The sequence below is a fragment of the Spermophilus citellus genome (assembly GCF_964194105.1).
Source record: "Spermophilus citellus genome assembly, chromosome: 9".
Taxonomy (NCBI): Eukaryota; Metazoa; Chordata; class Mammalia; order Rodentia; family Sciuridae; genus Spermophilus; species Spermophilus citellus.
The window spans coordinates 126669332-126809093 of NC_138191.1; the positions used below are offsets into that span (position 1 = coordinate 126669332).

The 139762-nt window shown below is 58.9% G+C and overlaps 1 protein-coding gene across 4 annotated transcripts; it reads right to left on the reverse strand.

The window, feature by feature from the left end:
- Nucleotides 1-14143: 14143 nt before the first annotated feature.
- PAX7 (paired box 7) lies at nucleotides 14144-105876 on the reverse strand. 4 transcript variants are annotated; one of them, XM_081306009.1, is made up of 9 exons: nucleotides 105184-105876; nucleotides 102468-102703; nucleotides 101772-101898; nucleotides 100824-100958; nucleotides 57694-57893; nucleotides 51757-51922; nucleotides 50646-50845; nucleotides 24872-25118; nucleotides 14144-18039 (listed from the first exon to the last, which is right to left on the reverse strand). In XM_081306009.1, the coding sequence occupies exons 1-9, from the start codon at nucleotides 105266-105268 to the stop codon at nucleotides 17924-17926; spliced, it is 1512 nt and encodes a 503-aa protein (XP_081162135.1). In that variant the 5' UTR covers nucleotides 105269-105876; the 3' UTR covers nucleotides 14144-17923. The 4 variants fall into 4 exon arrangements, with proteins under 4 accessions (XP_081162135.1, XP_081162134.1, XP_081162137.1 ...); XM_081306008.1 differs by having other exon boundaries at nucleotides 101772-101901; XM_081306011.1 differs by having other exon boundaries at nucleotides 100824-100952; nucleotides 105184-105875.
- Nucleotides 105877-139762: the final 33886 nt, after the last annotated feature.

Below are 139762 nucleotides of genomic sequence, written 5' to 3' on the forward strand. Positions count from 1 at the left end.
TGTCCATCTCTCACTCCTTCCCAGCCCCTGCACCCACCTCAGTCAATGACACACTCATGTCAGGATCCAGGTCTGCTGAAGAGAGGGTAATTAGCTGGGATAGACGGGGAGATGGAAGGGTGAGCCCTGGGCAGTTGGGGGGCTGGGCAGGGCTCTGCTCCAATACCACAGCGTGCCCCCTGCAGGTTGTAGGCTTGATCCCTTCTCTGGGCCTCAGTCCCCCCCAGAGCTAAAGCTTGACTTCCTCCAAGTGAAGATTGTGCACCCATCGAGCGAAGAACCCAAGTCCAAGCTCGGCTGCCCCCGTCCAGCCCTGCTCTGTGGTCACACTCGCCCTGGCCTTCGCCTTTCCGGGCCTGTTTCCTCATCTGTAAATTGGCAACAAAATCTGCATCATATGGTGGTGGTTTCTGCAAACTACAGGCTTTGGGCCAAATGCTTTGTTCAGCCCAGGAGCCTAGAGTGTTTTTTTATGGTTTTTTTTTTTTTTTTTTTGCATTTTTTAACAGTTGAAAAAATAAAGAAGGATATTTTGTGATGTGAAGTTTTATGAAATTCAAATCTATGGGCTCATAAAGAAATTTTTACTGGCCCAAGGACGCGCTCCTGGGTTCACACGAGGCCACTCTCGCGCTGTTGTGGTCGAGTTGTGGAGCTCTAACAGTCTAGGTAGCCCACCAGGCCAAAAACTTTTGCTACCTAACTCCTTATGGAAAAAGTTTGCCCACCTCTGAGATAATAGAAGCTCAGCACTTAGCTCAGCATCCAGCACGGGGCGGGGGAAGTCTGGGTGTCAGGAAGAAAATTAGGCACCTGGTGTTTATATGGCAGGTACCATATGCCCTGCCTACACCTGGTACCGATGGGTCAAGGTGCAGAATTTTACTTTGGGGCAAAAACTAGAATTGGACTTTGTTTCCTCCAAAGATATGGTACCTGGAGTTTTCTTGAAAATTCCATGATTTTTTTTTTAAATTCTTGGGTGTCAGAAGGGGCTGTGGATCAGGAAGTAGATGCTCTTGTCCACCCACTGACTCTGGGCCTCAGCTTCCGTTGGTAAAATGGGTCCCTCCAGCCAGAGGTATGACTGAGAGTACTGTACGCCATAGACGGTCAACTAGCATGTTCCTGCCTGTCCCTTGGTCACTCTAGAACCCACTTAGAGGCTTCGCCTCACCCCATTTTGGTTGCTCATTTGACCAGCAATTTCCAAACCTCTCCTGTGACTGAGCCCCTGCTGTGCGGAGCAGCTTGCAGACCTGAACTCCGGCCTCCTTTGTCAGAGAGAAAGGAACGCTGCAGCCGGACCCTAGCTGAGTGTCATTTTGTGTGTGACTTCACCTCTGAGCCTCAGTTTCCCCAACCATAAAGTGGAACCCATGATTTCCCTCCCTTTACTGGGGGGAGATGGGGGAGGGGCGTGGCTTGAGGAGCCACTGGGCATCAGCTGTTCTCGGTGACCGTAAAGAGTGTTCTTTAAGGATTTATCTTTCCCAGGATCCAGGCTGGGACAACTTGCCCCAGGTCACATGAGTTTAAGGCCAACACCCAGGCTCTTAATTACCCACCACCCTCCCTCTCCTGACAGCTTTTATGACCAAAGGGGACGCCAGGCTTCTGTCTGTGCCTGGAGGAGTCCCAGGGCCTCGGTTTCCCGTGGGCTGTCAATACCGGGGGTGTCAGAACCAACAATAATAACAATAGCAATAATGATGAAGGTACCTGGCCAGTCCCCAGTGGTCCCGGCCTAATGGGCAGGGGCCAGAACTGCTGTTTCTCTCTGCTTCCAACCCGCAGCAGCCAGGGCTGAGAACCGTGCACTCCACATGCTTGAAAGAGGGGCCCTGTGTGGTGGGAGACTGCCGCAGTCTGGCTGGGCACAAAATCACGAGCCACCACACACCTTGTAGATTCAAACAGCAACTCTTTATTCCCGAACGCTCACCGGCCTCTACACACACGTTCTGGGGAAATCCACGTTCTCCACCGGGCTCTGAATCCCAAATACTCTCCGAATCCCGCGAGAACTCAACGGGAACTCAAGGAGCGGGTGCGCCTGGGTGTACCTGGAACCGCCCTAAACCCAAGGAGCGGGATATTCCCTAATCCCAGCAGGATACACCCTAAACCTGGATCCGCCCTGGTCCTTGAGCAAGGTCACCTTACATGCAATGTCACTGCAAATGACCTGGGTCCAATATGGAGAGTCCTTCCTCTAAGCAACATGGGGTAGGCTGACAAAGAAATTGCCGTGCGTCATTCCTACTTGGCAATGGCTCTCAGCAGGAGACAATATCCAGGGCCTCCAGTGGCTGGTCCTGATGTCCCTTCAGCTCACTCCTGCTCCAGGAAATGCCACCCCACTTCAGAAAGGTCGAGGGCTCTGGGATGAGCAGAAGCGAACCCTAAGGCTGATTCTAACTTGACCCCCACCCCTCGCACCCCTGTGTGACAAGGTGAGGACATACGGACTCCCAGAGCTTCAGGAACTGCTGTGACTGTGCGCCTGGGGCAGGCAGGGCCCAGTGGATCCCAGGGAGTGAGAGCCAGCGGGACCCAGGAGAGCCTGACCCGCAGGTCCTCCAGGCAGCACCACCCTGGGCACCTGGCTGGACTCTCGGGCCAGTGGCTAATGGTGTGTGGGGAGGTGGGGGGCAGTGGCCAGCAGTTAGCAGACTTTCTTGGCAATCTTCCAAGTGAGTTCAAGTTTATAACAGCACGTACCAATGGCTGGGCCACCCCCGTGGGCCTCGAGGATTTATTTAGGGACAGACCATGTGACAGGCCAATTCCTTGTCCCCCACCTGCCTGAGTGTTTCTCCCCTCTCCAGCGGTCCCTGCTGTGACTGCAGACTGCTTTGCTGGAGTCTCGTCTGTGTTTGAACTCTGGAGGGCCTGGTTCTCGGCTCTTTGCCTCCTCTCTCTCCTACCCCACTCGCTCTCTGCGTGATCACAACCAAACGGGACCCACCAGCCCCACTCCTGGGACTGAGGCTGCAGGCTCAGAAGCCACCGGGTGTCCCCCACTGGGGCAGCTCCTCCGGCCTTCTGAACTCTGACACCCTGGCTCCTTCCCTGGTCCTACAAGCTCAGCGAAGGGCCCCAGATCTACCCACCGTCTAGACCCAAAGTCCAGGACCCTCCATCCACTCCTCTCCCACTTTTCCAGTGCTGGAGGGAGACTCGCGACTCCTCCTCCCACATGTTACTGGGTCCGCCCACTCCCACCTCCATTCTACCACCCAGTCGGGGCCACCGCTGTCACTATCCCCTGGTTCCCTGCACCCCTCTTGCCAGCACAGGCTTGTCTCCATACAGCAGTCAGACACTCTTTCCAATATAACTCCCACCACTGAAGACCCTCCCTCGGTGGCTCTTGTCCATTCTCTGAGTGAATCAAAGTCTAAGCTCTGGGCCAGGTTCTGCAGGGCCTCCAGGATCTGGCCACTGCCCATTTCAACCTTCTAATCTCCTACCACAAGGGAATGGATGAATGGATGAGTGAATAAATGAATGAGTGAATGAATGAATGAGTGAATGGATGAATGAATGAGTGAATGAATGAATGAATGAATGAATGAGTGATTGAGTGAATGGATGAATGAATGAATGAGTGAATGAATGAATGAATGAGTGAATGAATGAATGAATGAGTGAATGAATGAATGAGTGAATGAATGAATGAGTGAATGAATGAATGAGTGAATGAATGAATGAGTGAATGGATGAATGAATGAATGAGTGAGTGAATGAATGGATGAATGAGTGAATGAATGAATGAATGAGTGAATGAATGAATGAATGAGTGAGTGATTGAGTGAATGGATGAATGAATGAATGAGTGAATGAATGAATGGATGAGTGAATGAATGAATGAATGAATGAATGAGTGAATGAATGAGTGAATGAATGAATGAGTGAATGGATGAATGAATGAATGAGTGAGTGAATGAATGGATGAATGAGTGAATGAATGAATGAATGAGTGAATGAATGAATGAGTGAATGAATGAATGAATGAGTGAATGAATGAATGAATGAATCAGTGCATGAATAGATGAGTGTACAAGAAACAGCCTGCATTGGGAATTAAGAGATGGACCCCAGCCCTAGGTTCTCTGGGACTTTGGACAACCCGTGTCCCTGGGACTTAGCTCTAGTGCTGGTTGGATCTCTCACCACTGTGCCTATGAAATAGTCACTGCTATGCTCGTTTCACAGATGAGCAAACTGAGTCCTGGCAGGGTTAGGTCCTTTGCCGAGGTCACCCAGCAGCAATGGAGAGACCTAGGATTTGTTTTTGGTTGTTTGTTTTGGGCTGTGCTGGGGATGGACCCAGGACCTCATCATGCTAGACAAGTTCTCTCCACGAGCTACATCCCCAGCCTGAGACCCGGGATTCTCACAGCAGCACGTGTCGTTCCAAATCCCATAGCCCCTCCCCATGTGCCTGTAGATTGGGGCCAGAGACACACCCAGCTGCTGCTGACGCGCCACTTGACCCCGCATCAGGGGTCCCTCATTAGCAGCACCCTGCCCAGGCCTGGCGAGGACACTTTGTATAAAACAAAATGTGCCCTGCCACATCCAGCTGTCTTTCAGAAAGAACCAGATCCGTGGCTCCTGTGGTCAAGATGGGACATTCTGTTAATTTGGTGCCTCTGGACATGGCCTTGCGTGACAGAGTTCTCAGCTGTGCGGCCTCTAATGGAACCCGCTCTGCATGGTCCCCTGACCCAGGCCTTCCCCACCTCGGTGCCAGGAGGTGGGTCGAATGGCTGTGTTGCAGACACTGTCCTGGGCTTTGGAGGACAGTTCACTACGTACTAGACGCCAGGAGCAGCCCACCCCCTACCAGGACAACCTAAAATGTGTCTAGCCTTCGTCCAACATCCCCAGGGGGCGGGGACCAAGAACTGTCACTCTCATCTAAAGCTAGCCCGATCCAGAACTGTCCCATCTTACACCTAACTGCTCTTGTTCTGTGGCACTTTTCCATGTAGCAGGCTTCCAATAATTGGCACCTCATTAGGAATTAACTACCAGTGAGCACCTACTGAGTGCCAGGCACCTAAATTTAGCATAGATGCACTTTATCGACCCCTTGGGTAGATGCTATTTCACCCATTTCACAGATGAGGAGATTGAGGCTCAGAAGGATGAGGTGAGTTACCCAAGGTCGTGCACCTGGCAGGACGCCCAGCCAGAGCCAGGCTCTCTGCCTCGCGTGCACCTGCATTTGGTCCAAACCATTTTGCCAGCCATGGTGTTGTGATGTTCAGATTCTGGAGGAGGAGACCCAGGCTCACGGGATGTCCCTGAGTTCACTGAATGTCCCTTGGCCTCCGTAATCGGTGGAGCCAGGATTTGACCCCAAGGCTGTGAGAGGAGCATGCGCCCTTCCCGCCGTGGCTGGTTGCCCTCTGGATGGGCACACGCCGCTGACTTGGCGGGTGCTTAGGGCTGCTCATTTACTTGCTCCAACAAATAGCACCGATGCCACCCCATGCCAGGCTCTTCATCTTTTGGATGCGGAGGGGAGGCGGGCAGTGGTGAGGATGAAATGAGATTGGCGGGGGATTTTCTCTGACTCGGCTGGAGGAGGCCCGTCTTTGCTCCTAGGAGACTTTTCATCTGATGGTGCTTTTCCAAGTGTAGACACCAGGTCTGGCTTTACCACCCAGTGTCATCTTGGGGACACTTCTCTGCCTCTCCAACATTGGCTTCCTGATGGGAAAACTGAAGATGACCCTTTTCCATTCTCAGGGTGTCTTACGGACCAGGGGAGAGAATCCAGGGAACGTTGTCCCCACGGGCACTGAGTAAGGACCGAGACCTTGAAGGGGCTTCTTTCCATCACCACGAGGAACTCACTGTCTCCTTGTCCCCATACCTCACCTGAGCACTACCCTTGGTCCACCCTCAGTCCAGATGGCCAGCCCACGGGCCCTACGCCTTGGGGTGGCCCTGGAGAGAGTCTAGCCCTGGATCATCCACAGCGCAAGAGGAAGGCAGAGTCCTAATCCCCGTGGAGACTCTGGGGCCACGCAACTCTGCACCCCTCAGTGACAGCTGTGACGAGGTCTCACCTGGAATCCTGGTGACTGAGCTGAAGTCCACCCCCTCTGCTTTCCCCCTTCCTTCCCCTGTCCCCTCCGGGTCTGGGCAGATTAATTATTTCAGTGTTCCCAGCCCCAGGGGTTGGCGTGGAGTTTTGGAGACCCTCCAGGAATCCTGGCTGGGTGTGGGGTGTGGGGTGTGGGGTGAGGGGTGAGGGCCAACAAGGAGGGAATGAAGATGGTCTCATGCTCGCAGGGTGGCCACCTGGGGACTGACTTCCACCCAACAAATATTCCGGACCCTGTCCTGCACTCCCCAGGCCCCCATGCCAGGTGCAGGGGTGCATGCTTTGGGAGGCTGAGGCAGGAGGATCGTGAGTTCTAAGCCAGCCTCAGCAGCTTAGTGAGGCCCTAAACAACTTAGTGACACCTTGTCTCTAAATAAAATATAAAAAAGGGCTGGGGATGTGGATCAGTGGTTGAGTGCCTCTGGGTACATTCAATCTCAGGTACCATAAATAAATAAATAGACAGATAGATAAATAAATAAATAAATAAATAAATAGCAAGCTGGAGTCATATGACCAGTTCTGGCCAATGGCCTGTGAAGGAAATGACACTTGTACTCACCAAATGTACCTCCCTTCCCTCTTTTCCCTAGATGGTGTCCTCCGAGGCCATGTGTTCTAACTAGTATAGAAACATCATGGAGGAAAAGAAAATCCTTAATCACCCTTGAGATTTGAGGGTGCTATAGTTTGGATGTGATGTGTCCCCTAAAAGCTCACTTGTGAGACAATGCAAGAAGGTTTGGAGGAGAAATGACTGGGTTGTGAATGAATCCCCTGGTGGCATTCACTGAGTGGTAATTGAAGGCAGGCAGGTGTGGCTGGAGGAGGGAGGACTTTGGGGATGAGCCTTTGGGGCATATATTCTGTCCCTGGTGAGTGCAGTCTCTCTCTGCTTCCTGGTGCGATAACCTGAGCCACTTTCCCCTACCACGCTCTTCCGCCATGATGTTCTGCCTCGCCTCAGGCCCAGAGCCATGGAGCCGGCCCTCTGTGGACAGAGACCCTTGAAACCATGAGCCCCCAAATAAGCTTTTCCTCCTCTGATTGTTCTTGTCAGGTCTTTCGGTTGCAGCAGAAAAATAAAAAGCTGACTAAAACAGGGATTACCCATCTCTGCAGCAGAACCAAGCCTATCCTGGCTAATATGACAGGATCTGTGTCAGGAAAACCTGCAGAGATCCCGAGAGTAAAGGTCAGTCTTACAGGCAGTGTACCACGGTTCCCTAAGGCCAAAGTGACCACCCCTGGGTGATAATACTCTCTGTGCAGTGTCCTGTGTCATCCCTGTAAGAGACCCCACTCTGTATGAACCCATAGACCAAGGACAATGGAAAACTTTGCTTCTGGCACCCTCCTGGGTCTGCTGAGTGAAGGCCACAACAACAAAACAAACAAATATGACCAGAATCCCATCGTCCAGAGGATTTTAACAGGCTCCAGAGTTTCATGACATTCTATTCCAAAAGTCCAAGATCACTTGACGCCCTAAAGACCAGGAAACCCTAGAGCAATTCAGAAGGGAAAGGCACTGGACAGCTGCTGACCCTGTCATGAAGCAGGCGCCGGAACCATCAAGACCTTCAGGGGCCATCAGAACCGCACTCTGTGAGGTGCAGGTGGACAGGCCTGAAGAGAAGGAAAAGGGAGCAATTCTTGGTGGAAATACAAGTTATGGGGAAGAACCAGATGGAAATCTTATAACTGAAGCACGCAATATCAGAAATGTTTCCAAAACTCACTGGATGAGGTCAATAGCAGGGGAGAGATGACTGAGAAAAGAGTCCTCGAACCGGAGGACAGATTCAGAGAAACTGTCTAATCCAAACAATAGAGAAAAATTATTTAAAAAAAAAAAAAAAAAAAAAAAAAAACAAAACAAAAACAGAGGCTCAGAGACCTGCGTGACCCTAAGATGCCATTGAAGTCCCCGAGTAGGAAGAGTAAGAGAGACAGAAAAAATATTTTGTAAAAATAATGGCTGAAAATTTCCCAAACAATGAAAAGACACAGATATTTAAGATGACCTCCCAAATGCACAGATATAACTGAATCAAACTTTTGACAATGAAAGAAAAGTCTTTAAAGCAGTTAGAGGGAAAAAATGTTCAAATGATTGCAGATATGTCATCAGAAACCACGGAGCCCAAAGATATCGGAACACCTCTTCTAAAGAAGACAGCCATCTACCCAGAATCTTCTCTGTAGAAAAATATCCTTTATGGGCTGGGGTGGGGCTCCATGGTAGAGCGCTGGCCTAGCATGTGTGAGGCACTGGGTTCGATCCTCACAAAACATATAAATAGATAAAAATAAAGGTCCATTGAAAACTTTAAAAATATCCTGCAGAAATGAAGGCAAATGAGAAAATCTGGGGTGAAGAAAAATCCAAAGAATTCTTGACCATGGGAATGCACTAAGGAAATGTTAACATAAGTTCTTCTGACTGAAGGAAACTGATCCAGAGGGAAACTTTAGGAATAAAGACAGAGTAACAGAAATGTTGGATATCTTGGTAAATATAACAGATTATTTTTAAGTTTTTTAGAACATATGATTAAAAGTATCCAATTGCCCGAGAGGGATCAATGTACGTACATTAATACATACGACAACTACAGCATCAAGTGTCGTAGAGATGCTAGGTTTTCTTTTGTACTTCTAGGTAAAATATTAATTCCAAGTAGATGGTGGAATTTAGGAATGTTTATTATATCCCTAGACCCATCGTTAAACAATAATATAAAGAGGTATAGCCCAAGCGCCCTTAGCTTACTAAGATAACACTAAAATAGATTAAAATAACTCAAAAGAAGGCAGCATAAAGGAAAGAGAGAATCAAACAAGAAGAAGTTACAAACAGAAAAATGTAAAATGACAAGCCCAAATCTAATTACACCACTTATTGCATTAAACATAAATGGCCTACATACAGACCTTACAAGACAGAGATTGTCAATTCCTGTTAATGTTCCCTATCAGAAACCTACTAATTACCTATATAATCAGACTCTAAACATTTTCAGAGTGTGTATTTATGAAAAGCACACTTGTTAAATAGTCATTTGAATTGTGATTTTCTTGATGGTATTAACTTCCTTCTCTAGATGGTCCCAAACGTTCCTATGTCAAGTGAAGTTATCAAGGAGCATGTCCTGTTGTCCCCCCTTCCTCACCTGCCCCCAGAAAACCTTTATAAGAGACATTTCTTTACTATGCATCTTTCTATATTTCACAAGTTTATTCTGAAGTTGTCATTTATATTATTGAATAGTTTCCTCTTTGGGAAGACACCAGGTATAAATTGCTTATAATATTTGAACCTTCTCTTAGCAAGTTCCTTATTTTCTCAAGGACATCGATATTTGTAACTCCTCGGGTTTCTTGTTTTCCTTGGGCTTCCTGGAAGCTCCAGGATCTTCCCCATAATCTTGGTGAGTATTCCTACCAGAAAAGGTCCAGCCATCAAGTGAGTTTGTGAAATGAGACGAAAGACAGTTGATTGGGTTTCTTAATCCCATGGTGGTATGTAATCCCCACGCCCCCTTGGAGGTTGGTGCCATCGTTAAGTCAGTTCATAGATGAAGGGGAAGGTGAGTCCCCACTGAGGTTTACAGCGCTCACACCGGATTACCCAGGGGTGGCTTCAGGATGGGAATCCCCTGCCACAGGAGGTTGTCAGGTGGCTCTGTGACCTGAGAACCACTCTCTTGAACTGTTGGCAGATTGTGTACAGAAAGCCATCGACACAGAGGATGCTCACCCTTACGGACTGGGCAGCTGAAGTGCTGGCTTCACAAAGGAGGGGGCCATCTTCAGGGACAGGTGAGGCCTGGCCCCAGGTCCCAGGGAAAGCAGATCGGCTACCCCAGCCCTTTCCTGAGCCCTTCCTCCTGGGAGTATCCCCTCTGCTGTACATGACCAGCACGGCTCCTGGGGACCCACAAACCCCTGCTGCTCCTCGAGCCCAGGCCCCTCTTCCGGAGGCCAGTCTCCTGCGAGCTCGAAGCTCTCCCTGGAGATAACTGCTCACCGCTGAGCGTTTCCTGGGAGTGGAACAGGTTCAGCCTGACAGAAGGATTTTTTCCTAAATTTCCCAGATAATGGGCCTCACTCTTCCCTCCTCTGCCATACAGATGGGCATCCAGACCCCGTGCACGCCTCGAGGAGGGCGGAATGCTCTTCCCGGTTCTTGACTTTGGCCCTGAGCCTTGCCTTGGCCTTGGGACGTTGGTGATCTGACAAGAGAGGCCTGAAGTAGATAGTGAAATACATGGGACCGCGGTGCCCTTTGAACCCTGGTCTTCTGCAGCCATGGCCCCGTGGCTGCCCTCTTCACGGCCCCTGGACCCCACATCGTCACAGCTGCACTCGGAGCTCGGCTCCCGGTGCGAGTTTTCTCCTGCGATGGGTCCAGCACCACCCCCGCGTCCCCTCATGGTCTCTGCAGGTCAGGAGTCTGCACGGCGTGGCCGGGGACCCTGCAGGGGAGTCCCCAGGCTGAGGCCCGGGGTGGTCAGGGCTGGGGCTCATCTGGAGGCTGGACTGGGGGGAATCGGCCCCCAGGTTGGCTGAGAGAGTGGCATCGGCTCCTTGCCCTGGAGGAGTGAGCGCCCCCTTCCTTGCTGGCTCTTGGACACGGGTCACCCCAGCTCCTAGAGGGTGTCCTCACCTGCAAGCCACGCGGTCCTCTCCCAGCATGGCAGCCCACTTTGTTCAGCCATCAGCTCCAGGCTGCCGTGATGGGCTCTGGTGACACGTGACACAGTCACCAGGGTGAGGCCTTTCCCGTCACCCTTGCCAGATGTGCAGCTGCCGAGAACCCGGGGTGGCCAGACCCCAGCAGCCCACAGCCCGCAGGAGGGAGAGCCAGCGGTCATGGGCCCAGGAGTTCTCACGTGGCTTGTCCCCAGGCTTCGCCGTGGTGATGGCCGGTGGCGGTTGATCTTCTCTTCCAGAGCACGTCCTCCTGCTCCCGCGGACCCAGCTCCGTGCTGCGGGGGAGGCCGCCACAGTGGACGGAGCTTTGTTTTGGTTCCAGGTGAATCTGAATTTCAACCTCGGTTCCTCCCATTTCTAGTTGGGGCCCGGGGACAATGACCTCACTCCCTGGGTCCATTTCCTCATCTGTGAAATGGGACCTGCGAGGCCTGCCGTGTCCCGATGGCGGAGGCCACAGCTCCGGATGTGCTGCAGGACCGCAGCCCCTCTGCCCCTCTGCCCAGGGGAAGCAGGTGGAGAGGATTCTGGACAGGGCCCCACGCTGTGCTGCCTGGCTAGTGTCACTGCTGGGGAGGACGGTGGCCTGCAGGAGTCTCTGACCCTGGGTGGACTCTCAGTGTGAGCCAGATGGCAGGAGGCTGCCCTGCCAGGCTCCTGTGGGCACCACCCTCAGGCAAGGCCCCGCTCCAACCCTCCAGCACCTTGGTGCTAACATGTGACCTGGCCCGCTTCTCCCTGCCACTGACCCGTCACGTGACTTGGACCAGTCACTTTCACTTTTGGACCTTGATTTCCCTCCTCACCTTAGGGTTAAACTCCCACTTCGCGAGGTTGTCATGCTGATAATGTGACAAAGGCTCTGGCTGGGCCATCGTGGGGCTACGGGACAGGCTGCCCACCTATGTGGGTTGCTGTGTCCCCTGCCGCAGGGCCACCAGGACAGCAGCCCCTGTCTCCCCTCCACACCTGTGGCGGGGGCCGGAGGGGACCGTGCTGAGTGCTGAGCCCCAACTCCACTCCCTGCTCCCTTGGAGGCTCGGGTGGAGGCTCTGTGTGCCAGGGCACCTTGCTCCCTGTCTTTCTCCCAGAGGCCACAGCCCTTGGCAGGATGCCACACTCCAGCAGCCCGTGGTGGGTGCCATAGGGTGAAGGTGTCTCCCAAAGTTCATGTGTTGGAAACTTAATCCCCAAATTCATAAATCAAAGGTGTAAAATTGGGGGCCCTTAGGTGAAGTCATGAGTGTGTGCCCCCCTGATGGCATGAGTGGCTTTATGAGGAGAGAGACCTGACCTGGGTCTCTGTCCCTCCATGTGGCTGTCTGCCTTGTTATGACATAGCAGGAGTCCTCACAAGACGCCACACAGATGTCTGCAGCGTGCTCTCAGACTTCCCAGCCTCCAGAACTGCCAGCCAAATAAACCTCTATTCTTTATAAACAACCCAGTCTCAGGGACTTTGTTACAGCAACAGAAACCAGATTAAGAATGAGTAGAGGACACGAATAGGAACAAGAAAAAACGAGCCTTTGGAACCACCAAGATGTGGGGCTGGTGGTCACCATATTCTGTCATGATACAGTAAGCAGTCTTTATTCCCATGGGAAGGATGGGACAGCTGAGGGATATGACTTGCTTACAGAGGGGACCTGGCACCAAAGGTGGGATTTGGCCAGAGGAGGTACATTTTGATCTTTCTGGGGGAAGCACAGAAGTGACAGGTGCTCTGAACGCAGGCTTCTTGCTGCCCCTGGGGGTGAGTCTCGCTCCCCCAGTGGCAGCTGTAGATGTGGCCAGAGGAAGGAAGATGATTCTCTGTTCTGGGAGGACCAGAGTCTAGACTCCACTACCCAACAAGTGGGACTGTACTGAGTGTCTGTCCTGTGTGTCCCTCCCACTCGGTGGCTCCATTCATCTGCTAGCCCAGGACCCTGTTTCCCCTCACCAGCTCTTGTCACCTGAGGAAAGCCCGGGAAGCTCGTCCACCATAAGGAGAGCGTGACAAAGGAGCCGGTGGACACTCTCCGCAGTGTCTGTGGCAAAGCTGGTAGATCCACGCGTCTATCCCACGTCTGACCCCCTTTCCTAGGCAAGTCCCCTAAGAGGGTCAGTGAGCGCGCTGGAGCACGGTGGCAGAAAGCTCCAAGCTCTCAGGCCGCTGGGCCTCCTCCAAGCCTGCCTTCAGCTCAGGCGACTGTGATGGTAACGGGGGGGTCCCTAGAGGGTGTCCAGCCTGCTTTCTAAAAATGAAAACTGTCCCAGGACCCACGGAGGCTCTAACGCAGAGCGAGGGTGGGGTCTGACTGGCTCTTGGACTCTCCTGTGTCTTCCTGACTGAGTGATGGTGGCCTGGCGGGGGAGGGGGAGGAAGAGGGACAGACGTGGGATGGATCGAAGTTGGGAGCATCAGTTGCTGGGACTTTGCAGGGGGGGGGCAGGGACCCTGCATGGGGGAGGGTCCTGGTCTCAGACCCTGGGAGAACCCAGCCTCCCCCTGGGTCCTGCCATGGAGAACCAGGCCTGGGCCGTGTCCGCTGAGGTCAACAGGAACCCTTGACCTTGGTCAATTCTTCATATATGATTCCTCTCCCAAACTGCCCTACTGCCCTCTTCCTGTTTAGAAGACCGTCCAAGGAAACCAGAACCCTGGAAAGGCGTGCAGACCTGAGTTCAGAGCCAGGAGAACACGGGTGGCATGGACTCTGCTAGCCCCTGCCCAGGTCCCTTCACATGTCCCTGAAATGCTGCGAAGAGCTCACAGCGGCTCCTTTCTTGCAGAATTTCAATCAGAGCTGCTGGACACGCAGGTGTCTACTCAGCCACCCGCACCCCAGGGCACCAGTAGCCAAGGACGGGGAGGGCACAAAAGGCCACCCCACGGGCTCAGCAACTCCCAGCCCAGGAATCCCCACATCAGGTGACATGCCAGCTTCCAAGCCCTCTTCCGCCTCTCGATCCTATATCCCGGGAGAGAACTCAGGAGGTTCTAAGCTTAGCGACAGGAAGTTTGTTCTGGTGAAGGGAACCCAAGTTCCTCTCCTCCTCTGACATCGCACTGTTCCTCTGAGCTCAGAGCTGCTCCAGCAACTCTATCTGTTGATCAGATATTGATTAGGCACCAACTGCATACTGGTAGCTGCTTAGCACTGGGGGACTCAGTGGGGTGCGAGAGAGTCCCAGTTCCCACCCTGACCTTCTGTCCGAGGTCAAAAGGCTTCCCCGATACCCCTCAGCCCCCAGCCCCGAATGGCAATCAATCGGTGGAGGACACGGAACCTTTAAAATGCTTTTAATTTCTTTTAATGTATAACGGTTACGCCTGAGTTACAGAGGCAGCGCTTACAAGCAGCAGGTAGTTAAAGCAAATACCAGTTTCTCTTTCTAGTCTACTATTCCATATAGCTGAATAAATTATGGTGCGATTATATTTAAACACATACCCTCACGCACACGCACACACCCATGCACACCCTCTCCACGCACACACTCTTCCATGTGGAGGAAAACTGTTGAGAGTCAGACACGGGAGCAATGGTGCTGCCGTTACAAGGAAGGAGGAATGATCTAGAGTGTGAAATGGCAATTTCCCAGGTCGGGGGGTTGGCCATGTCCAAGTTGACAGAAGAAGCCTCCAGTACACAGGTGTCTTGGAACATTCAAGATGGCGGCTGGAGTGCGCCCATTTGGTCTTGGCTTGATGCTTCTGCAGGAGGGGAGAAGAGAAGACCTGTGTACCCCGACAGCATCCAAGATGGAAAGACACATTCAGGAGCTTGAGGAGAACACCAGCCCGAGACAAGATCCAGAGAAAGATTTTAGCTGGCAAACATGGAGTTCTGGGTTGAGGTCCAAGATCCGAATCCCACAATGTTTCACCAGCTCCATCTGAGACAACACTGGGTTGCTGGTGGCCTGCTCCAAGTCCAGGACCTGTCCTGTTCTCCAGCCACGGTCAGGTGGGACATCTGACCTCCGCCCGACTTTGGGCCAACCCACCTCTGTCTGCACTCTTCTCTCTCTTTTCCTTATTCCCCTATTTCTCGGCTTCCTCTGCTCTTTCAGTTCCTCTGGCAAAAGAGCATCAAAAGTGAATCAAGTAAAAAATAAGAGTAGAAGAGCATACCTCGGGTCTTACATGTCACTTTTTTTTTTATTCATAGCAAGAGAGAAAGACCAAGTGAAAAAACAAAGCAACAAAGTGAAGGAACTCAACAGAGCCCGGAATGCATACATAATCTGGAACACACGATAGGCAGATATATCCCTACAGATGGTCCCTGGCACTAGCACGACACACACTGTGGGGGTTTTCTTTCCTTTTTTTTTTAGTATATATATTCATATATAAAAAGTCAACTTCCTATAAACAAACAGCACGTCACCACGTTTCCAACTAATATCCAGTGGGCTCAGGAGAGGAGCCCCCGTAGGTAGGACCAGTAGCTACTTGGGACAGTTGGAGGAGACACCTCTTCTCTTGCTAGGGACTCTATTTACAGGGGCGGGTGGGGTTGTTTCTGGGCTGGCCTGGCCACTGGACTTCAAGGCCTTTTTTTAGGCTGTGGTCAACCCCCAGGGATTGAAGCTTCGAGCCTCTCGTCCAACCAATATCACTTTCTCGGTGAAGCTGCAAGCTGCCAACACAAGGTCCAATTTTATAGACTGAGTTGGCTAGACCACAGATACACGGGGTTTTAGGGAATATCTGCTGGGGGTTAAGGGTCCCCTGGAAAACCAGTAAGTACCATTGTCTACCGAGACGGTGGCTTGGGAGAACTCCGAGGTGTTGGATGTAATGACAAACCGCTGGGTTGACTCCCAAGCAGGTCTTGATTTTGTTTCACAGTGGGGGCAGATAATCGGGATTGGTCCTAGCATGGGAATGTCACTATTGGTGCTGGGCTGGGCAGTTTTGATGTCACCTGCCTGAGAGCCCTGCTCCTGAGTCACACAGGCTGTAAAGGGACTCAGACGTGTTCTGAGCCGGGCCTCCAGGGAAGGATTGGCCGTTAAGGAATGTGGATGAAGATGGCGTGGTGTTCTGAGTGGCCTTCTGGCTGTGACAGCTACAACAGCGTGGACTGCACTTCCAAGGGACAACAAGATCTTCCCTTTTGTCCAGAGCTTGAAGAACCCAAAGTCTCTTTGAGTGGACGCTCCAGTTGGCTGAACCTGACGGGCCACTGCTGTCCGGGTGCCCACCGCCACCAAAGAGCCCATTTGTCCTCAGTTATCAATAGGTCGCTCTAAACCGCAGGGTATAAGCCGTCCTGGTCAGGGCTCAGGACTGGCTTGGTGTGATCAGTTCTCATGAAGAGAAACAGGTGAGCATGGTCCCACAGGTGACGTCCATGCGGACGAGTGTCCTAGCTTCTTGTCCATTTGGCTCTCCAGGAGGAGGGACCTCGGGTGAGCTCCCAAAGCAGCATCCCTTCCCTCTAGGAATGTCTCGCTGGCTGAGGGCAAGAGGCCTGGACTGAGCAAACAGGTGGCTTCAGGTGCCCAGGTGGGGACAAGCAACAGGGTCCAGTGTTTGTGGATTCCTGGCCATGTCCCCCATCACAAGTGTCCTGTAGCCGGCCGCACTGGTGCAGGTGAGCTGAGCGAAGTGTAGGAGAGGGTGAGGGTGAAGGTGGACGGTTTCCATGAAGGTGAAGGTGGGAAGCGCCCGGGGAGGAGGGGTAGGGCGTGAAGCAGAGGCCCCGGCTCTTGGGAGAGCAGAGCTTGAGGAGGCCGCTGGAGTGCTGAAGGCAGGAAGGAGTCTTTTCTCCTCTTTTCTAGAACCTTCTGCGTCTCCCTCTGCCCAGGCCCAGGGTTTGGAAATGGCCACATGCACCCAGGTCAGCTGGACCCCATCAGGAGACAGAGGCCTCTGGGCCCAGAGCGAGTCAGCGCTGAAAGATGGGTGGGACCAAAACGCCAAGGGGACTTGGCAGGCTTATCTGGAGGGCAGGCAATCCCTGCCCAGCCCAAGACCCTCCTCCGAAGCTCTGGCGGAAGCCCTGCATCTCGGCCCATCCGGGGCCCGTGGCGGGAAGATGGTGGCCTCTCCTGCAGCAGGGTGCAGGGTGGGCTCCTGTCTCTGAGGAGCTTTCGTGGGGATCCTGACTCCAGGGATGTGGACGTGAGGCCAAGGGCTGGAGCGTCTGGCCTCCATGGCTGGCCGCCCTCCAGTGAAAGGGTTTTGGTCAGGAAAGTCCCTTCCGGGCCCACCTGGCACCTCTTTGCTGGTGACTGTCCCCTCTCTGTCCCATCCGACCCTGCTGAGGAGGGAGCTGAGCAGCTTCGCAGACCCCCCCGGGGTGGACACGGCTGGAACTGGGCTTTGGTTGAAGAGCCTCTGCCTCCTGGAGCCTGAGGTGGGTCCTGGCGCCCTGGGCCAGTAGATGTGGCCGCAGGTGTGACCAGCCTGCCGCCCCCACAGCCCCGGCCCTGGTCAAGCCTCTGCCCTCTCCCCGGTCTCCTCGAGGGCTCAGCAGGGCTGTGTGGGGAGGGTCCTGAAGCCCTCCAACGTCCTGGGTGAAGTCGAGACCGTCACCCTGCTGACACCCTCGGGAAGACCCTGGGGTCCCCTCTGCTGGAGCCGCTGTGTCCTGAGGAGGAAAGAGCTGTGGTTCTGGTGCTGAGCCAAAGACCCGCCGTGGCAGGGGGGTTCCCAGCACTGGGAGCTGACGGGTCACCCCACGCTTCCCCTGCCCTCTGGCCAGGGCACCCCACCGCAGAACGCAGCCCACAGGATGGCATCGCCGGCTCCGCCCCGCTCTGGGGCCGAGGTGCCCTGTTTGGAACGGGCCTCAGTCTCCACCCTGGGTTCTGGAGGTCACAGCAGATCTGAGCAGGGGACGTTGCAGGTTGGCCTCAACCTTCTGGGAGGGACTCCAAGGGGCCACTGAGGGTCCCCAACTGCAGGTGACTGACAGGAGGGCTGCGCATCTCCAGAGGGCTGCTTATGAGCAGGGGATGGGCTCCCTTCCTGGTCTCCCGTGGCCCCAGGGGGATGAGGGGGACTGAGGCGGAGGCTCAGGGGTCAGGAGGGGGTGGGCTGGGCCTCGGGCTGGGGCAAGTCGCCCCAGGAGCCTAGTAGGCCTGGCCAGTCTCCACCGGCAGGAGTCCCAGCACCGCGGAGTGCTCCCCGAGCTTCATGCGACGCTGGGTGGACAGGCTCACGTTCTTGGCCAGGTAATCGACAGCAGCTGGAAAAAAAGAGAGAGAAACTCCTAGAAATGGAGGTTCTCTTGGTCTATCTTCCATTTACTCCATCCATCCATCCACCCATTCATCCATCTGTTCATCCATCCATCCACTCATCCATCTGTCCATCCATCCATCCATCTGTCCATCCATCCATCCGTCCACCCATCCATCCACTCATCCATCCATCCATCCATCCACCCACACATCCATCTGTCCATCCACTCATCCATCTGTCCATCCATCCATCCATCTGTCCATCCGTCCATCCACTCATCCACCCACACATCCATCTGTCCATCCATCCATCCATCTGTCCATCCGTCCATCCACTCATCCACCCACACATCCATCTGTCCATCCACTCATCCATCTGTCCATCCATCCATCCATCTGTCCATCCACCCACTCATCCATCTGTCCATCCATCCACCCACATATCCATCCACTTATCCATCCACCCATCCATTTACCCCTCCAAATATCCATCCATCCATCCATCCATCCACCCTTTGGCCATCTGTCCGTCCATCCTGGCCTTCTCTCCCTCCTCCCCCTCCCTCCCTCCATCCACCTCTTCCTGAAGCTCTTCTCTCACCTCCTCCCCTACACTCGGCACACAGTCACCTAACATTTAATGTTTATAGCTTTCTCGTGGGTTCTGTAGGGACAGAATACGGAGGGGATCCACAGTGTCGAGGGAAGAATAATTGCCTCTTCCCACCAGCCCTCTGCACACCCCAGCTGCGGGGGATGACCAGGGAGTCCCTTGAGTCCAGGGAGCAATGCCTGCTCTGGACCCTAGCCCAGCTCATGGATGAAGCCAGGCAGGACCTCACACAAACACCAAGGCAGCTTTGTGGGTGAGCTGAGGGGACCGACAGGAGGAGGAGCCAGGGCTCCCGAGGTGCAGGGAGCCGAGCCTGCAGCCTCTGGTCATGCAGAGGAGATGGATGAGCATCTGAGGATGTGTGTGCGTGTGTGAGTGAGTGGTGTTCGTGCAAGAGCAACGCTTGTGTTCACGCCCACATGCATGAGTCAGGCACACCTTTGGGAGTAGATGACAGAAAAAATGGCTGGGCTTGTGCGGTGCTATGTGCCGAGAGTTGCACCTGAGCCAGGTGCACGTGTCTACCTGTGTCTGGGTGCAGCTGTGATCAGTGGCCTACTCCTACGTGGGCTCTGGCTACCCTCAGTAAGGCCAGAGCAGAAATCAGGCCTGACCTGAGAGCTCCCAGGCAGGTGGCAGAGGCCTCCTGGGACCCAGAGATGCTGCCCCTGAAATCCCCTGGGACCTCGGGGTACCTCACTAGGGGACTAGCATCCAAGGCCCGGCCCAACACCCACTCCAGCCCCCGTCCCCAGGGGTCACTACTACGTTTCCCACTGTTGGAGCCTGCTGCCTAGAGCAGGTGGGGGCAGGTGATGGACACAGGCTGAGTGGGAGGGCAGGGGCCTCCTGGACAGTAGCTGCTGGGGGCTGGATCACCTTGTGGTTCCAGTGACCCAGGTTCGAGTCCAGAACCTGCCGACTTCAGGGCCTAACACCTCACCACCTGAGCCTCGGTGTCCTTGTCTGTAAAATGGGGCTATTTATTACCCCACGGAGGCTGCAGAGTCCACCGAAGGCTGAAGGACACACACAGGTGTGGTCAGCTGGGCCTCACCCGTCATGCCGTGAGTTCGGCCATCGCTGGCTCAGTGTGGTAGGACCTGAGACTGGGACTTGGTGAGCAAATGTGACCTTTGAAAGGGTCAGAAAGGAAAGTGGTGACAAAGAGGCGGCCACCTCCTGCTCATGTGGCTTTGGGCAAATCACTGTTCTTTGGTACCAGGATTGACTCAGGGGCACTCGGCCACTGGGCCCCACCCCCAACCCTGTTTTGCATTTTATTTAGAGACAGGGTCTCCCTGAGTTGCTTAAGGCTTCACTGTTGCTGAGGCTGGCTTTGAACTTGTGATCCTCCTGCCTCAGCCTCCCGAGCTGCTGGGATGACAGGTGTGGGCCACTGTACCTGGTGCAAATCCCTCTTCCTCTCTGGGCCTGTGTCCCCATCTCTAAATGGGGAGAACAGACTCCAGCCAGCTCCAGGCTGCTGTGAGGAGGGTCACATGAGATGACGCTCTTCTGGATGCTGGGCACCGAAGGCCTGGGCCAAGGTCCCCAGGTTCCTGAAGGATGTACCAAGACCCTGCAGTCCCTGGGAGTGTCAGGCCTGTGCCCTGAGCTTGCCAGGCTCCAGGTGGGTGGTAGGAGGGTAAGCCCCTCCAGGGTCTGAGGAGCCCCAGGGGCAGCCCACCTCCCGGGGCATGGAGCAGAGGGGCTGTGGCCACGCCGTCTCCCCTAGCTGGGTGCCCCGCCAGGAGGATGTGGTCTCAGCGGGGTGATAGGACAGGCAGGAGGAAGAGCTGGCAGTGCCCAGAGCTCGGCCCCGTGGACCCGCTCACAGCACCGCGAGCTCTTTGGTCACTAAATTGTCACCCCAGCTCTTTGAGGCGGCTGGGTGAAGAGCCCCTTCCACACAATGGAGCTGACGTCCTGGGACCAACTTGCAATGTTACACAGGTCCCAAGTCGGGAAGCCAGCCAGACCCAGGCAGCCCAAGGCCCCCTCCCCAAACCCCACAGCGTCCCCAGCGGCCCCTGCAGAATGACCGGGGAAGAGTGTGTGGGGCCCTCTCCACCCGAGACTCACGTGGGTCCACTCCTTCCCCAGGCAAAGCCAGTGACATGTCCAAGGTCACACGGCCAAATCAGGTGGCCTCTCCCCCGTCACAGACTCTGCTCCTGCCTCCCCGTGTTCCACACGCACTAGGTGGACATGATCCCGTTTAATCTTTCTTTTTTTGGTACCGAGGAATGGAGCCCAGGCTTCCTGCTCGCAGTAAGTGCTCTGCGCTGAGCTGCGGTCTGGCCCCGTTTAATGCTCCCAGCAGCCCCTGTGCCTTAGGAGTGATGGCCCCATTCGGTAAATGAGGACCCAGGCACAGTGATGGCCCAGAGTCACACACAGCATGTGACATGAAGGAGCCTGAATGGTCCCTGGTGTACCTCTAGCCATTCTGCCTCCTCCTCCACTTCTCTGAGCCACTGGCCCGTGGCCCAGCACACAGTAGGAGATTGCCCAGGTCCTGCCCAGTCAAGGTGGCCAAGGGGCCATCAGGAAGCCACACCGGCGACCCAGCCAACTCCAAGGGCACCCAACGTGCCTGCCTCTCCAGGGTGGAGGCGGGGCCGATGAGGGCAGGGCTGTGACATTCCTCATTAGGGCCTCTGTCAGGCCCTCCCTGTCCCTCTGTCTCTCCATGGCTCCCTTCCCCGGTCCCACGCCCGCGCCTGGGCTCTAAACGTCTCAAATTAGATTAATCAGGCATTGGCAGGAGGGTGGCCGCAATGCCAACCCGTAAACAGACACCAGCCGTCAGCGCTGCGTCAGCCGCAGCCCCAGAGGAGGACCCGTCCAGACACAAGTTCTTATTAGACTTGTCAGATCGATTAAAATTCTCTCCACACTCCTGAGCTCTATCAGTGCATCATTAGCTCAGCCCTGGCCTCTGGGAACACCAGGGCCAGATTAATCTGCTGCGCGCCCCATCTCCGGCCCCTGCCCCACTCCCTCCAGGGACAGGGAGGGACAGATAGATGGACGGACAATGGCCCGACAGGAGAAGAAGGTGTGACTGTGTCCCTGGGAAGGTGGGAGGCTTCGAGAGGACTCGGCTGCACGGGGGTTTGGCCACGTGTGGTCCACACACACCTGCGGTGGCCCTCCAGAGACGGAGCACACACCAATAGCTACCACTGGTGACCTCAGGCAGAGAACCTCTCTGGGATGCCGTTTCCTCACCTGTGCAAAGGAATCACCACGTGCTGCCCAGGGTGGCCGTGGGGATGGAGGGCAGGCCACAGTAGATGCTCAATAAATGGTCAGTCCCTTCCTTCCCACACAACCTGCTGTTTCTACCTTGAATCAGTGTACTCACACGCTGGTGATGCACTCCGATCTCAGTGTGCATCTGTGGGTGTGTGTGAAGCTGTGAACACGAATCGTGCACAGGAAGGCCTAGTAGGTGTCGGTAACTGAGCGTCTCACACAAGCTTATGGCTTTGGGTGGCTGAAGTCAGGAGACCCTGAATCCTCCATTCTCCTGCTGTGGGACCTTGGGAAAGCTACCTGGCCTCTCTGAGCCTAGTTTTTAAATCTGTAAGTTGGAGACAAATCGCTTTGAGAAGTACATGAACAAGGAACATGGATTTCATCCAGTGTCCCCTGGACTGGACTCATGCCCAGGCAGGTGTGAACGGTCACAGGTGACCCTGGGCACACGTGGCAAGCTCAGAATGCGTGACTCTTGACACACACCACGAGAGCCCAGCCGCAGGGTGTCCAGTGGCCTGTGGACATGGGGCAGGTTAGAGTGGAGAAGGGGGTCTGCCCAGGAAGCCAAGGGCAAGGGAGAAGGCCCCAGAGGAAACTGGAAGGCAGCAGAGCCTCGTCCCAGCCCCTTTCACAGGTGGGAGGACTGAGGCTGCAGGCGTCAAGAGCCCACACCAGCGGGCAGCAGTGGTGGGGCTGGGGAGGGTGGCCCAAGAGGAGCTCCGAGCTCTCCCTGGAGGACCCATCGGGGAACTGGAGTTGGAGGGGCAGGAGGAGGAAGGGGGAGAGGAGGGGAGAGAAGGGACAGGGCTCCTCTCGCCTCCTGGGCCCCTTCCCTTTTGATCCCCTCCCCCGCTCCCCCGCGCTGACTCCGGGGTTAATTCTATTTCCGAGCTGGGCAGGCGCCCTGGAGCAGGGCACGGGCTCCGGGTGTGACTAACGCCTGCCCCGGGCCGGCTCTTGATCAAGAGCATGTGTCCCGCTCCATGCAGGGACATGCGCTGGGTCAGCGGGTCGCCAGGGCCCCTCTGGGAGCACTCCCGTGCACACGAGTGCACCCTGCTCCTGAGCACACACACGTGCTCCCATGCACACACATTCGCACGGTCACACACAGACACGCCACACGCGTCCCCCCCCACACACAGATTCAAACACATGCTCCCACCTGAAGGAACAGCGGCTCACACGTAGGCACACCTGCACACGCTGCTCCTTCTGCAGAACCACGCGGCGACACGAGCACACGCACACCAGGCGCACGTGCACACACGGACTCGCTCGACCCCACGCACACACCTGAAGGCACATTGGAAACACGGGCGCGCGTGACTGCCACTGAGGCGCCCGTGCATGGGTGCACACGCGTGTCCGTGCACACAGACCCCCAGGTGTACCGTGCGCACACGACGCCCTTCCTACGCAGGTGTGTGTGGAGTCGCCCGCCCACGTTCCCCCACGTGCTCACGGCGCCTCACACACGGACACACAAACTCACCCGCTCTACGCAGATGCCAACGTACTAGGACACACAAGCCTGAACTGGGTCACTCGTGGTGCCACCGCCACACTCACCCAAATATATGTGTGCACAGGAGCGGGTTCACACACGGGCAGGGCCACAGGAGAGGAGTGGGCAGGAAGCGGTGCGCAGGCAGGAAGCGGTGCGCAGGCCGGGCGGGTGGAGAGGACGCCCGGGGTCCGAGGCCTCACCCCCTCCCTTCGCCTTCTGATTAGTTTGACACCAGCAGGTGAGGCCCTTGCCGGGAGGTAGGGCAGGAGGGGCCCGGTGACCTCTGACCTCTGTCCCGTCTGGGCCTGCCCTGCCGCTGGCCCCATCGGGCAGCCAGAGGCCGTGGCCAGGTCCGCCCTCCCCAGCCTTTGGTCTGAGAGTCTCCTGTCCCCTGTCTGCAGATGGGTTCTGAGAGGATGGCAGCGGGGGCGGGCAGGGGACAGCAGGCAGCTGGGGACACCAAGGCTGAGGGGTTGGGCTGGATGCCAGAGATTCACACATAGCTGCCCCAGGCTGGGGACAGCACGGGGCAGGGCCTCACACTGTGCCACCAAGCTGGCCACCACTAGCCACACGCTGGCTGCTGAGCACTCGAACGGTGGCTAGCGCAGCCAGGGAGCCAGATTTCAGAGGTTTGTTTAGTTTTTATCTAATCTAGATTTGAAAACCCATCGTCGACTTAGTTATTTCATGGCTGGGAAACTTGTCAGTCTATCTGAGCCACCTGAGTGTGTAAATCTACTTCTCAACTGTAAACTTTATGAAATTTCAATATGGAGAGAGCATTTCTGTTCTTTTGCCGTCGTGGGGAGTGAACCCAGGGCTTTGGGTGCCAGACGGCACCCTGCTCCTGAGCTGTCCCCAGCCCTGGGCTGTGCTTCTGATGCAAGTTTAGTGTCTGAATTAAAATGGAAAAACAAAACGAAATGAAATAAAATAAAACACAGTGCCATCAGGTAAAACACGCAGCAGATATCAAAGCCCAGCATGGAAGACACAATGCAAAACCCAAAATTAATAATCGTATGGGGCTGGAGCTGGGGCTCCGTGGGGGGTGCTTGCCTGGCGCATGTGAGGCCCTGGGTCCCATCCTCAGCACCACATAAAAATGAATAAATAAATAACTAAAATAAAGCTATTGTGTCTGTCTACAACTTAAAAATCTTTTAAAAATGATAATTTTATGTGCATTACATGTTGACATGATCATCTTTCAGATAGATCAGGTTCAATAAAATATGCCAGTAAAGGTCATTCCGCTCTCTCTTCTCTGTTAATGCTACGGAGCCTTCGGGGCTGTGTCCTGGAGGAGTTGCACCGGGGCCCGGGCAGGAGACAACTGGACTTGAGGCTCGGCTCCTTCGTGGAGACCCACTCTGCGTCCCTTCTGGACCTGGTCTGCCCATCTGTGAGGTGCCCCCCCCAGGGGCCCGGGGACACTCACTCTGGCCATACTGGCCGTACTGGTAGCCGGCCACAGGGTCCACGCCGTAGCCGGTGGTGCTGTAGGTGGGCGGGCAGTAGGACTGGGAGGTGGGCAGGCTGTCTCCAGGCTTGATGGCGTCGGCCCTCTGGCTGCAGCTGCCCGAGATGGAGGAGGCTGAGTCCAGGCCGCCGTGCAGCGGGGAGATGGAGAAGTCGGCCTGCGGCTGCGGGGGCACGGCGCTGGGGCTGCTCAGGATGCTCATCACCTGCGGAGAGACGTCAGTGCCGGGGACCCGCCCACTAGGACGGAGGGCACTGGGGCCTGGCCTGGCGGGCGCGGGGCGGCCTGTGCTGGAGCAGACCCCTTGAGGTCCCTGCAGCCTCCTGCTCCCCCTTTACCTGGTCTGTGTCCCCTTGGGAGCGACAGGGCTGCCGTCTACTGCTCTCCTGCCCACGGCCCAGCCCAAGGGTCCCCCTTCCCCTGAGTCTAGGGCAGGGCAGGCCCTGGCGCACCTCTTTGTCCCCATGGCCTGGCTCAGGGGTCACCCCGGGCCTGGCTGTCAAGGGGCCAGGAATGTGTGTGTGAATGAATGAACTCATGGGGTGCGGGGTCTCCCCCTCGTCAGGAAGCCCCCCCTGGTTCAGGACGGCACCTGCCCCCAGACCAGGCAGGCAGAGCAGCAGGACACTGGCCGAGCTTCACCCACCTCTCTGCAGAGGCCAGCTGGGCTCTGGACTCCCGGCCTTCCTGCCTCCCGCCCCTGCCCCTCCTCAGCATATGGCCGGTGCTTTTACTGTATCTTATTGGGGGGTGGGGGGAGCAGGGTGACTGGGGACTGAAGCTCGCCTCTACCATTGAGCCACATCCCCAGCTCTTTTTACCTTATTTAGAGACAGGGTCTTGCTGAGCCACCCAGGCTGCCCTTGAACGTGCCCTTGAACCTCCCGCCCTCTTCCTCCTCAGCAGGTGTGTGTGGCCCAGCAGCCAGTGCTTCAGGTAGCTTCCTGGGGGCCCTGTTTTGATTCTGGCAGCTCCCTGATGTCTGTGACCATCACCACCTCCCTACTCGGCCCGGGGACAACCACTGGGATGTCCCCTCAGTGCTGGCCCTGGGACCGACATGTGGGGCTTGTCTAGAAACCGAGCTTAAAGGAGCTGGGGATGAAGGTCACTTATTCATTCAACAAACAGGCACCACTAACAGCTGGCCCGGCCCTCAGAGCCCTGGGACTTCAGAGGACAGAGTCCTGGTGCCTGCCCCAGGTGGGGAATGGAGGGAAGGGTCCAAGCCTGCTTGGGGATGTGACACACAAGGGCCATCAGGGCAATGGAGCACTGAGGGACTGGACTGAGACCACTCAGGGCCGAGGAGCCCACGGAGGGCGTCCCGCCAGCTCAGGGGTCCAGGAAAGCTAAGCAGAGTCACCTGCTGAGGAGTGGCCCCAGGGGACAGCAGAACAAGGCAGCGCCAGGGCAGACCCTGGGGAATGAGAGGGCAGCCTTCCCACCAAACCAGGGGAGGACAGACGGATCCTGTCTGCAGAGCCCAGGACTCCAGTGACCTCCTGCCACGGCCACCCATCTGGGGAGGGAGGGCACCAGGTGGGGACAGTTCTGCTATCACCAGCCCCGCTCAGAGCAGAGGCTCCAGACGCACAGCCCTGTTCTCTGCCTTTCTAGAGACCTTCCTCAGGGGACAGCGGGCTGCGGGCACCTCCTGAAGAGCCCACCTGCCCCGTACGCGCATGGCCACAGGATTGGCTCGGGCCGGCGCAGAGGCCTGGATCCCTCCTGTGGGAACCTCGGGGGTGTCCCTCAACTGCTGTGACCATCTGTAATCCTCAGGGAAAAGGGTGACGATGTTCTGACACCAGGGTAGCTAAGGACAGAGTGATCTTGGCATGGAACAGGCTTTGCCTCCTTGGTGGCCGTCCTTCCTGCCTCCTGACCACTGACCACGCTACCTGCCCAAGCCAGAACCCCATGGACAAGAGTGGGGCGGAGCCAAGATGCCCATTTCTCAGAAGAAAAGACTGAGGTCTGCAGAGGCCGGGGCTGCCCCAGATCTCAGAGCAGGTCTGCAGGCCTGCTGTCCAGGCCCAGGCTCCCCGGCCCAGGCTCCCCCGCCCCAGGCTCTCCTGCCCCAGCTTGTGGCAAAGCGTCAGGACAGACCCTCCAGGCCGAGGTTCCCAGAGCAGAGAGTCCCGGGTTCCTTCTCTGTGTTCCCGGCAGCCTCCACCTCTGCCCCGTCCCTGGTCCCCACTCTCAGGGCCAGGGCCAGGGCCAGGGCACTGCTGGGCTGTGGCCTGGCTGGCCTCATCTCCTGTACCTGTGGGGATCCCATCGAGGCGTCCAGGAACCACTGTGTGTCTCTGGGTTCTCAAGAGGGAGCTGGGGAGGGTCCTGGAGAGGCTTCACTGTCCACCCAGGGCTGCAGGCCGAGCTCTGCAGTGGAGCCGCTGCTCTGCCCGCACAAGGCCCTGGCTTCCACCCCCAGCACCAGGGGAAATAATAATAATAATAATAATAATAATAATAATAATAATAATAATATATATTTAGAGAGAGAGAGAGAGATCATAGCCTGGTTTTGGGTTGCAGACGCAGCTCAGTGGCACAGCGTTTGCTTAGTAAGCACGAGGCTCTGGGTTCAATCCCGGCACCACAAAAAAATTAAAAAGAAAAAAAAAAAAGAAAAAGGCAGGAAGGAAGGAGAAAAGAAGGATGATTCCTCCCCCTCCATTCCCTGCCCCACACAAACATGGAACCTGCTCCCTCCCCCTGGGAGAGGAGGAATGGGGACGGGGGAGGACCAGGCTGCTTTGGAACCGGCTGCAGCTGTGCCTGGACCCCGTACTAAGACAGAGATCTGCACAGAACGGCCACCAAAGGGACCGCACCACTCAAGAATGACCAGTGGCTCCCAGAACCTCCCCTTAAAGGCTTCTTGTGATGGGACCTGTGCCAGCCTGCCCCAACTCCTCCCCGCTTTCCAGCCTTGTAACGCACAGCCCAGCAATGCCAAGTGTCGTTCCCCTCCTTCCTTCATCTATTCATTCAACAAACATTTCTCAGGGTGCCACCGTGTGCCGAGGTCTAGATAAGGCGGCGGGGCTTTCTGAGGACCGGACGGAACGTGTTTGACCATCTCTACCGCCCACAGCCCACACCGTGATCTGGGAAAAGCTCTGTTGAATCCATGTGTATTCAGTGAGCACCTACTATGTGCCAGACCCTGAGCCAGGCACTGGGGACAGAGCAATGGATGATGCTGATTCCACACCCTACCCAGGGAAACTGAAAACAACCAAGGGTGTGGATAAATAACCTAATTTCTGATCCTGCTAAATGCTGTGGATGACAAATAAGGGCATGTGGTGGTTGTGGGGAGCCAGGAAGACACCCCCGACACACACACCCATGAGGGAATATCCAGCAAGACTGAAAAGGACTAGCCATGGAAGATGTGCAGGCGAGCTTTCCAGGCAGGGGCATCTGCAAGTGCAAAGGCCCTGGGGTGGGAACACACCCAGCAGGTATAAGAAATAGCAAGAAGGTCAACGTTGAGAAGAAAAATCCTGGCAGCTGCCAGGCGTCCCGCAGCCCTTTGTCAGGAGGGGCTTGTGTGGTGCCCAGTGGCTCAGAAGGCCTTGGACCCTGGCCGTTAACAGGCGGCTCAGAAACAGCTTGGGCCCAGGGAGCTTTTCCTGTAATGGGATTTGCTCAATGGGATTTGCCCTGGAACATCAAATCAAATCCACATCTGGGGTAGGTGTGAATGGGGGATGCGAGCTATCGGCTCAGTCTCTCCCAGAGTCCCCGGAGGCCTGCGGATCAAAGGGCTTCCATTTCATCCAACCCCCTGTTTCCAGGCAGAGCTGCTTCCAAACAAATGGGACAGGACCCAAGTAGAGAGGAGGGAGGGGGTGCTGCCGAGAAAGCCAGGCCCCAGCCGTACCCTGGTCACTTCCAGGGCTCCCCAAGCAAATGGGCTATTACTGCCCCCATTCTGCAGACGGGGAAACTGAGGCAAGGGGATGTAAACAGACCCCCTGAGGTCACGCAGCGGGAATTGCAGAGCGGGGACTTGCATACATCTCCTGGATGCCCAGCTCTGCTCTTTCCCCACGGCGGGGGGGGGGGGGGGGGGGCGCCGAGCTGAGCTGCTCAGAGCCCCGCCAGCCCAGGTGGCCCTCTGCCAGCCTCGGGCTCGCCCAGGGACCTCTGGGAGTCCCTCTTTGCCCACAGAAGCGGGAAGCGTTTTGCCCACGGTGAGGGGCCCGGCTGAGGTCTGGGGCCTGCAAACTTTTGAACTTGAGGAAGTCCTGGCCTGATGCGGTAATCCACCCCCTCAAGAATGCCGCGCCTCTGCCCGGGTGGGTTTGCCTTCTTCTCGGTGACCTTGCTCTTGCTAATGTATTACTTCTTGGTACGTTACCGTTACTAACTCAAAATCAATACCGACCTCCACATCTGTAAGGTTTTATCTGAAGGCAAATCTCGGGGCTGTCCGTCAGGCTGACTGACAGCCGTCCCTTCCTCTCCCTTCCCCCCCACCCCTGCCCGCCCCCCCAGCCCCTTCCTCTCCCTCTGCTCCAAATCAGTCCCAGCCCGGACCAGACTAAATCAATAAGGGGCCAGCCTCACCCTCCCTTCCGCCCGCTGGGGAGAGGCTGGCTGGTTTCGGGGGTGGGGACCCCCCTTCCTCAGCCTCTGCTCACCCCCCTCCCCCGGGACGCGCGGCGCGCTCCCCTACTTTAAAAGAAGGGGATGGGAAAATGTAATTAATTCCCTCCGTTCCTGAGCTGGCCCCGGGGCCTGGGACGCGGGGACTGAGCTGGAGGTCTGCACCCTGTGTGATAACCGAGCGTGGCTTTGGGAGCGCGGCTGCAATTAGAAGGGCCATCGCCACTGTCCTGGCTCCGTGGCAGGATCCGGGTGGGTGCAGGGGGGCCTCGGCAGGGTGCAGGGGAGGAGGCGGCGCAGGGACCTGAGCCTGGGGGGCCGGGCCCTTGACAGCTGGAGGGGGAGGGGCCTCGAATCGGGCCAAGGACCCCTGGGATCAGCTGCAGGTCAGGGAGCACCCCTCCTCACGGCTAGAGGGGCACCGAGGCCCTGAGGGGGACCCGTGAGGGCCCTCGGTCAGTCGGTGCTGGGCCGGGGGCTTCTCTAGCCGCCATGTTCCCCCGTGACTGCTTTCACCTGCCGGTTCAGCCTCAGTCTTCCCGTCTCTACAGTGGGAACGGCAATGACCCAGGCCGCCTGTGGGGTCACGCAAAGGACTAAATGAGTAAGTGCACAGGGAGTGCCCCAGAGGGGGCCTGGCACCCGTCTGTCCCCAGGGAACCCGGCTGTCTCCTCCCCTGCTGGCTCCCCTCAACCCCTCCCCATGGGGACCTCCTCTTTGTCATCGTTGCTTCACAGGAGGCACCTTCTGGAGGAGCATGGCTCGGCCCCCAGGACAGGTCTGCCACCCCCCAGAGCCCGGGGTCACTCCGACAAGACACCCCACCTGCATGTGTGTGTCCCTGGAAGGCAAGTGGCATAGGCAGGCACGGGCCCTGATGGCGAATCTGTGACACCTCCCCGTCGCCACCTAGCCAGGCCTGAAGTCCACAGACCCCTCCTCACGCACACCCCGCGGAGCAGCTCACGCCGCCCGCCCCCGGTGCACGCACCAGATCAGAGTGAGCAAGGCTCAGACAGCTTCTCCTCACAGCCCCAGGGGGGCCGTGCGATGGACCTTTTTGCACACCGACCTTCGGTGAAACTCGTCAGATTCACTTGCACACGCACATAGCCCAGTGCTCCCCTGAGACCCCGAGGCAGCCTGGAGGTCACCGCTCAAAGGGGAGGAGGACTGGCCGAGTCCCCAGCAAGCAGGCCCTGCCGCGGCCCACGGGGCCTTCCTGTCACTCCCTCCTGTCCCCTAGCCTGTGCTAGGCTGCGAGACACCCATCGACCCGGCTCGCCAAGGGCGTCTCCTCTGAGCCTCAGATCCAGCTCCAGCCCTGGGCCCCATCCTGCTCTCTCGTCCACTCGGCTTCCATGAATGTCGAGGGGGGGACATCTGGGGACAGCCTGCTCCCATCGTCAGGACACGGCTGGCCAGGAAAGGAAAGCGAGGCGTCTGAATTGCACGAAAATGTCTTCATGGGCCAAGAGCCATCCGCAGGCTGGGGGGACCTAGGAGTCCCAGCCCCAGCTGGCCTGCTCCCTGAGCCCTGGAGTCGACTCGGCAAGCTGAGGGCAGGGGAGGCAGGCAGGACTGCTCCCCCGTGTCCCCTCAACCGCTGGGAGTCACTGGGTTCTGGGGCATCAGGTACTTTTCAAAGGTCCCAGGTGATTGTAATGGGTGTCATCATCACCCCCACACCGTGGGACAACACAGGCACACACACACACAGAGACCCACGGACACCACACAGGAGCACACAGCACCCGGGTCAGGCCAGCAGGGACTGGGCACGGGGAGAGCCGCACGCACAGGCTGCGGGGCCACCACCCACCCGCCTGTGTGCATGCCCACGCAGCCTCCAACCCCGTCCTCCACTCCACACACCCTCCTCCAGCCGCCAAGGGATGTCCAGATACACATCTTGGGCGCATGCACACACACACACACACACACACACACACACACACACTTTCACTGGTCCCCTGCCTGTCCCAGCTCCACGCTGGGATTAGTACGAGCGAGAAATCACCCACCCGGGCAGCGGCCACTCTCTCCCCCTCCCCCTCTCCCTGGCAGTTCTCTGCTAAGAGGATCTGGCCCCCCTGCCCGCCCCCTGTGGACAGCAGTAATGGGCTTCGGGTGCTGACTTGGAGCTTCCAAACGAGATTTCCTGCAGGTCTTCCTGTCCCCCGCCCCCTTCCCCGCCATCCCTGATGGCCCTCACCCCTACCCCCTCCGCCCCCACCCAGGCCTCACACAGCAGCCCCCACCAGCCAGGGACCAGGACCAGTGCAGCTGTCCCCACCCCTCTCTCTTGTCACCCCCCAGCTTCCACGGAGGCCTTTCTAAGCTGCTCCTGCCGCTCTCGGGCCTGAGCACAGCACCTTACAGTTTGCAAACCATTTCCCTTGGGGCTCGAGGACTCTGTGACTCCACTTTGCAGATGAGAAACTGAGGCTGGGGGGCTGGCCTCGGTTACCCCAGGGGTGAGGGCAGGCGTGGGCCGGGGCCCTTGAGCCCTGGCCCCCAGTCCCAGGCACCTCGCCAAGGTCTACTCTCACTACCAACAGCTCATTCATCCAGGCTTATGCCAGGGTGCACACCACGGTGCGTCTGTGGTGTGTGTGTGTGTGTAAGGGCTGCATTGGTGTGTGCGCGTGTGTGGGGAGGTGTCCTGCTTTTCCCTGAGGACAGCACAGGTGCAGGCTGGGCAGAGGCCCTGGGGTGAACACCAGGTCACAGGCTGTCATCTCTGACCTGGTGGGGACTCCCCACTCTCCACCCCCTCAGGGTCTCTCTTCACCCCCCCCCAAGTTCAACCCACCAGACAGGAAGGACTCCTGAGGCGGGCTCTGTGTGAGAGGGGGAAGCAGGGTGGGGTGGGAAGGGCATCATTTGTGAAATTGCAGCAGGACAGATCTAGGTCAGACGTTGGTAAGAACCTCCTGATGTGGACAGAGATGCTGGAAAGCCATGCAGAAGCCTCACTGGGTGCAGCCTGACCCAGAGGCAACTTTTCAACCTCATTGCTGCCAACCCGCGGCCTGGGTATAGGTGCCTCTGGCCCTGGGTGCTGCTGCACACATACCTACACACACCTGCTCTCTGGAGCACTGATACCCACCCCCACAGTGCTCTCTCGCTCTCTCTCTCTCTCTCTCTCTCACACACACACACACCCACAAATTCCCAGTGATTGACAGGATGGCACTCTCTAAATATCTGGAAACATCAAGACGGATCTAGAAAAACTAGATGGAGATTTTTGACCTCACCCACCCTGGGCGGGTCCCTTGGCCTCAGTGCCAGGATGGGTCCTAGGGCTCGGGCCGGGAGGGTGCTGGGAGTGGTCGGAGCTGGGGGACTCAGAGACCATCTCTGATGGTGCGATAACGGCCCGGCCCCCGGCCGGGGATTAGAGCGACACGGGCTGCCGGGAGCTGCGCGGGCTGGGGAAGGAAGGGGCCGATTGCTGGGAAAGATATGACTATTTAAAGATAATGATTGCATAAATTTAATTAGCACACTTTCACGCAGCAAATGGCCGTTTTGTAATTAATGTATCTGGCCTTACTAAGCATGAAAGATCCCATCTCCCCCTCTCCCTTCCCGCTCCCCCTCCTCAGCGGCCCTAATGAAAGACAGAGAGCAAGTGACAGAAACAGTTTGTCATCGGCTCCAGGTGTCAGGGGCCTAATTGGCCGAGCTGAGGGGAGGAGGGGGGAGGCACGGGGCCTCCTTGACTCTGGAGGAGGATGGGAGGCCTGGGCTCTGAGGGCCCCCCCCCGGGCCCGGGGGTCCCCCTCCATCAGTGCCAGAGACGGATGGAGACGGACGGTGCCAGAGAGGCCTCGTTAGGCCCTGAGCAGACAAGCCGGCACGTGTCACAGCGCGTTAGGGACTCATGACAGTCGGCCGATGCCCGCTCCAGGGAGAGACGCCCCTCAGCCTCCTCCCGGGGTCGAGAAGCTGGCACGACACCATGATAGCCCCCGGTGATTAAGCACCTACTATGTGCAGGGGGCCCAGGGGCTGATGAAATCGGGATTCACCTTGCACCCGCTGTGCCCAGTGATGGCCACGTGGCGGGGTGGCTTTGTGAAGGCTCCCAGGGACACCTTCTGAGAAGATGGAGAGGAGTCAGCAGCGCAGCGTCTTGGATCCACTGAAACGCGGTACAATGAGGAGCAGCGGATCCGTCCCAGGGACCCGGAAACCGAGGCTCCGGGAAGCTAAAGTCTTGCTCCAATTGACCCAATCAGTAAGTGGCAGGCTGGGATCTGAACTCAGAAGGTCCAAATCTAAAGTCCCTTCCCTTCCTCGGGACGCGCTGCCAGACCCACTCAGCACCTTCTCCTGCCCCCGAGGTGCCATCCTCTACAGGGTGACCGAATGGCCTGACTGGCCTCATGGGAACGTCCGCTTGCCAAGTGGGTACAGCTGCCAATCTCCGTCATGTGTCAAGGTGGTAGGGTCCCCCAGTGTCCCTGCAGAGCCACCAGGTAACGGGTGCAGAGAGTTTGAGCCACCACGGCTGCGCGGACCCCTGATAGTGACCCTCCACGGTCCTCACCGGCCTCAGCCACGGGCCTGTGCCCAGCACACTCTTGCCCACTTTTCTCTGAGGAAGGAAGAGCGAGGAGGCCCTGAGCCAGCGCGGCCAGCCCTGGCCCCGCAGCCCTGGCCCCGGCAGCCCTCGCCCGGACCAAATTCAATTTCGAAGCTTAATGAGTTTGCAGAGGAGCCCAGTGAGCTCCCCACGCCGCTCCTTGCCGGCTGGGTGGTTCCCGGCCGGGCCACCGAGCGCGCGGTGGCTGAGCTGGGAGAGCCCTGGGCCCCGTCAAGAGTGGCGGGGGCACCGAGCAAGTGAAAAATGTCAGAGCAAATTGCTCTTGACAGCGTTAATATCTGCAGCTCATAGCCATAATTACATGTAAATAAATAGCAAAACCACACTCAGCTGGAGGCTCGAGCCGGGGACAGGCACCGCTAAGGACCAGCTGAGGACCGCTGAGCTCCGGGCCTGCCTCTCTTTCTCTTAGAGCCTGGGTCCCCCCCGCCCCCAGCCAGATTCCTGCTGCAGCCCAGGGCAGGGGCCTTAGGATCTGGTCACTCGCGTTCAAAATAAAAGGAAATAAAGACAGGTTGATGTCCCCTGCCCCACATTCTGGGCCCGCCGTGGGGCGCAGTGGGACCAAGTGTCCTCCCACCCCCCCTCCCTCCCTCCTCTCTCCCTGCACATCCTGTTCCATCTCTGGCTCTCCGCCCTGGGCATCCTGACGACGGTCTCCTGGCCTTGACCTTCTAAGGCCCACCCCTGATCCAGGGGCATCCCTGCATTCCTGTTTCTGCGCATGACCAGGGTCACTCAGACTCCAGACCGATGTCTCGGTCACCCTCCGTCCCCAAGTCCCAACACCCTGTTGGTCATCACAGGCCGCGCCCAGTCACCAGCTAAACATGGTGGGACTTCCTGGAGAGAGCATGAACTGACCCAGGGCCCCTCTGTCACAGGGTCCTCCCTGCCCCCGGCTCCACAGAGGCAAGGAGTGCTAATGCATGCACCTCTGCGGGGCACCCCACCCGGGACCCCGAGGGCAGCACACTCCACTCTTATCAGGGGGTGACTGTGGCCCCCAGAGAGGCCATCCTCAGAAATCACCGAGAGTAAGAATACGCTCAGGGACCTTCTAGGCCTCTGACCAGATGTGCCTCTTGCTGCCATGTTGGGGGAGCCGTGGATGCGTTGGTGCGGTTTTGTTTGACTGGACTGTCCGGGCTAGCAGAGCAGAGGCCTTGGGCTGAACTCACAGGGCCCAGCGGGAGGGCCTGGGAGGGTCAGGGGAGGGTCACAGGAAGGGAAGGTGGAAGGAGAAGGGTGGAGAGAAGAGGAAGGACCCAAGAGGACCAGGGGACAGCGCAGCCTGGAGGAGGCGGCTCCAGAGCCCCCCCAGGAGGACCCAGGGCCCTTCTCCCAGGTCCCGCCCACCCACCCCTCTGCATGTGGGGCTCCCCAGGCCCCTGGTGAGAGGCACAGACGCCCTCTCAGCTCCTCCCAGGCCCTGCCCACCTCCCAGCACGGAGCAGGGAGCCAGGGAACGCAGGCTCCATTCTTCAGGAAAAAAAATATGTTCTCTGGAGCAGGCCGGGGCTGCACCTTCTTGTTTAGCTCACCAGCTAATCCACTTATCAAGGATAAAGCGCCTGCGAATCCCCCTTGATAAAGGCAGCTACAAAATTAGCCCAAGTGTGCCCACGGCACCACGTGCCAAACAAACAAGAGGCCGGGCCCGCGGCTCAGCGACGGCTCCTCTCAGGCCCTGGGCAGGGAGCGATGCGAGCAGATAGCGGCTCCCTCTCTCCAGGGCCCTGCAGACTGCGAGGGGGGCGGGGGGTGATTATCCAGGAAAGGGGCTGGGCAGGGTGGAGGAAGGAACTGGGGTGAGCAACCCTTCCTATCCGACACTGTACCTTCCCCAGCTACTACCTGGACCCCCAGCTCCCGTTGTGACCCCACTCTGGGACCCTGAGCTGGCGCAGTGCTAACCCATTAACTCCTCACAGGCAGCCTGGGAAGTGGGTACTGCATCATCCACAGAGTAGAGATGAAGAAACTGACACACAGAGAGGTCAAATCACTGGCCCAAGGTCACACAGCTGGTAAGTAACTTAAACAATACATTCCAATTCAACACAACCCATTCGAACTCCAATCCTAGTCCCCAACTTGGACAGCAATCGTCTAAACCAGCCAAGGCCCTGAAGCTTGGCCCCAGCGATCTGGGGTCCCCTCCTCTGCCACTGCAAAGTTCTTTCAAGTGGCTGAAGCCTGTTGGCATTCCGGTGTGATATGACAACTGTGAGTCTCCCCTGATGATCACTGTGAGAGCGGAAGTTGTCCCCCATGGGCATTAGTGACTCCCGTCAGGGCTGTGGGCTCCCAGAAGCCCCAGCAGCCTCTCTACTTTGCTCCAAGGGGCCCTGGGCACTGGGCAGATGCAGCCTCTGACCGTGACAGCAGGATTACTACATGCCACCCAGCCAGGAAGCCAGAGGCTTGGGGAAAGTCACCCATGGTCAACTGAGGTGACCCAGGAGGTCCAGGAAGAGGGAGGGGCCAGGGGGGGATTCTAGAAGGCTCTGTCCTGGTGCTGCCCACCCACCCTCCAGCTCTGGCTTAGAGAGGAGGAGCTGGTCCCAGGCCAAGGGTTGGGGACATTAATCATGGGAAGCACCTGTCAGGGTGGCATCTGGAACTAAAGGGAAACACTTGGCAAAAGGGCGGGAACTTCCCACCCCAGGCGCCCGGGGATCCAGGACCAGCCACTGCCCCACCAGGAGGCCAGGGCATGTGGGGCCCAGGCCCGGCAGCCTGGGAGAAGGTCCCCACCCTGGGTGGACCTCTGCATCGAGGATGGGAGGAGGGGTTGCAGGGAGCATGGAGAGAAGCCCATCTGGGCGGGTTGCCACTGTCACTGGGGACAAAGGGACCTTCTGCTGTCACTGCTTCTGTTGATGGGCAACCTGATGATGCCACACAGCTGGGAGCCGGTGGGCTGGGACTGCAGAGCCGGGACTGTGTTCCGGGTCCTAGGCTCCCTGAGGCCCGCCCCTTGTGCTCTGGGCCCCCTCTCCCGAGGTTCCGGCCGTGCCTTCTGGTGGTCTCTGTCCACACCACACCTTGGTCCCTGGCCTCCTGGCCTCCCTTCTCTCTTCCCTCCCTGCTCCTGCCCTTTCTGCAGCCCTGTGTGTCCATCTGCCCTGGTCTTCCTGTCCTCGGGCTCTGCCTCTCTCCATCTCTGCTCCTCTCTGGGCACCTCTCCCCTCCCCTCTCCACGGCTCCTTCTGTCCCTCCCTTTCCCTGGCCCTTCCGTGTGTCTGTCTGGACCCACTTCCCTTGTCACCAGCATCTCATGACCCAGGTCTCCGTCCGTCTAGACCCACCTGCTTGTGCCCCTTGGCTCCCACTCCTGTGTGCCTCCTGCAGAGGGTCCCTCCCCCGTCAGCCCAGGAAGGAGTGTGCCCAGGAGAGCCTGCCCTGCCAGGGAGCCAGGGTACAGGCTGTCCAGCCCGTGGTGGGCATGCTTGGGGACTGCAGGATGGGAGGGCCCTTGGCCTCTCTCTGGATCCCTGGACACTTCATCCTGGTCTTGGAGGGGCTGAGGGCTCTTGCCCAGGCAGCTTCCTGTCACTGTCCTCTGCCGTCCAGGGTGGGCCCACTGTGAGTCACTGTGGGGAGCTTAGAGGGCATGTGGGAGCTGGGGCCGGGTGGTAAGGCCATTCCCAGGCCTGCACCTCCCCGGGGACCTTGTTAATGGGCAGACCAGACCTGGCAGCAGGGGTCTAGGCCAGTCCCTCCTGATCTGGCAGCCCAGCAAGGAGGGCAGGCCTGATCTGGGGCTCTGACACTGTCCCCCACTGACGACCTTGGCTTCTCCTCTGAATCTGCACAGGGGCCATGAGGATTCCAGGCCCTTGGGGCTCAGTGAAAATCAAAGAGCTCGTGGAAGCCTAAGGGTCTGCCGTCGCCAGGCTCTGGACTAACGCTCCGCGTCGTGACTGATATGAGCACAGACCACCCTGGACCAGGGGCCCTGCTTCTTCGGGGGTCAGGGTAGAGACGGAGCCCGCTGGGCAACTGCCTTAGCCCAGAGCCCTAGAGAGGGTGAGAGGAGTTGGCTGGGCGGGTGGACACCCTGGGCTGCAGCGGGGACGCCAGGTCCTGGGAGAGCACTGTCTATGGTCAGGGATGGAAAGAGCCCCTTGGGAGGAGGCTCAGGAACTTCTGCCCCTGGGCTTCATGTCTCAATTTCAGCCTGGATGTGTCCCCTTTGTGATAAGACACTTGCCAGGGTCCTCGTGGGACCTTAATCCTCTGATGCTCTGGGTCAGAGACCCCGGTCTGGCGAGAGGGTGGCATTCATTTGGCCTTGGGCCAGCTCCACGGGGCCTGGGGGGCTGGGATCTGAGCCCCCGACAGCCCAGAAGGATGGCAGAGGCAGGAGCAGGGCAGGCGTGGGTCTCCCTTGCGCACCCCAACACGCCTCCGTCTCCCTGGCTGGGGCTGGTTCACCCCCAGGGCCGTGTCTGTGTAGGCAGCTTGATCCCAGTGTCCATGCGACAAATCCGCCCTCTAAACATGGGGCTGCCGCCCACCCACCTGCCCTTGGAAAGCCCCGCCAACCCGAGAGGACTTGGCGGTGAACATGGGCTCTATTTGTGAAGGGGGGGGGTAACTCTTTTCGGGGTGTCTTCCAGCTCTGAGGCCCCTCCGGAGAGGGATCTTGGCTCAGTGTGGTTCAGAGCCCTCTTGGAGTCGCTTTCCAAGGAAAAGAGGGTCCAGGTGCACAGGAATCCCAGGGTGCACTTAGGTGAGGGGGCCCTGGATGGCTCCGCTCTGCCTGCAGGAGGTAGACAAGGGCGATGCTTGCTAGGCTGGCGCTTCTGGGTGCCAGGCCTGGGATGAGCTGCCTCTGAGGGGGGCTTCTTTAAAGGGCAGATTCCCGGTCCTTCAGCGGCACCCCCAGATCAGCCCACATCACCAGAGCCTGTGCTGGGAACGCGGCCTGGATTCATTCTGTCTCCCCACCCCGCCAAGGACTGGCTGGCCGGGCTTTTGACAGGCCTGGGCGCATTCTGCTTCTCGGGGCCGCCCTCCATCGACAGCCCTTGGGATCCCTCAGCTGAATTCCACCCCTGTGACCTCTGCACCCACCCGGCTTCTACCGTGTCAAAGCCTCTCACAGGCTCAGGGCGGTTCCCCTCCTGCCCTCACCTGGCATTATCCCATCTCCTGCCCACGCCTAATCCCCGTTTCCCAGGACAGTTGGTCAGAGAGCAAAGTCTGACCTCATGTGACCTGTCTAGTGTGGTCAAGCCAGCCTGCCCTGAGGAAGGTTTTCCCCTTGGTTGGGGGCCTAGGGGCAGACTGTCCAGCTCAGCGGGGGCGCCCTCCACTCCGGGAGGCCCTGGCTCCTGGCAGGGGTCAGGTGTAGCCCCCTGGTGTCCTCAGCGCTCAGGGCTGGTCTGGGAATAGATGCTCAGAGCCTCCCTGCACTTTATTGGGCGCCTACTACATGCTGGGCTTTGGGGTGGGGACCAGGCCCGCAGATGGCCTGGACCTTGCTTTAGCAGGAGAGAGAAGTATCCAGAAAGATACGCCCAGAGGCAACACGGCTTCCCTGGGGAAAACAGGGGAGGCTGCCCAGACTAGAGGTTCAGAGAAAGCTGAGGCCGAGAGTGTAGGACAGGGGAGGCCAGGAATGTTCTAGAGTAAGGAAGGCAAGGCCCGGGGCAAGGGGCTGGAACCAGTGGATGACACGGCAAGGACGCCCCCAGCCTCATTCCCCACACGTGCCCTCGCGCGGGCCTGGGTCCCCGAGTCCCATGCGACCCGCGGCCGGCCGGGCAGGTCCCCTGGCCCCGCGCTCGGCCTGCGGCGGCCGGCTCCTGCGCCGGATCCGGCCCGGCCGGGAATTAAGCGGCGGCCGAGCCAAGCGCGTCCTTATCTCGGGGAGACAGTCGTCGGGAATCACTTTGACTGAGTGGTTTTGTCTCCCCGCATTTTCCACTGTCAGGCGGCCTCGGGCCATGGATCAAAGGCGCGGTGGCGGCGGCGGTGGCGGAGCGCGAGGGGAGGGGCGGCCGCGGATCCGCCCCGCGTCCCTGTCCCCGCGCCCCTGTCCCCGCGCCCCTGTCCGCCCGGACGCCGAGCCACCCCAGAGAACACCGGTTGGGGGGGGACAGAGGTGAGCGACAATGAGCCTGAGTGGGGAGGAGGATGGGGGTGGGTATGGGGGAAAGGGGCCCCAAGCGGAGGGAAGCGCTGGAGGAGGGGAAAAGGGACGGTCCTGTCTGCCGGGAGGTGTGGGCCAGGAGGGGTGGGCCAGGGCGCCAAGGGCCAGGTGAGGGGGACTGGGAAGAGGAGGGAGGGAAGGAGGGCGGGCAGAAGAAGGGTGAGCTTCCCATCAGCTGAGCCCAGGAGAAAGGGGCCAGAAGGACTAGAGGAGGAGAAATGGGACGGCTGGCCAGGCTGCGCTGGGTGGGACAGGACGGCCACCTCCCAAGAAAGTGCTGGGTCTTCTGCCCCGCGTCAATGGCAGAGTGACTGGGGCCAGGAGACGACCTTCCAAAGCTCTCGGGTGATGCCCAGAAGCTCTGGCCAGGAGCCTCCTCTGACTCTGGCCTCCCAACACCCTTAGCAGAATTCCCAGGGCTGGCTGGACACTTGTCACCACTGGTGAAGATGTTGGAAAGATGCTGGCAGTTGGGGTGAGGGTCAGGAGAAAGGGGACCCCTGGGGCTGAGGCTGGGGCAGGGTGGAGCCTGGGGAGGGAGCTGGAAGGGAGCCTGGGAGCAGCAGCTCAGGTGTGGGGGGCCTTTCCGCACCCGCAGGGCTGGTCCTGCCCTTGCACTCACTTATGGTGACCTGGGGCCCATCATGGTCCCTGCCAGAGCCTCAGAGCCCTGCATCTGCCAATAGCTACCAGATACAGTGTGCAGAGACCCCTTCGCCGGAGTCCTATGAGGCGGGGACCCTGCTTAGCCTACTTTACAGAGGAGAAATGGAGCCGAGGAAGAACCTGGTAGAAAGTGACAGTGCTGGAGATGCCCCACTGCACCCCCAAACAGAGACCGCACCCCCAAACAGAGACCGCACCCCCTTGGTCCTGGTGTCTGCGTTCCTGCCTCTGGAGGGCGCTAGGATCAGCTGAGGTCAGAGTCACATTTGGGGCCCTCGGAGACCTCACCAGTGGCAGGAAATAGACTATTTCAATGACAGTCACTGGTCTCCCAGGCCAGGCAGTCCAGGCCCAGCCCCTGGACAAATTGTTTAAATCATTCAGTGCCTCTGTCTCCCCATGTGCAGAACAGAAATAATCCCAGGCCCTCCCGAAGGGGGGTTAGAACGATTAAATGAGATAATCCCTGTAATGGCCAGGTGAGTGCTGGGGAAATTTACCCAGAGTTATTATTCATTGCTTACTACTTGTCTAGCAACACGGGAACTTTTCATATGCTGATGAGGTGTGGTGCATTCCCCCACTAAGAGGGGGTGAGGGTAGGCCAAGTCTTAAAGAATAGGGGGTCTGGGTGCAAGACAGAAGAGAACGGGGTGGCGGAGGAAGAGTCCGGGAATGCAGGTGAGGAGGTTTGGAGACAGGGACTCGGCCCTGGGGGAGCTCACACAGTCACCCTGCCCCTCCTTGCTGGGGTCCTGCCCGGCCCCCAAGTCCAGTTGCCCAGCCATCTCAGCAGCGCCCCTCCCACCAGGGACCCCTGAGATGGGCCTGCGAAGCTCCGCGTCGGCCGCAGTATTAATTGCTAATCTCCCTCATTTTCTTCCCCTCTATCTGCCGGGACTGTCTCCTCCTGAGCCCCAGTGCTAATCAGAAAGAAGGACAAATCCGCTATTTGCATTCTTTCCCACCAAGCCAGGCAGGTCCCCATGGCTAAACCCCTGGCCTGCTGGGACCCCGGCAGCCCAGGGAGGAGGTGTGGGAGGAGGTGGACCTGGAGGGCTGGCCCCACCCGCAGAGCCAGCCGCAGCGCGGGCCTTGGCTCCTGTGGGAGAACTGCAGAATCACAGCATGGCCTGTCTCTCTCTTCGCACAGACAGGGAGACAGGCCCGAGCGGGGAGACTTCTGCTAAGATCACATGGTGGGCCAGAGACAGAACGAGGAGAGAACCGAATTTCCTGATTTTCCTACCAGAGAACAGGCTGGGCCTGCCCTGGATTCTCCTGGCCCAGAAAAAGAAGAAAAATGTCTGCCGGCCACAGTGCTGGGCGTCTCCCACCAACACTCTCCAGTTTCCCTAACGCTGTTTTGCAGATGAGGAAACTGAGGTTCAGAGAGCTCCCTCAGCTTGCCTGTGATCACACAGCGAAACAGAAGAGCTGGAATGGAGCCCTGGTGTGTGTCTGCTGTACTGTCCACAGTGGCCCTGAGCCAGTGGACCCCTCACTCCTGTCGGGCCCTTGGCCACTGCCTTGGCTGCCCCAGTCCCCTATCCCTTCTTTGACTTCCCCCTGATTAAACTCACATCTCGTCCAGGTCACCTTCTCTGACCATGTCCACCCTCCTCCAAACTTCCTTGCTCTCCCTGTTTGACCAGGGATCACAACACAGTGTCCATAACCAGATCTCTGACTGCTCTTTGTGGAGGGGGGTCTGGTCTCCCTGGACGTGTCCCTCATCCGAGCAGAGCTGGCCGCTCGTTGTGAGCCATGACCGTCCAGAGCCCCAGAGTCCTCTGGGAACCCACTACAACTGGGTTCCATCAGGCCTGTACTGTGCTGGGGGTTGACCAACAGCTATTGGTGGCCTACTATGTGCCAGACCCTGGGAATCACGTGTGTCACCAAAATAAGTCCTGTGCTGAGTGGCCCAGGGCTGCCCGGGGTCCTGCCTAAGACCACGGAGACCCAGGGGCCTGAAGCATCTGGTTTTCCCAAGCCGGCTGTCCCCCGCGCTGGGTCCTGACTCTGCAGAGGGACAGAGGTGGGGCTCGAGGGTGGGACTAGACAGACGCCCTGTGGGCTCTGAACTGCTGTTCAGCTCAGGGAGGGCCCAGCCCCAGGATCCCAGGACCCGCTGCACCTTCTCAGGAGGGAAGAGGCCGCTGGCGAGCTCTCCTAGCCCCCTCCATGATAAAAGACCCCAGAGTCACCCTGGAAGTCGGGCCACAGCCGGGACCGGGTTCCTGGTGCCACAGGCCTGGTTCCCCCTCCTTGGCAGCCTGGAAAGTTCCAGATCCTGGTTTCTGCAGGAGTCCCCCCCCCCCCCAGCTCCTCTCCACCCAGGAGAAGCGTGAGAAGGCGGAAACACAAACCCACCGGGCTGTGTGTTCCCAGGGCCTCGCCCCGTGGGCTGGAGCCAGGCCCTGATGGACAGGAGCAGGTGACCGGGATGCAGAGCCAGACATGGGAGACGGCCCAGCTCTTCCCTGGGAGGAGGTCAGCCATGGACAAAGGCATCCTGGCTGCGAGAGAGGAGCCGGGCGTCTGCCCTGAGTGACGACGGCTGTCAGCTCTCACCTCTGCCTCCACGGTGGCCCTTCTCAGCCTCAAGGCTCACCCCTGCCTCAGGGGACGCCTGGTGAGCAGAGGGGCAGCAGCCACATCCGGGTCCCCAGTGTCTCCCATCAGGCTGCAGTGAGGGGTGGGGCGGGCAGATGTGGGGGGGGGGGGTCTCGGGAGCTGGATTGTGACCTGGTGAGGTGAAAGCCAGCTGGGGGGCAGACACTCGGCTTCAGGTCCAAGAAGATCAGCCACAGACTCCTGGCCCCTCCACAGGCTGACCCCTGACCCACACCAACGCTGCTGGTCACCTCGGGAAATGGGGGCGGGTGAGGGTGACTCAGCGCTCTCCTGATCCTGGGGCTCACATCTCCATCTGAGTCACCCCACCCTTCCCCAGGGACCCGAGGCGGCCGGAAGTAGCGTCTCCTGTGCTTTCTGCACCCTGGCACCCTCTCTCCCCACACTGGGTCAATAGAACACCCGGCGTGGTCCTAGGTGGGAACCCAACCCGGGCGTTTCCCTGGCAACCGAAAGGGCTCAAGGAGAGAGGGGAGGGGAAAGGACGGAGGGCCCTGAGGCAGAGTTAGAGACCAAGCCACAGAGGGTAGGGGGGTGTGGAGAATGCACATTTATTGAGCACCTACTATGTGCCAGGCACTTGACTCCAGTTTGTCAGTCCTCACAGCACCCCCGAGAGGTAGGGATTGTGGTCCCTGTTTTCCGAGGAGGAAAATGAAGCCCAGAGAGGTGAAGCAAGCTTCCCCAAGGTCACACAGCAATTTAGTAAGCGGGAAAAGCAGGACTCCAAGTCAGGGCTTCTTATTGCCAAAGGCCTCGTCATTTCTGCCACCCCAGGCTTTCTTCCAGTCCTGGTCCCCGAGGGAGAGGCCTCCCAAGAAAGGGAACGTCAGAAGGAGACCCCAGAAGGCCAAGGGAAGGAAGCAGGCGGCACAGCAGAGGAGTTGCCCAGGAAGGAGGCGAGGGCAGGGCTGGGCGGGGCGCAGAGGAGCGCGGGGGTTAAAGCCCGTGTTCCTACAACCTGCTAAGCCGGAGAAATGAATTCTGATCCCTCCAAAACCCAACCTTGGAAAATGTGCGAGAGAAGGGTCTCCTTTCACGGGGGCAGGAAATCCTCCACACCTCCTCCCGATGCCCCGGTAATGCCAGGATGTCCCCAATCTGCTTTGAGGAATGGAGAGATTAAGAATAATAAAAAAATTGCAATAAAATGTGTGTGAAGGAGGGGGTAATTGTGGACAAACGCAGCATTCAAATTCATTTCTCGGCTCTTTCACACACCATTTCAATCTTATTTTCTGCTTGCTAATGAGATCTTGTTGCCTGGGCCAGGCAAAACCTTCCAATATCAGGACGTAATTGCACATAATTTTCTCTCCTACCAGTGATTTGCATCAGTTTTTTAAAAATTCTGGGCTATTTAACACTCTACGATCCCCCTCCCCATCTTCCTGCCAACAAATCTCTTGCTCCCTCCTCCTTCCCCGTCCTGGTCCAGCAAGACTCATTTTAAATGCTTATTATAAACGCAATGTCACCAATAAAGGGGCGGGGGACGAAGAGGAAATAAGAGGAGAAAGAGGCAACGGGAGTCTCCAGTGCTCACCCGGGGCCAGACGTAGCTCCCTAGGGCAGCCGACTGCCTTGACCTTGTCCTGCTGAGGGCCAGGGGGGAAGTTCATGGGTCAAGTGGATCTTAGTTAAAATCCTATCTCCACATCTCACCAGCTCTGTGGCTTTCCGCAAGTTACTTGACCTCTCTGAGCATGTTTCCCCCAGCAGAGGGATGGAATGACTTCAAGCAGGCAAAGTGCTTTCGTGGGCTCTGGCACCCGGCAGGTGTTCTGTTGAGGGAGTGTCTGTCCTTGCTGGGTGGCTCCCCGGAGGCTAGCTCCCCGTGCCAGGAAGGCAGCTCCTGAGAAGCCTGCAGGAGCCCTGTCCTAAATCACAGTAGCGCTGGGAGCTGCCTCCCTCCTGCCCTCAGAAGGGAGGAGTTTGGGGACACAGACTATGAAGCCCCTTCTGCCACCAACTGCCCCCATGACCTTGGACCTCAGCTGCCCTGTGTGGATGTGGCACCAGCCTCTCAGGGCAGCTCAGGAAAGCACAGCAGGCCCCGGAGCCAGCCTGCTGCATTCCAGCTGTCACTTTCTAGAACCTTCCACAGAGCCTGACACAAGACCCCACAAACAGTCGCTAATAGGTGGATGGAAGACCCCGGATAAAGCAGTCTCCTTGCCTGTAACATGGAAGTCACAGGATAGCTGTGACCTGGGACACAGGCTCAGCCTTTGGCCCGCCTGGGCCTGGCTGCCGTAAGTGTCCACCCCATGGTGACGGTCACTGTAGTTTTTATACTGTTTGCAGCACTGGGGGTCGAATCTAGGGCCTCACCCACACTAAGCAGCTGCGCCCCAGCCCCCGTCACCCCATTATTACGTGCCCAAGAGGGACAGGAGCCTGGGTCTGCAGGGACAGTGGGCAGTGATTAGCTGCACACTTGGAGGGTAGTTTTCGTAGCTCGGTGTCGGGGGGGATGGTGACTATGTAAATCCCTTTATAGATTCCTTAAGCTCCAGAGAGGGACATGGTGGCACCTGGGGACGTTATGAGGAGCACAAGGACTCTAGCGCCCTGGGGGCCACCAACACAAGGGTGTGACCTGAAGCCAGTCTTGGGAAGCTGAGCCCTCTCTGGTCCCTGGTTCCCATTTCCAGCCCTGAATCAACCCCTAAAAAAAGCTGGGGAAGAAGGGACTTGGGGACACAGACTCTGAACCCAGTTCTGCCCCGATGGCCCTTTATGGATTCTGGGACCAGCTTCTCGGGGCTGACCGTGTACAGCACAGTGGGCTCTGGAGCCACCTGTTCCTAGCCCAGCTCTGTCACTTTCTAGAACCTTTCACAGAGCCTTGCACCTGGGGGCACATGGCTCATCCCTGGAGAGACCCCAGCACAGGGAGCCTGCCTGTGGCCTCCAGCCCCAAGGACCCTGGAAATGGCAGAATTTTGCTTGTGACTCTGTGCTTGGGATTTGGGGCCAATAAGACCTGCAAGTCCCGGTGACTATGGGACACCTGCCTCCTCCCTCCCAGGGACCCCTTTAGAGCGGACTGTGCTCTGCTATCAGGCCGGGGCGCCCAAGGACAAGAGGCTTGTCCCCGCCATCTGACCTGGAGCTCCTGAGCTGCTCCCCACCGCGCTGGGGCCCCGCAGGGCAGGGGACCCGGGTGTCCTCATTCTGCACCCTCTGCTTGTCCCTCCTAGACGGGGCTGGCAGCTCTTAGAGTTGTCAGTGTACTCCCGTTCCCAAGGCGTCTTTTGTCCCCAACTCCCAAGTTGTTTTCTAAGAGCCTTTTCCAAGGTCCCGACCCTGGAGCAAAGGGAGGGGGGGCTGGGGTCTGAGTCCTAACCCGGGATGAGCCATCGGAAATGAGGTCCCCTGGGCTCCCCGACACCTATTCAGAAGGACACAGTGCGCAAAGCTGGGACCTCCTGTGTCAAGCACTTAGCACCTGATCCTACAAGGCTGGCGTTTGCAGTTGGGGACACCAAGGGACCGAAGCCTAAAGGAAGGGCTCTGCCCACCCAGTGGCTCTGCTACTGGTCCCCACCCTGAGGTCCTGGGCCTCGGTTCGCTCATCTGTGACATGGGGAGAGTGCTCTTCCCTCCCCCAAGCTGAGCGGGGCAAGCACTGAGCAGGGCCCAGGCTGAGCAGGTGACAGGGTGTGGGGACAGGGCCTGGCACAAGCAGGCAAAGGGCCTGGCACAGGCAGGCAGCTGGTAAACCGCTTTTCTCTCAGCTGCCCAGGACACAGGCACAGAACTGAGGAGAAAGGCTTTTTCTGTGAAATTTTGCCAAATCTCCCAGGGAGTCCTGGGGGCTCTGTGACACCCACTTCCCTGGCTGCCTGGTGACAAGGGACCCAGGTGAACCTGCAGAAGGAGGTGTCTTCTCCCCAGAAGCCATGAGGGTGAGGAGCCGGCTGCCCCAGGTCTGCCCAGGTCTGCCCAGGTGCTCCGAGCCCAGCTTCAGGCCCGGGGGCTTCTGTAAGAACAAACCACCGTCCAGTGTCCAGGGCAAAGCTCCCGGCTCACAGTGAGCAGCAGGACCTGCAGCCCTGGGTCACGGAGGCCGTGCTGGCCCCAGCCCAGGTGGAAAGCCACCCTCTCCTGGCCCAGGTGAGCTGCACTAAAGCCCCTCCTGCCGGGGGGGGGGGGGGGACACTGGGCCCATTTGTCCCCACAAATGATCTCCCTATAGAGACCCCTCCTGGGTGAGAACCCCCCACCCCACCTCTCCAAGACCCCAGAGATGAGCCGGTGATGTTGCTTGGGCAGGGGATGGGGGTGCTGGGGGGTGGGGGGCTGTGCGTGGGAACCCTGGAGTCAGGGCTGGGAAAAGCTGGGGCTTCTGTCTTGGACGTGAAGCCCCCGCCCACCCCTCCTCCCCCCGCCCCACTCCCTGTCTTTCAGGTCTTTCAGGAAGTGTCCAGGGCTGAACCCAGCTGGGCGCATGGGTGCACACACACACACACCCATGCACACGCACACACGCGCGCACACGCGCACACACACCCATTCACACACGTGCCCACTTCTGCCTTGGCTCCTGCCCTGAGTGCAGCCCCCTCCCCCCCGCAGCCCTTCACCCCTGGGTCCCCTCTGCCCCTGTCAGACCCCCCGTCTGTCTTCACACCTTTGGTGGGAACTCTGGGTGGCTCTCCAAGGTCACCCAATCCATCATGTCCCACAGCTTCTCAGCCCCAAGATGGGGTGCACTCTCCCGGTCTCTTCCTTTCAACTCTCCTCTTGTGAGGCAGCGGGGTGTGGGTCCCCCTCGGGGGCTTCCAGGCAAACACACCCCACCCCAAAGCCGTCTAGCCATGAGCGGGGAAGTCTCCTGCTCACCCCAGGGAGTTGTCCTCCCCTCCCTTGTCACCCTTAAGCCCATCCCCTCACCCAGGGACCCCTGTCTGCTGGGTCTCCTGGCTCTGTGACAGGGTCCTGCCGAGGAGAAGCCTCGGGCACAGGAGGGGCTGCAGCTACCTGGCAGGGGGCTAGGGTGCCCTGGCTCAGCCTGGCCAGCCAACATGTCCCGCCATCTGTAAAGGGAGGCAGGGGCTCCACGCTGTCTCAAGGTCCCTCTTCAACTTTCCGAGGGTGTTCCCCCACACTGGCTCTGTCCCCAGCGCCAGGCCTGGACCATGTCTGGGCCACGGACACCCCAGCGCTCGGCAGCACCTTCCCTCAGCAAACTCGGGGCTCCTGGGTTGCCGACCCCCTGTTCAGTCCCGGCAGGTCAGCCTGGCCGGTTAGCCCCCCACACTAACGAGACAGAGGTCATGACCTTGAGCCCCCAAGAAGCCACTTGGTTTCACTGGCGAGGGGAGGTCTGGCCTGCAGGCTGTGGGCACGTGCAGGGTTTGTTCACCCAGGAGGCCCGGGGAGACCAGCCCGGGGCTGACAGTTCAGCTGGGTCATGTCCCCTCATCCTGTGGCCGGGCCCAGGAGGCTTGGGGAGCCTCCAGAGGGTGCTGCGTGGCCTGCTCAGGTTTACTAAGCCCTTTCCAATGGTCACTTCACTCCATCCTCAGTGACCCTAGGAGGTGGGTACCCACATTGTCCCCATTTCACAGACGAGCAAATCAAGGCACATCAAGGGGAAAGGACTGCTCCAGGTCTTCCCAAGCGAGGGACAGGCGGAAACGCAGGTAGCCCCCCCGCTGTGCGGGTCAGTAGAGACACCAGAAGGAACCCAGACCAGCAGACCTGCCTTAGACCAGGGACTGGCATTTTTTTTCTGGGTAGCCGGATAGTATTTGAGGCCCCATAGACCACTGCACTAGAGCAGCCTTCACGTGATGAACGTGGCCGTGTTCTAATAAAACTTTATTTACACAAACAGGTGGCTGGAGGCTGTGGCCTGCAGGAAGTAGCAGATCCCCTTGACTCTTTAAAAACAAATTTTCCCTCGAGGTAGACAACAGGTGTCCCATATCGATTACACTGTCCAGGAAACAGGACAGGGAGTCAACTAACATTGGCTCGGCCCTTCTTTTGTGCCAGGCTGGGTGCTAGGTGCTTAGACTGGTGACCAGGTTGGTGCAGGTTAGCAACAGAGTTTTGTGTAATGGGGGATAAACCAAGGCTTGAGCTGCACAGCAGCTTGAGGTCACCCCAAGAAGGCAGAGCGAGGATTTCAACTCACCCTGAAGCCCGACCCTTCCCCCACAACAGCTGTTGGGATCCGTTTGTGTCTGGTGTCTGCTCCCCACAGACAGGGCTGGGGGTCCCAGCAGGTGAGAGACAGAATAAACCCAGGCGGGCTTTGTCCCCTCCCCCACGGGGATCTGGGAGCTACTGCAGCTACAGAAACGAACCTATCGGTGCCTCAAATTCCCTGCGACTTCTGGCACCATCGACTCCTGTTCCTCAAACCCACCAAAAGCCACCAGGAGCCCAGCGCCAACTCTCTGACTTCATCCCAAGCAGGTCCCAGGACCTCTCCGAGTGACTAAACCAGCAACCAATCATAGCGAGTGAACAGAGTTCTGAGACCCAATCAGAGTGCAGCTCTGGGTCCAGAGCCTCATCTGCAATTCTCTGCACCCCAGAGGGTCCTGCCTCCCAAGGAAAGGTCGCTCCTGGTGGGAGGCAGGAGATGCAGCCCAGGTGGACCCCAGCCCAGCCAGCCTCCTGCAGGGAAGGGGCCAGGCCCGACCAGGCCGACCTGAACAGCATGCGGTGGATGGGGCAGGCCCAGGGCAAGTGCACAGTACTGTTTCGGTTTCTAGACAGCAAGACAGTGGAAGCCCTCCCTCCACACGCAGGTGGGCAGCCTGAGAAGCTCACCCTGGGCCGAGGACCACGGCTACCCCAGTAAGTGGGAGTGGACAGAACAGCCCCCCCCCGAAACTCTCCCCAACAGGCAGGGGGCTCACGGAGGCCAGTGAGTTCTCAATGACACCTGTTCTCTCCACGGAGAACCAACCTGGGTCACCCAGGGCACTCACGAGCTGGGCCTCAGGTGTCTGGTGATGGGCCTGGGCGGAGCAGGGGGGCCACCTACCTGAGGAGACAGACCGTTGCTGACGGGGTTCATGTGGTTGGAGGGGGCCCCCGGGTTCATGAAGCTGTCGGAGTAGCTGGAGAAGCTGTGGCGGGCTCCGTAGGCAGAGCTGGTGTCCGCGGCAGCGGCTGCGGCCAGCCCACCCTGGTGCATGGTGGACGGCGGGAGGGGCTGGGGCCGGTGCACGGTGCTGCCCCCATCTGTGGAGAGACCCCAGAGAGTCCTGAGCCTGGGACCTCGCCCTGGAGGCTGTGCCTTTGAGGGCAGGAAAGAGCCTCCTAGGAGGAAGGCCGGCCATGAGCCTCTGCAGCCCAGGCTCACCCCTGGGGGAAAGCGGCCACCTTCTCAGGTGACTTGGGAAGAAGGGACACACTGGCTCCTGAGCAGGACACTAGGGATGGGCCAAGTCTTGACTGACACCCTTATGCCCAGACGTCCTCTCTGCAACTGCATGCTGCTCTTGCTGCAGGTACACAGCAAGTGCTCCGTAAATGTTAGCTGGACTGAAAGTCACCCCCCCCCCCTCCCATGACTCTAATCGGCTCAGACTTGGCCTGTTCCTGTATGTGAGCATCGGCCACGTGCCAGGGGCTTCCACAGGTGCTGTCTCAGGGCCACGGGGTGAGAACTCGATTCCCATCATTTACAGATGACAGCACCAGTCTTGGTGGGGTTGGGGACTCATGCAAGGTGACAAGGCCAGTAGGTGGTGGGACGAGGGTTCACATGGCTTGACCCAGAGCCGTTTCTGTTCCCAGCTGTCGGGCAGCTACACGGCTCTGTCAGGGTCCCTCTTTCTGTGCAGCCCTTGTTGGGAATGCAGAGTCTCGGGCCCGCAGCCCAGCATGTCCCCAAGATGCCCGGGACCCGTGATGGAAGGGATTTGGAAAGCTCTCTTCCAACAGGTGCTCGGAGGTGCCCAGCTGAGCCTCCTGGAGGGTGACCTCTTGAGCCAAGGATTTCAAGGGCATGGCGGGGTCTTTTTTTGGCCTAACAGTGTGTGCACAGGAAAGTCCACAAGTGGGACAACCTAGAAGGGACAACCCCTGTGAGACAGAGGACTGGAGGCTCAGGTGGCCGGGGAGGGACGCGGGGTGGGCCGCACGCTCACCTTGGGAGATGGTGGTGGTGGGGTAGGTGGAGTCCGGCAGCTGGTATGGGGGCAGCGTGGGCATGCCCGTGGGCGGGAAGCCCCCTGGCAGGAGGTGGTTGAAGGCTGCCAACTGGTTGGCTCCTGCCTGCTTCCGCCAACGGGCACGGCGGTTACTGAACCAGACCTGGGAGACGAAAGTGGAGATGGAGACCACCTGGCTGGAGCAGCTGGAACCAGTCCCCACCCCCAGCCACATCCTCCGGCCCAGGCAGCGTCCTTCTCCAGGGAAGGACGGTCCGCGTCATGCAGACCTGGACGGTCTGCGGGAGGATTTCATAGGCAGGACCCCCTTCTATCCTCGTGACCAGTGAAGAGTTCTTATTATTGTCCCCATTTTAAAGATGAGGAAACTGAGACTCAGAGAAAATGGGTAACTGGCCACAACAGGATAAGTTGAGGCTCAGACCAGCCTCTTGTCCGTGATCGCCCCACTGCTGCTGCGCCAGCTCTGAGGGTGCTGGTAGTCTGCCGGCCATCCTTGCCCATGTCTGTGTGTACCCGACCCTGTGCCCACTTTACAGCAGGGGAAACTGAGGCTCTGAGAGGTCACAGCTCGCCCAAGGCCACCTTCCTGCAATGGATCTAGGTTCCAACTGAAATCAGCCTGGCTCTCCAAGGCGGCTCGCCTGGGTTTGCAACTCCTTAGGACCCAGAGAGACAAGGAGAGAGGGTGGCGGGCTGCTTCGAGGGCTGTCCCCACCCCTGGGCTCGGCACCTGCTGCCCCCTCTCACCCCAACGCCCTTCCTGCAATGGCTCCTCGGCCTTCAGCTCAAACACCCCTCAGCGCTGACTCCCTCACTTCTCATCTAAGGGGCACGGGGCTCAGCTGGGTGCAGGTGCTCGGGGCCTGACATGGCTCTTCTCTAGGTCCTCTAGGAGCAGCGGCCCTAGAGCAGAGGGCTCCACCCACTGGGGCCAGGTTGGAGGGAAGGCAGCCGCCTCCCCAGCCAAACCAGGTCCCGCTGCTCCCCGGCTTTGCGGGCACCAGGGGCATCCCAGGGGCCTCCTGGGATGGGCTGGACCTGGACCCTGTGAGGAATGGGCACTGGCTCCCGGCTCCCAGCCTCCTGGAGAAGGGTGGGGACGCTGGCTGGAGTCAGTCCACCTGGAGGCCGCGGGGGACAGACGTCCAGGTCGGAAACAGCCTGAGCCCAATGCCCCGCCCACTTCTCTGGGCCCTTCGTGGCTTGGGGAAGGGCGGCCTCCATGGGGTGCTAATGCGTCCTCATCTGTCCTGGGCCCTCTCTCCTACTCGCTAATCTCCCTGTCCAGCCCAGGAGGGCTTTGCAGGTGGCAGTTCCTGCAAGACTTCCGCGGTGTTTGGTTTCCACAGTCCCTGTGTCACCCTGTTGCTGTCCCTTTATGGACACGCTGCTCGCGTTGACTTCAAAATACGTTCATTTTGTTGAAGGAAGTAACAGCAGAGAACGTGAGCGTGGCAAGAGTCTCGGACATGGGGGGACGGTCACTGACGTTTTGACTAAGGCGTCCTGGTTTGTCACACGTCCTGGTCGGTCACGGGGCTGTCCCCTCCTGCTGGCTCATCTTTTCCTCAAATCAAAAGTGCAAAGTGGACTGGGGAGCAGCTCCCTCCTTCCCTTCCGGCCCCTTCTCTGCTCCTTTCCTCCCCTCCCCTTCTTGACCTCCTCCTCATCCCTGACAGACCCCGAGGAGAGACACGGGCAGCCCGTCCCGGTCCTGCAGCTGCCCTCGGCCTGGCGTGGGACCCTCGAGCCAAAGAACCACTGCTTTCCTGTGCGGGGACCTCAGGCCGGTGCCTCGCAGGTGTGTGGGGAGGCCAGGGGAGGGGCTTCCGACTGCCTCCTCCGGGCCCAGGGGGACCCTGTCGGGGAGAGGGCCTGCCCCTTGTCCCTGGGACACCGCCATCCCACTGGGGTCCCCACTTCCCACCAAGTGTGGCTTGATGGGTGACAGCAGGGTCCCTGGGGCCAACTGCTTGGGTTTGGGCCTTGCCCTGACCTCCAGCTAAGACGGGGAAGTCTGTTGTCCCTCCCTCTGAGCCTCCGCCTGGTGACCATCTGCAGTTCTGGACCTCGGGCGAGTTGAGGGCACTGGTGACATACAGCATTGTGCTGTCCGCCAGAGACACGTGAAGCCGCTGAGCTGAAGGCTCCTGGCCAGCGTCAAGTGCGAGGTGCCCGTTTACAGGCCGGAGGTGGGAACTCCGGGGGGGGGGGCAGTTGAGGTGCCTGCACCCCACCCAGAGCCCCTGACCAGGGCTGGGCTCTGTGAAAGCAACGCTGGTCTTGTTATTCTTTATTCTTTTTTGTGGTGCTGGAGACGGAACCCAGGGCCTTGTGCATGCCAAGCACGTGCTCTGCCACCGAGCTGCACCCCAGCCCCAGCACCTAGCCCAGGAGCGGGCACAGTAGGACCATCTTGCAGAGCTGAATTTCACCTGATCTGTCTCTTAGTGTTGCCCAGAGGAAAAGAACAGGGACAGAGACTCGAGCCCAGCACAGCCACGTTCTGTGTGGCCAGGAAGCTGTGTCCCTTGGCTACACCTCAGTTTTCCTGTCTGCAGTATGGACAGAGGAATGACCCCTCACCTCCTAGGGTTACAGCGAGGAGGGGCGGAGACACTGCAGAGTGGGGAACGTCCTGCCTGGCACTGCAGACGCCCACCGTCACCTCGCTCTAGAGCTGTGAACGGATTCAGCGCAGGTTGCGCCAGGCCGGGTGGCGCACGCCTGTAATCCCATCGTCTCGGGAGGCTGAGGCAGGAGGATCACAAGTTCAAGGCCAGCCTTGGCAATTTAGCAAGTCTTGCTAAGCAACTCAGTGAGACCCTGTCTCTAAATGAAATACAAAATAGGGCTGGGGATAGGGCTCAGTGGTCCAGTGCCCCTGAGTTCAATCCCTGGTACCCACTAAAAAAAAGACTCAATGCAGGCTGCTAATCAGCCAGCCTTCAGGGCCTCCAAAATGGCATTTCTGTTCAGCTGACAGAGGGTTCTGAACTGGGGCCACCGTGTGCCCGCTGCTGCCCTTCCCTGAAGGGTGGGAGGTGCTGTGGGTGACCTCGGGACCCAGCAGCCCCTGGGCCTCTGTTTCCAGAAGAAATGCTCAGGCTCAGGCTCAGGCTCAGGCTGATGCCACTGATCTGTTCGCCTCCAGGGGAGAGGCAGGCAAGGCTGGACCGGCCTCCAGAAGCTGAAAAGTGGAAATTCCTCAGCGTGGTCCTGGGTCCCTGGCCTGCGTGCCCTGCCCCTCCTGTGGCTCGGGCTTCCTGCTGGCTTCTCTGTGGCCAGCCCAGAAGGCTTCAAGGGGGGGGGGTGGCTCCTGACTCCTAGGGGCCAAGCTGGGGGGAGCCCGAGGGCAGGAATAGCCGGCTCTCCTCACAGCTCCCGACTCACCCTCCTGCTTCCCTGTTTACTAGAATGGCGGCCCATGGCCACGGGCACTTCTGCCTGAGGAATCCCCGATGCCTACATCAGCGTCTGGCGGACAGTCCTCACTGAATGATGGCCAGAGGGACAGATATGGAGCCACAGGGGCGGCCAGTGCTGGAACTGCCAAGGGCAGGTGGGGTCTTCATGATCCAGCCCCTCTGGGCACCAGGCATTTCTTAATAGATTTTTTTTTTTTTTGCACTTAATCATTTAATCCCAGAACGAGGCTGACCCACTGCTCCTGCCTCCACGGTGCAGAGGAAGAGACCGAGCGGAGAGCAGAGAGGGGTGGGGATGGAAGCCAACCCAAGGCTTCTGGTTCTGACCGCACCCGAACCCGTCCACTGCCCACCATGTCCACCCAGGGCCACGGGGATGAGACAGGATTGGATTGCAAAATCCCAGAACCACAGATTTAGGATCAGGGGACCAAGACTTCAGAAGCACAGAGCCAAGCCCTGCGCCATGGGGCATGTCTGTAATCCCAGCCCCTCTAGAGGCTGAGGCAGGAGGATCACAAGTGGAGGTCAGGCTCAGCAACTTAAGGAAACCCTCAGCAACTTAGCAAGACTCTGTCACAAAATAAAAAATAAAAAGAACTAGGAATGTAACTCAGGGATAAAGCACCCCTGGGTCTAATCCCTGGTACCTGAAAACAAGAAGCTCAGAATCTAAACAGTGCTTGCTCAGGGCATTGGGAAAGGTCCCTGCCCCATTCCCTGCAGCAGGGATCCCTCTCTAGGTTCCCGGGTCCGCTGGACACTGTGCTTTTGCTTGAACATTTCTAGAGACAGGGTCCCCTCCCCCCCAGCATCCTGATGGTCCACAGTGAGAACCCCAGAGCTTCCAGAAGGCTTCGTGGTCACTGAGCTCCTTCCCCTATCTGCAGATGGACACTAACTCTCTGGAAGGGAAAGTGGCCTGCCCAGGTGTCCCAGCGGGTCAGAGGCGGGACCCACAGGCTCCGGAGTGCTCTCCCTGTGGACCTTCCTGCTGGACTGGAGCAGATGCCCTGTTGTCCCTGGTCCCTCCACCCTCGGGGCTGCACGGGCTTCAGTCTCTCAGGCCACAGGGTCTTGATTTTGTTTTGGCAGTGGACGGTCAGCCTTTGTTCCTTCTTCAAAAACTCAACATTTTTGTTTCTTTCTCTGCTAAGAGACCCTGGGGGCTAAGGAGCCCCTGGAGGTCACAGCCGGTGGCAGGAGCATGGCAGGGAGCCCCGGGGGTCCGCGGCCTCCGCCTGCAGTGTGCCTGGGCTCCCTGCTCCTCCACTCCCGGGCCCCGCCCTCCTTGGACCTAGAGTGACACCTGTTTCTAGGTCCCCTGGGCCCATAAAAGCACGATCTTGACAGCCAGGCCATTTCACAGGGAGCAGGCAGGCTGCAAGGTGGCGGGAAGAGCCCGACCCGGACGTGGGAACCAGAGGCACCAGGAATGCGCTGCACAGCTGCAGGGATCAGGGAGGCCGGGCTGGGCAGGCTCAGATGTCCCCCTGGCTGGGAGGGGAAGGCAGAGCGCTGCCCCATGCTGGGAGTCAGGCTGCAGGCTCCAGCCAGGTCTCCCTGATGGTCTGAGTCACCATCTCCTCCGCACGGAAAGAACGTGGGTGTTGGCACCACCAGGACCAGCCAGCGGGGTCCAGCTCCGTGCCCAGGGGGGGCCGCTTCCCTGGGCCTGCTTCTGTCCCTCGGGCTTGGGGGCTGTGTGTGAGACCCTGACAACCCGGTGAGCTGTCCAGGCTGCACGAGGCCACCTGTGAGGAGTCGCGGGCACTGCAGTGGGCACCCAGGGGGTGCCGAGGAAAGCTGGTCCCCCTGCTGGTCACAGCCCCAGCAGCAGTCAGGGGCAGCCCCTCTGCAGGCCCACTGTCCAGTCATTAGGAGACAGCCCAGGAGTGGTGAAGCCACTTGTCACCTCCTGTCCCCTTCCTCCTCCACAGCCTGAGCCCCGGCACTGAAGGACATCTGTAGGCCTCCTGGTGGAAGTCCAGGGCCCAGCCTGGGGACATGAGGCCACCCCCTCCCCAGGGCAAGCTTGGAGCCCCAGACTCTGGCCCTACCCCGCCCCTCCTTGAAGGCCTGGGGGGACATTCCAGGTCTGGGGTCTCCCTGCCCTGGCCCTATGGGTCACACCCCGCAGGCACCCACCTGCTCGGCCTCCGGGGTACTTCCCACACGGGAAACTCGTGACCCCTCTGCGGAGGCCAGGCCTGCTCAGAAGTCCCCTCCCCACGGTCCCATCAGAGACCCGCAGCTCAGTGCCCTTCTTCCCCTTCCTCCGTCTCCCTCTCCTTCTTTCTGTCCCTCCATGTCCCCTCCCCTTGGGCTGTCCACCTCTCGGCCAGTCCCATTTGCTGTCCATGCACTCTGCTCCAGGTGCTGGTGGCATTAATCACTCACAAGTGGAGGTCGGGCCCCACCCCCTCGCACTGACCTTGGCCACCCCCGGCCTCCTCGGAGCCGGGCCCTCGCGTCCCCTCACCTGCACGCGGGCCTCGGTCAGCTTGGTCCTCTGGGCCAGCTCCTCGCGGGTGTAGATGTCGGGGTAGTGGGTCCTCTCGAAGGCCTTCTCCAGCTCCTCCAGCTGCTCGGCCGTGAACGTGGTCCGACTGCGGCGCTGCTTGCGCTTCAGAGGGAGGTCCGGTTCCGACTCCACGTCTGAGCCCTCGTCCAGGCGGTTTCCTGCAGCGGGCGAGAGGGGAGACCGCGGGCCGGTGAGGCGGAGGGCAGGTCTGCAAGGAGCCACACGCGCCCACTCTGAACACTCACTGAGGACCGGGTCCCTCCCAAGCAGGGAAGAATGCTGACCGCTGCAGAGTCTGTGGGGAGCAGCCTCCATCCCTGGCCCCAGGAGGCTGGCTAAGCAATTTCTGGCAAAACCATTTTTTTAAAGCTAATCCCCCATAGTTGGGCATTTAGATTATTTCCACTCGCACGGATGGATACCCATGACATGAGGCTCAGGGGGTGGTTTCATGGTGAAATACATTTGTCAAAATTCACAGAAGTATATTCTCCAAGAAAGGGAGGGTTTTGCTGCATATTAATGACATCTGAAAAACCAACTTTAAGAAAAAAGCAAGGTACAAACCGGTGGGCAGAGATCAATTCCACCTGCAGAAAAGCACGCACAACCCTAGGACCCAAACCCGCACAGGCGCCCACCCTGGGGCCGGACGGCGCTTTCTCTGTTATACTTGTATTTAGATATTTTTAAAATGATGATCGTTTCAACAAGACTGTTGTTGGGTTTTGTGGAAATATTGCAAAAACTAAGAGAAGGAGGAGAAGAGGACAGGGAGGCAGGGGAGAGGAGGGGGCTCGACAGTGCACCTGATGGTCCTCCTCCGGCTCCTGCTCTCCCCCTCACAGGCACTACCGGGCCCCACAGTGGCGTCTGGGAGCTCAGACTCCTGCCTGCCTCTGCTCTAGGGAGGCTAGCTTCCCACGGGCCTCAGTTTCCCTACATGTAGTATGAAACGTTTGGACTATGTGACTTCCACAGGTAGGCCCTTCCTGGGACACTCCCAGATCTCTCAGTGACCTCCCAGCCTGGAGGAGGGGACCTCACCTGGGTGATCTTGGTCGGGCCATGGCCCCCACCTCTTGACTCCTACTAATTTCCACCCTGGAGCCTGGAGGTGAGTGAAGGCTTTGGATTCCTGTGCAGAGAGAGCAGGAAGCTGGAGCCAGTTTGCTCCCTGGCATTGGAAGGGGCTCTCAGGCCAGGAATCCATTTCTGCCCCAGTTGCAGCCTGGGGAAGCTTCAGGAAGGGCTTGATCAAGCTTCCCAACGGTTGGAGCTGAGGCTGAACTGGCTCCCCACCCTCACTGAGCCCCTGCCTCTTGCCCATTTCTGACACTGTCAAGGGGGTGCTAGCAGGGAGGTCCCTAGCCAGGGCTCAGAAGCTCTGCCCCATCCACCAGGAGGGCCTGTGGGGAGTGTGGAAGAGGGGCTGGTGAGAGAAGCAACCAGGGGAGCAGGAAGGTAGGGGGGCAGGGAGAGAGCCCTGACGTCCTCCTCCTCCGGCTGCTGCTCTCTCCCTCTCCTCTTTGCCTCTGTCTTCCTTCCTTCCTCCATCTTTGGAGTCCTGGAAAACACCCTGGTCTGTATCCATTCCCTCACCAGACCCTTTACTGAGCATCTGCTTTGCCTGAATGACACGGTGTCACGGGCCCACACTACAGATGGGAGAAACTGAGTCACAGAACCCCAGAGGGGAGTGTCCAGGCTGTCAGGGTCACCTCTGCACTCAGCTGCGGTCCCACCTGCTCACCAATGCCAGGGCACACCCTGCCGTGCCCAGCTAAGTGACGCCCGAGACACCACGAGGATGGAGCCCCCACACACGCTGGCCCCTTCGACACAGAGCAGGTGAGGGGACAGTGGGCAGAGGCCTCGCTGCTGAAGGGCACGGTGGGCGGTCCACCCCGTGCTGCCCTGCAGGTCATTCGGGGAAGGGGGCGGCGTCCACCTGCAGCCCAGCTGCCTGGGGCAACACCCTCTGCTCTGCCCTGGGTTCCTTCTCCCCTCCTTTAGCTCACCCGTTGGGAAGTCATCCCTGTGCCTTACTGACCACTGCCAGGCTGTCCCCAGCTGTGACATCCTGCCACAGGCCCAGGGAACCAAGCCAGTCCTCCCATCAGTGCTGAGGGCAGATCTGGGGACAGGGCCGTCCCCTCCCCTGTCCTTCACGGCCCGGGCTGCCAGCTGCCCAGCCCCCTCTGACACCGAGCGCAGACGGCGTGGGTCCAGCTGGCATCCCGGCCCCTCCCTGGCACGTCTGGGGCTCAGAGCCAGAGACGACTGACCCCAAGGACTCACACCTTGGGACTCGCCGCAGGCCTGACTCCTGATGGGGACAAGGAGGGCGAGCGCGGCTCTGAAGGAGGACCTGGCGTTGGCAGGTGGCCAGGGACGCAGGAGTGGCACCCGTGCAGGGACCCTCAGGCTCAGGCAGGACAGGGATCAGGGTTGTCAGAGACGAGACCCCAGCACAGATTGTCCTCAGAGCCGGGAGTCGAAGGACGGTCCGCTGAGGGAGGGGCACAGTGGCCCTGGAGGGAGCCCAGCTAATGGCCCAGGCTGCGCACAGAGCCTTGGAGGTGACGGGATGCTCTCCACCCACGCTGTCCCATGTGGCCGTCCTGGCCGCGTGTGGCATCGGGCACCCGGACACCACCTTGTGCCACTGGAGAGCTTTTTCCACTGGGCTTGACTTTGTTTCCGACCCGCCTCCCACACCTGCCTCCCCTCAGGGCAGAGGCAGCCCTGGGCCTGGAGCTGCCCATGGGGACACTCTCCAGGACACTCAAGGCCCCGGAGCCCGCACTCAGGGCTGCTCTCCTGAACAGGGTTTCTATGGCGCTTTTGTACAAAGTAAAGCCTTAAGGAAATAACAGCAGACTATCAGGCTGTGACCAAAACTGTGACAATGACCAAATGACCCACATCTGTCTTAGACAGAGGCGGCCAGTTTAAGGTGCTTCCGTCTACGCCCAGGCTCAGTGCCTCTGCCCCACCCATGCCTCTGCTCTCCAAGATCCTAGGCCCACCATGGACCTCCGCTCTGGTCCCCTGCCCCCCAGCTCCCCCTCCCTGGATCAGCAGGATCTGGGGAGCCCCGTGGGGCCAGAGAGACACAGGCAGCAGACCAGGCAGAGGAAGCGAGCAAGCCCGCAGGTCTCCGCTGTTTGAGAGGATCTGGAGGACACTCTGCGAGGATGTGTTGCCATAACAACTCTTGGGATGCTGAGAAGGGACAGCAAGACTGTCCTCCACCCGCAGAGATGCAGACACATCTTAGGAGAAGGGGACCACAGTCTATTTGTGTCTTCAGTCCCCTGAAGGACAGTTTCCACTAGTTCCCCGGCCTCGCAGGGGATGAGACCCCCATTTGAGGGTGTGGGGGGCTCCTCTGTGCTCTCCACCCACGCATGACAGGTCTATGAAGCTGGGACAACTGGCTCTTTTAAAAATAGGGAAGCCAGGTGCGGTGGTGCACGTCTGTAATCTCAGTGGCTCAGGAGGCTGAGGCAGGAGGATTGCGAGTTCAAAGCCAGCCTCAGCAACGGCCAGGCGCTCAGCAACTCAGTGAGACGCTGTGTCTAAATGAAATACAATATAGGGCTGGGGGTGTGGCTCGTTGGCCAAGTGCCCGAGTTCAATCCCTGGTACCCCTGCCGCCCCCCAAAATAGGAAAACCAAGGCTCAGAGAGGTTCAGTCACTTCCAGGAGCCCACACAGCCCCCATAAGACCATGGAGAGGGATAGTGAGGAAGGGACTGATTGGCAGGGAGTGTGACAGCCTTGGGGACCTGATAACTGGGTGGATCCTGATCTCTGTCTTTCCTTTGCTGGGTGGCCTTGGATAAGTCCCTCCCCGTCTCTGGACCTGGGTTTTCTCAGCTGTAAAAATGAGGATAAAAGCACACCCCTGCCTTTGGCACTGGATGGCTTTGGGGGTGCAATGGAAAACAGCCTTTGAGAATAATTTGGAAGAGAAAGGACACGGGAAGATCATTACTGTTGATGATGGTGATGACGAGGGTGGTGACGGGGTGGGGTGGAGGGGCCTTGACTCTGCTTCTCGCCCCCACCCGCCCTGGGCGCCCTTCCCCTCCCCACCCCCAGGAACCCTTTAGCCTCCGAGTTACATTAATCAACAGGATTAAGTGGAATTGGCCGCAGAGAGACCCTGCTGACGGGGGCTGAGTCCTCCATGCACCAAAAGCCAGTTGCTGAGCAGTCAGCGTGGGGTGGGGGCACGTGGGGGACAGACATGGGAACGCATTCATTACACGGACATCAGATCTGGGCGAGCGGCAGAGAGGGGCCTCCTGGTCAGCCCGGCCTTTCCAACAGCTGAGGGTAACGTCCCTAGGGCCAGGCCCTGGTCTGAAGATGGCCCGAGACACGGCAGGGTGCAGGACACAGGTTCCTGGATCCTGTCTCTGCCGGGAGGCTGGGGAGGCCCCCGATCTCCCAGGGGGAACAGCTTCCCAGTCTGACGGGGGGCAGCACCTGGGCCTGTTTCCAGGTGAACTGGGCACAGGACAGGCCTCCATCAGCAGGACACCCAGATGACCTGTGAAAGCCACCGAGCAGCCTGAGGACGGAATGAAGGGCAGGGCCGTGTGGTCCGGCCAGGCTGAGGGTGGGCAGGAGCCACCCCGTTCAGGGTGGGGTGCAGCCCGGCAGGTCAGCGACGGTGGATGTGAAGTTTCTGGGGCGATGCTCAGCTACCCCCAGACCCTGCCTCCTTCAGAGCCCCCGCCCACCTCTGGGAAATGGCTGCCCACTGCCAGGTGGGCCAGGAAGCCTTGGCTCTGCCAGGAAGCCCCACAACCACGACATGGCCAGTGTCCAGACACTCCACCCTCCGTGGGCGTCCCTGTCCAGCTCTGGCTTCCTTAAACGGAAGAGCCAGCGGCTGTGACCACAGCTCCCTCTGCTTCGTGGGCCACCTCTGCCATGGTGGGGGGTCCTGCTCATCCGGGGCAGCCAGCTCAGGGGCAGTCTGCCCAGCCAGGCCCATCCCCGCGGGCTCAGGGCCTGCCCTTGGCTCTCAAAGCTCACCCGTGGGTCAGGGCGCTGCCTGACTGTGACTGTGGTCTGCGGGTGTCACGGGCTGGGGGAGCCTGGGGCTCAGTGGGCTCGCTCCTGAGTGCAGCCGGGCAGGGCGACGGTGGGGTTCCTTCTGGACTCACCCCCTGCAAATCAGCCCCCTGCACGAGGACACAGCCCTCTACAGTCACAGCCCTTCACTGACCCGACGCCGGCCTCCAGAGCCGCTGGGAGGGTCGAGCTAGTGTCCCTGGGGTCCCAGGCTGGAAAGGAACCCCAGCCCCCAGCACGCCCAGCCCGGTGACAGGGTGACAGACTCGGCCACCACCAGGTCCCTGGGTGATGGAGGAGTCCATTTCTGCTCCTGAAAACCAAGGTGGCCTCTTCCCACCCGCACCTTGCCCTTGGCTCTCTCTCTTGTGGAGGAAACCAGGCAGGAGGAAGGGCCTGTCTCCCGGTCCCTGTCGCCCCAGGTCACGGAAGCCAGCACTGGCCATGAGCCTGGGGTCCCTCACAGACACCTTCCAGCCCTGGCCCTCGCCCCAGCCCCCAGCCCGCCGCCTCCCGCCCGGCTTTTATTACAGTTTAACATGGGCCGCGCGCGGGCTGCGCACAGAACGAATCACATAATGGTTGATATGCGTTTTAATCAAGTGATTCGGGCAGAGCCGGAGCCGCCGCCGAGTGCAGCCGGCCTCCCGGAATACCAAGCAGCCTGGGCGCGGCCTCCTCGGAGGATGGGAAAGCCATTTGCAGCCCAGCGGGGCCCCTCCCCAGAACCGCTCAGCTGTAACAGTGGCTCGGTCCTGTCTGCAGGGGCTGGACCCGCTCAGGGGCAGGCGAGGGGCCTGGCACCCAGAGGCAGGGACCCTCCCTGTTAACCCCCCGGGGGGGCTGAGCACGGGACGAAGGGCCCCTCCGGCCTCCTCCTCCACCCTCCTTTCCCTCGGGTGCCCACGTCAGCCCTGGGCACTGCCAAGCATCCGTGAGGCCCTTTCCTCTCCCTCAGAGCCTCTTGGGCACCCAGCTGGGCACCAAGGCCAGGAGCCTGGGAACGAGGCCCACACCCCCAGCCGGGCACTGCCCTGCAACCACGGGCTCTGCACGGTGCGCGCTGGCCGCTCTCGGCCCATCGGCTCCTGCAGCTCGCCGCGGCCCAGGCGGGCAGCAGAGCCGGGCACCTCGACTCAGCGGGCAGGGCCCCGTGGCCTCAGCCAGGGGAGAAGCGGGTCAGAGCAGGATCCGCACTCCTCTCCGCAGCACGCGGCACAGACGCACAGGCCGAATGCTCTGATTTACTGTCCCCAAGACTGCCACCAGCTGCCACCAGTACCCCCTCCAGGAGGGTATGAGCCCTCTCGGGGCCTCTGCTCCCTGCTGAGTCTCCTGCTCACAAAGGGTCCCCTGAGTATCCGCTGCACCCACGAGTGAATGAACCGTGGGACGAGGACCTTAAGGACACGGACTGCGCTGGGGACCCTGAAGGCTTCCCCGAGGACACCCTCTTCCACTGAGGCACAGCTGAACTGTCCACACCTGATTCACCTCACATGTGTCCTGGGCACTCTGTCCCCAGTGCTGGGGAGTCAAAGGGGAAATTGGCCTGTTCTGGGAGCCCAGGGGAGAGGTGGGGAGGGGAGGCCGGGGCTGACGGGGGCTGTTCCTGGCTCTGCTGGACGCCCCCCTCCACTCACACACACACACACACACCGTCCTGAGGAGCAGGGACCCAGCCAGGCCCCCCCCCTCCCGACTGAAGCAGCACAGCTCCTGCACCCAGGCAGGGGTCCCAACCAGGTGGAGAAGGGGAACAGGGGGCTTGCGAGCCGGAGGAGGGTCTAGACACGGGCCCCGGAGGGCTGTCCTTGGCAGATGGAATCTCCATCAGCCCCCTAGGTCTGCTGCCCTCGGAGGCCCCACAGCCCCCTTCCCGACCCCTCCCTGGAGAAGCTGGAATGTCCTGTGTCCACTGGGCATCTGGGGACTCCATTATCCCCAACCCCTGGGTCAAGGCAACAAGGCCAGCCCCCTGCCCCAGAGGAGGAACCGCAGCGCGGTGTCTGGGGACAGCCCAGGACCACCCTCCAGGGCCTGGGTCCTTCTCAGAGGTCTTGAGCTGGGGCTCCCCCCATGTCAGAGTCCCGGCCCCTCCACTAGGCGCTCAAGGGGCTTCCCAGATGGCAAAGGGTGGGACCCTCCCCAGATGGCAAAGGGTGGGACCCTCCCGGCTGGCATCCGAAGGGTCTGAGGACCCCTGGCCTGAGAGCCTCCCAGGGGCGGGGGTGCCAGGCGGGTGTGGAGCCACCTGGCCTCTACCTGACCTGGATCCTGTGCTTCTTCCCTCTCCCAAGCCCCAGGCAGGAGCTGGAACCCCCACCGGCCACACTGAACCCTCCCTCCTCCGGGAAGTCCCATCCAGCCCATCAGTTTTAAGCTCTGAATCTAAGGTAGGCGATTTGCACCCCAAAAATGTGGGGCCCATGTGGGGAGTGGTAGGATCATGGCCCTGGGCTAAGAGCACGGTATTGACCTGAGGCGCTAGAGGGCGCTGTTTATACATTCCTGCCAGGAAGGGACAGACCTGGGAAGAAGGAAGTAGTACTACTTAAAATGGTACTGTGTAGTTATGTGGCCAGAACTCAGAGGCGTGTTTTCTCAGGACAGATCCGGAGCTTGGTTTTCTGCACTGAGTTGTGAACCAAGCACAAATGGGAGAGAAGAGATGGATGTCAAGGGTGGGAAACATCTGAGCCAAAGGTACTTGACAGGGAAGATTTCCTGGGGAACAGAATTCTTATCTAAGGTTCACCCAGCTACGGCAACTGGCTGAGGCAGAAGATGTCCTGAGCATCTTACCAACTCAGACGCTTTGCCTCATTGGTGTCCCATGCAGCAACTGCGGGGCTTGGGAAGGGGGGTATTTGGGGGCAAGAACTAGCCCACTGTGTGAGGAGCTCAGTTCAAAATCAGCTACAGGCTTCCTACAGCTTGAGATCATCTTGAAAATAATCTCCCTTTCATCCCCTTCTTCCCTGGGACATTTCAATCACTCGCTCACTGAGTCACCAGGCAAGCAGAGGGCCACCGCTGGGCCAGGCAGAGCAGAGTTCACAGCGCTGGCCACCGGGGCCTGTCACAGAGGTGTGGCCAGGGCGGCACTGGGGGAGAGAGGGGAAGGACAGCAGCTGTGGTCACAGGGACCCGGGTTTCACTCTGGGCCTGCCTCCCGCCAGCCACGGAGGCCAGATGTGTCCCTGAACTCCTGAACCCGGTTCTGGTCATTTCCAAAATGAGGGTCGTGCTGGGAGTGAGAAGGGGGGCAGGAGAGGAAAACCGCGAGCAGAGGCTGAGCTCCAGACCTGGCGGTGACAGGGACCAGGCTGCCCAGACCCTGCCTGACCTCTCTCAGAAGGGAAGTCGGGCCCGGGGTCCTGGCACTTCCTGCTCAGTCTCCAACCTGTCACATGACCTTGGGCACGTCCCTCGTCCTCATGGACTCTCCTTCCTCCACTGGGCCTCCCGCAGGTGCCCGCTGGCCACAGGGATGGGAACGTGGAGAGGTGCCCAGTGACAGCCAGCCCCACACTCAGAGGAGGCCGCGGTCCACCTGGGGCTTCCTGAGGATGGGACTGTGTGTCTTCTATTATCCTGGGTGTTACTCCAGGGAAGGGCAACTGGGAACACTTCTGTGGTTCCTAGAATTAAGAACATTCTAGAATGTTCAAGAACAAGTCCCGAATCAAAACTGCAGCCATCAGTTAAATGAAGGAGCCACGGACGGACCTTGGTCGTGACAGACGGAAGCACCGACCCGAGCTTCCCCAGGGCCACAGCTTCCCTCCCCAGGCTCCAAGCTACTTGCTTTCCTGGGAAGACTCGAACCACCTCTGCTCCCTCTCACCCCGCGCTCTGCCTCTGTGACAGGTGGCCCAGCGACTCCGAGGCAGGAGGAGAAGCACCCCCTGGGGCCTCGCAGACCCGCGCTGACAAGAGCCAGGGCACAGGCGTCCCACACTGAGCAGAGCCACGCTCTGAGGTGGGCAAGTCCAGCAGAGGGTCGGGGAAGCCCGCCGTGTGCCTCGCCCCGGGACAGCGCTTTAACGCGCAGCCCTGCCCTCGCCCCGGAAATGAGAGCTTCGCCAGGAATACCCGCCGCTGGCAGTGTGGTCACCCCCTGTACCACCACCAGCAAAGCCACTGGCTGGAGCTGTGCTGTGCCTCCCTGCTGCCTCCCAGGGGCAGGAGGACGGAGGGGAAGCTCCTCTCCAGCACAGGAGGGTGGATGTGGTACGAAACAGATGAGCAGATATTCCCAAAAGAGCTAGAACAGAGCATTCTGGTGTCCCAGTGCAAGGAAGTGACAAAAGTCCAAGGGAACAGATAGATGTGCAGTTTAACACCCAGCCACTCCGGAGGCTGAGGCAGGAGGCCAGCCTCAGCAACTTAGTGAGGACTTAAACAACTCAGTGAGACTCTGCCTCAAAATAAAGAATAAAAATGGCTGGGGATGTGACTCAGTGGTTAAGTGCTCCTGGGTTCAAGGGGTACCAGGAGGTCCCCCCCCAAAACACAAGTTCTGCTTGTGTCCTGATCTGATCATGGCACACCGCATGCCTGTCCTGAGATGCCCTGCCCAGCCCCCAAACGTGAACGATTCCTAGGTGCCAATTAAAAGTTAAAACATATTTTAAAAACTTAAAAGAGTCACCGGAGAAGTGCCCCCCAAATGCCCCCAAATGGACAAGAGCACTGTTGCCTCCCCAGAGGGTCCAGGGGGATCCTGCAAGCTGTTAGTAAGACGTGGGGTTGGGGGGCTTCAGGTTGGAACCCTGAAATCTGCCTCTGACTTCACCCCCGACTCGCTATGTGCCCAGTCTAAACCCTTCTCTGAGCTCCATTTTCCCCATCCCTAAAAAGGAGGGATTCCCCTGGATCTCTAAGGCCAACCTGGGAGGGGACCCTGGGGTGCACCTGATTAATTCATCTACTTTATCGCCAGAGCCCAGCACCCGGCACACAGTAGGGCTGCCTTTCTTCTCTCAGTTGGGGGCCATGGGACACCCCGAGGTCATGGGTGCGGCCCTCACCCTCACATTCCTCCTGGGGTCTGTCCTGCTTCCCCAAGTCCCCAAGCCCCGCCCCCTCCTAGGAGAAGCCCCGCCCTCCTCCCCGCCTCTTCCCCTCCCTCCCCCAGGGGGGGGGGGCCTGGGGTCTCCTCGAGGGCCGGCACCGGGCAGCCAGCGAGGCCTTTCATGGCGCAGCCCCGGGGCCCCTCCCGGCCTCTCCCCCAGCCCCGTCCTGTCACCCGGTCCATCTGGGCGCGCAGCCCTCTCCAGCTGGCCGGCCGGCCGTTCCCAGGCAGAGCAGGTCCACGGTGGAAGGTGGTGGAAAAATGTGGACAAATTTCTGATTTGCAACACTCTGGGAAAGAGTTTATTGCCATTGTTTGAGGACGAATGTATAAATAAAGCGAGGCGCGGATGGCGGGGGGCGGCCGATGAAAGGCAGAAAACGAGCAATTTTATGGCCATAAGGAGCGACTCTAATGGTGATTTCTGAGGCGCTGGACCATGGTGGTTACTTAGCCAAATGACGCCGCGGCCGGGCAGCGCTTACTTCTTAATTACTGCTGCGACTTGGGTCAGCGACGCCCCTGCCCGGGGGGGACCCGGTCCTGAGCAAACACGGGCTTGGAGCCAGGTCCCAGGCTGGGGGGCAGCTGGGAGGGCTGAGTGACCGCTGTCACCTGCCCCCCTCCAGGCAGGGTCCCTGCCCCTGCCCAGGTGCCTGCCCCCCAGGAAACCAGGGTGAGAGGGAGTGAAAGGAGCCCTGAACTCGGGGTCACTTCTCCACGGTCACTCAGAAACTGCAGATCTGCTGTAGGCCACGTGGCTGGGCCAGGTCCTGAGCCAGCTGGGAGAAAGGCCACAGAGAGCCACCATCACCGTCTCTGACTTCCAAAGCTATTTGCAAAAAAGCAGCTAAGGGCTCAGGTGGAGCTGCCCAGCTGTGAATCCCCAAGGAACCCGAAGGGCAGAGCAGAGGTGGTCAGTCACCTGGGCTGCAAACATGGCCTCTCTGAGCCTTGGTCTCTTCATCTATAAAAACAGAGTGGAACTAAATAGTCCCCGTTGGGCTCTAACGTCTCAAGATTTTGTAATTAATTCTAAGAGGCTGTCATTGTGTTGCTCCCAGAGTTGGCAAAGGTGACCGGCATGCGCCCGTGAACACTCTCGGCTGAGTTTCGTGGTTGGCTTCTGGCCTATGAAGCAGTACTGGAGGGAGCTGGGGAGCTGACATTTATTGAGGGTCTACTATGAGCCAGGAACTCAGCATTCCTTATGTCCTCCCACAGTCACCTCCTCAGAGGTGGGGTGCTCCACAGAGCGCTCAGAAAGGTGTGGAGACTCGATGCAACGCTAAGCAACTAAGGCCCCCTTCAAACCCAGGGAGCCGCACGCCAAAGCCAGCCAAAGCCCGGCATCTTCTACAGCGGCCAGGGGCCCACAAGCTTTCTGGGCACCAGAATCAGCCGTGGGCTTGGTGTCGGCAGACCGAGGGCCCCAGGTGGGAAATTCTGGCTCAGTAGCCGAGGCCCGAGAGGTTGCATTTCCAGCAAGCTCCGAGGGCTGCTGAGACCCCAGGTGATTCTTTTTTTCTTTTTTGACAAGATCGAACGCAGGGTCGCTTGGCCACCGCACCACACCCCCAGACCTTTTTATTTTTTGAGACCGGGTTTTGCTACATTGCTGAGGCTGGCCTCAAACTTGTGATCCTCCTACCTGGGCCTCCCAAATCAGTGGGATTGCATCGCTATGCCTGCTGGGGCCACACTTTGGAGACCACTGTTCTACCGAAATGCAGAGGAAACTAGCAAGAAAAACAAGCTAAACTGCTACTCAGCAAAGAGGGAGCAAGAGTCCAGGGGAAAACTACGATCCTTCTCCCCACCATCAGAACAGAGACAGACAGAAAAAAGTACCATGCCCTCAGCCCTCTGCCCCGAAGCCCAGATGCTCTTTACGCTACCGAGCTCAGGACATGGTGACCCTGCAGGGACAAGCTTGGCTGGGCTTCCTCCTGGGTGCCTGCACCTGTATCACCAGGAGCCTGATGCCCAGGAGGCCTGGAGGCCTGGAGGCCTGAGCAGAGGCCCAGCCTGCCCGCCTGCCTGCCCTGCTCCTCACCACTGGGTCTGACCAAAGTCCCCTCTCCTTCCCCACAGCCAACCTCCCTGCTCAGCATCCAGATGCTGGTATTTGCAGGGGAAAGAGCTTCCCGACATTAACAGGGGGACCTTCAAAAGCTGAAGCTGGGCCTAAACTTGACCCAGTCTCCTCCACGAACTGTCTTTCAGCCTCCCAGCCAAATGCGCAAGGACCACGTTTCTTCCCTATGAGGACAAGGATTTCTATTTATTTTCGTATCTGGTGCTGGGGACTGATCCCAGAGGTACTTTACCACTGGACTGCATCCTCAGTCCTTTTTTTTTTTCTTTTTTTCCTATTTTCAAACAGGTTCTCACTAAATTGCCGAGGCTGGCCTCAAACTTGCCATCCTCCTGCCTCAGCCTCCTGAGCTACTGAGATCACTGGCGTGCATTACTGCGCCCCACAACATTTTTTCTTTGGTCCCTGCTTCATTTCTGCTTCCCAGAGGGAAACCTAGCTGACACTTGGCGCTCAGCACACATTTATGGAATGAATGAATGAATGGATGAATGAACGGCCTCCTTCCAGAGGCCCAGAACTGTGTAAAAACTAGCAATGTTTCAAGGGAAGTCCACCCCAGGTTGCTCTTGGCACCAGCATGGTTGCTGGTGACTATGTGATCTCATTAGAGATGTATTTATGCCACTCCAGACACCTGGCTGTGCGCTGGGGCCTGGCTAGCAGCTGAACGGTGCCAGGAGGTCTGGGGATCGGCGCTGGGTGAACCCACGCACGGCGCTCCCCTCAGCCCCCCAGAGCCCCCAGTTGCAAACAAGCATCCTCCTGATGGGGAGCCTCCCCAGCCAGCCTGGCTCTCAGGACGCGGCTGCCGCAGGGGGCCCCCTCTTTCAAAAGGAGTTAAAATCCAATTTGCTCCTGCTGCTGACACCTTTTCTAGTGTGATGTATTTTTGATAAAAAAAATTTTTTTTTGATCAATAAAAATAAAATCTGTTACTCGCACCCTGCGGCAATTATTGCTCTGAGCCTGGTTTGCTGATCTCGATAGAATAAATAATGTTATTTTCCCAAAACTGTGGCCAGCCATAGGTTACAGTTGCATTAAAATAGCCGGGGGCTGGTGGAATCTGAAATCATACTGTTCTCAGAGAGGTATCTGGGGGGCAAGATCCTCTTTATTCAAGGAGCTGCAGGTGGAGGACTCAGGGAGGAGCCTGAGGAGAAGATCAGGGTCCACGGCCCTCCGGACAATGCAGGTCCTGAGCTTTGCATGCACAACTGTGTCACCTCCGGCATTGATATCAACCTAGCTCTGAGGATGAGACCAGAGAGGGTCAGTGACTTTCCCAGAGTCACTCAGCTCTATGTGTCAGCATCAGATCTTGAACCTAGATCGCCCTGCCATGTCACTTCCCTTCCTGAAGGAAGGCTGGAAACTGCAGAACACTGAGTTCATGCTGGTGCCTTACACTCCTGGCCTCCTCCTTTTTTTTTTTTTTTTTGGTACCGGGGATTGAACTTAGGGGCTCTCAACCACTGAGCCCCATCCCCAGCCCTATTTTGTATTTTATTTAGAGACAGGGTCTCACTGAGTTGCTTAGGGCCTCTCCATTGCTGAGGCTGGCTTTGAACTCCGGATCCTCCTGTCTCAGCCTCCTGAGCAGCTGGGATCATCTTACTATCCTTACCTTACTATCCTTGCTTACAGACCCCGACCCCCTGCAAAGCCGCAGCTCAGAGGCACGAACCCAAGCAAGACAGGGCCGCGCTGGAGGGCAGGGGCTGGATCCCCACCTGGCGAGATGGACAGGGGGGTACTCCCAGGACTGCGCCGTGGGCCTACTGTGTGCTGACGATTCCAGGGTGGATTATTTTCTGTGCTATGTCTCTGAATTTTTAAAAGGTGATTTTCTAGTAAAAGAATGTGTGTTTCCTGCAAGAGGACAGGGGAGGAGGAGGTGACGCGTGGCCTCGAGGCTGAGTTAGACCTGTGGTCCTGGGTGGCTGGGGACCTGGTGGCCAGGTTGGGGGGGGGGCGGAGGCAGGAGGGAGAGAGGTGGAGGGAGAGTGTAAAGGGAGGGGGATCCGCCCGGTGCCCAGGGTGAAGATGCTGGAGGTCAGGTGGTCCCCTCCCAGGATGGCAGGACATCAAAGAACTCCAAGTGCTGGGCACTGTCCCGCTCAGCCACACCCTCCCCCTCTTCTTCCTGTCAACTCTGCCCACAGAAGCTTCAGCCTGTCTGGTTTTAAATGAAGAAAAGGAGAGAAAAGTCGGTAGGTGTGGCGGTACAGGCCTGCAATTTCAGTGACTTGGGAGGAGGCCGAGGGAGGAGGATTGTAACTTGGAGGCCAGCCTCAGCAACTTAGTAGGACCCTGTCTCAAAATAAAAAATAAAAAGGGATTGGGGATGTGGCTCAGTGGCAGAGCACCCCTGGGTCCTACTATAAAAAAGAAAAAGCAAGGCCCACAAGCCCTCCCTGGTCCCACAAGGAAAAAGTCCCCCAGGTCCACGGGGTCCCTCTCACAGCCCTCCTCCCACTCTGCCCCCTGGGGCCTCCCAGCCCCAGCCTCTGCCTTCCACCCCATCCCCAGTCAGCCCCCTGCCCTCTAATCAGCTCGCCCTGGGAGCGGGCGGTGTCTGTGGAGTTGTGCCCCAGGCCACTGGGTCTGCCGTCTCTCTCCTTTCTCCTCCTCGGTGGCTCACAACGTCCCTGGGAGGCTCCCGTTCGGCTGCACCCGGGAAACCACCCCGTCTCTCCTGCTGTCCTCCTTCTCTTGGGAAATGGAAAACCGGACTCTGCCCCACCCCAGCCCTCTCATTGCTACCTGGAGTCCAGAAGGTTCCCGTCCTCCCCGGCTGGCCGGCCGGGTCGTCCCTACCCCGAGAGCAAAGCCCCCTCCCGCTCCCGGCCCGGATGCTCTGGCTCTTCCAAAAGTTGAGGGTCGGCTGACCTGGGGCCTGGGGGCCTGGAGGCCTGGGGCCCGGCCGCTGGCTCCACTTTGAGCTGGATCTGCCTCGGGAGCCGGACGCTCTCCAGCACCTTTGAGGTGGCGCCGGGAGCTCAGAGCCTTTGCTGGTGCCATCGGGTTCCCGTTAGTGTCCCCCGTTGGTGTCCGGGAGTAAATCACAAACACGCGGCCATTTCCACTTCTGAGGCCCCCGCCCGCTGCCTCAGCTCAGGGCACCCCCTCCCCAGTGCTGCCTGTGGATGAGGACCAGGTGGCCGTGGGGGCACAGCGGCCGGGCTGCCTGTCATCTGCACAGCTGCAGCCCCTGCCTGCCGCTGGCACCTGCCGCGGGCCCCAGGGCCAACCCGGAGACCTTTCCCGCGAGACAGACGGATGGACCGATGGACAGACAGTGGGAGGCCCTGGGACTGCAGGTCTGGACCCAAAGCCCCGGGTCCCATGAGTTAGGGGTTGCGGAGGGGGCAGGGGAGCTGGTGGGGAACAGGTTGGTTAGGGCCACCGTGTCCACCACAGCCTTGGGCTAAGTGGGTACGGCGGGGACAGGTCACCAGAGCCTGGGCACTTGGGATGTGTGCGCAGTCCCAGGCGCCTTCAAGATCAGCTCCCGTGACCTTGGCAATCACGTCGACCCCTGTCTCTGCATTTCCCAATGAGGACGCTCAGAGAGCCGAAGCCACCTGCCACCACTCACAGCTGCCACACAGCAGGGTGGGGGCCACACTCGGGGCGGGTGCAGGTGACTCTCGGGCTCAGGTCTGAGAGCGCCTTTCTGCATCCTGGTCTGTTCCAGCCGGGAGCAAACACAGTCCCAAAGTCCTCGTCTTACAGATGAGGAAATTGAGCCCAGAGAGGGGATACAACTTGCCAGAGGTCACACAGCAGATCAGAGGGGCAGCTGGGTCCCAAGCCCTCTGGCTGTTCCCAGAGACCCGCTGCCTCTCTTGGGGGTGTGAGTATTCTCGGAGATAGGGACACGCAGGGTGTGTCACTGTGAGATGCAGGGGTGGCTGACAGCAGGCCTCACTGGACAGGGGCCCTTACAAGGTGCCATGCGTGTGGCCACTTTTGGCCAAGCACTGAGACCTCTGACTCCGGGTCTCTCAAGATGCCCTGGGCTCCTCCCGGCTCCCCCTGGGTTGGAGGTAGTGACGCCCCCAGCCTGAGGCATCCTGCACCCGGGAGAGAGAAGCCAGGACAGGCGGTGTCCAGCCAGGCTGCGCTCCACTGCATCCCGGTGGGACCGGGGGCCACCAGCAGGACACAGGTCCAGGGACTGAGAACCCTGGCGCCCTGGACAGTGGCTTCATCTCTCTGAGCCCCAGCCTCCAGGAGCCACCTGGGTGCAGAGGCAGACGGGGAAGGAGAGACGCTGCCCCTTGGCCCAGACCCTCCCCAGGCCCCGGGGAAAGCTGACACAGGTCCTTGCCGCACCCTCGGAGGCCCCGGCTCGTTGCTGAAGAAACCCGAGGATCCGGCAGGGACTCATCTCCAGCCAAGGCGCTGAGTCACTGTTTGCCCAGGGTTACCTAAGATGTGCCCCAACAAGAAGGAGCCGGCCTCCCCCAGGGCCCTCAGACACGCCCGCCTGCCCAGACCCACAAAACTCGACCAAAGGCAGACCCCTCCCGGGAGCAGGCAGGCCCAGCCCCGAATCACTGGGATCCAGAGGCACCTGGTTGGCCTCCAAGGATGGGGCCTCACCACCCTCAGCACGCGTTTAATGAGCACCTACTAGGTGCCAGGGGCTTTCTCACCCTGGTCTCCTTCCAAGCTGCCTGGCGGCTGTGAGGTGACTCCCACGGCCCCGACCTTTTGCAAGCAAAAAAGCCCAAGCTGGGAAGGCATGGCTCGGGCCTCTACAGGACGGAGCATCTGCAGCCGATCCCCTGGGCTTTCCCGGGCTTCGGGCAGGAGAGACCTGGGGAGCCCTAAGAAGCGGCGTGCACTCCTCCCCCATCCTGGCCGCTCGGTCTGGGGGCAGCTCAGAGGTTGGGGTTTCTCAAAGCCCCCACCATGAATCTCGGTGCCGCCAAGGCTGAGAACCGCTCTTCCAGGGCTCCTGGGTTTTGCCCAGAATCCCCCCCCCCCGCTCCTATTCTGCTCCAGAGGAGGGGGCTCAGGGGGCTGTTGGGGGATCAGGCGTTCGGGGGGGGGGGCGGCTGGGGAGGGTGCACATGGGGCTGGCCTTGGCTGAGGAAGAGGCGCAGAGACTGAGCCTTCCTGAGCCCCAAGAGGACAGGGGCCAGAGAGCATGGGAGCGAGTAGCAGAGGTCACTTAGAGGTCATTCCCAGCCTTCCCCTGCCTCCACCGCCCTCCAGAGCCCTCAGATCTCCATGCTCCCCATGATGCTGTGACTTCCGCAAGGACACAGTTCCTTACACCTAATCCACCCCTCGGACGGCCTCCTCCAGGACCCGTCCTCTGGAATGGATCCCCCTTGGTGAGGCTACTTGAAGTCGAGGGTGTGGGCAGCTCCAGGCACCCTTTCCTCCTGGTGGCTCTCTGAGGCGCAGGGGAAGCCCAGCCACCCAACTAACTTCTCGCACCCCTTCCCATCCTCTAGGACTTTGCACCTGACCATGGGCCTTTGGGGTGGGCATCCTCGTTCTCCCCCATTTTACAGATGGGGAAAGGCACAGAAGGTAAAGCAGCACGCACAGCAGCTGTGGTAGGGCCAAGACTCAAGCCCGACTCCTCTGCTCAGGTGCTGAGCCGGGGCAAGCCATCTTTTGATCTGCAGCAGGAGGGAATGAAGTCAGACCAACGGAAGAACTGCCTGTCCTTGGTAGTCCTGAGCCCTGGTCCTCAGCTGCCATGGGGGAAGCTGTAGAATGTCTCCGGGGCTTTCTCAGTTATTAAACGACCCACCCCCTAGGCCCACGCTGGAGCCCCACTCCTGAAGCCCCCGCCCTCCAGCAGTCCAGGTGAGTGGAGGGGAAATCCAATCCTGTTTCCTTTACGCTGAACTTGCCAAGAGCTTGTTTGCTCTGAGAACCTCAGAGGCCCACCAGGCCCCGGCCTCCTGGGTTTCCAGTTGTTGACTTTCCAGCCTGACTTGGGGGGACGTTGCCACACACCCCCTGGGTGAAGGGTTGAGCCTGAGGACTTGGCCAGGAAATGTGGAGGTGCCGGGCTCTGGGACGGGCCAGATGCCTTCCACAGTCACCTGAGGCCACCACCCTTTCCCCACCCAGCCCTTCCCTTGGTCACCAGCTGCCACCGCCTTGACCCAGAGGCCAGGGAGTCCCTCGGTCCCTACAGGCCACAGCAGCTCGGACCTCCCCCAGACCACAGCCTGACCACCGTGTGTGGAGGTCTCAGGACAGAAACGAGGCCAGACCTGGCCTTCCATCCTGGATCGCAGGGAGACTCGCGGTGGCCACCAGATTATCCTGAAACAGGACGCGCCAGACTGGGACAGCCCAGGAAGGAGCCCAAGTGGAACACCTCTTTGCTTTCCTTCTTTGACGGGGAAATGTCCCTGTTCCTGCACAAGCCTGCCTCTCCCTAGCCCAGGCCAGGCCTGCCTCTCCCTCACCTTCTGGGGTTGGCCAGAGACCACCATGGAACTCATGTTGAACATGAAGAAACCAAAGAACAGAGAGCTGCTCTCATTTTCCTCAGGACACACAGCAGCGTCAGAATTTGAAGTCAGTCCAGCCAACTGCAGACCTGGTAGGCCCAGCCGGAACCCTGCGCTCCCGCGGAGGGTCCCTGAACCGAGGCGTTCCCACTGGGCCCTGTCACGCTCCCAGGACAGCCACACATTGCCCTCTTCTCCCGGGAACCGGCGTCTCACGGCCACATGTCTCGGAGATGGGGCCCCAGAACGGCCTTGGCTCCTGGCCTTGGCTCCTTAGGGCCTCATCTTCTTTATTTTCAAAATGGGGAAGTAGGACTGGAGGGTCCCAAGCCCCCGGCCCGCCAGCTCCGATATTCCACCACTTACTGTGTGACCTCAACAACTAAGCTCCATGTCCCCACTTGCCACGGAGGGGTGACAAGGCCATCCACAGAGGGGTGAGGGTTGCAGCTGTACAGTGCTGGCCACCAGCGGCCTGGCTGTGGAACCAGCTCTTCCTGGTCACTGGCTTTCTCTCGGCTCTGCCTCCGTCTCCTCTGGGCTCGGAAGCCATTCCACAGCGAGGAGGGGAAACCCAGCGGTTGCCATGAGCTGCGAGGGGCCCAGAGAGAGTCCCCGCCTCGGAGGAATGAGGGCATCTCCAGCATGACCGACTGAGTTCGCTGTGTGACCTTGAGCGACTCACTTAACCTCTCTGGGGCTTCTGCCCTTCCATTTCTGACAGCGAGAGGGTCAGAATGATACTCCCAGAGCTCACATCTGGGGCGTCTGCAGCCCCCAGACCCAACCCCAGTGCAGTGATCCGGGAGAGCTGAGGGTTCTGATTCTGGATGGGGAAGGAGAAGTGCACCCAGGATTCCTCTTGGGAGGCAGCGGGGGGCCCGGACCCCGGAGCCCTGTTGACGGGGCTGGTAGCTGCTGGCCTTACCTTCAGGGCTGTGTTAAAGTCCCCAGATGGCTCCCGCCTGCGGGGGACGGTCAGAACCCAGGCTCTTCCTCCACAGGGACCTTCCCCCCAACTTGGCATGGGGCTGATCCCCCCTGTACGCCCCAGAATGTTCTAGAGGGTTTAGGATCAGAAAATCTCCATTCTAACTGCAGCGGGCCTGCTTTCCAGGGAGACGGGAAGCAGTCAAGCTATTTTTCTGGCCCCTCGGTCTCATGGTCGGGTCAACGGGGGTGACAGGCCCCAGCGAGGAGGTGGGGCTGGCACCTGCTCCCACCTCTGGACCCTGGACCCAGCAACTGATGAGACCCAGCCCTGGGGAGACGTCAAGGAGCGAACGACCTCTCTCCCAGCCTCCCTGGCACACTTCACGGAGGGAGGGAGGCCAGGACAGAGTCCCCTGCACCGTCCACTCGGTCAACATGAGCCGGGTGTAGAAGTGTGCATTTGTCTATGGAGAAACCTCTAGAACCATCCTTTAACTCTGCGGGGCAGGAAGCGGGCACAGACTTGACTTCCTACTCGCTCTGAGCGTTCGGATTCTCTCTTCACACGGGGCCGTCATCCTCCACAGAAGGCACGGCAGACGCCTGGGTGCGGAGACCAGCCATCTTTTTTGTGAATCCCGAGCAGAACCCTGACCCAGCGCTGCAGGGTCTCTCTGGGCGAGGGCAGTGCACGGACAGATGCGTTCAGTGAACAAGTGACCCCTCCAAGGCTTCTCAGGTCCCTAACAGGAGACCAGCCATGAGTACCCCGAGAGCTTCCCGGGGTCAGAGGTCATCTCTAGACCCACCACGAGGACACCAAAGTGCTTGTCACAGGCTCAGGTCGCCCCAGCTCCCCCACAACCTTCCAGGAGAGTTTCCACCTTGGCCTCGAATGCACACCTGTCCCCAGTGAGGCTCAGAGCAGGCCCCAGGGGACACAGGACAGAGGCCCGGCTGTGCTGGGTTTGGGGCCCAAAAATAAATGCAGCCTCTCCCCAGCCCCAAGCTGCTGGCCCGGCCTCCTCCTGGAGATGCCCTTTGATTTCAAAACGGGCTGCAGTGTGAGGCCATAAGCCCCGGTGGTGCCCGTAAACAAACAGGCGGTGCTGGGCCTCCCCCCGCCCCGTGCCCCCCGCCTACCCCCTGCCACTTGAAGGCAAGGGCACAGGGCAGGGCCTCCCGCCATTGTCCCCGGGTAATTAATTGCGGTAATAAGGGGCCACGCAGAACTTCAAAGGCCAGGCCCAGCCCCAGCCCTGCTCCGTGTGCAGCCAGAAAGCAGGGTGGGCCCGGCACCCGCACCCGGGCTGCTGTGCCCAGGGCAGCACCGGGCACACGTGCCCTCTCCGGAAGGAGGCGTCCCCGGTCCTATCTCACAGATGAGGAGACCGAGGCTCAGAGAGGCCGATTCCTGCAGCCAAATTGTGCTGGGAACCTGGCCTGATTCAGGCCCCTAGAGACCTGGAGGAGGAGGGGGCTGGCACGTCCCTTGTCTCAGCCTCTGCATTCCCCCCCCCCAGACCAGGGGGGAGGAGCAATATCTAATCTGAGAGCTGTGGCCCACTGAGGGAGGGGACAGGGTGACAAGCCAGGGCGGGACGGTGGGGATCAGAAAGTCCCCCACAGATGCACAGAATGAGGTGGAAATGAAGAGACTCCTTCCATCTGGGGACCCCAAGCCTGGCACTCCATGAGCCTGTGTCCCTACCCCGCCACCCTGAATAGAGGGGTGTGCTGCCCTCTGTCCATCCCCCCCGACAGGGCCCGTGAGAGCTAGTGCTGGGCCCAGGTGACCCGGCCTCCCCTCCACCCATCCCCCTGCTGTCCCCTGCTCCCTCTACTGTGTCACGTACTTTATTTTATTCTCTTTACCCTTCAGCGCTGCAGACCCTGGCCCAGCCTCGGGAGCCACCTTTCCCAGACATTCCTCTTAATCTTTATAAACCCCCGAGGAAAGTATCCTAGCTCCACCGCACAGAGGAGGACATGGGACGAGCAGGACAGGACACCCTTCTCATTTGGGGAGGTCAGCCGCCCGGATTCTCGGCTGCTTCACGGTCACCTCCAGGAGCCTGGTCCCCACGGTGCCCCTCTCCCCTCCCCGCCCTGCGGCCTCCGGGCCAGGACGCCCCACCTCCCTGCGGCTCCCTTCCTTCTGGTTTTTCGCTCAGGATTCCTGAGCCGAGGAGCGGGGCTGGTTTATGGCACTGCTGGCCCCACGGCCTCGTCCCGGTGCAGGTCAGCTCTCTGGGGCTGGGGGGCTTTTTGAACGTGCGCAAGGCAGGTTGCTAAGGTCAAGGGTCACAGCCCTTCCTGGGGGAAGTTCGAGTTGGCTCCTGCCTGGAACGCGGGCTCTCGTCCCCTCGCCCCGCCCCTGGGCCCCCCTGGGTCTCTCCAGATAGATGCGGCATCTGGATTTCCCGTTTTCTTCTCTCCTCAGTTTGTCCTCAAGCCAGAAAATATTAAGGGGCCTGGGGGGACAGCAGAAGTGAGGAACTGGGGGTGAGCTAGAGGCCGGTTCGATCTGGGCAGCAGGACACTAGGCCACACCACCAGCCTCAAGTGGCAGAGCCAGGATTTGAACACAGCTTGGTCTGAGTCACAGAGCCCAGCTCCCCCCACCAAGCAGGATGCTGGCCCCAGCCCAGGGCCCTTCTCAGTCCAAGGCTCCAGCCACCCAGTGTCACCAGCTCCACCCGTGGACACAAACTGAGTCCTGTGGCCCATGTCCACCTCAGCGCCAAGCCCAGAAGCACGTCTCCCTGAGAGCAAGGCCTCTGGGTCCTGCTTGTCAGGTGCCCTTCCTTTCCTGCCACAGGTGGAGAGGTTGAGACACCCCACCTGACAGGTGACAGCCAGCTCCCGAGGCAGAAGATGGCTAGCCCTCCCAGGCACCCTGGGGCCAAGGGCTTTTCTGGGACCCCAGACTCTTGTGCTCAGCCCAGAAAAGCCAGGCACAATGGGGCAGGAGCGGGCGGCTGCCAGGGCCCAGAGGCAGGGCTCCCCCCCCAACTCCTGGCTGAGCCCCCGGCTCCCCACTCCTCTTCCTTTTCCCAGGAGGAAGACACCAGGGAAGGGCGTCCCCTGCCTGGCACTGCTAGGAGGCGGTGGGGGGCGTGTCCAGAGGGTCTCCAGCCTATGGTCACTGGGCCGCTCCTCCTTCAGGCTCCCCTGGTACCTGAATTAACACAGGTGTGGGCTCCAGGGGGAATAAAAACTGAAGAGGGAAAGACTGACCCTCGGTGGAGGTCTGGGTGCGCCCTCCCCTCACTAGGAAAGTCCTAGAAGTAAGGAACTCCAATCGAGGGCCTAGTCTGCGTATGATATTGTACTGGCACCGAGGCCAGGTGGATCCAAACAGGGTACAATGCAGTTAACTATCTAGGAGTGGTGGCACACGCCTGCGATCCCAGTGACTCAGGAGGCTGAGGCAGGAGGATCTCAAATTTGAGACCAGCCTCAGCAACTTAGGAAGACCTTAAGCACCTTAGTGACACCCTGTCTCTAAATAAAAATGAAAGGGGCTAGGGGTGTGGCTCAGTGGCTCAACACCCCTGGGTCCAATGCTCTGTACCCCGCACCCCCCAAAAAAGTGCAGTTAACTGGTCCTGATCCTCAAAGAAGTCACCAATTGGGAACAGAAACATAGAAACAAAGCCACCAGAACTGGGAATCTATGTGCACACGTGTGTGGGCATGCACACGTGCACATGCACACACACACAATCACACCCTCTCCCCAGTAGAGCGGACGGGAATCTGGGCTCCTCCCTCGCTGGGCTAGTCCCCCGCCTCGGCCTTCACACTGATAACTAAGGAAGGACGCTCCCAGGCCACGCCATGGCCTCCCGGTCAGTACTCCCACGGCCTTCCCCACACCGTACCAGGCCACTCTCCACCTGAGCCCCTGGCTCTGGCCAGCCTGGGGGAGCCACCCTGGGGCTAAGATGGAGCTCTGGCCTCAGCCACTGAACACGGCAGCTGGAGACCAGGTGGAGGCCCAGGAGCCCGCCCACTCGGAGGCACTGCCCCTCGGTGCCCAGAAAGGTGCTGCTCTCCCCACCTCCCGCCTCCGCCTCCACCCATAACCCAGGGCAAATGGTCCCTGTGTCCGTGTCAAACGCACAGGGACCGTGACATGCTCAGGTCCCTACACAGCCCCTGGCGCGGGCCTGTGGTGTCCAAGGACGGGGTTGTTATTGGGAGCATGGCCCAGGAGGGACAGTGGCCGGGAACCCTATCTTCTCCTCCAGGAATGCTCGCCCGAGGTCCCTCACAGCCACCGCTGCTGTGTTGGGCTGCGCTGGGAACATATGGCGGAGGGCCGCTGCTGCGGGCGGGGCCGGGCGGGGGCCGGCGGGAAGAGGAGGAGGAGGAGGAGGAGGAGGAAGGGGGTATTTAAGAAAAAAGGAAAACCCACACAAAACCAACAGAATTCCAGCCGATTATTCCTGCGGCTGCAGATGTACATTAATGCAGGGAGCGGGTCGGGCTCGCTGCAGAAAGGGAGGCCGCGCAGCTCCTTTTAACAAGCCGTTGTCTGGCTTGATCTTGTCACTCTGAAGAGGGCCATTGAGAGGTATTCAAGCGTCGGCCCTGGGGGGACAAAAGGGCCCAGTATATATACTGACTGCTCAGTTGCCTGCGGGCCCTGGGCCCTTTGTCTGACCTCCCTTAATAAACTTTTGGGGAGAGTTCATCAAGCCACTTCAATAGCTGATGTTCTCATTTTCAGAGAGAGGAGAGAAAGCAGAAGGCCCGCGTCCCTTTTTTTTTTTTTTAAGGGGGCATTCTCCATAAGAGGGGGAAGGGGCGAGAGAGAGAAAGAGCCGGAGTCTGTAGACACCCCACTTTAAAGGGGAAAGAACGCACCACAAATCCCCAAAGAGAACCCAGACAAAACCGCTATTCATCAGGCCTCGGAATTCAGCCTCCCTTTAGGCGTCTGGGCCTGCTACCCGGCGGCCTGGGGGTGCCTGGGTGTGGCCTTCGGGAGGCAGGAAGCCTGCTCGAGGCTCTGGAGACCCGCAGAGAGGAGATCCGGAGGAGGAAAGCCGCCCGCAGAGCCTCCTTCTGCTTCTCTTTCTAGCTCTGGGGTCCTTGATGTCCTCCCCGTCAGGCTCTTCTTCAAAACAGGAGGCTTTTTTTTTTTTAATATATTTTTTGGTGGTCAGCAGACCTTTATCGTTATTTATTTATTTTTTGTGGTGCTGAGAATCGAACCCAGCGCCTCACCCATTCCAGGCGAGCGCTCCACCGCTCAGCCTGGCCCAGGAGGTCTCTTTTTATGCAGGGGGTAGCAATTTCTTCTCCTCCAAGGTGTTTTGTTCTGTGTATTTTTGGCTTCTCAGGTGCTGGGGACCAAACCCAGGGCCTTGTGACGCTAGGCAAATGCTCTTCCACTGAGCCACGTCCCCAGCCCACCTCCAGTCCCTTCCCTCCCTTTCTTTGCAGCACTGGGGGCTGAACCCAGGGGTGCTCCAGGATCAGGCTACACCCACAGTTCTGTTTAGTTTTTTATTTTGAGACAGGGTCTCTCTAAGCTGTTAAGGCTAGCCTCCAATGTGCAATCCTCCTGCCTCAGCCTCCCAAGTAGCTGGGATTACAGGTGGGCACCACTGCACTCAGCCCCCAGTTTTCTTTCCTTAAAATGAGGCTTCTTCTAAGACCCTCCTAGGGCCTTCCATCTGGGGCTGCAGCAGGGTTTCAATGCCAGTCCCCCTCCCTCCTCACCCCCTTCAACTTTGCACCAGGTTGTAAAAAGGCTTCCTCTCCACTGCCCTCCCAGGCTTCTAACCAAAGGAATGGAATCTGAACACACCCCCGAAATCCTACACTGCAGGGCAAGGTGGCCTGGTGGGGAGTGGGTCGAATGGGAGGGACCATAAAAAAATTTTTTTAGTTGTAATTGGACATAATACCTTTATTTATTTATTTTTATGTGGTGCTGAGGATCCAACCCAGCGCCTCATACGTTGCTGGGCGAGCACTCTACTGCTGAGTCCCAGCCCCAGCCCCCCGCCCCCCGCCCCCATGCAAACCTATTTTTTTTAATTAATATTTTATTTTACTTGGGGAAACTGAGACTCAGAGATACGGACTCCAATCTAAAGCGGCAGAATGCTGAGCTTCAAACTCACACCTTACAAACCCAAATTTCAAAGATCTAAACTAAGCTGACTCTTAGATTTTAAATAATAGAGACCAGAAGTTGCACTCTTGACGTACCAGGTATTGCCATAAGAGCTTTCAACCGGCTGTAAATACGCACGGGTTCCAACAGCCCAGTGAGACGGGTCCTTGCAGTAAAATACCCCAACTGAGCCACAGAAGAAGATATGAGACGAGCCGCTCAGCCAGCCAGGTGGGCAGAGCCCAGTGCACCCCAAGTCAGCCCCCAGGGCTGCCGCCTTGGCCCCCAGCCCCCTCATGCTCTGCCCTGGATAAAAGGCCGGCAGGCAGGAAGCAGCGAGGATCCAGCACACCCCTGCCCTGCCAAGCCTCAGAGCCAGGTCTCCCCAGGCCTGGTTCAGCGCACGCCCAGACACACACACACACACACACACGCACGCACGCACGCACGCGCGCGCGCGCGCGCACACACCCTCTCCAAGTCTCCCCAGCGGCCCTAGTTCAATGTTTTACAGGCCTAATGAGTGTTGACAAGTTTAATGAGTTTGTTTTAAAGAAGGGAGGGGGAGCCTGGTCAAGTTGAGGTTTCCGAGTCAAATGAATTAGTGGAGGCCGCCAGACTTTGCTGACAGGCCTGGAAAGCTTTCCCAGGACAGCAGCCTCCAGCCACCGACCCGGCTCCCCTCCTTGAGAGCCGGCCCGCCGCCAGGCGCTGGGGCCTCCGGGGGCCTCCGGGCATCCCCCCGCGCCTGGTTCCCCACCAGAGCCCCTCTCTTGGTCCGGCAGCAGGTCCCCGCCAGCCCACCCCTGTGGGCCCCCTTCTGCTGGACTCTCCTCCCCCACGGAGTCCCCAATGAGAAATTTGATTCAAACCCAGTTTGGCACTTGTTTGCATATTGATTGCGTGGTAATTAAGTGGCTTCATCTGTGGAGGGGACTTGCCACCTGCATTTCTAAGCTCTGCAGTCACGGGCTGGGACCGGCCACAGCCCTTGTTACTGACCGTGGAAACTGGAATCCAGGGAGACCAGCTTCTGGCTGCTCGACGGCGGTTCCATGGGTTTCCACTAAAATAACTCTCTCTCTCTCTCTCTCTCTCTCTCTTTTTTTTTTTTTTTTGCAGTGAATGATGACAAAAACTGAGGCGTTTGCTGATATCTGACCAGCTCCAGACGAACAGCAGAGTTAAAATGGATGATCATTACGCCCAGATTAAAGAGGGACACGTGGCTGTGGCCTAGGAGCTCAGGTCACTGTGCCAAGCAATGTTGGTTCTCCGCTTGATCAGCCCCTCCCAAGCCACCTGGGATTGACTTGTCCAGGACCCAATTCCAACGCTCTCCTGCCTCTGACTCTAGCCTGGGATCCCGGGCAAAAGATTTCCTTCACCCAGCCTCAGTTTCCTCATCTGCAAAATGGGGTGACCAAGACCCGTGTTTCCCGGGGTGGCAGAGATCACCGGACCTGCGCAGGTTCTTGGTGAATCCCCCGCCGTCCATCCCATCTCTCATCACCACAGTCTTGCCCACGGGTACCGCCCGCTTCCTGTTTTGGCGGCTCCTCCTCCTCCACTAGCCCAGGTAGCAGGTGAAGCTCTGGGTGGCACCTGCCACTCACAGGAGGAGGCAGGGAGTGGAGGTTTAGGAAGGAGGCCGGCCTTGCCTCCCGACCTTCCTTTCTGCTGGATCACATGGGGTTTTGTCCTCCCACGTGGAGGACAGAGCTGGCGCAGACACATCACAGGTGGGGTCACAGCCCCTGGCTGGGTGCGGACCCCGAGTCCCGGGCAGACAGCACCGCCCCTCCGCCGGGCCCTGGCGCTCCGCCGGCGGGTCCTGCCATTGTCCGGGGCCAGCTGGGGCGTTAATCTTTGGCGTATTTGCCTTGCGGAGAAAGAAAGGCCTCGTGCGACGGGGCTGGGCCGGGGCGACACGCCGGAATGGGGAGGGGGCGTGCATGTGACCGCGCACACGTCCGCCAGGCCCGTGACGACAGCAGCGGCCCTGCACGCTGACATTTAAACCTTTTGTTGTCCCCGAGGCCTTCCTTGGGGGGCAGGGAAAGAGGCCGCCTTCTGAAAGCAGCCGTCCTTGTCCTTCCCCCTCGGCCACTTACTAGCCAGATGCCTTCACGGAGGCCACCAGGTGCCCCCAAGCCCCAGCTGCCTATCTGTGAAATGGGGGCAGATTCTTTCAGAGCCAAAGCCAAACCCACCCGCCTGCCACCAGAGCAAGTCCCCTGAGCACACGGGTCCCTTGTTCTGCAGCAACGCGCCCAGAGACCCCCAGTGACAGCCCCACACCCTGTCCACACACCTCGGCGGAGGACCAGCGGCCCAGGGAACCCTAGGACACGCCCAGGCACACCAACAGCCAGACGCCCCTCCCCAGTCTACCCAGAAACCAACTGCACCCTGTGTGTGCTTGGGACAGTCCCCACGATGACCGAAGACACCCGAGAGACCACTGGCCACCGCAGGCCCCGGAACATCACCTTCCCACACACTCCACTGCCAGTGGACTCCTCTGTTCATGGTCCCCAACACAAGGCCCAGACAAATGCCCGGGACCCCATTAGGAAAAGGAATCAGACGGATCTTCCCTGAAACATAAGCTTTACCCTGAAAGGGACAGGGAAGCCACCTTCCGGAACACAGGGCCCTGTGAGTTGGCCGAGGGTGTTCCAAAGTCAGATGCCTCTATCCGCGGCTCTGCCCCTGCTGCCTGTGCACCCCGAGCGGCGGAGGGAACCTCTCCACATGCTGCTTTCATCTGTGAAATGGGAACACTGGACACCAGGGGCCAGGGCACATAAAGCCCTTACCCCATTCCTGACACATGGCAAAAGGTGGACAGGTGGACAGCACGGGTCTCCAGTAAGACAGTCCTGCTGCTCTGTGGCCAAAGGGGCCCGGCAGCTCTCCGTGTATCTATAAAGGGCCTCTCTGCATCCCACCTTCCAAGGTTTCTTGAGAGGATCGATGATGTCAAATAGTGCTTCCTCCAGGCAGACCTCCCTGATTAGCCAGCGTCACTGCCTGGGGCCACTTCCTGCTTCCTGTCATGTTTCTGCTGTGTGTTCTCCAAACCCTTATCCACCTTCCTGAAGGACCCTCCCCAGGTGTGTGAGCCCCTGCAGCCAGGGCCACATCTGGGCTCCCAGCCCCATGACCTGCACACAGTATGCTCAGTACCTGTTGCTGAGGGAAGAAAACGTTAGTTCTAACTCCACCTTCCTGGGACAATGGGGATGGGGAGCGGAGGGCGGACAGCTGAGGTTACAGGTGGAGGCAGCCCCCCACCCCAGCACACTACCCCTGCCCCCTCCGGAATGTGGTTCCCAGGCTGCTGGCCTAGAGGCCCAGCCTTGCTGCTGCCCAGGATTCTCTGGCCGCCTCCTGCCAGAGGCCGGTGAGCCTTGATGTGTTTACCTGGGTGTTAATCCCCCACAATCCCCCCTGGCCTGACCCCAGAGCCAGCTCCATTCTTGTCCTGGGTCTAATTAAGTGCCTGAAATACCACTTCCCCTTTCAAACCCGCTGCTTTTCTGAGGCAGGCAGGTAAAGCCCGGCCAGCCGCTTTGAAGCGGAGGAGGCCCGGAAGCCCAAGCAGGTGCTTGGAGAGGAGGGGAGGTGCTGGGGGCCTGGAGGGAGGGGGGCGGGCGGGGGCTTGGGAGGACCAACACCTGCAAGTCCTCTGACGCAGGATGCTTAACCTTTTGGGAGCCCTGAGCTCTGGGAGACTCAGGAAAAGCTAAGGATCTCCCTCCAGGGAAATGCGCACATATGTATAAACAGATCATGCCGGGCCTCAGTCCCGGGGTGCATGGTCACCCCCGCAAAGCCTCTGTGGTCCTGGGGTAAGCTGTTGTGACGTGCTTTGCTTGGCATATGCAACTAGGTCTGGGTCAGTAGGTGGGTACAGCATGGATATGAGTATATACGTGTAGGCAGCTGTGCCCCCAAACTCAGCAAGGTCATTGCTGAGGATAGAGATGAATTCTTCAATTTGAATTTTGTTCACTTTCATATGATTTGAAATTTCATAATGATATAATACTTTTGCCAAAAGCCTTTCCAAAACACAAGGGGAATAAAATCTACGCAGCTATATTTTAGGATCCCCTGATGAAATAACGCGCACCTGAGTTGGGAAATTCTCACCTTCCGAACCTTTATGGCAGGCCCGTCCCATGCCCCTTACTCCCAGGCCTTGGCCTCAGGGTCATCGTGAATTTCCCGCACACAGGGGAACTTTTCTGCGCGTAACTCATTTGCACCTTGGATCCAGTCCCATTGGCCGGATGGAAAAACTAAGACCGAAAGCAGGGACCTGACTAGCTCCCAGGAGCCACAGCAGGGGTGGCATGGGGAGTCGACCATCCTGAATCCAGGGAGCCGTCCCCAGTCCCCATGGCTGGCAGAGCCCAGTGCCTGGGCGCCTGTCTCCTGGCACTGGCAAGAGTTGCTGCTCCCAGCATAGTACCCTGGTGGATGAGACTCTCAACAGGGGCAAGTGAAAGCAAAAGGAAGTGTCCCATTCACGGTGCCTGGTCCAGCCATCTGGAGCCTGGTCCCTGTGCTCTTTTAACTTTGCTGGGCAACAAGGAACACATTCCTTTCCCTCTCTGGGCCTCATTTTCTCCATTTGGAAAACAAGGTGTCATGCTGGACTATTTGCTCTCAGCTGGGGTGGCCATCAAATCACCTGGGTGGGTTACCCCATTGCCACTGCCGTCAGGTGCCCAAATCCAGGCAGCGCTCAGTACCAGAGCAGAGGCGAGTGACTCTGGGGCACCTCCTTGGCTCAAGGGTCTTTCCGTCTCCCAAATTCTGCATTACGTCCTCCTTCTAACGCCATCCCAGGACAGCACCACCCCTGCTCCCAGTCTCCGCACCCCAGTAAAGCACAGAGAGGGTAACGGCCTTCCCTGGTCACACAGCAAGCTAGGCAGAGACTCAGTGACAGGGTCTGGAGACCAGTCCTGCCTGTTCTAGCAAAGAGACCTCCCAGCCAGGAGAGAAAGTTCCCTAATGGGGGGAATAGAAGAGGAGGAGAATCATTTGTCACCAGATAAGCAATATCACCTTATCTCTGAAGACCCATAACCACAGCCTGGGGGCCCTGATTCCAGGAGGGTGTAAACAGAGCTTCCCCTCCCCCTCCCCCAGAGTGGCCTGGACCGAGGTCCCTCCTCCCTGAGCACAAACCCTGCCTCCCTGGAGCTTCCTCTGTCTGGGGAACCAAAGCTGGATTTTACTTCTTCCTCTGCCGGGGGACACCCCGAAGCTCCTGCCCAGAACCCAGGCTCCGTGCAACACAGTTTGGAGACCCAGGGTGGATCCCGCCTGGCCATTGTTCAGACAAAGGGACCAAGAACCCGAGAAAAACAGGGGCACATCCAGAATGCCACAGCAGCTGGTGCTCAGCCAGGGCCTCTCCCCTGCCTGGTGGATGGCCATTCAGGACCTGGGTTCCGGTCAGACTCTCTGCTCCCTGGGCCTTGGCTCCCTTACTGCTCAAAGGATTTTGCTCAGGGGGGTGAAGGGACCTTTCAGAGGGTCAGGCCTGTGTGTCTACCAAGCCCAAGATCCTGCTGGCTGCAGCAGCAGTCTCCTGGGCTTCAGGATCGGGGTTCAGAAGACTGGGGGAGGGCGCTGGGCAGCTGTCTAAGGTGGGGCAAGAAGAGGAGCTGCTGGCTGGTCCCTGTCAGCCTCTTCAGGTGAAGGCACCAGGGTCCCGCAGACCCTGTAAGGGGGAGCCCTCCTCCCTGGCTTCCTTGGGCTACCTCTCTGCGCCTGGGTCTTCCCTTCTGTGAAATGGGACCACATAGAACGCAAATGCTGAGGGACTGCAGGGGTGGGGCAGGCCTCATGGCACCCGTGGGGACGGGAGGGGATGCCCGCCATCTTATTTTGCACCTGTCCCAAGGCCACCACCAACATTCCTGGTGACCTTCCCCCATTGGGGGGCTCATTCCTGTCTCATCCTTAGGACTCACCTTTTCCTCTAAGCCCCGTTCCAATCTGGCTCCATCCTCTGGGATCCCAGGCTGGAGGGGGGCTGGATGGCCCTAGTGGCTGACCATGGGCTCCACAACCCTGAGCATCCAGCCAGAGGTGTCTGGGGGTGAGCTCTCCATCCCCAGCACCGGCTGCACTCACCCTCTGTGCCCTCAACCAAGCATTCTCCCTTGGCCCTCTGCGGGCTGGGAAGATGCCCCCAGAGCCAAGGGCTCCTCCTGTCGGCTCTAGACAGGAGGGAGGCCATTCCCGGGTGCACATTTGGTGATCACCTGTGGATACGGAGCCCTGTGCTTTCCCAGCACCCATGATTTCACGGGGGAAAGGCCTCTACATAAAGACTCTGAGGAACACAGGAGGCCGGGAGGTGGGGGAGTCCTATTTATCCAGCCTCCCAATCTGTCCTGTGTCCTTATGCCCTTTACTCTTCCCAACCTACTGAGATGGCCATCCTTAGGTCCATTTTGCAGAAGAGGACACTGAGGGTCTCTGAGTACCTCACTCAAAATGACCTTTCAGCTGTGGCATCCTACTCTTTCTCCTCCCCCCTCCCCTCCCCTCCCTTCAGAAATTGGCTTCACAGCATCCCAGAGCAGAGGCCTCTGTCCCGCCAGACACCCCCCCATCACAGATCGGCAGGTGGCCACAGCTGGGGTGACTCTCAGAGACCTCTGTAATCCACTTCCGGGGCTCACAAAGGAGGAAGAAAAGGCCTGGGAGACCGAGTCTTGTGCCCTAACCACACAGTACTGAGCGACACACAGGGCTTTCCCCAGCCCCCTGCCCCCCAAGCCACCGACTCTTGGCGACAGGGGCGCAGCTCCTTTGCCCCCTCCCTCCACGGCCCAAGCCCCAGCCGGGGCCGGCTGCCCCCATGGAGCCGGGGTTTTGTTGTGGGTTCGCTGCGTCCCGCGGTGTCGCGCCGCCGCCCCTCCCCCGCGTCCCCGGCCCCCGGCGCGCGGCTCTTGACTTCATCCACTAAGTCAATAGCGGGCGCGGGCGGGCGCTCCCCCCGCGCCGCGCCGCCCCCCGGTTTTCTTCTCGGAATAATGGGGGCTCTTTGTGGCCTAATCAGCCTCCTGAGGGGCCAGGAGGCCGGGAGCGCTTCCCCCGCGGCCGTCGGTGGAAATGAAAGCGGGATTAGGCCGGGGCCGGGCCACACCACAGTGCAGCGCCACCAGGCATTCGCCCCTTCAAAGCCCCTTTCGGGGTTTGGTTACTTTATTTCTAAAGTTGTTTGTATTTCTAAAGTGGCCATTGAGGCGCGAGCGGGGGCTGCGCCAGGGGGCGGGGAGGAGGGGAAGCCCTGGAGCCTCCCTCTCGGGCCTCCACCCGACGGCCTCCACCCGCCGACCAGGTTCCCGACAGCGGGCCCCCGGCCTCGCTTCCTCCTGCCCCTTCCATCCCCACTACGCGGATAGGAAAACTGAGGCTCGGGCACTGCGGGGAATGGAGGCTCCCCCGACGGGAGGGGCTCCCGGGTTCAAACCCACCGCCCAGCAAAAGGAATAGCCGGGCTCTTCTGGGGAGGGGGGGACCCAAAAGGCCTTTGCAGCAGTGTCGCTGGTCCCGTGCCTCTCAGAGGGTTCCAGCTGAACCTCTTGGTGTCCTCTAAACAGATAGCAATAGGGAGCCCATTTATTAAAGTTCCAGGGCCCTTTTGCTTGGAGTTCACTCTGAGCACCTCCAACAAATCCCAGAAATGCCGAGATGGTGCACTAACTCAGAGTTTCCCCCCATCGCTGACATGGGAGCGGGGGAACCCTGAATTTTGGCATCTGCCGGCAACAGGAGTGAGAGAGGAAGGGGTTTTGGCCCGCGGGGTGGGGGAGGTCAAAAATCAGAAGAAAAGGGTTTCTTCCTGTGGCGCCCCTTCCCACCGCCCCCCCCCCCACTGGAATTTCTTTTTTGTACTGGATTTCGGGCCCCTTGGAAGGGTAAATCCCAGCTCAAGAAGCCCAGGCCAGGAGGAAGACTGCGAGGATGAGAGGATGAGGGCGCAGGAGGGGGCCTTAATGCTTAAGGCTGACCGAAGTGGCCTGGGAGACTGGCCAGAGCTGGGTCCCGGGTTCCAAGACAGCCTGGAGATGGAGGTGCTTCTGAAGGTCCCCACTGGGAGCCAGAAGGTCACTGAAACTAAAACTAGGGCCTTGGAGACAAACTCTAGCTTAAATTGATTCCTCGTCTATGCAGCCCAGATAAATCCGCGCTGACTTTAAAACAAGCTTCCAGGGAACCAGAGGCCTGATCCCAGCCCCAAATCTCTAAACTGCAAACATGACACACCACCCCCCACAGGGTCTCCCAAATGTTGCTCTCTCCACACTGATTGGAACCTGCAGCCATAGAGATGGCTGTCCACCTGTCACCCTCTTGGGACCACGGGGAAGGCGGGGAAGGCAGCCGGCCCAGCTGGGGCTCTGCAGGGCATGGCTCCCACCGATTGCATCCCTGAAAAGTTGAGGGTGGAGTTTTCCGAGCTATTTCTTGCGCCCAGCACCCCACCCCTTTTTTCTCTCCCAGCCAGGGCCTTTTTGATCTCTGGTCTTTTGGCAAAGTCAGACAAAGAGCGCAGTCACGGAATGAGGCTTGGGAGGCTAGGGCCAGGGCTCCCTCAGACTCCCCCTGCAACCTGCAGCTCAGCCAGTCAGAGCCTGGAGGTGCCTCTGGCTTGGGGCTGCCACCAAACTCAACTCCAGCGCCAACACACCCTGCTGTTGTGCTCCCTCCCAGACCTGAACCAACACAAAAACACGTACTCCCACACCCCAGATACATCCTCAAGCAGCCTGGAAAGGAGGCAGGCAGGGGGGGGGGGTGGATCCAGGTCACTCGAAAGGAGCAGATGCATGAAACACATCTGTTTATTTGTGAGCTTACTGTCTCCACCACCTGGCTCAGAATTTCCTGAGGTCAGGAACAGTGTTTGGCACCTAGTAGGTGCTTAACCAATTTTTAGGATGAATGAAGTGATTCACATGTTATTCATCTCCGGGAAGACACTTCCATTTTTCTTTCTTTCCTTCCCTCTCTTTTGATGACAAAAGAGGGAGACAGCATATATGCTTATCACCTAAGGCAGATGTCTTAAAAAGGACACTTTCAACCAGTTCATGGAGAGGGGAGGGGTGGAACTGAATGCCTGTTTTGGAAAGGGGAGGAAGCTGCACCCCCAGAGAGCAGGCTCAATTTGGACTCCTGGAATCAGAAATCCCCTGAGAACATTGGAGGCTCGAGACCCAGGCAGATGTGGGGTTCTGAACGAGGTGTCGCCACAAGAAGCCCAAGGACCTCTCTATAGTGTGTGCAGAATTCTGGCCCGTGGACCTGGGTGAAGGGTGGGGTTCTGTTTCCCTTTTTAAGGTGTTATCCGAGTCTCAAAGGACTACAGAATCCCAATCCCTGAAGGATAAAAACTTTCTCTTAGCCTGATTCTCTGTTCACGGGAGGAAACTGAGGCCCAGAGAGGCTAAGTGAAAAGTTACCACATCACTGAGTTGGACAGTAGACGCCCCCACCAGCTGTGCACTGTCCCCCCCCCCCGTTCCCACCAGACCCGACACTGGGTTTAGGCCGGGAGTGTAGACAGTAAACAAGGGAATCGAACACTCGGCCGCGGGCAGCTGGACCCGGAGTGTGCTGGGTGGTCCCCCGGCCCTTACCCGCGCGCAGCCTGGGAGTGGGGACAGGGGCCTGGGCGCCACCCCTTCTCAAAGCCGAGAACTTAGAAGGGGCGGTTGCTCAACCGGAAGGCGGCGAGCCTCGCTCTCCCGGCAGTGAAACCCGGGCTGGCGTGTTTATTTAGCGACGCTCTGAATGAGGGTTCCCGCCCCCTGGCTCCGCGTCCCGACTCCGCCAGGCGCGCGGGCGGCCCCTGCCCTGCGCTCGGCTCCCAGTCGGCCTCCCGCCCGCCCCGCCGGCCCCGCGCGCCCGCCTCTAATTAAGCGGCGGGATCGCAGCGAGCCGCCGGGCCGCGCTGTAATATGATGAACTGCCTTTGTGCCAGTGTCACCGAAAGCGCTTCAGATAAGGAGAAGCGGCGCAGGATCAAAAGGGCGGCCGCGGCTCCCCGCCTCCCGCTGCCCCGCCGCCCGGCTCGGCGCGCTCGCCCTCTCCGCCCGCGCTCTCCTGCGGCCTCCGTCTAAGCCCCACGGTCTCTCCGGATCTGCCGGTCCCAGGGCCAGCCTTTCGGCGACTCCGCGTCTCTTTGTCTGTCTTCCGGTTGTCCCGCGCCTCCCTCGGCCCCTTCGCCCCGCCGAGTCCTCGAGCTGAGCTCCGGGCACGTTCTGTCTCCCGCGCTCCGCGCTCCTCCGGATTGTCTCTGGGCCTCTGCGGACGCGCTCTCCTCTTTTCCTCTCTCACTTTTCAACCCCCCTCCGCGGCTGTCCGTCCACCGCCTCTTCCCACCCCTCCCTGGGTCTCCGCCCGGGCTGGAGCCCAGCGCTCCTCCAGGGCCCCGGCGGCCAAGTCATTGAGGGGTCCCTAAGTGACCCGCAGACCCGGGGAACCGGGTCAATTCACCGGAGCAGGCTCGCAGAGACCTGCAGCCGCCTCCCGGCCTCTTACAACGCAACCTGACTCAGCTTAGCTGCCGAGAAGGGACCGGCACAAGCCCCCAAGGCGCCCGGGAATGCCACTTGGGGCTTCTGAGCTGGATTGGGGACGCCCGCAGCTTCCCCTCACCCCTCCCGCGGCTGCAGTGGCGGGTGGAGGATTTTCCGCTCCCCAGGGGCTGCAGTTCCATCTGCGGCCCACCCCGCCTTTGCAAGCCGTCCCCACACCCCTTCCTTTGGCCCCCACCTCCCCTTTGCCCTCGACCCCTTCTCTTCCTCCCCAGGCCCCTCCCCTTCACAGGCTAGGAGTCCCCCTGAGCTTTCTCCGGACCCCTTCCCGGCCTCCCCTCTCCCCCACCCCACTTTGTTTGAAGTTTTGGAGAGATCTATCTATTAATGGCGAAGTTCCTCCCTTAGGTCACCGTTCTGCCTTGATTCGATTTGGAAAGGCGAGTTCCCTCCCTCCCCTGCCCGACCCCAGTGGGGCCAATCCCTCCAGAGCAGGTCAGAAAGTGCTGACCCCATTTCCACCTTTTCCTCTTTCAGCCAGAGTTGGGGGGAGGGGGAAGGCGGGGGAAGGAGAGCCCAGGGCCAGGACAGCACAACCTGAGGGGGCACCCGGGTCTTCCCAGTGGCCTCACCCCCATCCTCAAGGCCACCGCCTAATTACCCCATTAGTCTGCAGTGGGAGGGAGGAAGAGGTATTCTTCTGGAATTCCTGGAATGTGCTCCCCCTTAGTCATGGCCTTCAAGGCCCTAGAGCCTCTGGAGCACCTTCCCTTTGGGGTCTCTCCCCGGTGCCTGCCGGGAGCCTTCCCTGGCCAGGCCCCGTGCCTCCTGGGGTACCAGCCGTGTCTGGTGGAGACCAGGAGCCTCCAGGGCCAAAGCCAGGACTTGGTACATTTCTGTTCCTATCCTCAGATGCCCTTCCCCGGGAACACAGAATGAGGCCTCTGTCAACTTTATTGATAGTGATAAAACACTGGCTGAAAGAGGACTCCAAAGAGGTAACCTGGAAGGAAACTGTACTTGCTCAGCCCCCCTCTCTCTATTAAAAATACGTTTGATATGTTATTTATATGTAGTGTGTGACAACTATCATTTTCAGAAAAACATTCCTTAAGGAAAGGGAAAAAAAAAAACACCCAAATAATCACCTTACTGCTTTAAGTCTACTGTTATATGTGCTTTTAAATCCTTCCATGTAGATTCCTCTGAAAATTTGGAAAGCTGTGAAAGGGGAGGGGGCGGGGTGGGGGAGGTTAATCCGGGTTTAACGCTGCGATGCCGTCTTAGGACCAGGGTTAGCCTGATTGCGTTATCTCGTCCCAACATTTGAGACGCCCATATTTTACCCAGCCAAATAGCTCGGAGAGCAGCGCAGATGGCTGCCGTGGTCGCGCCTCAGGAAAATGTGTTATTAATATCTAAATAACTTCCCAATACTGTCGGGTAAATCTCCCTTCCACCATTCCAAATGATGAATTCGTTTGAAGTCTTCCCCCAGCCTCATCTTTTCAATGTCTCTCTCCTCTCTTCTTAGCCAGGCTTATTTCAAACTGGTAAATATCTAATTCCTTTAACTGCTGCGCCGTGCACACGAGTCTTTTAGGTACAAACGCCTTGAAACAGCCGGTGTGTGGCGGTGCGTGCCCCGAGGTGAACACAAAGCCCGCACGCCCTCGCAGCGGGGGACCCGCTCCTTTAGATGCGCCAGGGATCCGGAGGCTGGGGCTGCACCGGAGCCTCCACCCGGGAGCCGAGCCCCTATCCTGGCGCGCCCGGGGGACCCTCTCCAGGTTCCCCGTGGAGTCCCAAAGACACCCCCCCAACCCAGCTCCGCCGCGGCTCCCAGGCCCGCCACCCCCGCCCGGTCCCCCGACGGCTTCCCCGCTCTCTGGGGCGGATAATTACGCCCGGCTCGCCTGTTCTCCCTTGTTTAAAGTTTGTTTTCTAAATGTCTTCTATTAGATTATGCTCGTTCATTCCCCCTCCAACCTTATCTCCTTCTGTCTCTTCTCTCCTTGCCCGTCACACTCGATTTAGGCACGAGTTTATCTGGCAAACACTTTGCCGACTTTGTTTATTTACCGCGGGTTCTGGGGCTGCGCGCGCGCGAGCGCCAGTGTTTGCCTTTGTAACAGTTATCTCCTCATTGTTGTTCTTCGTTAGTCTCCGCTCCCTCCTGCCCCCCTCTTCTTCGGTCGGGGGGATGGAGGGAAGAAAAGGGGGAGCCTTGTCAGCCCAGTGTGGGCTCGCCACCTCGCCGGGAGCCCCCTCCTCCGGGATATGGCGCGCCCCGCACCCCTCCCGCCCCATCCCCCGCCTGGGCCGCGGGAGCCTCGCGGCCCCCTCCCTCCTTCCCTCTGGTCTCTGAATATCCACCGCCGAGCGCTGCCTAAAGCCGGGGAATTGCCTGACACCCTCCCATCTTCCTCGGAGCCCCCATTATGCGAAGCTGATCCCACTCTGAACAGCTTCAAATCCCGCCTGGACTCTGTTTGATTAGATTGCCAACCCGGGGTAATCCTTTGATTTGGTGGAGTGTCAATTACCTTTCTCTAAACACACATTTACAGAGGAGAGAACTTGTTGGTTTAAATCAATGCAGATTGTTTCTTGATAAATGGACTATCTGCTTCCCCTCCCTCGCCCCCTCTCCCAAGGCCTCGCTCCGTCCGGGACCCCTCCCTTTGCCGACTTCACCTAGACCACAGACAATGTCCCTTCCAGGTGTAGAGCCCGGGAAGGGGGGAAGTGTGGGCTAAGGGGAGCCGGGGCCCCCCTTCCCCTATTCATTCGCTCCCCCGGAGCCTAATTAAATTTGGCAGGTCCTTGTACACACAATCAAAACAGCTTCCTCCAGTGTAGCAAACCACCGAAAACCGCATTAGCGCTATCGCTGCTGCCAAATTAAATTGTTTCCCACCTCCCTTTACAAGTGTCTAAAACCCACACTCCGGGCTCTCCCCTCCTTCCCCATCTTCCCCGTCACTTCCCACTCCACACCTGTAAGTTTACAGCCTTAAAAATAAATTAAGGATAAAAGCAAAGAAAAACAAATCTGGCTCATCCCCTCCTGGACCCCCACCCCACCCCCCCACACCTCCCATGATGGTCTTTCAGACCCAGAAAATCTGCAGATTCTCCAAAGGGGACTCTGACTCTCAGAGTTTTATTCTGGCCACAAGAAAGCAACTCCGGTAACTTTGCTCAGGGTCCAGGTTCACTGTAACCTCGCTGGGCTTCTGGTCCTAGAGGCCAGAGTGGAGCCTGGTGTCAGATCTGGTCAGCTGTGCTTTCGACTTGTGCACTGACAGCTGCCCACAGCTCTAGGTTACTGTTGGTTTCTGTTGCTATTGTTGTTTACATTATTGCTGATTTCTTTACACACACACCCAGCCCCCAGCTCCTACAGAGGAAGCGGTTGACCCTTTGCAAGCCCCTATCAGATTCCTCACAAGAATCTCTGAGCTCAGATTCTGGGAATATATATTTTTTCTTCCTCTTTGCTCCTCAGACCTTCTTCCAGTTGGCTCCGTGGCCGGCCTGCCTACCCCCTGATCCTTGGAGAAAGGGGTGCAGAGGAGAGCATCTAAGTGGACAGGGGTGGGGCGGGGAGGGAGGGATGGTACAGAACTGTCCACCCTCCTCCCCAGGTGAGCAGAGCTTGGCTGGAGCACCTATCGGCAGTGGTCTGAGAATTCATACAACCAACAATCCTAATAACTCAGTCTTAACAAGGATAAGAGCAAAAAAGAAAAAAAAAAAAACACGAGCAGTCTCATGAATATCAGCCCAAGGGGAGCAGGAGTGAGCTGTTCAGAGATGAAAGTGCACAGAAATAAAAGCTCAATTTAATCTGCTTTAAAACCCTTCAACTTAACGTTTGTGCTTCAAACTCTGAGAGTGAGGACTGATTGCGGATAAATAGTTTCTTACCATGCCTGGAAGCTATTACACCCCTCTCCAACACAGTTTCCTATTCAACAGCCCCAGTTTTCATTACCAGCTCTAATAAGTCTTAACATTATTAAATGCCAAGCGGACGATAGGGAAAAACGGACTCAGGGAGGGATCTCTCTTTAGCGCTTAAAGAAGAGAGCTCTTAAACCCCTTCTTTGGCGGCTCCCTGCCACGAGAGGGGCAACCCCCGGAGAAAGCATTTATCAAGACCAAGAAGCCAAAAAACAAAGTTGTGGGTATGCACCCCTCCCCCTGCTCTGCCCACAGGGCCTCTCTGCCTCTCCTGACCTGGACAGCTTGGGGGAGGCTGGGAGGTTTTTCTTTCTTTCTCCCCCCCTCACCTTTAACTTGGCCATGACTCTGATGTCTAGGGTCTGGGAGGAAGGTGAGGGGTTCATCAGAATGTCTGCTGACCACCCCACACTGGGACAGCTAACTGATACAATTTGTCCAGAGATGGACAGGCGGCGCCTCTCGTCTGTGCCATCAAATGCCTATTCACACCCACGGGCATCACACTGCGGACCCGGCAGAACCCCACTGGCGCAGATACAAGTGCAAGGGCACTCTGATCCCTAGGCGGGTGGGTGACAGCCACACGGAGAGAGAAAAAAAGGAGACCATCCAGCACAACATCACAGCGCCCCACGCGCCCATCAGGACTCAAAACCCAGAGGGCTTTCTGGACACAGGCCCGCCCCGTGAGGTCATCTGGTTTGTGAAGCTCCTGGAGACTCAGCACCTGTGTCCCCAGCCTCCCCCATCTGGAGCAACCAGGCTGCTCTTTAGACCCTGGAGACTCAGCGCTTCCTGGCTCTTTTACAGGGAAAACCTCTCTCCAGCGAAGTGGCCCGCTCCCTGGTTTCCTAAAGCCAGACCAGCTCTGGAAGTGCCCAGATTCCCTGAGTCACAGACCCCATATGCCCCTTTCCTTCCTCTCCCTTGCCCCTTGCCTTTCTCAGAGAAAATTTACCTATTGGTACTTCCTCACAGACTGACAGACAGACAGACAGACCCACACCCCTGAAGTCTTTCCAAGTAAGTCCAGACCTCCCTCCACTTCTGGCTGGGATAACTCTCTGAGAGGTGCTGGGCATGACCACTCCAGTTCCTGTCCCTGACCAGCCATTTTTTTCATGTAAAAAAAGTCTCCAACTAGTCTTTCCAGTAGGAACTTGAGTCAGCACTGGGTCCCCCCGCAGGGGTCCCAGGGCTGTGCGACAGGCCGTCTGGCCGAGACAGGGCTCCTTGGCAGAGCTGGGCTGCTGCACGGCAGACCCGAGGCCCCTCGGCAGGCCCAGCACCGCGGGGAGCCAGGCGCTGCTCGCTCCCTTTCTTCCCTCGCCCTTTGTCCCGGGCGGGACTGCGGCTCCACTAGGGGCCCTGAATGTCAATAGCCCGCCCCTTCCCCTGCTCGGAGCAGCTCTCACGCGGGGCTGCCCACCCCCCAATCCTTCCCCCTCGGACTAGGCCGGTGGGGGCTGGGCTTCCCTGGCTGGGAGTCGTCTTTGGAAGCGGGCTTTGTCTGTGAAGTTCATCTTCAAGGTTGGGAGGGACTGCCGAGAGCCGGAGAGAGACCTGGGCTGGGAGTGCTCGGGAGGCTGGGAGAGGGGTGCCCCGCAGAAGCCTCTGGAAGGAAGGCGACCCGAACAAAATGGCTCGCCCACTTTTTCCAAAAACCACGGTTTCGCGGGTTCCTAGGACCGCTGTCTTCCGATTCTCTCCCCGCGACTCCCTCCCTGCGGGTGTTTGGGGGCCCTCCTTTCCCCAGATCCGTCTTTGTGGCTCTGGGTCTTTGCACTTCTCCCCTCAGCCCCACTCGGTGCACACAGACCCAGTCTCCAAGAGAACCGCGAGGGAGGGGTGAAGGGCAAAGACTTTCCCTTCCTCCTCTCCAAACGTCTCCGTCTGTAACCAAAGCAAGTCCCCTTCCCCGGGCGTGCAGGCGCTTGAAAGAGGAAACGCCTTCCTCAGGTCGCGGGGGAAAGCTGGGCGCTGTGCTCAGACTGCAGCCCACGCCCCAGCCTCGCCAAGGGTGAGGAGAGGGCGTGTGGCGCCTGGGTCCCCCGCCCGGGGACGACATCTGGGAACTTGGCCTCCACTCCCCGCCCCATCCGCGGACGCCAGAGAGGAAGGCACCCTTCCGCCCGCCACTCTGCCCTGGCGACGCGGGACTGAGAGCCAGGCGGCCGCCCTGCCCTCGCTAATTTTTATTGATTGCAGCGGTCAGTCAACTGTCAGGCGGGGTTTCAAGGGACCGTTTAGAGAGCTGTGCGGGTCTGGTTAACAAATTCATTTAGGGAGCCGCGGGCCAGCTCCTCCTTCCTCGCCCCCCTCCCCGCCTTCCCCAAGTTTCCTATAAATAATTGATCAACAGCGGGACCAGCAGCCCAAACGCCAGCCCCGAGGACGCGCGTACCCGGGGAGACCCCGCGCGCGCAGGGGCTGCACAGCCGCGGCGCGCTCCGCTCCTCCCCGCGGCCCGGTTGCCTGGCAGAGGAGACGCGGCTCCGCACCCTGCTGCGGCCCGGGGCGCACCGAGGGGGCGCTCTCCGCAAAGCCTGGAAAGCTCCCGGCTGCCCGCCGCCTGCGAGTTTTTCCGCACGAGCTCTGTCCGAGGCGCTGGGGCAGCAGGAGCGAGCCACAGGCCCGCAGGAGGAGCGTGGGAAGGCGCGGGCTCCGTGGTCAACGGGCGCTGGCAGTTTCCTACCTTTGTCGCCCAGAATGCCATCGATACTGTGTTTGGCCTTCTTCTCGCCATCGTCCTCTTTTTTGTCCCCTTCGTCCTCCTCCTCTTTCTTCCCGAACTTGATTCTGAGCACGCGGCTAATCGAACTCACTAAACCTCAGAAATTCAAAGGCAAAAGAGCAAGTATAAGTTGTTGGGCAAAGGAGAAGTGGGGAACCCCCCACCCCCACAGCACTCCCCAGGCAGTCAGCATTTGCACCTACTCACAGGGACCCTCAGCACACCTGAGGCACCCACCCAGTGCCTTCCCACACAGTCCTATGTCCCACGTCCCACACCACTCGCCTCACACCCTAGATGCTGCCCTCCACACCCACTCCTCCTAGAAGTGCCCCCAATTCCTGCTGCTGCCTTGCCCAGGCTCAGGTGTGTCCTGGCCTGCACATCTGAATGCACATGGACACACACACACACACACACACACACACACACACCTACTTTCCCTGTTATGGTGGTTTGGGGCCTCTGAATTGGGGACTCACTGGTGGGTGGTGGTAGCCAGAGAATGGAAATGATGATTTGGGGAGAGGGGTCCAGGAAATAGGGCAGACAGCAGCCCTCCTGGGGCAGGTCTCTCCTCTGGGCCATTTCCAGACGGCTCCAAGGGAGCTCCTCTAGGGTAACTTCTGGCCCTCTCTCCCCTCCTCCCCCTTCCTTCCTCCCACCTGCCTGTTGGCTGTCCTTTCCTTCCCTACCTTCCTTTCTTCCTGCCCTCTCTCCTAACTTTCTTCTCGCTCATCCTCCTTTCTGTTGGATTCACGACTGCTCTGGGTCTTCTTGCTCCCTCTTCCTCCCTTCTCAGCTTCAAGGTCCCTGGGAACCACCACTCCCCACTCTTTCTCCCCTCCATCCCCACACCCTGAGCCCCGTCCTTGGGCTGGCAGGTCCCCGGCTCAGCTGCCTTCTCACCTGAGGGCACCGTGCTGCGGTCGCAGTGCCCATCCTTCAGCAGCCGGTCCCGGATCTCCCAGCTGAACATGCCTGGGTTTTCCCTCTTGTACTCCTCAATCTTTTTCTCCACATCCGGAGTCGCCACCTGCTTCAGAGGTGGAGGTGGGAGAGGAGGAGTGGACAGATGGGGTGGGGGAAGGGAGATACTTTTAATACCAACCTCCCGAGAGCCCCAGGCCAGGCTGGTGGCTCTGGTCACCAGGTTCCCCTTCCAAGATTGGCTCTGTTCTTTCAAGAAATTAGTTCCTGGCTCCCAGGATGGCAGCTGGGTAGGGAGCAGGGATGGGTAATAAAATACAACCTAATTAGCACCCCAGGACCTCCCCTCACCATCACAGGAAGGCAGAGAATTCCCCCGTCTGGGGTAGCAGCAGAGACTTGGGGTAGTTGCAGGGACAGTCCAGAGATAGTTTATTAGCCTCAAAGTCAGGGACAACCTAGACCTGTTATTCCCTTCCCTCCCTGAGAAATTCAAATAATGGGGAAATAATGGGGACTTATCTGGGGTTGGGGACACTCCCCACTGCACTTCCCATGGAGAGCATACAGACACCCCAGTGCCGGTGTATGACACACAGGAGTAGCACAAGGGGTGGCAGCAGGGTCCCGGCTGTGGGGAGGCCTGCTGCCAGCCTCTGTGGCAAAGACACTCACTCTGGGCTTGCTGCCGCCGATGGCCCCAGGCCTGATGGACCCAGTCTCCTGGTAGCGGCAGAGAATCTTGGAGACACAGCCATGGGAGACCCGCAGCTGGCGGGAGATGACACAGGGCCGGATGCCATGATGGGCCATCTCCACAATCTTGTGGCGGATGTGGTTAGGCAGGGGTCGCCCGTTGATGAAGACCCCGCCAAGCTGATTGACCCGGCCTTGGCCAAGCGGAGTGGACACTGGAGAGGGAAGAGAGAGAGAGACCTGGGTGAGGACAGGGAGGAGACGCTGGCTGACTGCCCTTGGGGACTCAGGCTGCTTGAGCCCCAAGACCTCTCACCCGGATCTCCCCACATTCAGAGCCACTTGGGTGGTCAGAGGTGGGAAGGACTGTGGGGAAGGAGGAGGGCTTCGAGGACCTCCACACGGGCCTTGTGCCCTTACCCTGCCACACCAAAGGATGACACACACCTGGCGAGGAGAGGGACACTGCAGAGGAATAAGCCTGGCGGTGCTCTAAAGACCTCTGGGGCACTGGCTGTCTGTCCCCCAGGCCAGGTGTGGGCCACTGGTCTGCCTGCCTCTCAGAGACGCCAATTACTGATGAGATGTGGCCCATCGGATCCGATCAGTTCCACGATCCCAGGAGACTTGTGACTGATCCACTTTATTGGTGGCTACAAAGGGCTGGTTGAGTCCTAGCCTCTACAGCTCAGCTTGAGCAGCGACCTGACCTACCCGTGGCTGAACGGCCCAGGGTCAGTGACACAGTGCTGCACGAGCTGTCTCCCCAGGCACCTGGCTGTGCCTTGGGGGAGCCCCCTTGTTTCCAATCACTCTCAAAGTTTTAATTTCGTTTTGGAGCAACTGGGGGACACATCCCACTGCCAGCAAGCTCCAAAACATCCCGCTCAGAAACCCATGCGCGGTCCCTGCAGACTCTGCTTGAACACAGATGGGCCACAGTCCCAAGGGTGTGGGTGACTTTGAGAACCAGGAAGGCAGACAGCCCCGCTGTGTTCTGAGGAAGGAGAACGGCAGGCACGGGTCGCCTTAATGCAAAGTCTACACAATTTTCTCACAGAAGGTTGGGGGACACCCGGTGCACTAATCCGGCCTCGATCCCCCCAATTTGGGGACTCGGCGGCTGCGGAGATCTGGAAGATTAGAACGATTTCACAGCCGCCAGAGTGGAGGGAGCTGTCGGTATAATTGGAAGGGAGGGGGCGAGAAGAGGCTCGGCTGCAGGGCTCTTCCTGCCGCCCCCTCCCTCGCTCTCCCGGGAGGCCCCCCACCTCTCTTGGTAAAAGTAGGTGTCTGAAGCCACCCTCGGATTTAATCAGAAATCGTGCGTCGCCAAGTCAGAGTCACTCGGTCTCCGTGGCGGGATATGCCATTAGCGCTGGAGAGCTCTCGAGCGCCCAACTTTATATTCAAGAGCCTCTTTAGCGACTGGCGCTCGGCTCTTCTCAGTATTCTGCGTCATGTTGGGCAAATATTGTTCTAATCCGCGCCGCGTCCTCAGCCGCGGTTTTACTGGCATTCGCTCCAGGAGAGTGCTGCGGCAAATCCCCGGGCTTGCGCGCCCTCCCGCCTGCGTGGCTGCTCGCGCGCACTTGATCACGGAGCCGCTCTCTTCGCCCCGGTCTAATTCAGGGACCCGGCGCCTTCTCTCGGCCCGAGGGGCCCCCCCTCCCCGATCGCAGGCTGCCTGCCCGCCCACCCGCTCCCGGCCTTCTCTCGCCTTCCTCCCGCACATGGGGGCTCGAACAATCGCGGGGAGAATGACGGAAAAATAAAAGTCGCACACATCTCTAACTCCTTCCCCAAGACACCCGGGGCTGCCTACCCCCAGAAGCCAAATGATCCCTCAGTGACAGGTTGAAGCTCTTGGTTAGTTCAAAAAGAAAAGAGAACAAAAAATGCGGGGAAGGGCCTCCGCTGCCAGCCTGGCCAGCCCTTTCCCCCCGCCGGGAGCCCTCTCGCCGCCCATCCTCTTGGCTCTCCGCGGCCGCTGGACGTGCTTAGGAGGACGCGTTAGAAAATGAGCACTTTCCCCCGGGGTGCACATTGTCGTGCCCCGCTCGCTCTCTGGAGGTTCACTCCTGGGAGATGTGCCGAGTTCGGGTAGCCCGAGTGAAAAGTTTTGGGGAGAAAAACGATCGTTACTATTTAAGATTTCAAATTAATTTGTTGGCAGGTCAAAAAGCAGGAGCGGTGGAGGGCGGCTTTGGAAGAAGCGGATAGCCTTGGTAGGTCCACAGAGCAGCACACATTGTTGGTATTTCGAAATAAAAGGGATTGGAAGAACATCCCGGTAGCGAAAAGAACAATTCCAAACTAGAGTAGAAACCCCGGAGCCGGTGAGCGCCGGGGGCTGGAAAACTATCAGGAAAGAAGTGTCTGAAATAGTGGGAAGATCGGAAATCCTCGGGGACCCGGGTTTACAAGAAGCTGAAATCTACCGGGAGCACCGCCCTGCGGGGAAAGGCCAGCGGTCCGCGACCTCTGAGGCCGAGGCCGCGGGTCAGTGAAACCCACGCAGAGACGGACAAGTGTCAGCCCCAGAAACTTCCTGGGTCCCGCGCCCCGACTTGGACCCACACGGGGTGCGGGACCCACGGCTCCTGCCCCCGCCCCCGCCGCCCCAGGAGATCGCCACCTCCAGGGAGCTCGAGTGGCGGGCGGAGGAGTCCGGCCGGGCCAGCCTGGGTCTTACCTTCCAAGGGAAAGCCCGTGCGCGGGTAGTTCTGCCCCGGAGCCGGTCGCATCATCCTGGGTACCGCGCCGGGAAGGGCCGCCATGCTCGCGCACGCCGGGGACGAATCCAGAGTCGGCAAAAATCGCCTCCCGTCCGCTCCCTTTCCCCCGGCTGCGATCTTTCTTCCCTCCTCCTCCTTCTTCTTCTTCTCCTTTTTTTTTTAACCTCTTCCTCCTCCCTCCACGCACTCCCTACCCCACCCCCCCACCCCGGCTGCAGTCCGACGCGTCCAGAAGCTGGGGAGGGGGGTGAGGTGGGGGCGGAGGTGGGGGGAGGGAAGGTGGCGACGAGGAAGTTCAAACAAACAAACACTCCAACCCCAAGTCCGCCTCCGCCGGCGGGGCTCGGCCACAAGTTGTGCGCGCGGATGCGCCAGGCAGAGCTGGGCCACCAGGCCCGGCGGCGCAGGGGACGGGACGCGGCCGGATCCCGGGCCCCGGCCTCGGACTGCAGAGCCACTCGCTTCCGCACTCGGGGCCAAAGTTCCTGAGCCGGGAGGCTGCGGAGCGGATTTCTTTTCCTCTTTATTTATATATTTATGCCCTCGCTCCGGCTCCCTCCTTCCCGCCTCCCGCGCCTTCCTCCACCCCCTGCGCCCGGCTCCCTCGCGCTCGTCCCGGGGCCGACTGGAGGAGGGAGCTAGCGCCTCCTTGGGTCTCGGGAGTGAGGGGTTGGGAAAGAGAAGAGGAAAAGCGAGGGGGCGCGAGCGATCAGCTGGGTAAGTTGTGCAAAAGTGCTCAACTGGAGGAGGAGGAGGAGGAGGAGGAGGAGGAGGAGGAGGAGGAGGAGGCAGCCGACGAGATCTGATAGGTTCGGACTTTTCTTTTATTCATGAGGAGCGAAGGGGGCCAGGACGGAAGGCTGCGGAGGACCAATAACGAAAAGAAATGGCCAACGAATAATTTTTTCTCTTTTCTAATCCCCGGCTCGACCTCGTTTTGGGGGGAGAATTTGAACTGCCCGTGAAGACAGGGGGAGCGGAGCCCCGGGAGCTGGGGGTGGAAGAAAAGGGGAGGGGGCAACTTTGTCCAAGTGTCTGTCTCCCTTTGATGAATGGGCCGGATCGACCGGGTCCCCAGCCGCTGGTGCCTGCTGTGGCCCTGGCTCTGTGGGAACGCAGCCCCGGGTTGGGCGTTTCTCTGGATGGTCCCCTTCACCCCGGCCCCACTGGGTAGAGTCCGTGTGTCTCGCGTCGTCGTCTTCCTCATCTTACACGCCCTGAAATTTCCTCGAGTTGGACTCATGGAAAACAGCCCGGTGACATCAAGGGAGGGATTACGACTCTGTGAAATAATGTCAGAGCCCTGGTGTCCGGTGGCTCTCCTCTGGCTTCCTGCAGCTCCAAGAAGCCCAGAGTGACTGTGTCTGGTTTAATGCTTGGAAAACTGGGTCTGCCCAGTGTTAGGGAGGCATCTCTTCCTCTCCAACCCCATCCCCAGGCCACAACCCCAGGACCTCTTTACCGGGGATGGTTGGGTGTCCCCAGGCTGTGCAGTGTGGCTGTGCTGAGGATCTGGGACTCCAAAGGCATGGGATATAGGGGGAGGAGCATTAGAACTTGGTACCAACTCTGAGCTCCTCTGCTGGGGGGGGGGGGGCTGAGGGAGCCCCAGTTAGAAGATCCAGAGTTAGGAGGGGTGGCCAGAGGTCCCACAGTTCTGCACTCTCCGAGGCCTGAGTGACCAATGGCCCCAGCCTGGGACACGGATCCCTGGGGGCGAAACGCCCTCCCAGCGGGGCAGGACGCCACAACGGCAGGCCTTTTGTCTCCCGGGGGAAAGAGCGTCTCTGGCGCTGGCTGGAGCCGAGGTACAATAAAGTAACCCAGCCCTGGCGCTCGCCCCGCCTGCCCTCTCCCTGCAGAGGGGTCAGCTGCGTCTTGGCCTGGGGGGGCTCTCTGCAGCTGGCCCGGTGCCCTCCCTTCCCCTTCCCTCTCCTCACCTGTGACCTTTGCCCCTCTCAGCAAGTGACAGACTGCTTTTCCTAGCATTAGGGGGTTACCAGACTTTGGGGAAGCTTCCTGGGAATAGGGACCCTGCTCAAAAAAAAACTTGTTGAACTCAAGTTCTCAGAATTGAACAGGGGGAGGCCAAGTAGCTTTAATATTGGAAAAGGGGTCACCAGGGTGCCTTGCTTAGTGGGCTGCCTGAGTTATAGGGACCTCCCCCAGGAGAGACGGGGAGAGGGCTTGCAGCCCTAATGTGTATTGGAGAGGATGGGAGCTTCCTGGGGGGACCTGGCGTGTGTCTTGCCTTTAAAGGTGGATGCATGCGCTCACTGCGTCTGTACATACATGTGCGTGTATATGAAATACCCGTCCAGAGCACACCCCATATTCACCCTTCCACCCACCCATCACCCACACCCGACTTTCCTGGCAGGCTTTGAGGCACCTGCTCCTTGTGGAATGGACCTGTGTGCTTGTGGGCGGGCAGGGCTTCTGCAGGGGTGTGTCAGGGGCAGGTGTGGTTACCCAGGTCCGTTTGGGGTCAGTCCCAGTCAGTGGGGGTTTCAAGGGCAGTCAGTGTTTGTGTTTCTGTTCTGGGGTCACACCCAAGGAGCCTCTGCCTGGGTCTCACAGCAGGGTGTGAGCATGTGTTTTGACCAATTCATAGGAAGGGCCTCCAGCCCTCTGCGCTGAGTCTGCCACCTCCCAAGCCGAGAGGAGTGGGCACCCCTCAGGTCCCCTGTGCAGGACCAACGCTGAGGACCTCGGAACTCCTGTGCCAGGGGCCACCTTGCTCTCGGGGTGACCCCTCTTCTCCTGCAGAAGACACTCTGGCAGGCCCAGTGGCTCAGCCCTGCATTTGGCAGCCGGGATTCCGAGGGGGAGGAAGCGGGGTTGTCCGTTGGAATGAGCGTGGCGGTTCTCGCCTGTTGGAGACCAATTTCACAAATGATTTTTGCAACAATTAAGAAGTGTGGCGGGTGAAATGGCGATTTCACATCCTGCAGGGGAAAGGGGGGTTCACCTGGGGCCTGGGGCCTGCAGCCGGGCTGGGGAGGCGCTGCCCCTCGCTCCATTGTCCCTTGCTAACCCTCTTGCCCCAATTCTCTCCCCACAGCCATGAATCAACTCCAGGACCTCCCGTTGCCTGGGGGGCTCCGAGGGGCTTCTGCCTGGATTGTGGCTGGACTTGCCCTCGGAGGGCGACCCTTCAGCCCTTTCCGGCTCCCTTCCTCCTCCCCTCCCCCTCTCTCTGTCCATCTGTGTCCCTCCCCACCTGCCCTCGCTTTCCCTCTCTGTCTGGGTCACACAGACACTTTTCCTCTCTCTCTCTCTCTCTCTCTCTCTCTCTCTCTCTCTCTCTCTCCCTTCAAAGTCTGACTTATGGTCTCCTCCGACTTGGGGCTCCCTTTTCCTCTTTCCTCCTGGTTTTCCTGACTCCTCCCCAGCAGCCATCCTCTGTCAGTCTTGGCCGCCCGGCCACCCCCATCTCCATGGTTTCCTGAGGTATTTCAGGCCGCGGCTCTGTGGGCTGGACTCCCACCGAATCCCCAGGACAACCCTTTGGTTCAGCTGGGGTGGGGCAGAGACCCCAGGACACGGTCCTCCGCTCCCCTCGCTCCCTGGACTGCCCAGCCCCCAGCACCACCCCCCCCCCCCAGTGCTGTCCTGTTGACACTTCAGGTGTCGCTCCACCTTGGAGGACTGGTCTGGACTCTTTCCACACACACCCTTTTTTCTTTTTTTTTTTTTTAAGAGACAGCACAAGCAGAAAGTCTATCTTCCAAGTGGAGCCCTGCAACCGGAATAAACGGGAGAGAAGGAGCAGGCCCAGGGCTGGGGGCAGGACCCAGCTGAGTCCCGCTTCTGCCGCTCCCTCCCAGACCCTGCAGTGACAGGAGGAGCGAGCTTCCAGACCAAGCTGGGGCTCCCCCAAGTGGCCAGGGCCTCCACCTCTGTCCAAGGGAGAGGACACTGCACCCAGACCCCAGTAGTGACCACTTTTTGAAAGCAGTTCCCCCCCCAAAATTTTAAGGGGTGATAAACCACCTTGAGAATCAGGGTTTTGGATTTGACAGGATTTTTGCGTTTTCTGAGGTTCTGGCCAGTTCCTCTCTGCTGGGTGGGACCGGGCAATGGACAAATGGAGGATTCAGTCTTCAAATGTTTGATGACGGAGTGGGGGGCTGGGGGTGGGCAGGGGGGGATGTCCGTGAACAAAGGGCCTCCGCGCAGGCTCCTGCAAGTCTTCAGGTGCGGATGCCTGGGGGCAGCTGTTGCAGAGGTGCCCGCAGAGGTGCCCCCCAACGTCCTCCCGTCTTCAGGATTGTCTCATCCCCCCCCCCCCCCAGGAACGACGACTCTCCAAGAGAAACCTCCAGATACCTGCCCAGACCTGGATGGAGGGGGGAAAGCGAGAGAGTGGTTTTCTTTCTTGATGTTTTTATTTTCTCCAAAAAAATACAATGGTGCTCCCGGCCTGGGTCTCAAGGTGCAGAAGGACAGGGCGCTAGCCACCTCCTCCCGGCCACTCAGGGGGCCTGCTGCCTCCTCCCCTTCTCCCTGCAGTTCCTCCTGCCCTCTCCTCGCCTTTCCCTACCATTTCCTCTTCCTCCCGCCTCCCGCTCTTCACTCTCCCTCCCCTCCTCCCTCCCCTCCTCACTCCCCTCCTCCCTCCCCCTCCTCCCTCCCTCCTCCCTCCCCTCCTCCTCCCCCCTCCTCCCTCCCCCTCCCCCCTCCCTCCCTCCCCTCCTCCCTCCCCCTCCTCCCTCCCCCTCCTCCTCCCCCCTCCCTCCCCCCCTCCCCTCCTCCCTCCCCCTCCTCCCTCCCTCCTCCCTCCACCTCCTCCCCCCCTCCCCTCCTCCCTCCCCCTCCTCCCTCCCTCCTCACTCCCCCTCCTCCCTCCCCTCCTCCCTCCCCCTCCTCCCTCCCCTCCTCCCTCCCCCTCCTCCCTCCCCTCCTCCCTCCCCCTCCTCCCTCCCCCTCCTCCCTCCCCTCCTCCCTCCCCCTCCTCCCTCCCCTCCTCCCTCCACCTCCTCCCTCCCTCCTCCCTCCCCTCCTCACTCCCTCCTCACTCCCCCTCCTCCCTCCCCCTCCCTCTCCCTCCTCCCTTCCCCTTCTCCCTCCCCTCCTCCCTCCTCCTCCCTCCCCCTCCTCCCTCCCCCTCCTCCCTTCCCCCCTCCCTCCCCCTCCTCCCTCCCCCTTCTTCCTCCCCCTCCCCCTCCCCCTCCCTCCCCCTCCTCCCTCCCCCTCCTCCCTCCCCCTCCTCCCTCCCCCTCCTCCCTCCCCCTCCTCCCTCCCCCTCCTCCCTCCCCCTCCTCCCTCCCCCTCCTCCCTCCCCCTCCTCCCTCCCCCTTCTCCCTCCCCCTTCTCCCTCCCCCTCCTCCCTCCCCCTTCTCCCTCCCCCTCCCTCTCCCTCCTCCCTTCCCCTTCTCCCTCCCCTCCTCCCTCCTCCTCCCTCCCCCTCCTCCCTTCCCCCCTCCCTCCCCCTCCTCCCTCCCCCTTCTCCCTCCCCCTCCCTCTCCCTCCTCCCTTCCCCTCCTCCCTCCTCTCGGTGGGTCCCTCCTCCATTTCTTCCCTTTTTCTTCTCCTGAGCCTCCTCCTCCCTCTCCTCCTTCCCCCTTTTCCTCTTCCCCTCCCTGTCTTCTCCATTTCTTCCTCCTCCTCCTTTTTCTCAGGCTGGCCCTGGGGTTCTAGAAATAAATGAGGGCAGGAAGCCTCTCCTGCCCCCCTGGACCTTGGGGGCTGTTGGGCCTCCGCTCACCTCCTCCTGAGGTCCTTCCTCACCTCCCCTTGAGGTCCGTCCTCTCTGCCCACTGCTTTGCACCAGGTGTCTGGATGGGGTCCCCAGTGTCTGTGAAAATCTTCCTTCTCAGTTCCCCTCCCCCCTTCCCTTCTGGAGCCGGGAAAAGGCCTTCCCAGGGACAGGAGAGTGTCCCCATCTGGTCCCAGCGGCCTACAGGGAATGGGGCGGGATGCAGGCAGCTGTGTGTATGGGAACATGTGAGGCCCAGTGTGTGCGCGTGTGCGGGTGAGTGTGCCTCACGTGTGTGTGCTCAGATGGGAGGTGAGGTTTCTGGAGAGCTCCCCAGGGAGGCGGGCCTCCTCCCAGACAGGAGCAGCCTGCACCATAGACCGAGTGTCACTTTGCAAGACTGCCTGCCCAGGGCCTGGTCCATTAGGTCACAGTCCAAGTTCAGTTTGCACCAAGTCCAGCAATCAGAGGTGGCTGACTTTGCCCTTGGAGGACGCTTGCTTTATCATAGCGGAGCATCTGAGGAACCAGCAAAGCATTTTCATTAAACAAATCAAAGCGGCACTGGAGCCCAGCACCGGCTGGCCTGCAGCTCAGGGCCGTGCGCAAGTCCCAGGGAAGTCCCACAAGCCTGGACGAATCTCCCTCCAGGCCCCCCAGGCTTTTTGGGGGCACAGGGTGGGATGGGAATGTGGATGGAAAGATCAAACGCGGCCTGTCCTCCACCTCGGATTGGCTCATTGTCAAGGCGTAACTCATGGAATCCCCCAGGGCCCCTGCTTCCTCCCTTCCTTGGGAAGCGCCCCCCTCCGTCATGGGCCACTCAGCAGGGAGGGCACAGGAGCAGGGGACTTAGCAGCTCATGGAAGCTGTGCAAGGGCAAGGATGCTGTTCTGTGTTATTCTTGCTGAGCCCTAAGCGCCATAGTAGATGCTCAATAAACGTTCATTGGTGAAGGATCGATGGGTGATTTCAGCACAAATGGATACCTGGGTGTGGGAAAGGAGGGAAGACCTGGCCTTGATACTTGTGAGGCCAACAATTTGCTGTATGAACCTTTGTGTGTCCTCTGGGGGTCAGGGTCACCGACAGGAACGTCAGGAGGTTGGACGGCCATGTAGCCATGGTGAATCCTGTTCATACGGGACCCCAAAATGGAATCAGCACTGTCTTCAGCCGCAGCCACTGAGTGGGGTGAAAACAGCCAGCCCAGGGCCTGGCCTGCGGGTGGCACCCCGTGCACACTGAGCTGTGCTTCCTGCAGAAGGCTGCCGGTCCGTGGGCCCTCAGCTCTGCAGGGCCAGGGCTGAGCTCGGCCTGCAGAACAGAGAGGAGCCTGAGAAAGACCTCGTTGAACGACCACATTCCTCTTTGACCTGTGCCTTTGGGAAGGCCCCCCAGGTGCCCGGGCCAGGCGTGGAACAGTGAGTCTGTCCCCTGGAGGCTGCCCTGTGGGGTAGGTGGGCATCAGCAGAGGAGGCTCAGGGAGGCTGGAGGCTGACCCAAGGCCAGCCTGCAATCAGGTGATGGAGGGGATCTTAACACAGGCCTCCCTGGCTCCGAAGCCCGCCCTCTTTCTTCTCTCGCAGCCCTCGGCCGTTGATCACCACGGAGACTGGCCCCGGGTGGGTGCTGCTGAGTGGAGCGGAGAGGAGAGGCGCGGGCTGCAGGATTCTCTATTGGGCCCCTGGAGTCCTGGTAGGGGTGCTCGTGTGGGAGGGGGGAGCTTGGAAATAACCTTGTCCAAGGAGTTCGCAGCGTGAGGAGCCCCCCTGCATTCTGGGGGTTCGGGTGACACCAGGGGACTTTTGCCCGGCCCCACGTGCCCAGCCCCGGGGTCGGGGCCGTCCGAGGCGCTCAGGAGCCAGGTCTTTATTGGAATGTGCGGCGGCAGGGAGGACACAGCACATATTTGTCTAGGTGAATTAAAGCACAATCCCGTCTCCCAGAGGGGGCCGCCGGATCACATTTATACATTCAGTCTTACAGGTGTAAAATAGGGTCCCTTTATGCTCATAGAGTAATTTTTCATTTGAATTTCAAGGCTTTATTCCCTTCTTTGGATTCAGGTCTTCTACCTGGACCCGATTCTCTCCATAACCATTAATTCCTTCATCATAAAATGAATTCCATCTAATTCTCTATAGTGGCAGTTAGAGCAGATCAAAAAGTGCCCTTGCAGAGGACCCCCCCCCCACATTGTCATCTTTACCCTCCTCTCCAGACTGGGATTCAGAAACCAGGGCTCTGCAGCAGGGACACTAAGTCCTACGGCCCAGGAAGGGTGTGAGTGTGTGTGTGTGTGTGTGTGTGTGTGTGTGTGTACACAGGGGCACACGCCCGAGTGTGGCACAAAATGCTCCTCACTTCCAAGGAGGCAGCGGTGACAGTTTCTATGATAATAGCGGCGAGTCAGCATTTACTGTGAGCCAAATCCCCCGCCAGGCTCTGTACCTGCGTTATAGTGTTCGATCCTCATACAAAGTAGGAGCCAGTATCCCTATTATGGATAAGACGATGAAGGTCCATAGCCGGGCGTGGTGGTGCAGGCCTGTCATCCCAGCAGCTCAGGAGGCTGAGGCAGGAGGATCGCAGGTTCGAGGCCAGCCTCAGCAACTTAATGAGGCTGTAAGCCACTTAGTGAGGCCCTATCTCAAAATAAAAAATAAAGAAAAAGGGCTGGGGATGTGGCTCAGTGGTTAAACACCCCTAGGTTTAATCCCTGGTACCAAAAAATAAAAATAAAGCTCCAGAGGTGTGAAGAAAATTGCCCAGGTTCATACACCCAGGGAGAGGCAGGTCTTAAAAGAAAAGAAAGAAAGAAATTAGGGACAGGAATGGAGCTCAGCAGTGCAGCATGTGCTTGGGCCCTGGGTTCAATCCCCAGCACCTGCCAAAGGTCCTCCTAATTGATTTGAATAATATTAAAGATGATTAACTATTTGCTGACACGTTGGCCCTTCCCCCGCAGTGGTCTCTGTCTTCTCCCAGAAGCGACTCCACCCCCCGACTTGGCCGCGTCCCTTCTGTGTGCTCTGTAGTGGGCTGGAAATGACCCCCAGAAGGTCAGGCCTTCCTGTCGGGAACCTGCAACTGTTCCCTGAAGACGAACAGCCTTGTCACAGATGGGACTGGATCAGGGGCCCACGGGATGATCCTGCGTATCAGGGTGGGCCCCAGGTGCCACCACGAGTGTCCTTATCAGAGAGAAAGGGGACATCAAGGACACACAGCTGGTAGGGGGTGTGGCAACTGTGGCCGTGACAGGAGTGAGGCGGGCCTCTGTCCAGGAGGGTGACGAGGGAAGGACTGCAGGGTCCCACTTGCCCACAGAGATCTTGATTTTGACCCAGTGATTGTGACCCAGGACGTCCAACCTCCTGAATCGCAGAGGATGAGTTCCACTGCATGTATCATCATCTTTGCTATTGTATGATCATTATTATTATCTGCAGCACTCGGCATCGTGCGCAGTCTAGGCAAGTGCTGGCCGCTGACCTACACCCCCAACTCCTTTTATTTCTCAAGACAGAGTCTCACTGAGTTGCAGAGGCTGGCCTCCAACTTTCAATCCTCCTGCCTCAGCCTTCCCAGTGGCTGGGATCTTGGGCGGGCGCAACCGCGCCCAGCTAGGTTCAGTTGTTTGAAGCCATCAGGTTTATAGGGCTTTGTCACAGCAGACGCGAGGGGCTAGCCCGCCTGCTTTTGTATTTTGACAACATGTTCACACACTGGCTTGCTTTGTCCAATGCGACATTTTCAGGATTCACCCTACTGACCCCGGCAGGGCTGGTGTAAGGGTGTGACCTGCAGCCAGTTCAGGTGGATCATGGCGGGCACATTTCTGACTCTGCGGAATGCTCCGTGGAGGCGGCTCAGGCCGTCACTCTCGGAAAGAGCAGGGTCACACCTGCCCACAAGGACCAGGTGATGCAGATTCGATGGGGACCCGGCTTCTTGTGAGCCTGGGGGTCTCGTATCGCTGAGACCTTGGAGAGTCAAGAGGTTACAAGAATAAAGACACTCGAAGGGAACGAGAATGCACGTGTGTGTGTGTGTGTGTGTGTGTGTGTGTCCCTGCGTGTAAGCCCGGGGACCGGAGCGTTTTTCTGGTGTGGTAGAGCGAGCAGATGGCAGAGCCAGGGGAGGGTTGAACGCAGTGAGTGGGGCTCCGCCAGAGAGCTCAGGCTTTGAAACTGACAAGCTAAATAGTAATCTTGGTTTCAATCCTCAGAAGCTGGGTTTCCTGGGGCAAGTCACTTAACCTCTCTGAACTTCCATTTCCTCTTTAAAGCAACGAGCACAGCAACACTTAACTTGTGGGTGTACAGCGGCTGGCACGTAGCAGGCTCAGGAAGGGGCAGCCCTTATCACGTCCCCTCCGTGGGCTCTTATTCTTCCCCTTGCAATCTGCTGTAACCTGCATTCCTCCAAAAATGATCAGGGAAATTCAGAGAAGCCAGCAGCCAAGCCAGTTGGCTGGCATGGACTGTTATCGCCAGGGGGCTTGTGCTATCCCTTTCTGGGGGGGTCACTGGGCCGTAATGACCTGTGACCTGTGACCTAGGAGGCAGCCAGCAGGGATAGGAGTCGAGTGGGTTTGGGGTATTTCTGGAAAGACCTGATAGACCACTTTCCAGTCTGGAGCTTCTCATGAAGTAGGGGGCAGTCAATCAAAGGGCCTGCCCCAGGCTGCAAACTTAAAAGGGCCCTGGGCTGGTGGAGCCAGGCAGGATGGATGCTGTTGAGGGAGGAGGCTCCCTCGCTGGGTCACCAAGTGGTCTGAGAACAGCACACAAGGCCAGAGAAACCACCAAGACTGAAACTGAGAGCAAATAGCAAATTGGAAAAAATACTTTCAACATCTCTGCTGCAAAAAAATAATATCTTTTCTATGTAAAGAGCTTCTGCAAATCAATAAGGTCAAAGAAACAACCTCTGGGCAAAGTACGTGGGCGGGCAATTACAGAAGACACAGTCGGGAGGGGAGGCCTACGGAAATCTGTCCGTCTTATTAGATATCTAAGAAAGTCCGATTGAAACAATAAGGTCCCAAGGTCAGCCATCAGAGGGGTAGTCATAGGGGAAATGACACTATTGGAATTGCTGAGGGTCCTGGAGACTTTGACTCCCATGTCCCGTTTGTGGCATAGTAAACTGTTACCAGCTTTCTGAGGGGCAATTTGGAAAGTATGTTTCAAAAGCTGCAGAAATGTTTAGAACCACCCTGGAACCACCCTGAGCATCTTGCTTTGTGTGTCTGGGAATTTGTTACGTGAAAGTGCAAAGTGTAGAATACACCGCGACTTTCTTTCTTTTTGTTTGTAGTAGGGAAAACTGGACAAAATAAACATGTCTTTCTATCTTCTCTCTTTCTTTCTTTCTTTGTAACAGGGATTGAACCCATGGGCGCGCGCGCACACACACACACACACACACACAATTTATTTATTTATTTGTAGGTGGACACAATACCTTTATTTATGTTTATGTGGTGCTGAGGATGGAATCCAGGGCCTCACAGGTGCTAGGTGAGCACTCTGCCACCGAGCCACAACCCCAGCCCTTATTTTATATTTCGAGACAAGCTCTTGCTCAGTTGCTGAGGTCCTTGCTAAGTTGCCAAGGCTGGCCTCTAACTTGTGATCCTCCAGCCTCAGCCTCCCGAGCCGCTGCTGGGATTACAGGTGTGTGCCCCGGAGCCCAGCTATTTTACCTCCCAGAGTTTTTTTTCATGACTTGGCAGAATGTCCATGAAACCTTGAGCGAAGGAAAGCGACTTCCTTAACACGTAGAAGAATAACCCTGGAGGGAGGTGTTCTCCAAAGGCTAAAGACCACTGCTCAGGGTGAGGTTTCGGGTTTGTTTGTTCTCTTCTTTTTACCTCCAGGCATTTCCTGCACTTTCTGTGGTGAGGATTGTCACTATTAAAAAGAAAAAAAAAAAAGCAACATCTGTGTAAAAATTCCTGCAGTGAGAAGAAAAGAAAGGACTCCGGCCTGTGTTCTTGGCTGGGTACCTACTGCCCCCCAACCCTGTCAAGGCCAGGGAGTCGAGGGGGCTCGGGACCCTCTGGCGTCCCGTGGACCCCTCCTTTCTCCTGAGGATGCGGGAGGCGCAGCCGTGAGCCGCCTGGTGCCCAGATGCCCACGGGTGCTGCCCCGGGTTCCCCCAGAGCTCCGCTGCTGGCCGCAGCTACCTGCCCAAGCCCCAGGAATCCCGTGATCCCGCTCTCAGGTGACTACGTGGCTTTCCACCCTTTTCTGGGAATCCTCTGCCCCTCCGACAGCTCCGACAGCAATGAATCTCAAAGTGCGTCCCGGCCGGCAGCATCCACCCCCACCCCCTGGGAACCGGGTGGAAACACTTCTCAGGCCCCGGCCAGACCTGCTGAATCGAACTCTGGACGGGCCAGGGGAGGGGGCAGCGAGGTGCCTTGTAACCAGCCTTCCAGAAGATTCCCAGGTGCTCAAAGGGCGAGACTCCCCAAACCAGAGCGATGGGGGCACAGGTTCAGAACATCTGAGGACGTTTCGGGCTTTTCTCGTTTTCTCACCCGCCCCCCCCCACGTGGCCCCCTCTGATAAACTCATTTTTGAAATGTGGACGTGGGGCCCTGGGAAATGAGTCCGTGTCCTCCGTCCTCCACCCCTCCCCTCCCCCACCACGGCCGCCGGCTGATGAATGGGGACGACTCCCCAAAGGCTTCTTGACACACATCAGGCTGCGAAAGGCTTTCAGAACTTCTCCTGGCAATTGCGCCTGCAAAGACCCCCTCCACTGGCTCTCCCCGGGACGGAGCCTCGTCTGTCTCCTTGCCGTGTAGACAATGTCCCTCTTTGGGTAAGACTGGACCGGGAGCCAGGGGGAGCACCAGCAAAGACTCACTGGGCAAGTCGTCTCCCCTTTGGTCTCTCTGGGCTCCCTCCGAGCCTGTGTCCCTGCTTGGGAACCTGGGAGTTTCCTTCTGTTCTGAATTTCCAGGGCTGGGCACTGCCGAGACTGTCCATGAAGGTGGCGCTTCATCTCTTGACCAGGTCCAGGGGAGACACTCAGAGTTGTAAAGAGGCAAGGTGTGTCTGTACGTGTGTGTGTGTGTGTGTGTGTGTGTGTGTCCTAAAGAGGGACGTGGGCTGAAGTCCTTAGCGAGGGAAGCCGATGCAGGCAGAGTGCACCTGGTTTCCTTCCTGTTCTGATGGAGAACAGAGGCCGCCGAGATGGCCACACGGGGCTGTTCATTGGGAAGTCAAACAGTCCTGCATCGACTCGTGGGCAGCGGTGGCATTTGAAGGCTGAGAAGCTCCCGTTAAAGCAGAGCTTCTTTGGGATGACCTGGGAGTCCTCCAAAGCCTTTCCAAGGTCGCCTCTTTTATTTTCCCTTCAAGTGGGAAGGGGAGTCCCGAGGGCCGGGTGGCAGCAGCCTCCTAGTCCTGTGCCACGATTTGGATCCTCAGACCTGGGCTGGGGCACTCGGTCTCGTGTGTCACCGTGGCCTGGGTTCCTGGGTGTGCTGGAGGTCAGGAGGCAGACGCCTATACTTTTCTGGTGGCCTCTGCCCACATTCTGCCAGGGGAACAGCTCTGCCTCTGCCTCCTGCAGCTGGCCCATGATGCCCACCAGCGCACAGAGCGGCCCACCCGCGGCTCCACCGCATCTTTTCAAAGGGGACACTCCGCGTACCAAGCGCCCTGGGCCGGAGCCGTAACGCCTGGCTCTAAATGGGAGTCCGGGATCCAGGTTTCAGTGTCCCTGCTGCCAAAATGCCCAGAGCAAGGGGTCAGCCCTGGTCCTCGGTGGAACCCCTCGGCAGCCCCTCATCTGGAGCAGATGGGACAGCCCTGGGTTCCGATCCCTCCGGCCTCCCAGCTGGGTGATACTGGGTGAGTCGCTCTGCCTCTCTGTGTCTTCATCTGCTCACCTGTAGATGGAGGGTAGTAATCACGCCTCCTTCCAAGGGGCCAGGGAGAGGAGTCAATGAGGTCAGGTGTGCAAAGCACTTAGTGTGGTCAGTAGGTGCACAATAAACGCTTACCACGAGGGTCATTGTTGTAGCTTCCTCACGACGTTGACAGAGCCGAACGCAGTGTGGATCCCAAGGTGCTGGGACACACACGTGAGAAGAATTCCGAAGGGCTTGGGCTCTGGGGTCAAACACTGGCCCTGCCATTTTGTAGCCATGAGACCAGGTGGCCTCAGAGCCTCCGTGGAGCCTGCCTCTGCCTTAAGGTGCTCGGTTGGACCAGCAGGTTTGAGGCCCGGGCAGGAGGGCGCCAGGACTTGCTCACGGGCACCTCACTGGAGCAACCCGGTCTCTTACCAGTGAGGGGCCAGAGCAGGAGTGGGGGGCTTCAGGAAGAAGAATGGGGGGGAGCCGGGGTGTGGCCCAGTGGTAGGCGCTCGCCTAGCTTGTGGGGTGCCCTGGGTCCCATCCCCAGCACAGGAAAGAGAAAGACAGCTGGGGGGGTACTGGGTAAGCTCACCCAGAAAACCACCCCCAGAGCCCCCCTGAGGAAGGACCCAGGTGGGAGGGAGGCGGTGTGTCCCGAAGAAGCCCGTTCCCCGCGGCCTCCTGGTTGGATTTCTCTGCGGAGGCTGGGAGGTGGCCGGGGTGGCTGCAGCAACCCTCCTCTGCCTGTGATCTGAACCCCCACTGCGGCTGCCTCCCCGGCCACGAGCAGAGCGGAGCGTTCGCGAGCTGGAAGCCATTTCAAAGGGAAGCCGTCCTTGATATTCCTTGGAAATATTTGCAAAAAAAAAAAAAAAAAAAAAAAAAAAGAAAGAAAGAAAAAGAAAAAGAAATGGTTTGGATTCTGACAGCCGCACTGGCTCTTAGCACAGCCCAGGATGGCGGCCAGGCTGCAAGCGGGGGCCCTGGCTCCTCCCGCTTCCCCGCACCTCGTCTGCCGTGGGTTCAAGTGCTGCCCCGTTCTCTCTGAAGATGTCCCTTCTCGTCCTTCAGCTCCTCCATCTTGCAGAGCGCAGCGTCACCAGCGAGCCATGCCTCGTGGCAGAAGTTGAGGCTTTATCACCTGTCCCCCCCCTGGCCCCAGGACAGATGCCACCGTGAAGACCCTGCACCTGGTCCATTCAGAGCCCCTCTCCCCTTGGCCCAGGGAGGGAGCCCGGGGGTCTCCTGATGCACCCTTTTCCCGTCACTTGGGGTGGGCCAAGCTGACCCTGGCTCCAGGTGCCCGGGGCCAGATCCTCCAGAGAAAGACCCGCCCATCCCACTGAGTGGCCATTTGGAGCCCGAGCTTGAGGGACGATCTTGTTTTTTCCCCCGCTCCTTCTCCAATCGCTTCTCGGCTGAGCTGAAGAGGTGGGGCCCAGCGGGGAAGGAAACAGAGGCCCCACCGTGCAGCAGGTGCGCCGTGCTGAGTCAAAATACCCCTCGACGGGCCTTTGGACGGTGACCGGGGCCTCCCACTGCGATGGGGACTCAGCTGCCTGCGCTTGGTGCCTGTCCTGACTTTTCTTTCTTTGGTTGGTTTGTTGGGCAAACATGGTTCCAATATGACAGGGACAAAGAGAAAGATATACACCTGCTCATCCTCCCTGGCCCAGAGCAGGGAGGTGGCTTTGAATGTTCCTCCTCCTCCTCCTCTTCCTCTTCCTCCTCCTCTGCCTCCTCTGCCTCCTCCTCTGCCTCCTCTTCCTCCTCCTCTTCCTCTTCCTCCTCCTTATTTTAAACTACACTTGACTGGGCTGGGGATGTGGCTCAAGCGGTAGCGCGCTCGCCTGGCATGCGTGCGGCCCGGGTTCGATCCTCAGCACCACATACAAACAAAGATGTTGTGTCCGCCGAGAACTAAAAAAAAAAAAAAAAATATTAAAAAAAAAACTACACTTGACTGTGGTAAAATACACACAAGGCAAGACATACCACTTCCACCATTTCCAACTGTATAGATCAGATGGCCTCAGGACGTTCACGGTGCCATGTGACCATTACCGGTATGTTGTTCTAGAATATTTTTATCAACTCCCCCCCAAATAAGGCCCGGTACCCATTACCCATCATTCCTCATTCCTCCTCCTGACCCCAGGCCCCTGAAACTTCTAACTTGTTTTCTGTCTGTAAATTGGACGGTTCTGGATAGTTTATATAAATGGAATTATGCCCTGTGTTTCCTTTAGGGTCTGATTTCTCTTACTCAGCACGTTTTCAAGATTCAGCCCTGCTGGAGTATGAAATAGCCCTTCACCCCTTTTCATGGCCGAATAATATTCCACTGTGTGGGTACACCTGCTCCTACCATTCTGAGTTCTGTGGCCCGCCAGGCAGCCCCCGAGGAGAGGAGGGCTGGGAAGAGGGACCCTGTCATGATCCCGGCAGGACGATGAGTAGATGCTGTCCATGTGTCAGCCCGTCTGGAAACTCGACCTGTGTGGGCCACAGGATGAATCAAGCTGGCTTTTGGGTGAGGTTTTCCAAGTGGGTCATCCACACTGGCTGGGAATGGTGGGTCTCCTCGGGGTGATCTACGCCCCCAGTGCTGGGGTTCCTTCCTCTATATAAAGGAAAGAGTGTTATGTTTAAAAAGGTTGTTATGAAGATTAATTGGTTAATTGAGATTAATACGTTAAGAATGATTAGTAATGTCATTATTGCCACCTAAGCAGATTAGCAAGATTCACTTTGTCCCTGACGTTCCATTTGATTGGCACGTGGTCTCGCACTCCCAGAGGGACTGGGCAGAGCCTCAGTTTCCTCACCTGAGATGAAATGACTTACAAAAAAAAACTGTGAACCACAGAAAAACTTTTAATCACCTAAAAGAAAAGAAAAGGAAAGCAACAGGGATTAGTTTGGGTTTTGGTTTATACATTATCTTCTCCCTAAAGCAATACAGCATGATTAAAATGAAAGAAAAATCCTGTAAGCCTATTGAAAGGAGGATAAAAGAAGAATAAGTAGAATAATTAAAGATGGGAGTTGGGGAGACAGAATCAGAAGCCCAGACTGAGAGAAGCTATTGCAGTTGAGTATAGAACGTTGCCCTGAGCTTTCTAGCGGCCAAGGCAAAAAGGGAAAGAAGGTGAGTTTGACTCGTTCTGATGCAGGCTCTCCCGGGGTGACACGCTGGGATGGGTAGACTTTTGTTGTGGGGACGGTCCTGCAAATTGAAAGATGCTTAGCAAGAGGACTTCATGGCCAGGGTTTCAAAACCTGCACACAAAATTTCAAATTGTGCTGCACCAACCCATGAAGAGACATCAGACCCGACTCTGGTGACTTCCAACAACAGGGATGAGTTTGGGTTTTGGTTTGTCAATCACTCCTCCTCCTGTTCCATGGCCGTGTCCTTCCATCAGGTGCTGCGCTAGGTACTCCGTGTACAGCTCACAGGCTGTCCCTGTGGGTCACGATGCCTGAGCTCAGTGGCAGGTGGGCCATCTGGACCGGATACCCGGCTCCTTCTAACCCTGGAGGAGCGGCTCCCCTGGGGGAAGAGTGTGCCAGGACACTAGGCAGCTCCAGAGGACGTGCTGGCTGCCACTGCGAGGGTCAGGGCCACCTGGGCAGGTGCTGAGGACGCAGGTCAGCAGCCTCAGGGCACTGGGGGGCATCCACCACACAGCAGGGGTGCTGGGGCGGAGAACCCCGCTCCAGACGGTGATCCAGACAGGGGAGCGTTGGGCCTGTGGAATGGGAGACCCGGACAGAGGAAGACGGTGGGCAGATGGCCAGCCACGGATTGGACATGGTCACACGTGGGGAGCTTGGTTCCTGAGGCTGAGAGGGCGGGGAACCTGCAGGAGGTGGTGCCTCGTGGCAGGCGGCTGGGCCACTCAGGGCATCCCCCTTGGAAGAGAGGCGCGCAGTTTCCTCTGGACCCCGGTTAGTCCCTGTAGGGGTGGGTTGTTCAAATAGAACGCGGCTGGCCCAGACTCCAGGTCCCTGTCTCACGATGTGATGGCTCCCTCTGCCACGCACCCCTGCTGTGGGGCCAACTGCCGTGGTTGATGTAGCCAGGAGGCCCTCCCAGAGCCCAGCAGGTGCTGGCACCACACTCCTAAATCTCCAGGAGGTGACTTCAATAACCCTCTTTTCCTTATAAAATAACTGGCATCTGGTATTTTCTTACAGCAACAGAAAATGGACTATTACATAGTGCTTTCAAGATACGGGGCCTGGCAGCCTCCTTTGAACCCTTTCCGATTCTCGGAATAAAGACCAGGCCTGCATTTCCCCACACTTGAGCTGACGTGGGCCCGGGAGGAGACTGCAGTCGCCGGGAACTTATCCAGAAGGTTTAAGATTCGAGGCACAAGTCTTTATTTATTTTAGGTTGATGAGGAAAAGTTGGAAGATAAGTGTATAATCCTAGACTTGCAGAATGGCCACGGCGGTGACACCGAGAGTCGCGACGAGGGATTTGGAGTCAGGCAGGAGGCTGGTCCAGGCACCACTGCCACCTGCCAGGGGACAGGGTGCATGCCACCCCTCCCAGCCCGGCAGGAGCCGGGGTGCCCACCTGAGCGGGGCGGCTGCGGAAGCCCTAGTCCCTGAACCAATCTGTAATGAACAGCCGGGCCCGCTCCTCCCCGCCTCTGGGACAGACATGCAGAACCTGTCCCAAGGCTGCTGGGGGCCAGCCGCTGGCCGGGAGGGGGGCCAGCCTCTCCGTTCCAGCCCCTTTGTCCCCTCGCTCCCTCCGAGGGGGATGGTGAGGCCTGTTCCGGGCCCCAGCCCGTCCCTGCTGGGCCACAAGCCACAGCTGCCTGGGCTGTAATTTGTGGTGGCGCTGAATCAGTGTGGGGTGTGGTCCCCTGTTGGGGGCAGGGCCAGGCCCTGGGGCTCCCTGCTGTGCAGGGCTCACAGTGGCCATCTGAGGGTTCCGGGTGCCAGGAGGGAGGTGGTGCCGGCTGGCTGTGCCATCGCAGCAACTTCCTGGAGCTCGGGCGTAGCTGCCCGCTGACTTTGGCACAAAAGAAACCCTCCCACTTCCTGCGGCTCCTTCCACGGCCCAGGGAGGCCATCCCCTGGGTGCCCGCTCGGGTTGGCAGATATTCTGCCCAGGAAACGCCGCGGAGTCCCTCCGATGACAATAACGATGCTGATCAAAGGACAGACCCTCCAGAGCCTTTCTTCTTTGGTGACATTTATTAAGGTGGCAGCTGAAGCCACCGCTCCCTGCGCCCCTCCCCCCAGCCTGGCTTTTTGGGGTCAGGGTCCCCTCCTGAGCTGGGACCTTACCACACAGCCCCGAGCACCAGCAAGGGGTTGGGCCTCAGTGTCCCTCCCGGGTCCCTCCTGAGGACACCCGGGAAGCCCCCTCCCGGTGGCCAGTGCCCCCCACCGCCCCTCCTGCGCCGCCCGCCGCCCACCTGGTGTCAGGCCTGGGCTTTTCCATTAAATCCGGGAGAGGACGGGTGACCCGGCTACTTCAATTAATTTTTTTCCCCTTTCAAATCATCAGGTTCCATTTCCCGGGGAGGAGGTGGTGGCTGGTGGCACGAGTGTCACAGGCTCGTCCCCGCATTTGAATGTCGGCCGGGCGGCAGATAGGGGCCATGGAGAATCGGGCCTATCTCGGCTCCGAGGCCCTTATCGTAATCCCAGGAGCTGGCCGTCCCCTCGATATTCCAGGCGAGTGTCACACCGTCTTGCTGCTGAAGGAGCCAGATAGCGGCGGGCAGGGCCTCGCAGCAGGCATAATAAGAAGCAGAAATTGCTCCCAGGAAAGTTTCTGAGGAATTAACTTCCTGTGGGTGGAGGAGGCCGGGGTTGGGAGAGGCAGCCGGAAGAGGAGGCCGAGACCGGCGGAGGCTAGGAGGGCCCCACAGCCCCCAGGAAGGTGGCAGAGGGCATGGAGCTTTCTAGAAGGCTGCATGTTGAGAGGTGGGGGCAGATGAGGGGCTTTGGACTCAGGACAGGCCCCAGCTGCCCAAGGGGAGGGGGCTCGGCAATCTCCCTTCGGGTCCCACTGTGCAGACCTGCTGGGCTGAAGGACGGCCCAGGACGTCCTGAGGCTCTGGGTGCCGCGGAGACCTGGCCTGGCACCTTTGCTGATCCTTCCCGTTGGAGCGGCCTCCGCCCTGTCCTGGCCTCCCTGCCTCCCTCAGGCTGCTGGCGTGTGCGATTCCCACCCCGTGCAGAGGGCTCCTCAGCCTACACAGCACTTCCTTCCAACCCCGACCTCTGGACCTGGTGGAGCACCCACTCTGTGCCCGACACTGCCCCAGGCACAGGGGACCCAGAAGGAAGGGGACGGACCCCAGGTCTGTCAGGGCAAAGCAAAACCGACACCCTCCTGAGTGTGCGCGAGGGAAGGTCCTCAGAGAGACCAAGAAGCGCCCAGAAAACGCGGATCAGGGAGGCGCCTGGCGGGTGTGGGGGGCAAGGCCGCGGTTCAGCTGAGCCCCGGGGCCTGTCCTGCAAGCCTTCCCCTGTGACAGGGCTCAGCCGGAGCCTGTGTGCAGTAAGTGCTCAAAGGAGCTTTGTTGGGGCTTCAGGACGTCCTCACGGAAGCTGCGGAGCGGGGTGGGGACACCCATCTGCCCAGCAGCCTCCCGCGGGGTGGAGCTGGGTCCCCCGGTTGGCGGTTGGAACCACAGTCACCTCTGGGACCTCGGTCTCCCCCTCCAAGAGCTGGAGACAACAGCAGGGGAGCCCAGGACGGACGTGCCCCTGGAAGGTCCTCTGGACGGTCCTCAGGACGGCGGGCGCAGGCTGATCTCACCCAGGACTCTTGCGGACATCGGCCAACGTGTCCCAGGCCTCCATGGACACCTGGGTGCCGGGCAGGGAGGGAGCTTGGTCTCCGAGCTGAGATCCCTGCCTCCTCCCTGGGTGACACGCAGCAGGCCACACCCGTGCTGGTCAGAGCAGCAGGGCCAGGTGGCCACCTGGAGGGGGAGGGGCAGGCGTAGTGAGCCATGCACAGCTAAGAAGGAAGACACCCAGAGAGGGTGTGTGGACCTCCAAGGCCACACAGCAGGTGGAGGAATTGAGTCCTGAGCCAAGGGCACCTGCCCGCCCCATCCAGGTTCTCCCAGGGGCGAGCGGAGGGGCTGCTGGGAGAGCCTGGTGCTTCCTTTTCGCTGCAGGGAGCCAGAGTGATCATCGCGGAGTAGTTGGGTGCTAATACCACGGGGCCTCCCATTCCAGCCTCCCGTGTCCCCAGGGTGCTCTCGGGGACCTCCAGGCCTTCAGGTGATAATGCGGCCCTTGCTCATAAACCCTGGGCCTGCTGGGAGGAGAGGTGGGTGGGGAGTGGGAGGCTGCGGAATTAACCTCAATGGTTCCCCAGGATCTGGGCCTTCCTGGGGGGCCAGGTGGGCTCGGGTTGGACAGGCAGTTGGCGGGGGCCGCGGGCTGGGAGAGGAAGGGCGCGCTGTCCCAGGACTCTGCTGGCTCAGGCTCAGGACAGCCCACGTCCTGGGCAGTAGCATTACTGTCACACACCTGGCGGGAGCTGCTGGGAGAGGCAGGTGGCTCCCCTGTCATCCAACTGGAAGGGAGGGGCCTGGAGCTAACCCCCAGCCACCCTCTGTCCCCCCCGCACAGGAGCTCTGAGCGACACAGGACATGGACCTGCTCTCCACACGCTGTGTGACTCAGGCCCGTCCCTGCCCTCTCTGGTCTCTGAGAGGATCCCCATGGACTGAGGCCCAGGGCCGAGGTGGTGGGCCTGCTCCTGCCTGACCCAGAGGAAGCCGAGGGACCCGAGGGTGGCCTTGCTCGCCCAGGCTCCCTTCCTGGGCTGCTTCTCCTGCGCTGTTCAGTCCGGACTCCGGCTGCCTCGGTCCAAATGCGTGCACCGTGTGACCTGGTGACTCTGCCTCTCTGCGAAGAGGACGGTGATAGCCCTCACCCAACTCCCCGGCTTCCAGCAGGCTCCACTGTCCACCCCAGGACGCAGCAGTGACGGGCAGAGGGATGTTGACCTGGTCAGGGAGGCAGGTGACCACACTAAGGTGACCTGCCCTCCTGGGGTGAAGAGGTGATGGAGGGGATAAGACCAGGTGACCCCAGGGCCCTCCAGAGGGTGTGGCACGGGGACCGAGGTTAGTCAGCGCTGGGCCCACCACCCTGGGTGGAGGAGGTGGCCTAGAGCTGGACCCTTGTTGCCCACCCGCCCAGCAGCAAGGCAGGAGTGCACCTCCAGGGGAGGGCCAGGCTGCCTTCCAGGCCCCTGTCCCCACCCTGACCTTGGAGGAGCAGGACCATGACCTTCACACACACCAAGGCCTGGGTGCCCAGAAGCACTGGCCAGGGGTGGGCAGGGGCCTCCAGAGCTGCGGCTCTCGGGCCTGGGAGCCTGTCTCACTTCACAGACGGGGAGACCGAGGCCCAGGGTGGGGGCAGCACTAGCTCAAGGTCACACAGCCAGGCCCAGACCCATCCCAGGAGCTGCAGCCGGCCCAGGAGCGGAGAGGGGGCTGGAGACGGCGGGGCCTCAGGGCCTGGGGGTGACTGCGGTCGTCCTCCGTTCCCTCCCGCTCTCCCCAACGGTCTCTTTCTTTCCAGGGCTGGGATGACCCCTGGCCTCCCCGACGCCGAGCCCCTCTCTGGCCTGAGTGGCCCCTCCGGGCCTGGCTCCCAGCTTCCTGTTCCATGTGTGCTCCGTCAGGGGGACAGAGGGCGCCCCGCCCGTCCTCGTCCTAACAGGAGCGGGCTGCGCCCACAGGGCCTCGGATTCAGCAAATGAAGATGCTCGGTGACCCGGATCTCGGAGAAGCAGCAAAGGATTTTTTGATGTAAGTATGTCCCGTCTTGTCCCCCAGCCTACCTGGCCACGTCACCCCACGGGTAGAGCAGGAAGGAGGCAGAGCCACCGCATCGGCCCTGGTCTCTGTTCCCCTGCCTGGACAAGAAATTGTACCTAAGGGATAGGGTGAGGGAGTCACGGCCTTGTGCAGGGGACCGGCCAGGCGGTGCCTCCTCCACCTGCACCCCACGCCTCCCCATCTCTGTCCAGCAGGGAGGTGACCCAGGTGGCTTTCCTCTAAGTTGGGTGTGAGCGTGGGGGCGGGAGGTGAAATGGAAGATTCTTTTGGGCACCACGACTCCAGCCTCCTTCTCCAGGAAGATGTGGTCCAGAGACACCGCGTGGAAGCCCCAGGGTCACACAGCGAGTCTGTAGTTGAAGTGGGAGGTTCAGCCAGGTTTGTTGAATCCCAGTCTGAGAGGTTCAACCCTCAAGGATCTTTTTTTAAATTCTAAGAATTTGTTCCAATTAGTCACCCGTGACAGTAGAATGCACTTTGACATGTCATACATAAATGGAGTGTGACTTGTCGTTCTTCTGGTTGTGCATGATGTCCAATCGCACAGGCCATAGAGTCATGTATACACATAGGGTGATGATTTTCGGTTCATTCTACTGTCCTTCTGACCCCCGTACCCCACCCCTCCCCTCACTCTCCTCTGACTAACACTTAGTACCTCTGTTTTCCCTAGCCACCCCTTCTTCTGACTTGTTGTGAATTAGCATCTGCATATCAGAGAAAGCATTCAGATTTTGCTTTTTGGGATTGGCTTATTTCTTAGCATGATATTCTCCAGCTGCATCCATTTACATGCAAATGCCATAATTTCATTCTTCTTTAAGGCTGAGTAATATTCCACGGTGTATATGTACTACGGTTTCTTTATCCACTCATCTACTGAAGGGCACCTAGGCTGGTTCCATAGCTCAGCTACTGTGAATTGAGCTAACCTTGATGTGGCTGTGTCCCTGCAGTGTGCTGATTTTAAGTCCTTTGGGTATAAATCGAGGAGTGGAATAGTCAGGTGAGACGGTGGTTCCATTCCCAGTTGTCTTAGGAGCCTTCACGCTGCTTTCCAGAGTGTTGCACAACTTGCCGTCCCACCAGCAGTGTGTGAGGGTGCCTGTCCCCACATCCTTGCCAACGCTTGCTGTTGGTGTTCCTGATCGCTGCCGTTCTGCCTGGAGCGAGGTGGAATCGCTGTGTAGTGTTGATTTGCATCGAGGATCTTAAAGCTCGAGGTTTATTTTATTTTATTTTTCTTCTGGAGGCAAAAGTTCACCCCCAAGAGGCATCGAGGCACAGCAGGGCGTGGGTGGGGAGGAGCCCCGCAGTTCCCTGCAGGGAACCCCCAAAATAGCATTAGTCGTGGCCGGGTGTCCTGTCTTGAAGCCCTTGGAGCAGGCCTCACGTTTGCTGTGTGACCTTGGGCAAGTGTCCCCTCCATCTGGGTCCTGCTCAGGAAGAATATTCTTCCTCCAGGACGAGGGCCAGTCGGGCCGTCAGCCTTGTCCTCCAGGGAGAGAGTCATGCCCACGTCATCGTGTCCACGCTGTCTTCAGCTGAACCAGGAGGGAGCGCCCCCCAGACTGACCTGCCCACACCCTGTCCCCGCTCCCCCTCCCCCTTCTTCTCTGTGAGCCTCTTCTCTCCTGGTCCCCTCCCCCTCCTCCCCCTCCTCCCCCTCCCCTCCCCTCCTCCCCCTCCCCTCCCCTCCTTCCCCCTGCCCTCCCCCTCCCCCTTCTTCTCTGTGAGCCTCTTCTCTCCTGGTCCCCTCCCCCTCCTCCCCCTCCCCTCCCCTCCTTCCCCCTGCCCTCCCCCTCCCCCTTTGCCATCTCTCTCTGAACCTCTTTTCCTGCCGGAGTCTCCCGGGCAGCCCTGGCTCCAAACCAGCGCAGACTAGACCTCCGTGGTGTGATTTACGAGGGGACTCTTGGCTCCGGTCAGCGGTGAACAGGCTGGGCAGCGGCGGGTGGGCAGCTCACCAGGCCCCTCCGTCTGCTCATGGGGGGATCAGGAATAGCTTCAGTCCTGGGTCCAGGGGGACAGTGGCCCGAGGCAGTGGCCGTGCTGGGGCTCTGCGGAGCTGAGGCAGGGGACCTGGTGGGGGCCCGGCACCTGTGCCAGGTACCACCCTGGGAGCTGGGGACGCAGGCTCCTGTCCCTGTTGGAGCCCACTGCCGGCTGGAGGAGAGGGGGCCGTCCTGGGGTGGCTGCAGGGACCTCCTTCAGACCCGGCTGCTCCCAACTGGCCCGCCCTCTGTTCCTCGGGGGACTGGTCACCTGGCTGGCACAGCCCAGGACAGGTGCTTCCCACCCATCTCCACTGCCCTCCTGGACACTGCGTGAGACTCTGGAAGGTGTGGAGAGACCAGATGGAGGCCCGGGGCTGAGCACTTGATGGTAAAGGACTTTATTGTCTCGGAGACTCTGGGTCACCACCACAGTCATCCCTGCCTCCTCCTCAGGGAGGGTGGGGGACCTGGGGACGGGGGCTTCTAGGAAGGGCCTTCTCTGGGGCGGACACTGTGGTTCCCTGAGGCCGCCGCCTTCTTGGCGGAGCAACGCTGCCACCTGGTGGCCTCAGCGCGCCTTCTCCTGTGGAGTCTGGTGCTGGCTGGGCCTCTGCTCCCGAGCTGCTGCCCCAGGGTCCCCTCCACAAACGGGGTTCCCTCCAGGTCCCCAAAGCGCCACATGAGGAGGGCTCCAAGCCTGGTCACTGGAGGGCAGCTGCCAACTTAACCCTGGGACAGCCCACAGGGACCATGCACTTGCACTAACCAGGATGCCACACCTGCCCTGCACACCCTGGCCTCTTAGCAACCAAGAAACCACAGGCAAGTGGGAGGCCGCAGTGAACTTTTGGAAGTAGAAGGAGTGCCAGGCAGGTGCTCACGCTACACTGGCGGTGCCTGGGGTCACGGGGCTCAGCCGTCACAGGCAGCGGGAGTTCTCAGCTCCTTGATGATCTTACGGATTCTAAGGTGCTGCGCTGTGTGTGGCCCCTGCTGACGACATGTCCTGGCGCAGTGCAGGGTTTCCTGCAGAAGGGGAACAGGCCGGGGAGACAGGGCCGCTGCCCTAAGGGCAGGCTGGTCCTCAGGCCCCTGTCTCCCGCCCTCGGGAGATTCCATCAGATTAGGGAGGCCAGGGCCCAAGCCTGTGGAGCTGGGAGGCTGAGGCCGCGGGGCTCAGTCCTGTGACAGGCACTGTCTCGACTTCCTTCAGTCTGTCCTCTCTCTCTCTCTCTCTCTCTCTCTCTCTCTCTCCTGGTGACTGAGCACCATTGAGCCACATCCCCAGCCCTTTTTGTTTTATTTAGAATTTTTTTGGAGTTGTAGGTGGCCAGCATCTTTATTTGATTTGTTTATTTTTACATGAGGCTAAGGATCAAACCCAGCGCCTCACATGTGTGCCAGGTGAGGCTTTGCCCCGGAGCCACGTCCCCAGCCCTTTTTATTTTTTATTTAGAGAAGGGGTCTTGCTAAGTTCTTAGGACCTCACTAAGTTGCTGAGGCTGGCCTCAAAGTTGAGATCCTCCTGCCTCAGCCTCCTGAGTCACTGGGATTACAAGCATGTGCCACGTGCCTGGCCCTGAAATCTATTCTCTATGTGGCTTCTAGAGGGATCCTTTGACAAGTCAGATTTGGCCACTCCTCCCTGGGAGCCCCTGCAGGGAGGCTGCATTACCCAGAGATCCCCTCTCGGCCTTGCAGACTTCCTTGGGCCACGGGGCCTCCTTATAGCCCTGCAGCAGCCATGGACTCTCCTACCTCAGGGCCTTTGCACTGCTCTTCCCTCCCTTTGGGAGCTGGAAAATGTGAGCAAAGAGACAAGTCCTGCTGGCAAGAGAGGAGGGCCTCACCCTGCACTCAAGAGCAGGAGGCGTCACCTGCCAACACGCAGGCCAGAAACCTCACTCTCCCCGCGGTGATGAGCAAGAGAAGGCCGTGGTGAGACAGCAGAGCAGGGCCCCATGACCTGGAGGGAGAGGATCTGATGTTGAGCTGCCCTGTCTGTCATGCATAACCCCGCCCATCAGGATAACCCCGCCCATCAAGATAACCCCACCCATCAGGATAACCCCGCCCATCATGGATAACCCCGCCCATCAAGATAACCCCACCCATCACGGATAACCCCGCCCATCAGGATAACCCCGCCCATCAAGATAACCCCGCTCAGCAAGATAACCCCGCCCATCACGGATAACCCCGCCCATCATAGATAACCCCACCCATCACAGATAACCCCGCCCATCAGGATAACCCCGCCCATCAGGATAACCCCACCCATCAGGATAACCCCGCCCATCATGGATAACCCCACCCATCACAGATAACCCCGCCCATCAGGATAACCCCGCCCATCAAGATAACCCCACCCATCACGGATAACCCCGCCCATCAGGATAACCCCGCCCATCAAGATAACCCCGCTCAGCAAGATAACCCCGCCCATCACGGATAACCCCGCCCATCACGGATAACCCCGCCCATCATAGATAACCCCACCCATCACAGATAACCCCGCCCATCAGGATAACCCCGCCCATCAGGATAACCCCACCCATCAGGATAACCCCGCCCATCATGGATAACCCCACCCATCACAGATAACCCCGCCCATCAGGATAACCCCGCCCATCAAGATAACCCCACCCATCACGGATAACCCCGCCCATCAGGATAACCCCGCCCATCAAGATAACCCCGCTCAGCAAGATAACCCCGCCCATCAGGATAACCCCGCCCATCAGGATAACCCCGCCCATCACAGATAACCCCGCCCATCAGGATAACCCCGCCCATCAGGATAACCCCGCCCATAGTGGATAACGCTGCCCACCAGCGATGCTCATGCTCGAATCATAGAGTTCCCTGGGGAAAACTTCTAGAGAATGAATCTTAGCCACTAAGACGAAATCCAGGGACCTGGTGGCTGTTGGCTGTACGTGAGGACCTAAGGCTAACACAAACGTGGCAGGCCCAGGGACAGGGGTAGTGCGGGCAAATCGTGGCCTCAGGTGACCATGACACATCAGAGAGAAGACGCAGGGGACAGGAGAAAGAAGCAGAGTCTCCTCTGTCCTAGGGGAGTTGAGGGACATCATTCAAGGCCGGCAAGGAGACAGAATCAAGGTGTGGCACAGGCCGGGTCCCCAGGTGCACCTGTAGCCCCGGCTACTCGGGAGGCCGCGGCAGGAGGACGGCCTGAGCCCCGGGGTCGGAGGCCAGCCTGGGCAGCATAGCCAGCCCCCAGCTCAAAACTGAGAGAAATAAAAAGTCACCTGACACAGAAAACTGTTCACAAAGGAAGCCTCAGTGACCGAGTCGGGGCGTTGGAGGGTCGTGAAGGGGTGGACGAGGAAAGTCCCCGTAACGTTCTCCTTTCCTGAGGCCTGGTGGACGGGGATGTCGTGCGGTCAGCATAATAAAAATGTGCGGAACTCTCTCTGGAGACCCGCTGGTCACTGTGCTGCAGCAGATGAGCTGACACATCAACTTAGGAGGATTGATTTTGGAGGCTTCAGTCCATGGCTATGGGCCCCGTTGCTTTGGGCCTGTGGAAGCTCATGGTGGGAGAGCAAAGCCATTAGGTTAAGGAAGTGAGAGGAAGAAGAGCCCGGGGCCACAGTGACCCGCAAGACCTCGTGCCCAGTGACCTGGACCTGGCACGAGGCTCCGTCTCTTGAAGTCCCACCACCTTCTGATAGAGCCACTCGGGGGAGCCTCGGGCCCAGCAAGGAACCACGGAAATCAGAGCAGACTCCACCGTGAGAGACTTCAAGACCCACAAAACAGGGACAAGGTACATAAAATGACAAGACAGAGCAGATGAGGAAATGTCAACACGCGAAAATGGGTTTAAGACGTGAAAGAAAAAATCCAGATTGGATTAGAAGTCCCACAGGATTCCGAGAGTCGGACATGGAGCTGGGCAGAGGCACTGGGCCCACGGATGAGAATCTCACAGAGCACAACTGTAACTAGATGACGGGTTCGGGGTCAGGACGGGGTGCCCCGCCACGTGTGCTGTCCTCTGTGGAGGCCAGGGCCGGGGCCACCTCCACTCCAAATAGCAAGTGCTTCATAGAAGGTCACATGGGATACGGGAGACACCCTCCACTGACTCCTCACTGGGTGACAGGAGGGACACTGCAAGTTTTCATCGCGGGGCCCACTACTCTGTATCTATTTATGTTGGGGGTTACTGGGGGTTGAACCCAGGGGTGCCTGACCACGGAGCCTCATCCCCTGACCTTTTCAATCGCTGTTTAGGGACAGGGTCTCACTGAGTTGCTGAGTCAGGCCTCCATCTTGAGATCCTCCTGCCTCAGCCTCCCAAGCTGCTGGGATTTCCAGCATGCGCCACCGCACCTGGTGTGACCATCAGCTCTTGTCCACTGCCTGCTGGGCAGATAGTGTCATATCTGGGTGCCCCACAGGGTCGACCTCCGTCTCCCCGCCTTCCTTTGCTGGGGTGAACCCTGGGCCTGGTGCTGGTGAGCGTGACATCCTGAGCTATCGCCCCGGCCCAAGGTCTGACTCATAACAAAAGCTGCCGAGGCACCGGCTGGAGGAGGAGAGAAGGTGACTCTCCACGGTGACAGCTGGAGGCTGCTCTGCTCCCAAGGGCCCCTCAGACAGCGGAGCCTCCCCTTCCTGTCTCTGTGCCCTCTCCCTGGGCACTGCCACCGTCTCCGCGGGGTCACTGTGCTTCCAGGGAGAGGGAAGGGCCAGGCGCAGGGTGGAGTGGTCACGAGCCAGATTTCAGGGAACCCTGGGCAGCGTCTGCAAGGGGCACAGCATGCACCCTGTGCCCCCCATCCACTGGGATACCCCAGTCACAGAAGGGGACAGGTACCGCTGTGTGTGACATCATGGCGCACCTGGGTGGACAGGTGCCAGACACCAAGAGCAAGAGGGGCTTGGCTTAAATGACAAGGTCCAAAGGTGGACAGAGGGCCGCCTGGCCGCCAGGCAGGTTGCTCGCCGTGGGCGGCCGCCTCCCCAGGTCCCCCCCAGAACCGTCATCCAGCTGTCCCCTGATGATTTGTGACTTTCTGTGTACATGTTCTATTCCAATAAATATTTTAATTAACAAAACTGCCGAGAGATAAGAGGATGAGAGGCGGCGGAGAGGCTGGTCCTATTTCGGGAAGGAGACCCAGCACCGTGAAATTCGGATTCTCTCTAAGCTCATTGATAAATAGACTTTGATTCTGATAAAAGGAAAATCAACAGTATTGGTTGGAAGAGTTTTGTTTATTCCAAAGCTCAGATGAAGACGTGGCCCAGTGAGCACGGTTAAGAACATTCTGGAATCATATCCCTGAGGGGAAGGACAGAGTCGGAAGCTCATTGAACACACGGGGCCAGCCCTGGGGTTGGGGCTGTCGGTGGTGGGCGCTGGCCTGCATGCCCCAGGCCCTGGGTCTGCCCCAGCACCCCGAAGCAGACAAGCAAGAGCCCAGTGTGGTTTCCACCCACGAATTCCCAAGTGAAACCCAGAAACTGGCCTGAGTTTCGATGAACAGGAAGTATTTGATGGGGTCACCATTCCAAACCAGTGGGGGAAAGCTGAATTACTTAATACATGTTGCTGAGAAAACTGAATAATCACCTGGAGTAAAAAATATATATATATTTAAAATAAATATTTTAAATTTTATGTTTAAAATAAATTGTATCTGGGTGCAATGACGCACCCCTGTAATTCCAGTGACTTGGGAGGCTGAGGCAGGAGGATCTCAAGTTGGAGGCCAGCCTCAGCAACTTCGTGAGACCCAGTCTCAAAATAAAAAATAAAGGGCTGGGGACGTGGCTCAGGGGTAGAGCACCCTGGGTTCCATCTCATAAATAAGTCAGTCAGTCCGTCAGTCAATAAATAAATAAAATTGTAAAGCACGCAAAAATTCAAGTGTGAAAACGAAACCCATCTTCGAAGGGCACACGGGAAGAAGAGCCCTCGTGACGTTGAAGTGGGGACAAGGGATTCCAGTCACAACTTAAAAGTCTGGAAGCTGTTTAAGAAGCTGACACATCTACTTCATTAAAAAAAAATTCTACTGCTTAGAGAAGATGGCCCGGGGAGAGCCCCGTCGATGACGTCACCGACAGGGACCAGCTGGGAGACGCAGGACACCTCGGTGGAGGCGGAGGTTGATGGGAACTGACCAGGAAGCCAGCCCCCGGTGAGGACAGGCAGAGGGTCCTGGGGACAGTCGGCAGAGGCGGGAACCGAACGCGCTCACACACAGGAGGAGGGTCCGCGCCCAGACAAGGTCAGCGTCCACCCAAAGGCGCGGCCCCGTGTCCTCTCCCCCCTCCACCTGGCGACAGTCGGAACCTGAGATGACACGTTCCGCTGGTGAGTCTCTGGGACAGACCTTCTCCTGTCCTGGGGGGGGGGGACAAGGTCTCAGGGTGGCCTCATGGTGCTGGGCAGCTGGGCGGTGGCCCTCAAAATGTCAAAGGCCCGTCCTCCGTGCCCCCGCGGCGTCCAGGAGGAGTCTGCTTTGGGAGAAACTGCACCCGGGAGAGGGCCGCTGTGTGCAGAGTGGCCTGTCATCAAGCTCCCCGCACAGGGACACCTGAGATGAGGGATGAAGGACAAGGCTTACCCGAGTCCAGAGGGGGGCGGGCGGATCCTGCTGGACAGACAGACACACAGACGCCATGGGCCCGGCTACGCCTGGGGAGCGGTGCCCCGGACCAGGGGAGGCAGGACGGCCGGCAGGGGCTCTCACCTCCGGCACCTTTGTGTCATTTGAAGCAGGGGACCTGTCAGCTATTTGTGACTTAAAATGAAACAGCCCAAGGCCGCACAGCGTGAAAGGTCACTCCCCAGGAGTCCCTGGGCTTGAACTTGACCTTGCGGATGCGTGGGGGATGGTTCCCGTCTCAGCAAAGGCCATGGATTCCAGAGACCTGGCTGGGCCCGCGAGGGCTCCTGCTTCGGATCTCTCCCTCTCTCCGGTTCCTCCCGTGTCCCCTTTCTTTTTGGGGGGGACATGGATACCGGGGATTGAACTCAGGGACACTCGACCACTGAGCCCCATCCCCAGCCCTATTTTGTGTTTTATTTAGAGTCAGGGTCTCACTGAGCTGCTTAACGCCTCGCTGTTGCTGAGGCTGGCTTTGAACTCGGGATCCTCCTGCCTCAGCCTCCCAAGCTGCTGGGGTCACAGGCATGGGCCACCGTGCTGGGCGGGTTCCCCCTTTCTTACCGCCAAGAGCTGAACTGACTAACCTCAGAGCCTCCGTGACCCCAGGTTTGAGGTGGAGCTTGGGCTTAGCGGGGCCTGGAGAGGCTCCGAGGGGCTCTGGCAGCTCCCCTGACCCCTCTAGGACGGGGACGTCTCTCCGGGCCTCTGGGCACTTAAGGCCACGCTGAGTCCTTCATCGGCTGCGTTGAGACCCGCGACCCACAGCCAACGGCACAGTCCAGGTTCCCACGGGGCATGTTGTGCTACTTGTCTATGTTGCTGAAACTGTCACCCAAATCAAGATGACACGTTCGTCACCCCCAGGTGTTTCTGTGTCCCTCTGTCCCCTCCGCCTCCCAGCCCCCACCCCCAGCCTTGTCTAGCTTCACCTCCAGGACAGCCGTCCTGGACTTAGTAGTCTGCTGTTCGCCTGTTGGCGGTTACTTGGGTGATCCCTGCCTTCTTCCTTTTCTTTCTTTCCTTTTTGCCACGCGGGGCTGGAACCCAGGGCGCTCAGCCTCAGCCCCTTCCTATTTTGAGACAGGGTCTGGCAGAATTGTTGAGAATGGCCTCCACCTGGCGATCCTCCTGCCTCAGCCTCCCCAGGCTCTGGGATGGCAGGCGTGGGCCACGGTGCCCGGCGTGCGCAGAGCTGTGGGGAGCATGGGCGGGATGGCCGGGTCACGGGACAGGAGTGACTCTGACTGTTGAAGTAACGTCTTTTCTACAGAGATGGCCCCTTGTCCACCCCCGAGCCGTGCACCGCGCCCTTCATCCTCCAGGCCTGGCCAGCTCTCCATGTGGGGCGTCTTTTTCCTTTAGCTGTTGTAGTAGGTGTCTGTGGTTTCTCATGAGGCTTAGGAGGCACCCAGGGAGGGTGACAGTCTTGTCATGTGCCTGTTGGCCCTGGGCAGCACCTTGGCAAAGCGTCTAAGTTCTGTGCCTGATAATTATGTAACTTTAGGTTATTTTGATTTCCATTCTGGGGATTGGAGTGTGACTTTGACGAATTGCTGAACCCTCTGAGTCTGCTTCCCATCCATGGGGATCCTCTGCGTTAGAGGACCCTCGTGAGGATTGATTAGCTACTGTCATTATTCACGTGTCGTATTTTACAGATGAGGAGCCTGAGGTTCAGAGAGGGGCAGGAATCTGCCCAAAGTTACTCAGCAAGTGAGTGCTCACCAAGCGTTGCACCTGGGTCTCCTGATTTTAAATCCCCGGGAGTAAGGTTGGGACATGGCTGGGAGGCAGCCTGATGTCATTAAGAGAGTCAGGTAATGGTGCAAATTCTGGCTCTGCAAAGCTGTGTCACTTAGGGAAAGTCACTCGACATCTCTGAAGGTTGGCTTTCTCGATTTGAAAAGGTGGATCCTGATAGCAAAACTCCAGAGTTAGAAAGAAGAAAGGGGAATGGGCCCAGAGCCCCTGGCTGTGCTGGGGAGGGGCAGAGTGAGACAGGATGGAGCTGGGAAAGAAGGGGGCCACACCTTCCGGGCCGTGGACAAGAAGCCAACCCCCAGGCACAGGCCCCAGAACCCATGGGCAAAGCTCCCTCCTGCTCTGGGGGATCTTGGGAGCCCTGGGCCCTCACCTTGCTCTTCCTGGAGGTCTCAGCCCGAGCACCGCCTCCGGGAAGCCCTCCCTGCTTCTCCAACCTGTCAACTCCCGAGGCTGCCCCCACCGCTCTGCAGGTCCTCGCAGGGACAGCACCGCTGAGTGGCCCTTTCATAATTATTTCTGTGATTTGCAGATTCTGCCTGGCTCTGGGCTGGCGGCAGGCGGGAAGGACAGGGTGGGGTGCCCAGGAGGCTCTGAGCCCTGTGGCCGGGGAGGAGGGCCGGGCGGGGGAGCTGGCCCAGGTGGCCCCGTGTATTGCTGCCCTGGTGTGGTTCTGTTGGTCACCTAGGGCCAGGCCACGGGGACACCGGAGTCGGTTTGGCAGAGACCGATGCCCTTTGTTGTCCTGGGCCAGCGGGTCCCCTGCGTGGAGCCGGGCGAGGAGGGGCCAGAACTTGGGGCAAAGCCAGCGCCTGGCTCAGGCCGCAGAGGGAGCAGGCCACCAGCAGGTGGCGCCAGTGTCCGCCTGATGCAGGTGGCATCTGGGTCTGTGGGCGCCCGCGCCCCTCCTGGGACCTTGGGGAGCTCTTGAGGGAGGGGACAGTGGGTGGACCTCGTGGGACACTGGATGGCAGTGGCCGTGCTGTGCCCTGCAGTTGCCCTCCCGTCCTCCCTGCACCCAGGGCCTCCCTGGAGGTGGGGGGCAGCTGCAGGGCGGGTGACAGGACCCTGGCGCGCAGCCCCGCCTGGCTCAGGGACGCCTGGAGTGGACGCCTCTGTCCCAGACAAGCCCATTCATTCTCAGCTAAGGAGGCAGATGGGTGGCGGTGACCGTGGCCTTTTTACGAGTTTATAAACTGCCGAGGCCACGGCTGCGGGAGCTCCGCTGCTCGTGGGCCATCGGTTCACGCTCCAGCTCCCTTTATGGGCGCCCGGGGAGCGGGTGTGGGTTCCTGCGCTGCTGCCCTCTGTGTGAGGCCCACTCTGCAGCGGCCTCTGGAGTAAGGCCAGAGTCCTTCCTTGCCAGGCCTGGCCCAGGCTCCCGCCTTCCTGCTGCTCTGGAACGCAGCGGCTGGTTCTCGCCACAGGGCCTTTGCACAGGTCACCCCTTCCCAACATCCCCGCTGGGCTCCCACCCAAGTCTGCTCAATGTCATCTCTCAATAAGACACACGCTGACCCCTCCATAAACTGGGATTCTCCTAGGGATGCCAACCCCCTCTACACCGGATCCTGCTTTCCCCATACACTTATCCCCTACCACATAGTTCACTATCTCTTATTATCTCTATTTTAATTTTCTTTTCTTTCTCAGCTGGACAATCTCCTCTGCACAGGTGTGGCTC

Excerpts from the sequence above, each read along its gene's own strand:
- PAX7 (XM_081306008.1), bottom strand. The coding sequence starts at position 105,268 with ATGGCGGCCCTTCCCGGCGCGGTACCCAGGATGATGCGACCGGCTCCG. Across the intron at positions 102,704-105,183 it reads CACGGGCTTTCCCTTGGAAG|TGTCCACTCCGCTTGGCCAA; the intron begins GTAAGACCCAGG and ends TTCCCTCTCCAG. Across the intron at positions 57,894-100,823 it reads TGGCATTCTGGGCGACAAAG|GAAACCGCCTGGACGAGGGC; the intron begins GTAGGAAACTGC and ends CGCCCGCTGCAG.